This window comes from Bos indicus, chromosome 6, assembly GCF_029378745.1.
Source record: "Bos indicus isolate NIAB-ARS_2022 breed Sahiwal x Tharparkar chromosome 6, NIAB-ARS_B.indTharparkar_mat_pri_1.0, whole genome shotgun sequence".
Lineage (NCBI taxonomy): Eukaryota > Metazoa > Chordata > Mammalia > Artiodactyla > Bovidae > Bos > Bos indicus.
In genome coordinates this window covers 45,955,217-46,099,395 of record NC_091765.1, presented here as the reverse complement: position 1 = coordinate 46,099,395, position 144,179 = coordinate 45,955,217, and the positions used below count along the sequence as shown (strand labels likewise).

At 44.0% G+C, this 144,179-nt stretch overlaps 1 protein-coding gene and 1 long non-coding RNA gene across 5 annotated transcripts; both read left to right on the top strand.

The window, feature by feature from the left end:
* Nucleotides 1-18,444: 18,444 nt before the first annotated feature.
* LOC139183535 (uncharacterized) lies at nucleotides 18,445-22,422 on the top strand. The gene is made up of 3 exons (XR_011567030.1): nucleotides 18,445-18,568; nucleotides 21,178-21,337; nucleotides 22,104-22,422. It is a non-coding gene; the product is annotated as an uncharacterized lncRNA (long non-coding RNA).
* An 11,416-nt stretch (nucleotides 22,423-33,838) lies between these two features.
* SEL1L3 (SEL1L family member 3) lies at nucleotides 33,839-142,180 on the top strand. 4 transcript variants are annotated; one of them, XM_019962546.2, is made up of 24 exons: nucleotides 33,844-34,077; nucleotides 50,910-51,480; nucleotides 64,004-64,130; nucleotides 66,027-66,148; nucleotides 66,503-66,618; nucleotides 68,936-68,994; nucleotides 76,783-76,915; nucleotides 79,453-79,585; nucleotides 81,299-81,439; nucleotides 93,277-93,488; nucleotides 94,992-95,171; nucleotides 103,742-103,861; nucleotides 105,728-105,868; nucleotides 109,776-109,838; nucleotides 112,849-113,025; nucleotides 116,020-116,147; nucleotides 117,528-117,611; nucleotides 125,603-125,693; nucleotides 125,826-125,910; nucleotides 127,016-127,125; nucleotides 131,325-131,452; nucleotides 132,386-132,488; nucleotides 132,571-132,643; nucleotides 141,053-142,180. In XM_019962546.2, exons 1-24 carry the CDS (start codon nucleotides 33,913-33,915, stop codon nucleotides 141,190-141,192), a joined length of 3,402 nt encoding a protein of 1,133 aa, XP_019818105.2. In that variant the 5' UTR covers nucleotides 33,844-33,912; the 3' UTR covers nucleotides 141,193-142,180. The 4 variants fall into 4 exon arrangements, with proteins under 4 accessions (XP_070647346.1, XP_070647345.1, XP_019818105.2 ...); XM_070791246.1 differs by lacking the exon at nucleotides 33,844-34,077 and adding an exon at nucleotides 37,552-37,568; XM_070791244.1 differs by lacking the exon at nucleotides 117,528-117,611 and having other exon boundaries at nucleotides 33,843-34,077.
* The last annotated feature ends 1,999 nt before the right edge of the window (nucleotides 142,181-144,179 follow it).

Sequence of the window (144,179 nt, the reverse complement as noted above, 5' to 3'; positions counted from 1 at the left end):
ACCACCAGCAGCCTCCAGAAGGCTGAGACAAGAATTTTCCGTTGTTTCAAACCACTCAGGTTTTAGTTTTTGGTACTTTGTTACAGTGGTCATAAGAAACAAATACAGTTATCAGGGTCCTCCTCTGGCAACCTACATTGATCTGAATCTTGCCTGAGATTGCTCCCAGGTGGTGGAGTGATAAAGAACACGCCTGCCAATGCAGGAGACACAGGAGACGTAGGTTCGATCTCTGGGTCAGAAAGATCCCCTGGAGGAGGAAATGGCAACCAACTCTAGTATTCTTGCCTATAAAGTCCCATGGACAGAGGAGCCTGGCGGGTCGAAAGGAGTTGAACATGGCTGAGCGACCGAGTGAGCACATACATACACGTTCACACAATATTGCTCTGCCCATGCCTCCCACCCCAGTGGCCCTCCAGGAACAAGCCTCTGCAGACAGGTGTCTCACCCCCTCCTTCCATCACATCTTGAAGGTGAGCTCCTCTTAGCCATAGCTCCCCGCCCTCTTTGCCACCACTGTGTGAAGCTACCGGGTCCTGGAGTTCCCAGCATGAGGGCCCACCCTATATGAGAGCCCTTCCCTCCACTGCCCTCTGAACACACTCTGAACTCAATGGCTGCCCGGGGCCCACTGTTTGCTCTGGACGGGCAGGAGCCTGGAGGCAGTGGACAGCTAATACCAGGGCGTTGCCCTTCCTTTATATTCCAAGGCTGTTCCGTTTCCAGGATACGGGTTTCATGATTTCTCCTTTGTGATTAATGTTGAAGCCATTTCTTGATGTACTGTCTTAATAACTTGGTGAAGGCGCACAGCCTTTGGTTGGCAAATGTGACGGTGCTTTTATCTGACCAGCCCTCACCCCCGCCCATTCCTGCAAGTCAGGTAGGCAGCACCAATGTGAAAGAAGACAAAAGACAAGGGGAAATAAAGTCTAAATTAATCAGTGATTTGCCTAGGGTAGTGATGAGCTACAATTTGGACTTGCTGCCTAGAATTTTAAACAATGATCCAACTTCCTCGAGTTGCCAACTCTCTCTCAATGCCCACAGAACTCTTCTAATAAGACGCATTCACCCGCTGATGTGTATAGCAGGCCAAATGCCAACTCATTAAAAATGGTGATGCTCCTAGTAGCTAGAGCTTTCCCTGTGGGTGAACTTAAACTTTCCATCCTCCCGAAGAAGGGGGCACAAGCCAGTCACGAGTCCTCCCAAATGCGTGTTTTGTCACTAGGCCTTTAACACCTCGAGGCCAAGGCCCTATCTTGCTTTTTTTTTTTTTTGTACCTTTAAAAACATCTAACAGAGTGCATGCTTCTGACCTGCTGGTAGGCTCAGTACAGAGATTTAATCTGGGCCATGGTATGTTTTTGAGGGAGCATGGTGGTTAACAATTTGGATTCTGGGGTTTGGGAGTCAGATTGCCTGTATTAGATTGTTAGCTGGCTGTGTGATTCTGGAAAGGTTTATTAACCTCTCTGAACTCCAGCCTCTCATCTGTTAAATAAGCTGTTAGAATGTGTCAGTGAGATATGTACCTAAAGTACTTAGCATTCAAGAAAATGACAGCCATTATTGCTATCATTAACTGGCGATTGGCAGAGCTGGGACTCACCCAGGCTTGTCTGGTCCCGTGTCCCCATGGTTGCCCATCTGGGGAACTCAATGTGACTTCTACTGGATTGCTCGTCACCAAAGGGTGAGTGGTCACACAGACGGGGAGCTAGCATCATTGCTTATTTCCCTCCACAGATGGCCAGGCACCCTATGCCTCCCAACTCACAGCCAAGGACCCCCATATTACCATTCCAGTTGGTGATCCAGAAATCAAGGGAATGTTTTTGCCTTTTGGGGGGAAAGTAGAATCTTTCCAGCCTTCTTTTAGGTCTCCGTCTCCCTCGTGTGTGCTCAGTCGCTTCAGTCATGTCTGAATCTTTGTGATCCTATGGATGGTAGCCCACCAGGCTCCTCTGTCCATGGGATTCTCTAGGTGATAATACTGGAGTGGGTTGCCATACCCTCCTCCAAGGGATCTTCCTGACCCAGGGATTGAACCCATGTCTCCTTTCCTGCATTGCTGGCAGATTCTTTACCACTGAGTAACTGGGGAAGCCCCTCTATCCCCCAAAGCTTGTCAAAGGTCCATGGGGAAGAGACACGAGCTCACGAAGAAGGGACTGTTTTAAGGTTTTGCTCAGCCTCCTGCCTGCCCCAGACGTGCTTGAGGTCTCTCAGATCTGGAAGCAAGGTTCCCAGTTATCCATCAGTATTAATCTTTTGGGACTTCCATAACAAAGTACCCAAAGCTAGATAGCTTAAAATAGAAATGTATTGTCTCACAGTTCTGAAGGCTGGAGTCCAACATCAGGGTGTTGGCAGAGCCATGCTCTCTGTGATGGCTGCAGGGCAAACTCCTTCCTCTCGCCTCTTATATCTCCTGACCTTTGCCAGCACTCCTTGGCCTCTCTTGCCTTATAAATGCATCACCTCAGTCATGTGACATCTTTTTCCTGGGTGTCCTCACGTGATCTTTCCTCTGTGCATATCTGACCATCTGTCCAAATTTCCCTTTATACAAGGACATCAGTTATATTGGATCAAGGCGCACCTCAATGACCTATTTGAACTAAATTACCTCTGTCAAGCCCCTGTTCCAAATAATATCTCATTCCTCAGGATTGGGGGTTAGGACTTCAGTGTATCTTTTCTGGGGAGATGCAGTTCAATTCCTAACACTATCTGTGATGGTTAATTTTATGTGTCAACTTGGTTGGGCCACGGTACCCAGATATTTGATCCAATGTTATTGTAGATGTTTCTGTGAAGTTGTTTTTCCAGATGAGATTAACACATAGATCAGGAGATTTCTAGTAAAACAGATTATCCTCCATCTGATCAGTTGAAGCCTTAATAGAAAAAGACTGATCTCTCTGGAAGAAGAGGGTATTCTGCCAGCAGACCACCTTTGGACTCCAGCTGAAATCCTCCCAGATCTCTAGCCTTCCAGCCCACCCTGAAAATTTAGGACTGGCTGAGCCTCCATGATCATGTGAGTGAATTCCTTAAGACAAATTCTCTCTCTTGCCACCCCACCCCCCATATAGATATAAATACAGTTATGCATGGTCTGTTTCTTTGAAGAGCCCTGACTAACCCACCATCCTAGGGTCCCTGTCCCTGACACCCTCCTCCTCAGGCCGCAGCGTCTTGGCAGGGCTGGCAACGCCTCACCTAGAGAGAGCTGAATGCCCGAGGCTGCCTTTCAACCCACTTCACTGTAAACAAACTATCACTGAACCACTGAACAAGCATTTCTGAGCCTTCAACTTGTATTATTCCCTCGGCAAAGGAAGGTTGAACGTTCAGTCTCAGTGTGAATTGCTGTAGGAGATGATGGGGAAGAAATGAGAAGAAATTCCTTTGCTTCCAAGTTAATACAGTTCTGGAAGCTACTGTTCTGTATGAGGAGTCAGAGCGGAACTGCTCTTTTAGAACAATGCACGAAATGTTAAAGACATGGTTCATGGTCTGGTGACCTACTGTTGTCTAGCAAACTATTTCACAACTGAGTGGCTTAAAATTGTACCTATTTTATTTGTTCAGGACTCTGAGGGTCAGCAGTTCATGCTGGCCTCAACTAGCTGGTTCTTCTGCTCCATCTCTTCTGGAGTCACTGAGGCAGCTTCTGTCACCTGGCAGCATGACTAGGTTCAGGCTGCTGTAACAAAAATATCATAGACTTTGTGGCTTACACAACTACTGGGAAATTGAGGACCAAGGGGCCAGCTGATTCAGTTCCTGGTGAGACCTCTCTTCCTGGTTTGTAGGGGATGTCATATCCCTGTGTTCTCTCACGATTGAGACAGAGACCATCTCTCCCATGTCTCTTCTTATAAGGGATGAATGAGTGTTCAGTCATGTCACACTCTTTGGGCCCCATGGACTGTAGCCTGCCAGGTTCCTCTGTCCATGGGATTTTCCAGGCAAGAATACTGGAGCAGTTTGCCATTTCCTACTCCAAGGGATCTTCCCTATCCAGGGATTGAACATGCATCTATTGTATCTCCTGCATTGGCAGGCAGATTCTTTACCACTGTGCCACAGGGGAAGCCCTCTTATAACAGTACTAAAACCATTCATGAGGGCTCCACCCTCATGACCTAATTACTTTTCAAAGGTCCCACCTGCAAATACCATCACACTGGGGATTAGGGCTTCAACCTGTGAATTTGGAGGGACATAACCTTATTCACTCCACAGCACTGGAACTAGATGGTTCAAGATGACCTCACTCACACATCTGACAATTGGTACTGGTTGTTGACTGCATACTCCAAGTTCTCATCTTCAAGATGGCTAGGTGGGGCTTCCTTACCTGGTGACACCCTGTGTTTTAAGAAGGTGAAAGCAGAAACTGCAAGGCCCTTTAAGACTTAGGCTCAGGAGTCACCAAAACATCACTTCCATTGTATTCCTTTGGCCAAAGCAAGTTACAAAGCTTTCCTATGTTTAAGGCAAGGAGGAATAGACCCCACCTTAATAAAATAGACAGGAAGCGGTTCAAAGTGACATTATAAAGGAATGTGGGTGCAGTGATATGAGGATTTATTGTGACAGTTTTGCAGATGATCTACCACACTCACTGAGCGAATTAAACTAGTGAATATACAGGACGAGTTCTGCCTGGATACATCAGTGGAGGTGACAGCATGATCCCAATCAGAGCCAGAGATCAGAGGGGCATCTCAGATGTGTGAGGTATGGCTGTTTATTACGCCCTTTGACTGAGAACCTGGCAGGGAAGGGTTTTGGACTCCGTCTGATTCCAAGACTACTCTATAAATTTTTTCCTGTGAAATAGATATTTGCCTCATCTCTGTTACAGCACAGCCAGAGGCATCTGGTAGGGCCAGCTAACGTATGTTCTTAGATTTTCCTTGGCAGAAATTAATTTTTTTTCCCCCTTAGGAATTTTTTTTTCTTTCCCCAAGGCTGAATCTTTGGGTTAATACCAGGGATCCACAATTCATAAATTTGTTCCTCGTGGTTCATTGTTTCAAAATGAGACTTTTAATAGATTCCAAAGACTTAATAAGAGTGCTGCCTAGTCACATAATGAAGTTACTGTGCACGTGGCTGACAGGTAGTAATTTATTATTATCCTTGTCCCTGATAAGAGTCGTACCATGCATGGTGGGTGCCTAATAAATATTAGCTGTAACAACAAAAGCAACGGAGGAAAGTTTGTCTCTTTGTGTTTCAACCAACTATTCACAACACATTCTCCTTTTACCACCGTGTCTATTTTCAGTAAATTTTATCTGTTCTATATAGAGGGGAGCCAGAGCTGTGTGTCTTTATTACTGTTAGTTTAAATGTCCTAATTTACCCTGTCATCGTGTTTCACTTAGCACGGCAAGTCACAATATTTTTCTGTCCCTGCAGTGAAAGACTGCAGTAAGTTGATCTTGCTAACAAGAGATAATTATTAGCTTCCTTGGGAATGTTACTGTATATGCATTGCTAAGCATTCCAGGAGGATTAATATTTCTGTGAATTTTGGACAAGACGAGGTAGCGGCCCAGAGAGACAGGACTGTTTGAATATTTGTCCTTGCTCCATTTGCCTCTCCATCACTGGTAATTTGTTAATGCTGCTTGTGTTCCATCTGAGGTCACGTGGAGAATTAATGCACCTCAACTGACTAATACACCCAATTCCAAAGAGAGAACAAGGTAAGACAGAACCCTGGATGATCCTGGCAGTCACAAGGTTTGCATTCAAGAGCAACTTCTTCGCAGGGTGATGCTTTTCTGAAAAGTCGGCAGTGAAATGGCAGTTTGAAATCACGGTTCATTGATGTTCAAGGGTTTCTTCCTCAGATGAGCAGAGCTGTTCTGGCACTCGGAATTGCAAAGGTTTTTTTTTTTTTTCCCCTTTGCTTATTTGTTTATTTTTGTTATTATTGGGAGCAGACAGGGAAGGCAAGGGGATTTAAAATTCAGCAGAGGATCACTGAGAGTCAGAGGCTGGTAGGGCTGGGAAATCTTTGATTGTCAAGCTCAGGGTCTGAAAGAAACAGAAACCTTCTGAAACATCTGGGCCTAGTCATACCTCAGTTAGACTAGATTAAGAGGAACACCCTAACCAGATCCTCAGCAGAGGATCACTGAGAGTCAGAGGCTGGTAGGGCTGGGAAATCTTTGATTGTCAAGCTCAGGGTCTGAAAGAAACAGAAACCTTCTGAAACATCTGGGCCTAGTCATACCTCAGTTAGACTAGATTAAGAGGAACACCCTAACCAGACTGCATATACCTGTAAGTATTGAAGGCATTGAATTCTTTTAATATGTTTCCAGTGAATTCTTCTGTTTAGGAAAACTTTAGAAAAACCACAAGGAGGCAAATGCTGACATATTAACTCGAAGTGGGAATTTAGCTGTCATTAGTAACCTTTAGGCAGTATCTAGTTTATTCATTCATCAGTTCATTTCATCAACCTACAAACATTAATAATTATTCAAAGTCTCATGTGGGCCAGATGCATGGTGGGCTTTGGGAATACCGGAGGAGGTTGTGGTCTAGAGGGGGAGAATGACAAGGAGGCAGGTAGTCTCAATACAGCAGGATTTATGGGATGGGTCAGCCCAGAGGGCTGTGTGGACATGCACAAATGCCTCAGGCCTAACAGAAGGGAGTCTGGGTGAGTCCCTCTGGAGGAAGTGACTTCTCAGGTGAGGCAGAAGGTGTAATGAGAGATGAGGCAGGAGGGTTAAACAGCACCAGGTCTGTGGGATATAGACCCATGAGATGGAGTTTGGCCAATGGGAGTCGTGGCCGATTTTAAGAAAGGAAATGACAAGATCAGGCTGAGGTTCTAAAGACGACTCTGCTTGCAGTGGGGAGGGTGGCATAGAGAGGTGTCCTAGGCTGGGATGCCAAGAAGATGAGCCTGAGACTGGCTTCCTGGGCAAGCAGTTTCTGGAAGAAGTGGGAAGTGTGTGTGTGGGAAGCACGAACAGGGCAGGCAGAGATTTGGTCTAGCCCCAGCCTGATCCTATGTGGAGCTCTGGGTGTGGGGGCCCTGTGCCTTGTTATCAGGCTGTCCCCAGAAAAGAGGCAAAACCTCTAGACATTTCCCACAAAAATGCCCAGTACTTTTCTCCCAGGGCAAGTCTCTGAGAAGGGAGCAGCTGTGAGCTCTTAGCAGCCCCTGGTCAGGGGGACATGGGTGGGGTACCAAAAGCATCTACTCCCAGAGGGAAGGAAGAGCCATGTAGGTGGTCTTGACCTCTTCCAAGGGGGGCAGATTGCAGCTTGTCGTTGCTGGAAACGAAAGGGCAAATCGGATTCTCTAATGGAAAATGCATTAGGCTGTCTAGAAAGAGCAGCTAAGCAAAGGGTGAGAACAACGGGAGATTACCAGCGGTTTGGCTGAGGGTGAGACCAAAGAGGTGGGTCATCAACCACGAAGAAAAGAGGCTCACCGTCCAGAATTAATCAGAGATAAAGGGAGTGGGGTTGGAGTAGCATTGCAGCAAGCGTCAGGCAAGGCAGGGATCGGGTTATGCCAACATCTTAAAAATAAATAATTCTCCCCCGTTTCTATCCGAGGTGCTCAAGGTAATTTGCAAATATTTGCAGGCAAGTTTTCACCAGGCTGAACTGCAGGCAGAGCTCCCACTGACTTCACAGAGTGCTCCCAGGGGACAGGCAGCAAGGTGAGGCTTCGGTTCTGGGTAATTAAGACTTACGGCACCCTCGTTAGTGAAGAAATCCCGGTGCACATCATTGAAATGCAGCGGGCTCTGCAGCCCTACGGCCCCTCGGCGGCCTTGGCCGTCAGAAGCCCACTGAAGCCATCATTAATTTTGCTATCCTTCACTTTCTGAAATCAAAGGATGACATCACTTTGATTAAGAGGAACAAGCACGTTACAGACAATCAGTGGAGTCAGTTTGCATTGGTCAGTGTCCTTAGAGTCGCTTACTGATGGTGGCCTTGGGGCTCCCGCAGGGATTATGAATTCTGTGAGATAGGCTGAAAGCCCACAGTCACCTTCTGAGCAGGCGAAATTCTCTCCAGAACCCACCTGCACTACTTCCTGAGTTGCAGTATTCTTTTCTGCTTCCCTTCCTAACACCGTCTCTGAGACACAAAGATGGTCAATCCCAGACAGTAAGAAATGTCTCTAGAACACTCTGATCCCTCCTCTGGATCAGGGTGGAGGAGAGATGGGTAAATGAATGAGCAGGTGTCTATGGAGCTTCATCTCATGCAAGATGCTGTGCTGGCAGCTAGGAAAGGTACAAAGAATTCTGGAACACATTCCTGACCCTCAAAGAGCCGACGATCTTGCCGAAGAGGTACATCTCTTCCAGCCAGGGTTAGCAGCACAACTTTGAAGCCAGACAGCCTGGGTTTGCATCCTGGCTCTATCACACTGGCTATGTAACCTTAGGCAAATTACACAACCTCTAAAACCTCAAGTTTTTGAATCTGTAAGATGGGGATAACAACAGTACCTACCTCATAGGGTCATTGTGAGGAGTAAACATATTAACAAAAGGGCTTAAACCATGGTCATTACTCAATAAATGTGACCGAGTAACAATCATTTGTAGAGTATTCACTGTGCTAAGTGTTTTATATGCTCTATTTCCTCTAATCCTCAAACAACATGTGAGGTGGGCACCAACGTTATCCTTGTTTTATCAATAAGGAAGTGGAGTCTCAGAGAAGTTAAGTGATTTTTTTATACAAAGCCACAAAGCTAGGAAGTGATGGAACTGGGGTTTGTACCCAGAGCCCAGGTTCCCTATAAGAAAATCCACGAGGGCTTTAGGTATGCAGAGAACAAAGAGCTCCCAGGGAGCTGGGGCGGTCAAGGAAGTTTTCTTCTGAGTCTTCAATTCGCGGGAGGAGCTCCTTTTATTTCTTCAGCCAATATTTGTTGAACACATACTATGATTGGGCACAGAGCTGGGGACCTTATGAGTAATGCATGGCTTCTATTAGCACTTTGAAGTGGAGGAAGTAAACAGTTGAATGCTACGTGGCAGGGAGGGACCTCTGTAAAGAGTCACTCTGAGCAGGACTTGAGGGAGAAGTTGGATGAAAAGGTATGGGAAAAGGGAGAGAAACAGGATGAGCAAAGTTCAGAGGGATGAAACAGCTCCAGGAAACCCCAAGTATTTACATGTCTGAAGCCAAGGGTGAACGTGGATAGGAAGATAAGAAATAATTATCATAACCAACATCCTCTGAATACCCACAGCGTGTTAAGTACTCTCTGCTATCTCTTATTCTTTCCCTAAAGTAGGCAAGTAAGTGTTAGTCGCTCAGTCGTGCCCGACTCTTTGCAATCCCATGGACTGCTGCCTACTGGGCTCCTGTGTCCATGAGATTTTCCAAGCAAGAATACTGGAGTGGGTTGCCATTTCTTTCTCCAGGGGATCTTCCCTGACCCAGGGATCGAACCCAGGTCTCCTGCACTGCAGGCAGATTCTTAACCAACTGAGCTACAAGTAGGCAAACTGCAGGCCAAATCTAGTCCGCTACCTGTTTTTGTTTTTAGCCTAAGAGCTAAGCTAAGCATGATTTTTCACAGACGAACATTTGCAAAAGATTTTGATGATAGGAAAATACTAAGACTGAACCTAATTAAGCAAAGTATTATCTTTTCCCCCAAAAGAATTTCACTGTTCTCATTAGCAGACCTGTATTATTATTTTAAAAAAGTCTTCATTCTTCAATTATTATTATATTTTGAATTTTATCAGTAAAATATGTTGTGCAAATTTATTCTCTCTCTAGTTATGTATCATAGCCTTAATTTTGCATCTTGACCTACAAACTGACCTACAAAACTGGAAATGCTACTTGGCCCTTTATGGGAAAAGCCTGCCAACCCTTGTCCTTTCCAAATGCCCATGAGGCATCATTCTAATTTATGGAGGTCTAGGGAAGAAGTTGAGGACCTGAGCCATAGCAACCTGACAAGGAATCAAGAGGATAAAACTGCCCAGACTCGGAGACAAGCAGGAAGGGAGAGGCTCCCCTGGCTGTCCTGACGTGTGTGGACCTGGGCTCGGGTCTGGGGCACAATGAGAGTAAGACTTGTTTCCCAGAAAAGAATTCCTGGCCAGGGGCAGTGTGTTTCTCCCTTGGATAACCAGGTATATTCCCAGTACTGCAGGAAATGCCAGAGGAAGTGCAGGTCTGGTGGACTAAAGGTGGGACAGACAGGTGGAGCTGGAGACGGCACGGGGGATAAATATGTGGAGATATCCAGGAGGAAGGTGGGTCTCCAGAGCCAAAGTTAGAGTTTAGAGTCATTAGGAATGGAGGCTGAAACCTCGGAGAATCAGAATTCATGTACCAAGGGAAGAAATGATTCCCTCTGTCAACAGGAGTTGGACAGTTCACCTTTTCAGATTGAGAGCAGGGATAAAACACTTACTCATCTTTGAAGCTCTTGGGGGGTGGGAAGGAGGGGAGTGGGACCAAGATGAATTCAGTAGATCTGGAAAAAGGAATCAGAGCTATTTTTGGAAAGGGTTATTCATGTCAGTATATGATATTTCTTCACACACACACACACGCACGCACTCCAAAGGATCATGAAGGATATATTTTTAAAACTCCAGTGTGTGCATTAATTCACACAGAATTATCTGATTAGCTTCAGAGGCTGCTGACTTGAAGATCTCCAAGTAAAAGCGCAGGGGAAAACACTCGTTGTGATTGAGAACAAAAGAGGAATTTCCTTCAAGAGAAGTTTCAGGAAAACAAAGTTAGAAGCCGCTCCTGGTTACATAATTCCAACCTGGGAAAGTGAAAATCTTTGATTATCTATTTATGCCCTGCCAAACTCAGAGCCCAGAGGATATCAGACAAGCCTAAAAGAAACTGATTTCCAGCACTTCTCCTTTTCCTTGTTCTTGTTCGTGGTCTCTCTAACCTTGAGGAACTAGCCTGCATGGGCTTCCTGCTGGTGTGGGGCTCCAGGCAGGGCCGCTTCTTTATGGGAAAGGGAGGTGCTAGTGAGGGAGAGACTGGGAGGAAGGGAGAGAGGTGACCATGCCGCCACCTAACTGGGGGGCAGGACCGAGTCAACTTGCCAGCTCGATTCTCTTAGACCTACTGTTTCCCCAAGAATTCTCAGGGAAAATAAGGGGGAAAACGTGAGGCTGTCCAAAACTTTACAGGGACTAAGAGCAAGGGTTTTTGGGTGTGCCTAGTCTTTGAAATTTTTGCCTTGGTTTTCCTTGGGGCCAGTCCTAGACCGTAAGGTTCTTGTGTGTAAGTTATAAAAATATGACCCATTGTCCCTGGCCCTCTTCTCCCCCCCACTCTGGGCAGCCTGAGGCTAGGACTAATGGCAGAGCAGAGTGGGCAGCCTCCCTCTTGCCCCCTTCGGGGAGCCTAGGGGCAGAGCACACCTGCATATCTGACCCCCCCTCCATACCCCCACCCCCGACCCCAGTCATGTGCACCCTGTTTGTTGTTGTTTTTGCTTAGTCACTAAGTCGTGTCCAGCTCTTTCTGCAGCCCCATGGATGTAGCCTGATCAGGCTCCTCTGTCCATGGGTTTCCCAGGCAAGAATACAGGAGTAGGTAGCCATCTCCTTCTCCAGTGGTTCTTCCATACCCAGGGATCAAACCTGGGTCTCCTGTATAGTGGCCAGATTTTTTTTTTTTTTAACCACTGAGCCACCTGGGAAGCCTGCCCTATACATTAATTTGCAGAAAAAGCAGCATCTGGAAAATGGCAGATGGCATTGGGGGGGGGGGGTGTTAAATTAAGTACTTAATGTATGTCCATCTCAAATACTGATCTTTTCTTTGGACAAATAATGTAACAGTAGGCCCAGGGAAACCTGGCTTTTCATGGACTCTATTCTCCCCTGGATTTAATTCTGCGAGAGATCATCCAGGAGGCACTCTGAAAAACTGCAGCCACACTTTTGAGTTGCTAGGGTTTGACTGAAGAAGTGATCATTCTATTGTTCTAAGTGGAACCCGAGAGCAAGACAACAAGATCCGGGAAAGCCATTAATAAAAGAAAAGGCAACACATTCCCATATCTAATACAGGAATGAGATTTTCGTGAGCTATCTTCCAAAAAGAAAAATGCATGTGCAGAAATAACATGGATAAACCCAAACCATTATCCCTCCTGATTTGAAGGGAACATATAGTGTTGGGAAGATTTCTGTATTTACCTCTGAACCTGATTTTCAGGTCATTTTGTCATTGATGAACAGTTCCCAAGTGCCTTGTCAAAAAGGGTTGCTTATTAAGTCACTGAAAGTATAAAAATAACAGACAATGTAAACTGTAAATCATTCCATGAAGCCCTGGTGGCCCAGACTGGATTTGGCACTGAGTTAAGCAGTTGCACAAACATGAACTCAGCCCTTTTCCATGGCAGATCCAGTGCTAACTCCAGGTAAAGGATGATTCACAAGGCACTGCCGTGTCTGAGCGTGTTCACAACCCAGCGGGGAAGGAGCAAACAGATTTTTTAAATACCGTACAAGATGAGGTTAAACCATTAGACATCAATTGGAAGGATCACTCTGAAGCTGCACTGAAGTATAGATTATATACAGAGTGTGCTGGGGACACAGATGAGGTGAAAATTAACCCAACCCAGGGGTGCCAGGGAAACATCAAGACAGAGACATTTGAACGGTGTCTTGAAAGATGAATAAGAGTCTGAAAACAGCATGGGGAGTCTTCTCTGCTGAGTGACAGCATGGGCAAAGTTTTGGAGACATGACTCTGCACAGCTAATGAGGGAATAGGAAGAGATTTGCGTGGCTGATGGTGTGTGTAAAGCTGGAAAAGAGGGCAGGGTGGCTGGGCCGGCTCTGTGTGGATATGAACCCTGGAGATTTTTCAGGCTGAGAAGGGCACAAGCAGATTGGTGTTTTAAACAGTCTTTGATCTGCAGAGCAGAGCCTCCCAGTGAGATCCACCTTAAGGGTGATACATGGTGCTGTTTTGTGTGTGTGTGTGTGTGTGTGTCTTTTACTGATTCAGAAAGTTAATCCACTTCCTAAAGTTCTTTGCTTATCCTCAGGAAGTGTTTACCCTAGAACAGAGGTCTTCAAACTATGACCCACTGGCCATATCTGGTCTCCCACCTGTTTTATCAATAAAGAACACAGTTTTGTCATTTCTTTGTGCTCTCCACTGTGGCTGATCTCAAAGTGGAGTTGAGTAGTAGCAATATAGACTGTATGACTTGCAAGGTGTGAGATATTCATGATTTGATGCTTTACAGAAAAACTGTGCTGACCCTTGCCCTTTGATTCTCTGAAGTTTATGCCAATTTTCCCATCAGACTAGAAACTTTGGAGATCATCTTGAAGGTTCGCCTCATTACCTTGTGTACAGCTCACCTCTGCCTTTAACAAGTGGCCAAATTCAATCGTGCTGTTTAAGTCAGTAGCAGGAAAAAGAGTGAAGAGTCATGTACAAAGGAGGTTGAACACCAGGAACTAGGCAAGTCTGGTCAAACCACTCCATTTCTTCTCGGCAGGAGTCCGCGAGCATGAGATGAGCAGCCTGCCAAGCATATTGATTGCATCACAGTTCTAAAACCTTCCACCATATAGGTAGGATGGAACTGATTGGGTGGTTGTGTTGATGGCCAAATAATGGCCTACATAATGTACAGATGAATGGGCTGACATCAATCTTGGAGATCTCTAACAAGTTCTCACAAGACTCCGGACTTAACTCCTGCCCTGCTCAGCATTTTTATTGGCACAAATAATTCAGAAGCCACGTTATCAGTGTGACGTTTGCCCATAGCTGGGGGATAGGGGATAGCTAGTAATGGGCATTGATTTGTCAGCATCGCTGTTTCAGAAAATTCTTGATAAGCTAGAGCGGCGCTTTCCTAAGGGATAAATGTGAGACTCCTGAACATCCACCCCTAACATTCCTGGGCCCCGGGGCGAAAGTACAAATGAAGACCAGCATTCCATACAACCGAAGACTTTGAAGTTATAAATCAGACTAACAAACTTTTAGACAAAGTGTGTTCTTTCTTCCTACCTTGACACCACCTGGAAGCCTAGATTCAAATTCAGATTCTCTGAGTCCTCAGAGTGTTAATGTTGAAAGACAGGCAGCATGGGAAAGAGTCCTAGTCCCCTGGGTTTCAGCTTTCTGGAAGATGAATCCATCTTTCTATTTTCTGGCCTTACTCGGACTCCTCAGCAACTTCTTTCCAGTTGTTTCCTCTTTACGGTCTCATCCCTTGTATCTGTCATTTGGTACCATTTATCTGGCTCTATCCTGTGACTTTTATACTTAAACTCAATTCCTCTTGCATTGTGGGTTAATTTGTTTCCAGTCTCTTCAGGTAACCCTGGTCTAGTGCTTACATTTGGCAATCCCCAGGAAATAGTGTCCCTGATGGACTCCCCACCAGAGCTGGCCAACAACCTGGCCAACTCCCATCCACTTCCTAGCTCCCAGGTCTTCCATGATAGCCTCTCTGTCTTGCCAATACCTCCTGAACTTAATCACCAAGGATGAACACATACTGCAGCCAATTTGGGGTAGTGAGGGTGAGAGGTAGTCCCACCCACAAGCAACATACTTCTCTGAAAGCTAGTGTTTTTATTTTCAAAGGGTCACACATTTTAAGAAAAAAAATTAATCTTCAGAATATGATTAAATATGTATAACATACATTTTAGAAAGGACACAAAGCATAAACAGCATAATGAATTAGCACAAGGCTTCTGACCACCAGGTAAACAAATGCCCCTAAGACCTCACCCTTTTGTACCTCGCTCTCTTCTCCCTGAAGGAAACCAGCTACTATTGTCCATTTTGCCTATTTTGAGATTTTATGTAAATGGAATCATGCACTATTTATTTCTTTGTGCATGGCTTCTTTCACTCAATATGTTTGTGAGATTCGCCTGTGATGCCACGTGTGGGTGTAGTTCACCCATTTTCATTGCCATGTGCGCATTATGTGAGGACTCCATGATCTACTTATGGGCTTCCCTGGTGGCTCAGATGGCAAAGAATCTGCAGGAGACCTGGGTTCAATCCCCTGGTTTTCCAGAGTGACTGAACCCATGGAGAAGGGAATGGCAACCCACTAAAATATTCTTGCCTGGAGAATTTCATGGCCAGAGGAGCCTGGTGGGCTACAGTCCATGGACACGGCTGAGTGACTAAAACTTTCACTTTCACTTTTCATGATCTACTTATACATCTCATCACTGATGGGCATTGAGACTGTATCCAGTTGTTGATTATTATGAATGTTCTTGTAAATATCTCTTGGTACACCTGAGCATGAAATTGGGATTATATATATCTAGAAGTGGGCTTCCCTGGTGGCTCAGATGGTAAAGCGTGTGTCTGCAATGCTGGAGACCTGGGTTTGATCCCTGGGTCAGGAAGATCCCCTGGAGAAGGAAATGGCAACCTGCTCCGGTACTCTTGCCTGGAAAATCCCATGGACAGAGGAGCCTGGTAAACTATGGTCCATGGGGTCGCAAAGAGTCGGACACAACTGAGCGACTTCACTTGCACTTTTCACTTTCATATCTAGAAGTAGACCTCTAGATCATGGGTTTTGCATATTTCAGATGAACTGAAACTCCCTAATAGTTTTCCAGAGTGACTGAACCCATTTGTGCACCCACCTTCAGTCTGTGAAAGTTCTTGTGGTACCACATTTTCTTAGGTTTTTTAAAAAATTATCCCCCCATGATAATAGCCATGTTTGTTTCCATGTTGAAAAATATTATACATTTTTTGCCAGAAAGGGAAAATTGACCTTTCTGGAAAATGTACCAAGTTTATCCTGTGGCTTCACCCATCCCAAAGTGGAGGAGCTCAACCAAACTGACCTCTTAGAAGTTCTTTAGCCAGAGTTATTACCTTCTAGCGGAGAAGGCAATGGCGCCCCACTCCAGTACTCTTGCCTGGAGAATCCCATGGATGGAGGAGCCTGGTAGGCTGCAGTCCATGGGGTCACGAAGAGTCGGACACGACTGAGCAACTTCCCTTTCACTTTTCACTTTCATGCATTGGAGAAGGAAATGGCAAGCCACTCTGGTGTTCTTCCCTGGAGAATCCCAGGGACAGTGGGGCCTGGTGGGCTGCCGCCTATGGGGTCGCACAGACTCGGACACGACTGAAGTGACTTAGCAGCAGCAGCAGCAGCATAACCTTCTAGCCTTTCACCAACTTTTTTATTCAGAGCCCAGCTTCCCTCCTCTGTCTGTGAGGAGGACCCACTGCTGACCTTCAATTTATTTTTCCAAGACAGTTCTTATCTGAATAATCTTATTTTGATCACACATTCATCTCTCTGTCACTTAGATTTGCCTCCAAGTCCTTTCAAGGAAACGGACCATATACTCCTTTAATATATACCTCCATCACCTGCAGGAATTCTTGGGACTCCGTGGGGAGCCATAAGTATTTGCTAATGGACTGCCCTGCTTAGTGTAGCTTAAATTCCATCTTTATATGATAGTTTAAGTGATTTAATGAGTGGCTGTCACTGACAAGGCACTTGGGGACTGTGCATAAAATGACACAATAGTATAAAAATAAAGCTTTGCTCAGAGACTAATACACAGAACTGCTTTCCATGTACACATCACTCTATCCTAGAGGAAATCGTTCTTTCTTTGGTCAAGTGCAGTCTGTTTTCATTGATAAAACTAAGCAAATCCTCATTCCCTTCTTGCCTGGTTTGAATGCTTACAAAGTCAGGAATCATATATAATATTCATTTCAGCAATGAATATGCAGAAAATGCTGCAACTCTTTATTTAGGGATTTTAAACATTGCAGTCATGTTCATCATGGTGACTGTGGGCTTTTATATCTAAGTCAGAATCATTTCTCAAATTCATATTTAAATATCTCAAATGAAATAGATAAATAAATATCTCAAATGGTGCTCTTGGTTTCTTGGGTACTTCACAGCATACAACTAAAGAAGGAAGGTTAGCCACGCCAAAAAAAGAGAAAAAAAGTAAAGGAATGGTGCAGCTGTGACTATTTCACGTTTAGGAAGCAGCAGGATCAGGGAAGAGAAGAAGAGAATTCTAGGGGAGCCAAATTTGCGATGAGAATCTGGATGTTGGCTTCATCCTAAAGCACAGTGTGGGAGTTGTTCTCTAACTTAATGATGCTCTAAGTGAGGTATACAATTTTTTCTCAGTTGTTTTGTAGGCAAGGTTTCTCTTCTGCTCCTTTCAATAATCTAAATGCTGAATGCTGACAATCCGAATGGTTACCTAGACCTAAGCACACACACAGGTTCACACCTATATCTTGGCTGGTGATTTTACGTTTTAGAATAGTTTCATTCATTCAATCATGTCGTTTTGTTCACTTTATGTTTAATGTCTAATTACATGGTCAAATAACAAATACTTACCCAGCATCTGTGATATGGCAAGTGTTGTGCTTGTTGTTCAGAGTATAATGATGTGTCCTGCTGCTGCTGCTGCTGAGTCGCTTCAGTTGTGTCCGACTCTGCGCAACCCCATAGACGGCAGCCCACCAGGCTCCCCCATCCCTGGGATTCTCCAGGCAAGAACACTGGAGTTGGTTGCCATTTCCTTCTCCAATGCATGAAAGTGAAAAGTGAAAGTGAAGTCGCTCAGTCATGTCCGACTCTTAGCAACCCCATGGACTACAGCCCACCAGGCTCCTCCGTCCATGGGATTTTCCAGGCAAGAGTGCTGGAGTGGGGTGCCATTGCCTTCTCCAGATGTGTCCTAGCCAGACATTATTCAAATAATTACACAAATGATTGTAAATGTGCATCAGTGTGAATGCTCTGAAGGAAGAGCAAGATGGAGATGTGCATTCGAGGGCTTTGATTTAGGGAGGTCTGGGAAGTGTTCTTAAGGAAGTGATGGGCTGAGCTGATGTCTGTTAAACCAGCAAGTGAATTAACTAGGTAAGGTCGGGGGAGTGGAGGGGAGCTCGAGGAAATGGGAACAGCTTGTGCAAAGGCCCTGTGGTGGGACAGTGCCTTATGTGAGGATTAGATCAGTGTGGCAGGAGCAGCGAGAGTAAAGGCAGTGGGTAGGACCTTGCAGGCACTAAAGGAGCTTTGTCTTTATCTTAAGAGCCAAGCTGGCACATGGGGAAGAATAGGTGGAGGACAGGAAGAGATCCAATTGCACAGTGTGAGTTGTGGGACTCAGAGGTATGCAAGGAAGAGGGTTTTAGAACCTCTTGTTCTCGCCTTACACAGCCCCAGGGCGTTTACTTGACTCGATTGCAGATGTGCCCTGATAGCTGTCAGGCAGGCTTCTCTCCCAGGCCTGGGTGGGTAATGGGGAGGATGCTAAGGGGTGGTGGCCGGCCACGCTCCAGTGGTCCGGATCCGCTCTCTCCTCTGTGCACAAGGAGCCATTTGCCGGGCGCCTGTGCTTTCTGCTGGGAGACTCAAATGTATTGAGCTGTAAGAGTCTGACAGGGAAGCCTGGTTTCAATTTTAATAGAACACAGTGCACCCAACCGACTGACATAATCTCTCCCCAGAAAGGTAATGTGTGGCCTTTGTGTGCTGGAGCTTCCATTTACAACCTAGATTAAATATAGACAAATGCAGAATATAAACGTTCTTGACCCCATTTATAATGCAAATCATAAAGTACATTGCAAATGGCATTTTCAGACTCCAGGTATTCAACATTTGGAGATGCAAAAGATCTGAAAAATTATTTTTGGTTTAGGCTATTGTAATGTGGAGCCTGCTAAGACAACAGTAACAACAATAAGAATTCGAGCAGAATTCTGGGCGGGGATGGAAGGGAAGGGGCACCTATTTCCTGAATGTTGGATGTGATGGTCATAGTGCAGAGTTTCTCAGCCTTGGCACTGTTGGCATTTGGGGCTGGGTCATTCTTTGTTGCGGGGCTTGTCCTATGCATTGTGCCAATAGCATGTTTAACAGCATCCCTGCCCTCCCCTCATTCGATGCCAATAGCACGACATCCCCTCTCCTAGTTGTGATAAGCAAAAATGTCTCCAGACATTGCCAAATGTCCCCTGGAGGGAAAAGTTCACCACCCCCCCGACTTCTGAAAGCCTGTACTAGAGGATCCATAATTAATATATATGATGTAGAGACTATTGTGAAATAAAAGTATGCATTGCCAATAATCTTAAGATTGTTCCATGTAAGAATGTTTGAATTTTTCAATGGAATGTGGCGAGAGGTTTTTCAACCTGAAATCACTTTTACTTCTCAAACTATTTAGACACATAGCACATGTGTGAAAATGACTACTTGAAACTCCCAGCTAAGGGGCAAACCCCTTTCTATTCACTGAGGGAAGCTGAACTTTTGATTTTGCAAGTCCACTTTTTAATTTTAAGTTGGGAGTGCAAAGACGGTTTTGCCATTTCTTTCTTTGCAGAAGAATAGCAGCACCGAAAAATAACCGGTTGTTCATGTTCTGCGCTTTTAAGCCTTTAAATATTTCTCAGTTTGGGTGGGAAATGGGAGGATATTCAATGCTGTAATACAATCATTTGGATGCTTACCCATAGTCTGGAGGAATGGAAAAAGCCTTGTGAAATTTCCCAAGAGGGTGAAGTGCCTGTCTGGGGTGCAGTGCTCCCCGTCCTCTGCTGAGACAGGCATTGGTGTCCAGCGGGGGCCGCCGCAGCCAGGCAGACTGAAGATATTTGGCTTTTAGCTTCTTTACTGTGCTGTACGTGAGTGACCTTGAAAATTGGCTCAATCTCCTTGGACCTCTACTGTCTTTTTCCCTGAGAATAAAAATAAAAGCAGTGACTGAATCCTTCATCTTAGTGTGTTGAGGTTTAATGAGATCACAGTTGGGGGATCTGGCGTTATCATTTAAGGAGTGTTGCTTCTCACCTTGATGCTGCCAGGGCTTTTCCCCTTATTTTGCCTATTTTTGTTAAATTGGCTGGGTAGGCAGATGTTTCTTCTGTATAATTGGAGATGCAGGATTTAGAAATGTCAGGGAAGTACATGTCAACCATCCTAACTTTAAATCTGGTGAGTTGAGGTTAGATATAGACAAATTTAAGTGAATTGTATGTATATATAAAATATATAGACTTATATATACAAAATAAGTTTAATCTTATTTTGTATAATAAGATTAAATAAGTTTAATCTTAATCTCTAATATATAGTTGTTTGCTTTCTGTATGTAGTATATAAAATAGATTCAAACTATAGCTATAGCAAATATTCTTGAATAGAGTCCTTATGTAAATGATAATAAAATATTACCTAAAATATTAATAGTGCCTTAATAATATAGCTTGTGTGTGTGTACACTCAGTTACTTCAGTTGTGTCCAAATCTTTGCGATCCTATGGACTGTAACCCAACAGTCTCCTCAGTCCATGAGGATTCTCCAGGCAAGAATACTGGAGTGGGTAGCTATTCCCTTCTCCAGGGGATCTTACCAGCCCAGGAATGGAACCCAGGTCTCCTGCATTGAAGGCAGATTCTTTGCTGACTGAACCACCAGGGAAGCCCAATAGGCAGCCTTTGTGTTTATCTGGGGAAAGGAGAATTTATCTACAGTCCCTGAAAGAATACAGGGACAGGGCTTGTTTGGTTTTGTTTTGTGGTCTGTGCTGCTGGAAGGAGGAGGGTTAGGTAGGAAGATGCTGGTCTATTTATGTGAAGGCTGAAAACTGCTCCCTGACTAAGGCTGAACTTCACTAGATAAACTGGGATGAGTCCAGGGGGAAAGCAAGCAATAAAAATGAGACCAATGTCTTTGAAATCGGAGCATGATGTTGGAATATTTCAGTGGTAGCAGCGTGGGATGTTGGTCTATGGGAAAAGGTGGGAGACAGAGACCTCTGAGGTTCTCGTTCCTGATGCTCAGAAGTGTGTGTCCTGAATAGTAAGACTTTGATCCCTATCCAAAATGATACAAATAACCCCACATCTGTGTAGTTTGCAAAGCACTTCTCAGCCACCGTGTCCTTTAATCCTAGGGACAATCCTGAGAGTGGCTGGCATCATTTTCAATGGGTAAAGCCTGCTTAGGAGGGTGAAGGGACTTGCTCAAAGGTCCTTGATTGGGAGTTGGTAGAGAACCAATTCTATCCCACATACCAAGGAAGACAAATCCCTGTTTGTTTGTTTTTTTAAAGGTAAAATAAAAATTGAAAGCAGTCAAGATTCCAGATGGAGTTGGGGATCCATAGAATGATTTTTTTAAAAGTGTCTTCCCCTGCAACTCACCACCCTTTCCTTTTTATTTGAATTTCCTGCCAGTGGACTTAAGGTAAGGTCATCTTTCATTTTAAGGAGGTAAGAAAACCTGTCTTCTTGTTCATTACCATCTCTCTCCCACACTGAGACTTCCTATAGGCTAATTGGCCAAATCTCAACATTAGCTGCTGGGCTGTGTGTCACTGGGTGATAGGTAAGTGAATGATTACATGTTGTGGTTTTAATCACTTTGATCTCTCCAAGGACCATGCCTGTTCTATGTGTGTGGATTCCGGTTTATCAACTGTAAGATGCAGTGAACTGAAGTCTCTTCCTGTAATTGACCAAGAGGTCTTAGCCCAGGGTGGCACATGGCTACCCTACTCATTCTGCAGCCACACTCACTACAGCCACATATCTGCCACTTTTCACTTCTCGGTTTTTTAATTTTTTTTCATTTCCTATGATTTTTGTTTGGTTTTGCCCTCTGATGATTTGGCAAATACATTTATACTTCCCACAGAGATATTTAAACCATTTGTGTTAAAGGTATGTTTGTTTTTTTTTTTAATATGTGTCTTGTCAACAGTGTAGTGAAGATACAATTTTAGAAACTGAAAATATGTTCAAACACAGCCTAGTAAATGTTATGGCTCATCATTGGGTGTTTGGCCTTTGCAGTTTCATTTTATTTAATGCCATATTTGATGTTCTTGATTTGAAATACTTCCTTTTATTTTTGTCTTGAAGGCAGTATTTTTTTAACGTTTCCCATTCGACTTTCTTCTAATAACAGCTTCTCTCAAAAATATACTGGATTTCTATAGTAATTCATCTCCATTTATGTGTTTGTCTGTCCTTCTAGCATCATTTATCTACATTAAAAAAAACCCTGCTTACTCTGGAAGGTGCTAAGACAGACCTCCAGAGTGTCAGCCCCCAGAAGAAGCCTTGTGTTCTGTGGTCTCTGCCAGGTGCCATGTGGATTTGCCTTTTCAAAGCAACACATCTGGTCATCACTCACCAACCTGCTCGGCTCTTCGAATATTTTCACTGCCTTTCCACTTCACTCAGATTTGAGAGAGTTAATTATTTAATACGTTTGCAAAGCACATTGGGTTCCCTAGAGAAAGTGTGCCACGTAAATATATATAAATGAATAATTAATTAAAGTGTAAGCAGATTACTTGGTGATTTCTTCCTTAACTGCCCCATTTTCCTAATGAGTTGTTTTGAAGTTCCACTCTGGGTTTGGTTTCTCGACCCTCCTCCTTCCACACGCTTTCTCTTTCTTTCTCTTCTTAATTCCTTCTGTTTTAAATTCTTTTTCCCCTCTGCCAGTTCTATCAGTGCCTACCAGATTGTGGGTACTCAGTCAATCACAATGATTTAGTGCCGGATCTATAGGTAAAAGCCTTCATTAACTTCAATGGGCATCATAAGCTCCTCAGAACTCTAGAGTGAGATTAATAATTAGATAATGATTCTAAGGCACTGAGAAAATGAGAAAGCAGGCTCCTGAGACGCTGAGCACGGTGTAGCGATCAGTAGTTGAGAAAACCTTGTTTACTGACCCCTTTTCCCTGATCCGTGTCAAGTAAAACAAGAAATCCCCGATACTCTAAAAATTAATATAAATCAAATCAAATCCCTCCTACAACCTCCCTTCCTCCCAGGGGCCAGAACAAACCAAGGAGACTGCAATTTAAGAGCACACTTTGGCGGTTCGTTGGATTCCTTTTGAGAGAACAGTGGACTGATTTAGATGGAGTCTGAAGGGGCGACATAATTGCTTATTGAATGTTGATGTCCAAATCCTAGTTATTCCTTTACAGAGATTAAAAGGAATTAGGGAACAGTTCACGTCCATCCTGCTAAACCTGACCCAGTTTATTTACACTGTAATCTTACTTCAGAGCATGAGAGGTAAAATGAGCTCCTCTTATCAATTAATAGCTGAAGAAAAATTTAGATTTCAAGTTCAATGTAAGAGCTATTTATTCCAAAGCACTACAGAAATGAAGAGGTGTTCTCTGTTATGTTGGGGGTGAGGATGGGGGGAGGTGGATGAGGAAGTGCTGAAGAGAATTTTTTTCTTTCCCTCTTGAGAGTTTGAATTACTGTGCAATCTTGGATTTTCTAGTGACCTGTGTTAAAGCCCTGGGGCTAAAGCAGACCTATAATGGATCTATTTCTGAATTGTTCAGCAGTATTGGAGTTTAAAACAGCAGCCATGGTACATGCATATAATGAGGCCAGTGCCTACTTCTGCATCTGGGAGGGTACTGGTCATAGCCCTGCATGGCCTCCCAAAGTACGGGGCAGACCCAGCTCTTCCTCAGTCCTCTTCTAGAATCCTCGAAGGCAGCCAGCCACATCCTGAACAGACACAGAAGTTACTTTCGAGATATAAGATAAAAGATCTGCAGAAGACTGCACTCGTCCCCAAATCCCCACTCTGCTTGGTCCACCCTGCTCCCACCCCCATCCCATGCCCGGAAATTCCCTTCTCTGGGTGAAAGCATTGTTCCACATTCAAATACCTCTGGGAAGCATAACGCATTCTCTTTACCAGTCATTAATAATTTAGTGTTCATTCGACAAACATTTGTTGTTTGTTGAATTTATTCATAACATGAATTAATCAGAGTCAGGGAGGGAAAAGATGTGGTGGAGCCCAAGGCTGCCTTTCTGCAGGTGGCAAGATCCCTTGGAACCTCAGCGGGCACCCCTGGAAAACCAGAAAAGCAGGAAGATGGGTCAGGAGACCTCCCAAGCACTTCCAGTGCCAGTATCGTCTGTCTCTCAGCCAGATGTGGGAACCAGCACACACCAGACAGGTGGGGGATGGCTGGATTGAGCCCGAGACACAAGGGCATGAGTGTGGAAATTCACCAGATGGCTCATGGTCTCAGATTTGCTCTGTATTTACTTAAAGCTTTGTGTCCAGGTTCCAGAGCTCAGCACAGAGCCTGGGACACAGTGAGGACCCAAAGACATGGAATTAAAAAAAATAAGAAAAATGATAACACTTATATGTTAGTTTTCTAGCTCCACTAGAACAATATGTCACAAACTGGGTGGCTTGAAACAATAGACATTACAATAGTCTTACAGTTCCAGAAGGCAAGAGTCCAAAATCTGAGCTCTGGCAAAGCCATGCTCCTTTTGAAGCCTCTAGACAAGGATCCTTCCTTGTCTCTTCCAGTTTCTGGTAGACCCAGTCATTCCTTGGTTCGTGGTAGCAAAACTCCAGTCTCTACTGATGTCTTCACACGGCCGTCTTCCCTCTGCGTCTTCACACTGCCATCCCTCTGTGCATGCCTATGTTCAGATTTCCGTCTTCTCTGAGTACAGCAGTAGTACTGGATTAGGGCCCCTCTTATGATCTCACCTTAACTGGAAATCATCTGCAAAAACTCTATTTTCAAATAAAGTCATACTGACAGGTACCAGGGGTTAGTACTCCAACCTGTCTTTTTAGAGGACACAGTTCAACCAATAACCACCTACTCCATGGGACTATTGAAGCAGTGAACTAAAACTGGATTATGAAATGTCTTGATGCTCAGAAAGTGTTTATGCAAATGTAGGGTAAGGAACTCAGCTGGGATGTGAGTCTGGCCCTTTCTCCCAACCATTAGGCTATCCACAAGGAGCTTCAGCATAAGGACCTTGATGTCCAATTGTGAAGACAAACGAGGGGGAAGAATATAGAAAATGAGGTTCAGGACCCAAAAGACAATTTTCACTACCTTTACGTGGGCTACGTGGGCTTAGTTCAGGTCCCAAGTGACTGAGGTCACTTCCAATACCCCATGTGCTGATCCAGACTCCCCAGAATGTCCTGGGCATTGATTGCCTGCTGGTCCCAAGGGTCAAGGTCATACTGGAAAGAATGGAAAACACTGACTCACATTCATCTGAGGTGGTTTATAGCCATAAACTTGGAAGGTCACTTAATGAAGAAAAGCTTTAATAAGCAGCAGTAAGGCATTAAACATTGTACTATTCAGAAGATGGAAATAGTTCCTGACCTTCCAGAGCATGGGTTCTAAAGGACACAAGACATGAGCACTGGTATATATTTTATGTCTTTTGTGCCCGTTTTGGGGGGTTAGCACCAGGGAAGCACTGCCTACTAGTTGATTAGGAGCCACAGGTCTAAATTTCAGTTCTGGGCTCAATAGTACCTTTCCCTGAAGGTTTGAATAAATCATCCAATCTGCTTCTGTTTCAACTGTGTCTGGCATTTCTATTTTAATCATGAATTTTGGCTGCTCAGGACCCCGGAGTCACCAAGCCTGTTTGTGACTTAATTTGGGATTGGAATGAGGGAGGAGGCAGAAGACGCACTGGGAACCAAATGGGAGAAAATGGGCTTGAGTTCTGTTCTGAAAGACTTGAGCCAAATGCAGGGACATCTTCTCCGTAATGACACCTGCAACTCTTTGGTTCACTCTAGCAAGGCAGATTATAGAATCTTAGCAATTGTAATTTTGGTAAAAATAGGAGAGATTGTCATGTAAGCAGGGTAGTTTAATTTTCATTCTGATTTGTCTGCAAGGAGATGGGTCAGATCAACTATCCATTCAAGGGAATCATAGCACCTCAAGACAAGAAGAAGTGCGTATAATCCACCCTGCTCCTCTTTCTGCTTTGAATGCCAGGAAGCTCAACGCCAACTACACAGTTCAGTTAAAATATTAAAAATTAGCCTGGGGCACTGTTTCAGTTATCTATTGCCGTGAATAGACAACCCCCAAACTCAGTGTCTCAAACAGTTTATTTGTATCTGTCATGGTTCAGTGGGTTGACAGGATTCTGCTGGGCAGTGCCTGTTTGGGGACGCTAATGCAGTTTCAGCATGATGGTGGCTGGGGCTGAAGTCATCTAAAGGCTGAGATAGGGTAAACATGCAGGATGCTTTGCTCATGCATGAGATGGCTGGAATGGCTGCAGGCTGGCTACCTGTCTCCCTCCAGATGGCTAGCTTGGACTTCCTCACTTTATGCCAGTGGTCACAGTTCACACATGGCCACTGACTTCCCCCAGGGGTCATATTCCTCCCCTGCAAGCTTATAATGGGAGATGTGGTCTATGGGTGGGTCATCTTTGGAGACATGCTACCACAGCTATTCATTAACCTTTTATTATTTTTCATGGTCTTACAGGGGATGTCTTTTTTTGTGAGCTTTTTTTGAAGTAGACAAGCATGAATAATATCCAAAGGATGCTTTACTCTTTTCTAGGGCTTGATAATGGACAATGCACCCATTTGTGATACCTTACTCGGCCTTTGCAACACCATAAAGATGGGCAGGTCCACTGATTTCATCCTTATCTTTACAGACATGGAGACAGTTTAGAAAAAGATTAGTCATTTGCCCAGGGTCACACAGCTGGAAGCGGTGGGACAGCACAACTGGACAATGGTGTCTGAGCTGGCAGTCCATGTCCTCAAGCGCCGGATGGAGCCCTGATAGATACCTAAGTGTAAAACCCAGGAGGGACTCCCTGACACGGCGCACAACACCTGCTGCCTCTCCAACACCCACTTCCAGCAGGAGTTCAGCGAAGTGGTGTGAGCACGAGTCCTTGGGCAGAACTGAATCCAACCTGGCTCTGCTGCTTCCCAGCTGCGGACCTGGGATCTTGTAAACAACTCAGTTTCTTTGTCTGTAAAATGAGGTTGCTGATGACGATGCTGCTTATCCCCTCTCAGGGCTCTCATGAGGATTAAATGAATTAATGCATCAAAGTCATACTTGATAAGAACTTTAAAAAGAAATTTCTCCGTGAAAAGCTATAGAGATAAGTAGCTATTAAGAGGACTCTTGTCTAGCTTTCCTTACTTTATGCTTTTATTGATTTTATATGGACCTTACTAAGCTTCCAGGATGGTATTGACATTTTACACTTTACTGGATACTGCATATTACCGGATAGATGAAAAGTCCTAAGTCAATGTTAATGACTGCCTGAGTATCACAAATGCAGTTGCAGGATGTAGTTATAAAATATTGTCAAGACTTGTCGACATAAGCCACTTCCCCAGGCTCTTGCATGCACCCATGCTCCCGCTTCAATTATTTACACTGACATTCTCTCCCTCGGTGCCCAGTGGCTCTCTCCTCTCATTCTCCACCCTGAGCGGATCTGCACATTCACACCCAACTCCTCTCCACTCTGCTCCTTTTCCACACACACATTCTTCTCAACATGCGCAATCAAAGACAAATCCTTCCACCTGTGGACATGTGCTCTTGACCTTCCGCATCTTAGAGCACCTTCCTTCCTCAGACCCACCGTGTACAGACGTTTCAGGCTCAGTGAGCAAGACGTTTCAGGCTCACTAAGCCTGAAATGTCTCCCTCCATCTCAGATTCCCCCAAGAATCTGGAGAAGTTTTTCAGCTGTGCCTCGGAAGGGCAAGATGCAGATCTATGTATGAGTGAGGAGGTTCTGGCTGCACCTTCCCGGGGATGCTCAGCTCACAGAGCTCTTCCTCAGTGGCCAGAGAGTGGATTCCCTGCTGCTTACCTGGACACTGTACAGACATCCTGGGAGCGGACCAGGGATGACAGCTGATGCTTAAGGGGACAAGTGTTCCCAACACGGAAGGGAGGAGGCTTGGCTAAGGGAAGCTGCCTGCTTTTTCCCAGCTCAGAGTTGGGGGGAGCATTGAGCTGAATATGCACCTATTCAGAAGGGCAAAGAGCCAAAAATAACTAGGAGCAACAGCATTTCATCTGACAGTCCCAGAAATAGAGCTCATTTCAGAACTACAGACTGAATGATTCCGAGACCTTCAGCGTCCCCATAGAAATACACAGGGAAAGTCTGAGGTGACACAGGAGCTTCCATTGCCTCTTCACTACAACTTCTCAGAGCCAGGGCTCTGGGGCCCAGTGGAAGGGTCTGCTTGAGGCTTGAAGGACAAGGTCTGGCAATCCAGACATGAGGATGGTACCTGGTGCGATGTTCTAAGGAAGGTAGAAACAGGAAGTAATTGGTCCATATACAGATAGAACAGAGATAGAACTGGGATGGAGGGAAGGTAAAGACTAGGTGTCAAAAGAAAAATGAAGTACTGAACATTTAAAAACGCCGTGCAGAATTTAGCTGGATCCTGAATGCTGTCCTTGGCAGAAAGAAATCCCATGGTCTCCTGGTCGGAATGGGAGTGTGTCTTCTTACAGCCTTCTTCTCTTCTATTTTTGTTTTCTGCTCTTCTGCTGCTGCTGCTGCTGCTAAGTAGCTTCAGTTGCGTCCGACTCTTTGCAACCCCATGGACTGCAGCCTACCAGGCTCCTCCGTCCATGGGATTTTCTAGGCAAGAGTACTGGAGTGGGGTGCCATTGCCCTCTCCGTTCTGCTCTTCTATTTTGGTGTAAAAGGCAAATGTCACAGTTCATTCGTCTTGATTCCAAATATCTGAAATGGCAGAAAGGAAGTCAAGGATGGAAGAAAGGAGAAGGTGGGAAGACGCCAGAGACCTCTGACTGCGGTGGGAGATTCGGGTGGGGAGGGCGACTGTGTTCTAACAGAAGAAAATCAGGGAGAGAGGAACAAATAAAAAAGGAAAAGGAGGAAGGAAGATAAGAAGGAAGGAAGACAGCAGAGGGAAGAGAGAAGAAAAATGGAAAAGGAAGATAGTGGATTTGATTCTATTCAAGGAATTTGTTTAGGAACTTTCTATGCAAAGCATGAGAGGATTACTCAGAGCTGATTAAGACACAACCCCTGCTTTCAAGGAGCTCACAGTCCATCTGAGGAGGAGAAATGGACAACAAACTAACTACAGTATAAAGCAGGATTAAAGGGCTGCAGGCAATGCTTAGTGGGAACAGAGAGAAATGACCAGTCGATTTTTTCATAGGTATATAATTTTATTTAGTGGCATTTTAAAATTGAAATATAGTTGGTTTACAGTAGTGTGTTAGTTTCAGGTATACAGCAAAGTGATTCAGTTTTATATATATATTTTTTTTTTCAGATTATTTTCCATTATAGTGTGTGTGTGTGTGTGTGTGTGTGTGTGAAAGTCACTCAGTCATGTCTGACTCTTTGCAATCCCATGGATTGTAGCCCTTTAATCTACAGGTTCCTCTGTCCATGGAATTCTCCAGGCAAGAATATTGGAGTGGTAGCCATTCCCTTCTCCAGGGGATCTTCCCAACCCAGGGCCTGAACCCAGGTCTCCTGCATGGCAGGCAGATTCTTTACTGTCTGAGCTACAAGATATTAAAGTTTTGACCTGAGGTTATGAGGGGAGCTCCCTGGAGCTGGTGGCATTTGCCTGGGCCTTAGGAGCAGGTAGAAGAAATATTTTTGTTTCCTACGTAGCACTCTCCCCACCCCACATCTGTAACCCCAGGTCTCTGCAGGAACAGAACTCTTGACCCTACACATCTGTAGTGTTTAGAAATGTGACTTCCAAGTGCCCAGCAATGGTTATCACTGATCTGAAGGTAAATTTCTACTTGTCCACAGCAAAATGAGGCTGAGACGAGATATGAGTTTTTCACAAGCAAATTATATTTAATTTAAAGGACTGCCTTTTATTATGCTGCTGCTGCTGCTGCTGCTAAGTTGCTTCAGTCGTGTCCAACTCTGTGCGACCCCATAGACGGCAGCCCACCAGGCTCCCCCATCCCTGGGATTCTCCAGGCAAGAACACTGGAGGAGTGGGTTACCATTTCTTCTCCAATGCATGAAAGTGAAAAGTAAAAGTGAAGTCGCTCAGTCGTGTCTGACTCTTAGCGACCCCATGGACTGCAGCCTACCAGGCTCCTCCATCCATGGGATTTTCCAGGCAAGAGTACTAGAGTGGGGTGCCATTTTCTTCCCCATTATTATGATGCTAGTTCCTTCCTAATTTTTGCTGGCAAAAATGCCCTGTCTTGTTAATGAAATAATCCTGATAGAAGATTGTGTATGGGGGATGGGGGTTGTATTTTGTTTGGTGGTTTGGCTTAAATATTTTTACTTGGTAAGTTAATAGTTGGCCAAATGGTATTGCTCTCTGAGATTTTTCTGATCTCCAACCATTCCGGCCTGGAGTAGGAAATGGCAACCCACCACAGTATTCTTGCCTGGAAAATTCCATGAACAGAGGAGCCTAGTGGGCTACAGTCCATGGGGTTGCAAAGAGTGGAACATGACTGAGCACGCATGCACACGTGTGCATGCACACACACACACACACACACACACACACACACACAACCATCCCAGAGTCAGAACTACTGGCCTCGGATGTTACACAGCATCCACCCAGGCAAGCAGATCCTCCCCAGTCCTTTTCCCTCCAGGACTCTGGGTGCTCCTCCACAGATAAGGGAGGCTGCCATCTTCCTTCCAGACTCTGGTGCCTTTCTCCTTTCCCGTGTTCAGGTATGGAATCGTTCACCTTCCACTGTCTCCTTAGAGAGCACGTGATGAACTGACTTATGCTTTGGCAGTAATGAGAGATATCACATTAATACACTTTCTCCAGGGGCCTTCACCTTTTAGTGGAGTATTAAAACTTAATTCAAACCAATGAATTGTAATGGTGGAAGTTTAAGCCCTTCCACGGGGGCAATGGAAAAGAGGCTATTTTTAAATAAAGAGACTTCTTCTGAAACCAGACCACACCCTTCAAATTAATGACACAAACCTCTAGAGAGGAGGCAAGGGCAATAATGGATTTTGTCTTCTGGATCAAAATGTCATAGTCGACTGTGAATAGAAATTCTGACCTTCTCTTTCTCTGCCCCTCTGCAGTACAGAATTAATCAGTCAATCCCATCACCCCCTGTCCTGGACCACAGAGCAACTTGAAAGTCACTTCCAGAGGATCAAATTGTGTTTGGGTCAGTTTTCTGCCTGCCTGCTGCTCCTCAGGATTGCCAGTACCTGGGGTGGAGCCAGACACACAGTAGGAAGGCAGTAGAAGATAACAAAGTGAGACATGGCCTACATCAGGTTAACAAGAGCCAGTTCCCTAGGGGGTGCCTCCACATTGGCTAGAGTTAGGTAAATTCAAAACTTTAAAGCTCACAAGACTTGAAAGCTTTCATTCCATGTATCCTGATTACAAACAACCCAAGAATTCAGTTCCCCGAAGACCAGTCTAAACCATGTATTATGAAGGAAGAGGGAAAATCTCTGGAAGGTCCTGGAAGACAGATGGGACCCCCAGAAACACTATGAGGTCCAGTTCTCTGGAACCGGAACAGATTGTCTTCCATAAGCATTAAAAAGTACGGATGAACCTATTTTCAGGGCAGCGATGGAGACGCAGACATAGAGAACAGATTAGGGGACACAGTGGGGGAAGGAGAGGGTGGGATGAGCTAGAAAAAACAGCATGGAAACATACTCATTACCATATGTAAAACAGCCAGCCAGTGGGAATTTGCTGTGTGACATAGGGAGCTCAACCTAGTGCTCTGTGACAACCTAGGAGGTGGAATGGGGTGGAAGATGGGAGGGAGGTTCAAGAGGGAGAGGATATATGTACACCTGTGGCTGACCCATGTTGATATATGGCAGAAAACAACACAATATTGTAAAGCAATTATCCTCCAATTAAAAAAAATCAAAAAAACTATAGTCTACTATACTGATAGAAAAAAATATGTATATAATCTAGGACAAAGCCACCAAATCTTTTATCCCTTTGGACACTTGATAGAATAAATGGTTTTCTACATCACACAGGAGAATTTTAAGAGCTTTGGGTCTGTGGAAGTGGGACAAGGTATAAAATAAAGAAATCCTCAAACGCTTTAATGTGGTTGCTTCTGGATGAAGGGGGAGCAGAGTGACCCTTTCCTATCAGCCAGTCGTTCCGGAAATGGGGTCTCTGGACTGGCAGCAGCATCACCTCCCAGCTTGTTAGCAAGTCGCACCCAGGATCAGCTGAAACCCAAATTCTAGCTGACTTGCCCAGCAATGTGGGTTTTAACAAACCCTCCTGGTGATTGCGAGGCAGACTGAAGTTTGAGAACCGGTGACATAAGACTTTACTTTGCAGTGAGTGACTTGGAGCCAAGAGCCTGACCCAGGGCCACAGCCCTAGGTGACCTAAAAAAAGTAAGGAATGACTCAGCTGAGTTGCTGAGTGTGGCCAGGGCTGCACAAGAGATGGCTGAGGGCATATCCAGGCACAGGGGATTCCAAAGCTGGTCCAACCCTACCCTGGGCATCGTCTCTTCACCACCAACTCTCTCCTGATGCCTGTTGGGACTTGACCTGCTATGGTGTCCTCTCAGGCTCCCAATCTATTATTAGTTCCAATCCGCTCAAATCCACCAGTGCCAAAGGGAAGCTTTAGAGAACTTTCGAAGGCTGGTTAACTGTTTCAGAGCAGCCGCGGGCCCAAGCAATTGTGTGAGCCGTTAGACACAGCCACACGCTTCCCAGAGCCAGGGCTGGCGCAAGCTGGGGCCCCCTCAGTCCAGCCTGGCCCCTTGGCGGGCGGAAGAACTCAGGTCGGCGAGCAGCCATACCAACCTGAGTCCCCAAGGCCGAGGTAGTGCTGGATTTTTTTTTTTTTTTTAAGCTGTTTGTGCACTTCAAGAGCCTCGCCCCTTTCACTTGGGGCTTGAGCACAATTGCACTGGCCTAATTAACTCATTTTCTTTTCGGTCCAAAGTGGAAGCCGCGGCACAGGAATGCAAATCAAACACAAACCCGCTTTCGGCGCCGATACTCTGGACAATTAAAACAAAGAGCTCGGCGGCGGCGGTGCCAGCCGGGCACAAAACCCCCGGGAAGCATCCAGAACGTGCCGCGAACCAGCTGGCAGGGTGCGGCACAACCCGGGCTGAAACTGCGCAGGCAGGGAGGCGACCCCGCCCCTGCAGGTGGACAGGTGGAGGTTGGCAGGGGTCAAAATCCACCCTTAAAGACTGGAAGCTGCGCCGCTGCGAGGCGCGACTCCAGGGGGCACACTCGCCCTGCGCCGGGAGGGAATGGCGCCCTCGCCAAAAAAGCCACCAAACAAAAACCCACTGCACGGGCGGGAACTGGGCTGCGCGACCCGCCGCAGGAGTGGGTGGGAGAGACGGGATGTGCAGGAGAGAGAATGAGAAGAGGAAGGAGAGAGAGGAAGCGGATTGGGAGAGAAGGGAGAAAGTGGGGGAAAAAGGCAGGGGGAGGTTAGGAAGAGAGAGAAAAGAGTGAGAGAATTGGAGAGGGGGAAAAATGGGAAACGGAGGGAGGGGAGAGGGATCGCGGAGAGAAAGAGTGCGGAAGGCGGGCGGCGGGTTGGGGGGGCGGTGGTTGGGGAGAAAAGGAAAGAAAGGCAAAGCGGAGCGGGCCGGGAACTGGGGGCGGCGGTCAGGGGGCGGGGCTGGGGTCGGTCCCCACCTGCGTGGGCGCGGGCTGCCCCCTGGGGTGGATGCCCGGGGGCCGCAGGGAGCGGCCGGGAGGCGGGCTGGGCCGGGAGCGGAGGGGAGGGAGGGAACGTGGACTGAGAGGCGGGGAGGAGCCGGCGCTCAGCTGGGGCTGCGGGGGCGGCGACGGCGGGAGCGGCAGTGGAGGCGGCGGCGGGTCCGGCGGCAGGTGGCCCCGCGCGCGGCGGCCGCCCGGCCGGGGGCGGGCGGGAAGGTGGCGCCTCGGGCGGGGGCCGGTCCCTGCACCAGGTGACCTGTTCCGGCCCGGATCCGGGCGGCCTCGCCATGCAGCGGCGCGGCGCGGGGCTCGGGTGGCTACGGCGGCGGCAGCAGCAGCCCTCGCCGCCTGCGGTCGGCCCCCGGGCCGCAGCTATGGCACCCCCGAACGGCGGCGTCCCCCCGGGCCTCGGCGGGCGCCCTGCCTGCGCGCTGCTCCTGCTCTGCTACCTGGTGAGCGCCGGACCCTGCCCGGGTCCTCCCCTCCGCGCGGGGCCCCGGGGACGCGGGTGGGGGCGACCAGGGACCTCCGCCTCGCGGGCGGGTACGGCGCGGCTAGTTTTGTCTCTTCCTCGCCGCCGCACCCCGGGCGCTCCCGGCACCTGGGATGGGTACCCGGGGTGTGGAGAGGGGTGCGTGGACCGGACTTGCGGCGCTGCACTCTCGCCGGGATCCGTTCCTCTTCCTCCGAGACCCGCTCTAGACCCGAGTCAGGTTCCTCTGGAGACCCGGTCCTGTTCCCCACTTGACCTGGGAGCCTCGCTCCCCGCGTCTCCTCCCTCCCTGCAGCGCACGGCTCTCCAGCCCCCTCCCCGCCAGTCCTGGGCTTCCCTGACAATCTTCTCGCGGCTCCTTTCCTTCCCGTACCCAACTTCGCCTCTTGCTCTCCGCCAAAGCCACCCGCCTCGACCCTCCTTTTAGTTTCCACCCGGTCTTCATGGCCCGGACCGTTTTGTGCGGACGCATCGGGCGAGGAGCCTAGTATTTCCAGCGCTCTTCAACTCCTCCATGATCACTCCTGCCAAGTTGCGGATGCCAGAAAGAAATCTAGTTCTTTGTAACACGCTTACCGCCAGAGTGGAGACTTCAGCTGCGTCTTGAGCATTATTTCAGAGAACACACTCGGCTCATGCATGTTCCGTTTACAATTTGCACACTTCTTGGCTTCTGCTTTAGTCATCAACTAAATGGCAGTAACCTATTATTTAAAACCAACTCATTTAAAATACCAGAGTAATTTAGACCCTCAGAACAAGGTGGGGAAATATTCCTCAATTCCTTTGGTAGCTTTCTTTCTTCTGCTTTGAATTCTCCTAAACAATAGTAAATTTGCAGGAGGGAACACCCTTTCTGTCCGGCCAGCTTACCTTATGTTCCAGGATCCTGCAGAAATCTTGGGTTATCTTGCCATATATTACTGTAAATAAATGAAATGGAAAATGCTGAATCATGAAACTGATGTAATAGGAAATTCACAGAATACTAAAAAGAAAAAAAATGAGCAGTGTCATTGTCCAGAATTATTTTCATTTATGTGGCATTGTCATTATTCGGAGACTTTTCTTTTTGAAGGATAAAACTGCTTAAGAACTGGCAGGAATTAGAATTTGATTCCAGAGAAACTCGCCACCCAGCCCAAGTTTCTTTTGATACTCTTTACTTCTTGGATGTTTCACTCTTTACTTCTTGGATGTTTCACTCCCTGAAGCAAGAGGATGTAAGAATGCAAGTTGTAATTCTGCTTTAGTATCTACCTGTTGAGCAGCCCATGTTTTCCCTCATATTATAAAATAAGCCAGTACCAGGTTTTGTGGTTGGCTTTAGTTCATATTTTTATAAGAAGTTGTCAGTTGACATGAATGATTTTTTTCACCCAGGAGATATTATTATTTAATATTTATGCCACAGGGTTATAGCACACAGGCTCATAAATAAAACTGCCATAACAAATGACAGGGTTTCAGTGTAAACAGATGATTCCCGTCCACAATGCACTGGTTACCCACAGAGGGAGAAATGATGTAGTAGAGCACTGTGTGAAACATTAATGGACGAGCCATCAGGAAAGTTCCACATGGAAATCCCAAGACCTGGCAAGGAGAGACTGCTTCTTGACAGTTACAAGAAATTAAAAAAAAAAAGAGAGAGCAGTAAAAGCCTAAGTGGTCCACAGGAACAGAGACAGATGATGGAGCAAGTGTAAAAGTTCTCTATGGACCAAGGGGGATTTGAGAGAACCGATCACAGAGAGGAGAAAAATGATATTATGAACAGACTATGGTGAGTTAGTGAAGTGGTAAGGTAGGGCTCCAAAAAGAAAGATTATAGAAAATACTCTAAGGTGGAAAATAACTAGAGCATGGATGAATGTCTTGGCAGACAAAGAAGGAATGAATTTTGGAATTATCATGGAAAGAGAAATGTCAGTGCTTCCTGACTGTGTGTGCTTCCTTCAGATGAGCTTCAGATATGCTACTGTAAAAGAAAAATGATTTGGATAAACAAGAAAGCCATTTTGCAACTGAATGAGAAAGTTTTGCAAAACCCAGTGAAGCAAAAGGGTGACTTGGAAGGTGGACTTAACCTTTTGTTCTAAAGGTCTAGCCAGTGGCTAGAGATTTTGCTCTAGAGGTTTTGTGCTACCAGAGAAACTGCTGAAAGGTAACCCCTCTTGACCTTGGAGAAATTCAATTGCAAGTTGGGGAAAATGTAAAACAGCTGCATGAAAATCATGAAACAACTGAGAAAATGCATAATTGTGTGCATCTTGTATATCTAGGGATGCTTCCTAGAGAAAGTGATTGGTCAGGACAGAGAGGTGGACAGGTGGAGGGTAGAGAGCAGAATAGCTAAGCAGAACCTCAGAAATATGTAGACACTGGAGGAAGAAAGCTATCCCATAATTTGGAAACCTAAATAATAATAGTAATACTACCACTACTAGTAATTTGCATTGTGATAGGTTATTTATATGCATTATCCAATTATCTTAACAGTAACCATTATCTTAACAGTAGCCTTGTGAGGTAGGAGTTAGTATGATCCCTATTTAGATGAGTTAACTGAGGCTCAGAGAGATTATGTTAGTTGCCCTGTGACACACAGGTAGTCCAAGGTGGAAACCCAAGTCTGTCTCCTTCCAGAGCCCCAGTTCTAGCCATTGGCTTCTAGCTTATTGCCTTCTGGATTTTGCTACTTGTAACCCATTCCCCTCATTCATAGATGTATGGCCCATTAGTAAAGTCTCAAAATTAGCAGCTACTGTGAGATGGGCCAGGATGTGAGGTCATGTCTAAAGTAGCTTAAAATATACAAAGCAGGAAGCCCAGCCACAGAGTAGAAGCAGAATGCTAAAGAGAAAAAAAAAAAAAAGGTAAAGTCAGGAGATATTTGCCATCACAGTGGAGAGGTAAAGGATGGGGTCCTTGTACAGTCCAGAGGCAGCTGGCCGAGTTCAGCACTTGAGTCTGTATGAACATGTGTCCGTGAGTATAGCCAAGTGTGCCTTGGAATGTATTCCAAAGACAAACTGTTGGTGATCTGGGGACTGATTCCTCTTTCGTGTCATCCTTACCTACATACATGTTCACAAGGGCTGAAGGTTCAGAGTGGCTTTCTAAACAAATGCCTTTAAGTTCCTGCCCTCATGGGGGGCATGCTTCCTGGAGCCAGGGTCCTGAGGTTATGGGCACATTCCTCTTCCACTGGCTGGGACAGAATAACCTTCAGGAGCAGCCCAAGAACAGTACTGTGACTGTAGCTAGGATACTGCCAAAGCATGAATAATTGTGACGAGGCCTGAAAGATAAGTCACGGAACGATGCCAAGCAGATTTCTGAAAAGATGATCCCTGGTTCCAGCAGCTGCCAAAAAAATTCTGAGGTCGCCAAAGGTCAAGATGCAGAGAGTCTCCTCAGAGAGGCTGAGGCCCTTGAAAACAAAAGGTAATGGAAACCGCTTCCACTGGCGTCACGGGTGCTGACTGGTGTGGTCCATAGAGGTCTTGCTCAGCCTCACAGACCCCCTTGCCAGTCTCGGTCATCATTAACTCTTCCCTTCCTCCAGACGTGACTAGAATGACCTGAGGCTGCCCAGCCCCGTCTGTGACAATGGCACTTGTAGAAGGCAGTTCTGTCTGTTCTGAACTCTAGTCTCGAATGTATAATTGTTTTTCTTAAATGGGAAAACAAATCTCACAGCGGCTGGTATTGGTGTCGTCTGTAGAGCTGAAATATTCCGAGTGGACATTTGCACTTGTGAGACAACCAGAGGACAGAGAAACAAAAGTGCGTTAGCGTCACAGATGTATGTGGGGCTCATTAGCAGACAGTGACTGTGACAGAGTCTGGTACAGAATTCTCCGTAAGCAGCCACAGACCGTCAGTTACCCCTTTAGAAGTATTCATTAATTCCTTGCTTTGTGTAACACAGGACCTAGGAAGTTCAAAACAAGGTATTGAGGCCCTCAATTATCCAGTTTGTGCAAGTAATTATGCATGTCTGAAATGCACAGACCATCCTCAAACTTCACATCAGCCAATAGCTTCCGCATGCCTCCCAACCACAGCGCCTGAAAGCTCCCAAATGGTGGTGTTTGCCTCCTGCTTTCTTTTCCTTCTAGTTGCCTGTTGGCAACAGTGTAGGAGCCACTAGTTGGCTGAATGAAGCAGCTGGAGGGAAGGTAGAAGAGAAGGTGTAAAAAACCCAGGCAATTTATGGAGAAGATGGATAGAGTGGAGTAGACCATAAATAGCCTGAAGCACGGAGAAGGCAATGGCACACCACTCCAGTACTCTTGCCTGGAAAATCCCATGGATGGAGGAGCCTAGTGGGCTACAGTCCATGCGGTCGCTAAGAGTTGGACATGACTGAGTGACTTCACTTTCACTTTTCACTTTCATGCATTGGAGAAGGAAATGGCAACCCACTCCAGTGTTCTTGCCTGGAGAATCCCAGGGACGGGGGAGCCTGGTGGGCTGCTGTCTGTGGGGTCGCACAGAGTCGGACACGACTGAAGTGACTTAGCAGCAGCAGCAGCAGCAGCCTGAAGCAAATTCAGTTACCCTGTTTATGGCTCATCCCATTTCCTGGGGAAAGGGACTGAGGGCAGGAGGGCATGCAGGATGTGAGGAACTGCTGAGGAGGTTCTGCTTTGGCGGCTTAGTATTGGTTTCCTAGTTTCACCCGAAGAAGGGCTGACCTGGACTGGGGAGTCGGCTCAGTGCAGTGTGTGTGTTTGTGAATAAGATAATGTCTCCCCTCCCCAGACGTAATGCATGCATGGTGATCTGATGGCATTTTAGCCTTTCACCCACCACTTTTAAGATGAGAGTGAGCCAAGTCTCAAGACTATCCCACCTGTAACCAGAAAGTGATGATAGGCATAGAAGTAAGTGAGTGCATTAAAGGCATCATTTTGGGCGTTTCTGTGAGGCAGGAGGCACACCATCACAGGCTTTGGAGTCAGCAGCTATGGATTTGAATTTTGGTTCTGCTTTTTAGTAGCTGGTTGCTCTTGGATGAGTTATTTACCCTCTCTGAATCCATTTTTTTCCTCTTCTGTTAACTGTAATGCTGTGTCCCTCATGGAGCTGCTGTGAGGTTAGAGGGGAGACCTTCTGTGCAACTTAGTGTGAGAGGATGAGGTTAGAAGTGAATGAGAAGACTAAATTGCGTTTGTCCCAGCACGCATAGTAGGTACTCAATGAAATGAAACTGAACCAACCTTGTTCACCCTCCTGTAATGTGTGTTAGAAAGAAATAGCATATCAAACAATATTAAATGGGAGAGAGGAGTATTAGGTCAGCAAGGAGTATTGATTGGGGAAGGCACTTGGGTCAGCCGGGAAATGTTTCCCTAGGCTTGTCTTAACCTTGAAGTCCATGTTGACGTCATTGTTCATTCTGCTTAATGGCATGCTTTGTTGACATAAACAGAATTTTTGCTTATTTCTAGTTGGCAGAAGTCATAAACAAGGGCCTTCTAAGTCAATGCAATTGCCTTTTTGACCTATGGAAAGTTTGATCCAGCCAGTTTGGAGAGAAGGTGCTCAAGAGCCAAGGTTTACCTAAGAGCCCATGAGGTAGAATAGACAGGGATGAGAAAAACGGTCAAGTGTTGTTTACAATCAGATATATTCATGTGCATGTGTAAATGTAAATGAATTTTCCACAGCGAGGTGTAAAGTGGCGAGTTAAGATTTTCTAATCTCTCTGCCCCTTCCTTAACTAATAAGTGGATCATATAGAGAGAAGAACCAAGTTTTCTCAGCTCTTTGGAACAAGCGAAGGTTATTTGAATAGAGTTTCCTCTTATTGATTTTTAAAGGAATGAGATGCACTCATCCTAAAAAAAGTTTAGGTGGCTTTGATAGATTTTTTTGTTCATCCAAAAGATATATAAGTTCATCTGTTTCTTGATTCTCAGGCTGAATGAAATGCAGTTATATTTCCAATTTGGGGTCTATTATTAGGAACACACATGAATGACCCATTTCTTTCTTTCTTTTTTAAAAATTACAAAACACACATAATTAGACAAAGACAAAGGAATCTATGTTTTGTGACTCTGTGGACTGTTGTCAAGTTTGACTTTGATTAGGGCTTCCTTCTGGTATAAACAGATGTTTCAGGGCTTGAGCCCAGCTCCATTGTGTGTGGGTGGAACGTGGATGTGGCTGCCTAAATGATCATTTGAGGGGCACAGCAGTGTCCTTTACACCCCAACTATGTTGCTTATGAGCTGCAGGGCATTTGGCCTTGTTTTTAAGGCATGATCTCCTCCAAGCTGGCATAGAAATGCAGATATATGCCATTAGTGCAGTATTTTTTTTCATTATCCCATTAACATGGATAAACTTGCCAGATAAGAAGGAGTCCAACAGAGGCTAGAGGGACAGGAAATCTAAAACTTTTTAATTTGTATTTTTGGTATGTAAAAATGGAAAAGTTCTAGACTGTAGGGCAGTTGTTTGAAAGATATGGGAGAAGTCCACCCCAAAGGAACATGATGAGTGCTGGAGCGCCACCCTCTCTGACCTCACTCACAGTCCCCCAGGTCAGCTCCAACACCCAGGGGCCCGGTCAGATGCCAGAGGTTAAGGGCTCTTTGGAAGGAGATTAATGAGGCTGGATGGAAAACATGGAAGGAAGTGCCAGTCCACCTCCATGACCAAAGAACTTGTGGATGTCAGGAAAGGGTGGTGGGAACTCAAGATTGGATCTAGTCCTTTGATATATATGCAGCAGCCTCCGGGACTGTGGGGCAGTTGATCCGAGTTGGACCATTGAGGCTTCTGGCAAAAATGCCCATGTCTGGTACTTTATTTCATCAAGAAACACTTAGCCAAACTCTATATGTGCCCAGCTCTGTCTTAGAAGCCGGCACATAACAATGAATAAGACATGGACTCTGACTTTATAATATCTAAAGAAAGGAACGTTTGGGGTAATTTTTAGCTTATGTTAATGCAACCTGGCATGTGAAAATACCTATGAAGGTTGGACACGTGTCATGCCCGTAGCTGAAACTCTTCAAGTTAATTGCCTTATTCTCCTGGCAGAAAATAGCTCATAACCACACACATGACTTGAGCCAGGAAATCAGCTTCAGCTTAATCAATATTTAGAGTGTGATGTGTCACTAATCAGTGTTGGTTTTGTACATAACAGAGGTAGCCACGACTCACGGCATAGCAGCTGCCCACTGGGTCTGCTCCAACTCACAAGATGCCAGCTGCCTACATCACATAGGTGCCCACAAGACTGAAGATTGTAACACTTTCTTGGGGGATTTAAACCATGGTCTTCAAACCACTAACGGTGACTCTGAGGTCCTCTTTGGGGCCAGCACATCCCCATCATATTAAGAATATTGCCCTATTCCTGACGTTGCTCTTCTCTTGTTCCCCAGATGACACTCATACTTCTCAAATTATCTGTGTCAGTCCATGAAATTCTATCTTTTCTCAGCCTAGCTCCAACTTCTCATCTTATATTTTTAGCGAAAGAAACATGAGCAAGATGTCAACATGCCCACAAGAGACCCTTGGCAAAATAACAAATCAAACCTCATCAATCACACATATAGGAAAATGATGCCTGATTGGGTTATTCATCTCATCTCTCCTATGTGATTATTCCTTTATAAAGTGTATCTCTGTGTTCTTTAAAACTCTAACACTTTAAGTGGTCTTTGTTGATTATTGTATGATCTTGTCATCTTTCCAAATGGCTGTAATTCAAAATAACGACATGAGAACACATTTTCATAAAAATGACAGTATCTAATGATACAAAAACTTTATCTAGAGTAAAGGCTTGACAGTCTACGACAGTGATCTGCAAGCTGTGGCCCCTGGGCCAATCTGGCCTGCTGCCTTTTTCTGTAAACAAGATTGCAGTGGACAACAGCCATGCTCACTGGCTTGTGTGTTGTCAATGGCTGCTTTCTTGATAATGCACTAGGTGAACATTGAGTGGCAGAGAAACCCTAAAGAATTACCAGATGGTTCTTTTTTACAGGAAATGTCTCTGATTTCAAATCTAGAGTAGTACTATTGGGTAGAAATATCACGTGAGCCACAAATCCGAGCCATATAATCACATTTTAGTAATGCATTTTCTTTGACTCACTTATTACAACATGAAATCAGTGTAAAAATTATTAATGAGATTTTTTCATCCTTTTTTGTCTTCAGTCTTTGAAATCCATTGTATCTTTTACATTTATAACACATCTCAGTTTAAGTGCTTAGTATGACTTGTGGCTACTGTATCAGATAGCATACATCCAGAACCTGTCAACCTGGAATATACTTTTACTTCACTTGAGACTCTGAAGCCAGTGAGAATAAAATGATCTTCAAATGAGTATATGGAGGTTTCCTTAAAAACAGAATTTCAAGGGAAGGTCCTTGAGAGAATACCCCATACCTTCTTCATTCTCCTCTGTCACCACCCATCTCCACGATGAGGAGCCTGGGGTGTGGAAAGTTGTGTGTTACCAAGGAAAAGTGAAACTATATTTAACCCAATACTGCACTTACTAACACAGAAAAGTGGGCTGGGGCATTTTTAGCAATAGGATGTAAACTAATGAACATTATTATTAACTGCACTTCCCAAATGAAATGTAAGGAAATCAGACAGCTCTGTTTAGAAGAGGTTTTTACCAGAGTCCCTAGCATCAGCAATAAAAATGCGATTTAAAGAATCTACCATATGACCCAGCAATCACACCACTGGGCATGTACCCTGAGAATACTGTAATCAAAAGAGATGCATGTGCCCCAGTGTTTGTTGCAGCACTTTTTACAATAACTAGGGCATGGAAGTCGCCTAAATGTCCATCAACAGATGAATGGATATGGAAATTGTGGTACATATATACAATGGAATGTTACCCAGCTTTAAAAAAGAATGCATTTGGGTCATTCCTAACGAGGTGAATGAATCTAGAGCCTATTGTACAGAGTGATGTAAGTCAGAAAGAGAAAGACAAATATTGTATATTAATGCATGTGTATGGAGTCTATAAAGATGCTACTGATGAACCTATTTGCCAGGCAGCAATGGAGATGCAGGCATAGAGAGCAGACTTGTGGACACAGTGTAGGAGGGAGAGGATGGGATGAACTGAGCGAGTAGCATGGAGACATACTCATTACCATATATAAAATAGACAGCCAGTGGGAATTTGCTGTGTGACACAGGGAGGTCAACCTAGTGCTCTGTGACAACCTAGGGGGTGGAATGGGGTGGAAGATGGGAGGGAGGTTCAAGAGGGGCTGACTCATTGATGTATGGTAGAAACCAGTACAATATTGTAAAGCAATACCTTCCAATAAAAAAAATTTTTTTAAGTGATTTATAAAAAAAATTGAAGTGGAGAACAGGGCCTGGGTTAAGTGTTAAAGTATATGTAAAAAGAATGAGGAAGAAGTTTTAAGTCATTCTCTGAGAAGGGACACAATTATATTTAACAAGCCACAGTATATCCTGGACTCTGCTCCCTATTGTATCATTAAATAAGGAAATGTCTCCTTCCAGGGAGCTGAGGAAGGGAAGCCCCAGGGATTGGGGGAGTGGGCATTTGGACTGGGGAGTGTTATTCACCCATGCTCACCACTCTGGTCCAGCTTCCATTAGCATTGGCTGCCCCTGGCTTCAGCTAAACTCTGCTGGGGCTTAACAGTTCGATTCAGATCTTAACAAGGGGGCCACATCTTGGCACATCTGGCCAAGTGAATAAACCCTCACTTGTTTAAATGCTGGCTGTATCTCCCTTCATACAAAAGCAGAATTCAGCCTGGAGTTCTCAGGGAGCAGTGAAATGGCAAATCTCTGGTCTCGTGGTGTGTGCTGTACAGTGGAGAACCTCGGGGTGGGTGTGAAGAGAAGGAGCTGCCGAGTGTCTGGGCTGACTCGGCTAAGCCTCCAGTTGTGGGATGTTGGAGAACGTCCCCTCCGGCTTGCCGTTTCCTTGTCTGAAAAATGGGGTGAGCTGATTTATCACCAAGGATTCATCTGCTCTAATATTCTCTACTTATACGATGATTTTAATTTTTATTCCCCTTCTTGTAATTTGGAGGTCTACATGATAACATAAAACAGTTAAACTTCACCTTGCAGGGGCGGGCAGTGTGGACTGAACCCACGTCTTGAGGTGTTTCTTCCCACAGGTTTCCCATGTGGCCGGCTCATCTAACATTCCTCTGCCTTTTGAAGAAGCTGCATTTTCCATTTTCATCTTTTAGAATGGTTGTTTTTCCCCCCAGCCCTAAACCCCGACTTTTAGGGGAGAAATATTCATGTGACACAAAATTTGAAAGATAAGTAAAGACCGACAGTGCAGGTCTCACTCTTCCCCTCTCTCCTGCTCACCTGGTCCTTCTCCACGTGAGCAACCAGTGCTTTGTGTGCAGAAACAAAAGTGTATATATTTTTTCCTTTTTTTAAAAGTCAAGTTGCACTTCTGAATTTGCTTAAAAACAAACAAACAAACAACTGGAGATCATCCCATTATCTGCAGGAAATCTTCCTGATTTGAATAGGTGTTTAGATCCCCTGGAGAAGGAAATGGCAACCCATTCCAGTACTCTTGCCTGGAAAATCCCATGGATGGAGGAGCCTGGTAGGCTACAGATGGAGGAGCCTGGTAGGCTACAGTCCATGGGGTCGCAAAGAGTCGGACACAACTGAGCGACTTCACTTACTTAGTACTCCAGGAGCAGATGTACTATCATTTATGAAACCAACTTTCTCTTGGTGGACATTTAGGTTTTCCATCTTTTGCAGTTACAAATAGTGCTATAGTGGAAAGTCATACATAGATCAGTTTGCACAAATTTGACTATGTATATTTGTAGAAGCAAATCCTAGAAGAATTTGGGGGTCAGAGGGTAGGGACATTTACACTTTTGATAGTGCCTGATTTCCGTCCATGGAGGTCATGCCTACAGCAATACATAAGGGCAGGTGTCCCCACTTCGACCAGTGCAATGTACTATTGGGCTTTTTTATCTCTGTGAACCTAGGTTCAAAATGGCATTTCAGTGTAGTATTTTTTTAATTTTTAAAAAATATTTTTAAAAAATTATTTATTTTTTAATTGAGGGATAATTGCTTTACAGAATTTTGTTGATTTCTGTCAAATATCAACATGAATTAAGCACAGGTATATGTATGTTCCTTCCCTCCTGAACCTCCCTCCCATGTCCCTCCCCAACCCACCCCTCTAGGTTGTTACAGAGCCCCTGTCTGGGTTCCTTGAGTCGTATAGCAAATTCCCACTGGCTCTCTATTTTACACATGGTAATGTGAGTTTCCATGTTACTCTCTCCAATCATCTCACCCTCTCCTCATGCCCTGTGTCCATAAATCTGTTCTCTGTGTCTGTTTCTCCATTGTCAGTGTGGTTTTAATTTCCCTTTTTCTTGCTATAAGTGAGAATTTTCTTATCAATGAATAGTATCATTTGCTCATTTTTCTTGATTGCTAGCCTTGTTTCTACACGACTATCAGTGCTCTAAAATAGAAACACAACCCCCTTCTTTATTTGCACACATTTGAGTATGAATATTCACTTATTCACAGATTCACAGAGATCAGAAAGCCCAATAGTACACTGTACTGGTCGAAGTGGGGACACCTGCCCTTATGTATTGCTGTGGGCGTGATCTCCATGGACGGAAATCAGGCACTATCAAAAGCGTAAATGCCCCTACCCTCTGACCCCCAAATTCTTCTAGGATTTGCTTCTACAAATATACATACTCAAACCTTTATCGATTCTTTACTGTCAGTAGAATACAAGTCCACCTTCCTTGGGCTAAAATTTGGTGTTCTCCAGAGCTGGGGTTCTGCTTTTCTTTTCACCCTCATATTCCCATGTCCTTTTGTGTTTTTACCCTGTTCTGTTCTCTGGCCAGATCCAGCTGCTTGCTGGACCCTCGCACAGCCATGTTTCTCTGCCTTCATGCCTCTACTTAAGCTGTTCACAACACTTGTAGTGTTCTCCCTTTGCCTCCCTACCTAAAGAACTCTTCAAAGCCCTGTTGAAATGCCATTTCCGCCACAAAATCTGTCCCAGAGCCCCCAGTCAAAATGACTCTCATTTGATGCTGTGTTCCCTTAGGGTTTTGCTTTCAGTTTGACTGGTGCGCTGCCCATGTTCTGTCCCATGTCCCCGCTATTTGCAAATGTGATTCCCTGATCCCAGGCTCTGTGTGCGATCCACCTTTGCCCCTCCTACAGAACTGAAAAAAGGGCTCCCTATTTCTTCCTTCTCTGGAGAAGACTACAGTGACCTTTTACTTTAAAATTGTGGTGAGAATATTCATAACAAAACATTTACTGTTTTAGCCATTTAAAAATGTACAGTTCAGTGCCAGTAAGTATATTCACACTGTTGTGTGGCCATCACCACCATCCGTCTCCAGAACTCTTCTCAGCTTGCACAACTGAAACTCTGTGCTCATTAAAGCACAGTTCCCCATTTCCCCTCCCCATTGACCCCTGTAAACAACAATCTATTTTCTATCTGTGTGAATCTCACTTCTCTTGGTAACTCATGTAAGTGGAACCAAGCAATATTCATTCTTTGGTGACTGGCTTATTTCACTTAGCATAATGTCCTCATGGTTTATCTATATTGTCATGTGTGTCACAATTCCCTTCCTTTTTAAGGCTGAATAATGTTCCATTGTATGTCTGTACCACATTTTGTTTATCTGTCAGTCCATCAGTGAACATTTGGGTTGTTTATACCTTTTGAAAATGTTAGTTGCTCAGTCGAGTTCAACTTTGTGATCCCATGGACTATAGCCCACCAGGCTCCTCTGTCCATGGGATTTCCTTGGCAAGAATACTGGAGTGAGTTGCCATTTCCTTCTCCAGGGGATCTTCCCAACCCAGGACCAAACCTGGGTCTCCTGCATTGCAGGCAGATTCTTTACCGTCTGAGCCACCAGGGAAGCTCAGAATACCTACCTTTTTGGTGTTATGAATGATGCTGCTATGAAGCTGGTTGTAAGTCTATGAACATATCTTTTCCAGTCCCTGCTTTCAACTCAGGTATAGACCCAGAAGTGGCATTGTTCAATTATATGGTAATTCTCTGCTTAATTCTTTTAGGGACTGCAGTACTGTTTTCCACAGTGGCTGTACCATTTTACATTCCCGCCAGTAATGCACAAGCGTTCTGATTTCTCTACATGTTCTCCAAAATTTTGTCCTTTGTTTTCCTTCTTTTTTTTAATAGTAACCATTCCAATGGGAGTAAAGGGGTCCACAGTAACCTTTTCGCTATTGTGTTTTGGATTGGGAGCTGACTGTGGCTCAGATCATGAACTCCTTATTGCAAAATTCAGGCTTAAATTGAAGAAAGTAGGAAAAACCACTAGACCATTCAGGTATGACCTAAATCAAATCCCGAATGATTATACAGTGGAAGTGACAAATAGATTCAAGGGATTAGATCTGATAGAGTGCCTGGAGAACTATGGAGGGAGGTTTGTGACATTATACAGGAGGCAGGCATCAAGACCATTCCCAAGAAAAAGAAATGCAAAAAGGCAAAATGCCTGTCTGAGGAGGCCTTACAAATAGCTGAGAAAAGAAGGGAAGCTAAAGGCAAAGGAGAAAAGGAAAGATATACTCATTTGAATGCAGAGTTCCAAAGACTAGTAAGGAGAGATAAGAAAGCCTTCTTCAGTGATCAGTGCAAAGAAATAGAGGAAAACAATAGAATGGGAAAGACTAGAGATCTCTTCAAGAAAATTAGAGATACCAAGAGAACATACATGTAAAGATGGTCATAATAAAGGACAGAAATGGTATAGACCTAAGAGAAGCAGAAGATATTAAGAGGTGGCAAGAACACACAGAAGAACTATACAAAAAAGGTATCTTCATGATCCAGATAACCATGACAGTGTGATCACTTGCCTAGAGCCAGACATCCTGGAATGTGAAGTCAAGTGGGCCTTAAGAAGCATCACTACAAACAAAGCTAGTGGAGGTGGTGGAATCCCAGTTGAGCTATTTCAAATCCTAAAAGATGATTCTGTGAAAGTGCTGCACTCAATATGCCATCACATTTGGAAAACTCAGCCGTGGCCACAGGACTGGAAAAGGTCAGTTTTTATTCCAATCCCAAAGAAAGGCAATGCCAAAGAATGTTCAAACTACTGCATAATTGCACTCATCTCACATGCTGGCAAAGTAATGCTCAAAATTTTCCAAGCCAGGCTTCAACAGTATGTGAACCATGAACTTCCAGATGTTCAGGCTGGATTTAGAAAAGCCAGAGGAACCAGAGATCAAATTGCCAACATCCATTGGATCATCGAAAAAGCAAGAGAATTCCAGAAAAACGCCTACTGCTTTATTGATTATGCCAAAGCCTTTAACTGTGTGGATCACAACAAACTGTGGAAAACTCTTCTAGAGATAGGAATACCAGACCACCTTACCTGCCTCCTGAGAAATCTGTATGCAGGTCAAGAAGCAACAGTTAAAACCAGAGATGGAACAACAGACTGGTTCCAAATAGGGAAAGGAGTACGTCAAGGCTGTATATTGTCACCCTGCTTATTTAACTTCTATGCAGAGTACATCATGTGACATGCCAGGCTGGATGAAGCACCAGCTGGAATCAAGATTGCCAGAAGAAATATCAGTAACCTCAGATAAACAGATGACACCACCCTTATGGCAGAAAGCAAAGAAGAACTAAAGAGCCTCTTGATAAAAATGAAAGATGAGAGTGAAAAAGTTGGCTTAAAACTCAACATTCAGAAAACTAAGATCATGGCATGTGGTCCCATCACTTCGTGGCAAATAGATGGGGAAACAATGGAAACAGTGAGAGACTTTATTTTCTTGGGCTCCAAAATCACTGCAGATGGTGACTGCAACCATGAAATTAAAAGACACTTGCTTCTTGGAAGGAAAGCTATGACCAACCTAGACAGCATTTTAAGAAACAGAGACATTACTTTGCCAACAAAGATCCATCTAGTCAAAGCTGTGGTTTATCCAGTAGTCGTGTATGGATGTGAGAGTTGGACTATAAAGAAAGCTGAGCGCTGAAGAATTAATGCTTTTGAACTGGTGTTGGAGCAGACTCTTGAGAATCCCTTGGACTGCAAGGAGATCCAACCAGTCTATCCTAAAGGAAATCAGTCCTGGATATTCCCTGGACTGATGCTGAAGGTGAAGCTCCAATAGTTTGGCCATCTGATTCGAAGAACTGACTCATTGGAAAAGACCCTGATACTGGGAAAGACTGAAGGCAGAAGGAGAAGCGGAATGCAGAGGATGAGATATTGGATGGCATCACAGACTCGATGGACATGAGTTTGAGTAAGCTGCAGGAGTTGGTGATGGACAGGGAAGCCTGGTGTGCTGCAGTTCATGGAATCGCAAAGAGTTGGCCATGACTGAGTGACTGAACTAAACTGAGCTGACTGTGTTTTGGATGTCTAAATCACAAAGTCTCATTTAGAGAAGAGCTCTTATCAGCCATCTATCCGTGCCTCCTAGTCAAAAACCATTGCCTTGATTTCATGACAAAACTTTCCAGATTTTTTTCTGGAAGGAACATCTACACTGAGAGGGCCTCATCATTGAAACATGTAGATAAACCCACAGCTAAAAATCTTTCTTGGCACATATGGCGCCATCCATGGTGAAAAAAAATCAGACAACACAGTCTGTGGTCCGAGCCTGCCTATGTGTGATTTGGAGCAATAGAAACTTCCTGCTGGCTTATTCGTAATGTAGGCTTGTCCTGGCTCAGAACTTATGGAGAAAAAGGGGCCAGGCTGGCATCCCTGATATGTGTTCTCTCGGGCGCCACTTTGAACTCTTCTCCCATCGTCTCATTTGGCTGCTTTTGACTACCATTTGAAGTCAGGACAATAGTTTGAAAATGTCTGCAGCTGGACTGCCTCTTTTCCACTCTAAGGCATGTTCACTGCTACTGTTCAGGATTTGCCCTGAACTAGCTCCTCCATTTGGAAACCAACTCTGGAATGATTGCCATGTAGCTTTGAAAGTCCCATTTTGATCAGCAGATGCTACTCAGTCTGGGGAGAGAGTTTAATATGGCCTAATCTTCACTTGTGTGTATGTTGGTTTTTCTCCAATTGTTTGGTAGTGCTTTCGACATCCTTTATCTTCCACTTTCATTGCCTGATGTAAATGGATATTTTTTTTTCTTCCAGGAATATAATGATTCATGTATCTGTTAATATGGGTGGTGGGATGAATTGGGAGGTTGGGACTGACATATGTGCACTACTGATACTATGCATAAAGTAGATAACTGATGAGAACATAGTGTCTAGAACAGGGAACTCTACTCAGCCCTCTGTGGTGACTTAAATGGGAAGTGAATGCAAAAAAGAGGGGATATATGTATATGTATAGTCAATTCACTTTGCTGTACAGTAGAAATGAACACAGCATTGTAAAGCAAATGTGCATGAGTGCCAAGTCGATTCAGTAGAGTCCAACTCTTCGAGACGTTATAGACTATAGCGCACTAGTCTCCTCTGTGCATGGGATTCTCCAGGCAAGAATATTGGAGTGGGTTGCCATGCCCTCCTCCAGGGGATCTTCCCGACCCAGGGATGGGACCTGTGTCTCATGTCTCTTTCATTGACTTGCAGGTTCTTTACCAGTAGCGCCACCTGAGAAGATCTGTAAAGCAATTAAAATGAAAATTAACAAGAATATGATCATTTTTAAATTTACTTCTTTTTTTTTTTTCTTCTCAGAACTTTGTACCATCTTTGGGCAGGCAGACTTCGCTGACAACGTCGGTGATACCCAGAGCGGAGCAAAGTGTGGCTTACAAAGACTTTATTTATTTCACCATCTTCGAAGGGAATGTTCGCAATGTGTCTGAAGTCTCCGTAGAGTATTTATGCTCTCAGCCTTGTGTTGTCAATTTGGAAGCAGTTGTTTCATCTGAGTTCAGAAGTAGCATTCCCGTGTACAAAAAAAGGTGGAAGAATGAGAAACATCTTCACACCAGCAGAACACAAATCGTACATGTGAAATTCCCGAGCATCATGGTTTACAGAGATGATTATTTCATCAGACACTCCATTTCAGTATCTGTGGTGATACTACGCGCCTGGATCACTCACCAATATAGCAGTGGGGACTTGAATGTTAAATGGGAGGAAAATTTGCTACACGCTGTAGCAAAGAATTACACGCTGTTGAAGACTGTCCCGCCTTTTGAACGCCCTTTCAAAGATCATCAAGTGTGCCTTGAGTGGAACATGGATTATATTTGGAACCTTCGAGCAAACAAGATTCCCCAGTGTCCTCTTGAGAATGGTAGGTCATTTGCCTTGCTAGAAACCTAATGCTCATTTCTTCAGACAGCCTGGATGGGAGGAGGAGGAGTGTATGAGAAAATTCTTATCTTAGAAATGGGGGACACAAGGCAAACAGTCTGTAATTTTGGACTTTGGGGAGAAAAGGGAGAAAATGAAAAGGTGTGAGAAGAGAAAGAGTAGGAGAGAACAGGATTGAAGATGGAGGTGAGAGAGGGACAGAGGGTCATGAAAGGGTGCTTTGAGAGGCTTGAATATGCTTTACGTTGAAGAGGAACATTAGTGCCACTGAAATAAGGATCTGGAAAATCTTCCTCCTCATGTCCCTCAAAAAGCCCTCACGTGTTAGTTTTGGTGCAGCATTAGCTTGTCAGCCAAGTACCTGAGTTCAACTCCTGTCTCTGCCACTTTCTGCCAGTGTAACTTTGGAATTTTCAGAACCTAGTTTTCTTATCCATAAAATGGGATAATAAATAACAATTCCCTCAGAGTAGTGTAGTGAGAATTAAATGAGATGTGCTTAACACATAATCAACACTCAGTAAAAAGTAGTAGGCATAATGATGATAGAATGCAAACTCTATATTTTAACCCAAATGTCACAGGGTCACAGCCACTGAGGGATCAATAGAGGAGGCTCCTATGCTTTTTTTCAGCCTTTTTTAAGCGCTGGGGTTGGAGATCACTGGCTACGTGCATTTGGAAGAAGAGGGCTATAGTTCTCTCCATTGTTGCAGGGGGCACCTTGCTATGTGGATGTGGAGTGCTTGCCAGCTCTCTCCCCATCCTACAACAGGGAGCCTATCCAGGCATGCTCCCAGGCACTCACCCGGAGCCTGGTCATGTTTGCTAAAGTGGGACCCTAGGATCACCTGTATCAGAATCACCCAGGGCTCTTGTTGCAAATGCAGATTCCCATTTCCTGCTTAGACAGGATCTGTGGGGTGTCCGGCCCTGGAATTCACATTTTAAATACATTTCCATGACTCTGATGCACCTTAAAGCTTGAGAATCCCTGGAGCAAGGATAGAGCTGGTGGGACTTTGAGTTGAAGTGGCTGGACCCCTAGGCAGACTTGGAGGATGGGGGAAATCCAATGGCAGTGAATATTTCCTGGGGTCACTCCCAAACAACCCGGCATATAATGAAAACAGAATGGACCAGAATAACCACGTGGTATATAGTTGGTCAGAGGCCACTTGCTGTAGAACCAACACATTTGGCGTTGTTTATTTTGAAATAAATAGAGATTTTCAGGAAGTTGCAAAAATGGGATCAAGTCCTTGTTTATTTCCCCCCACTTCCCCTAACTGACATCTTCCATAACTAGAGTACAATATCAAAACCCGGAAATTGACACTGATCTAATACTCCTAACTAGACTGCAGACCTTCTTCAGAGTACACCTGTTTTTACAAGCAGTTTTGTGTGTGCATAGTTCTAGACAATTTCATCCCACATTTTATTTTATAGTCCTCTTCTGTGTCTGGCTTATGTCTGAGCAGTGCTTTAAATGTAGAAAAATCTAGAAGAAGAATCCCCTTTCTCTCTTTCTGTGTGTGTGTGTGTGTGTGTGTATGTGTGTGTGTGTGACTGTGCACTTTGGGGGTAGGGTGGGATGGGCAGTTAAACCTCCGAAATAGTCAAGCTGCATGCGTTTTGATGATCAGCGTGTATCCCTCTTCCAGGCAGGGCCCCATGCTAGCATCTGTCTGGAATGCCTTCCGCGGGGATTCCTAATTTGTTAAGGAGAAGGCAACACGGGGCACAAGCAGCCACAGTTTTGCTTTGCCTCCGATTGATTTTGTCAGGGCTTAATGATTCCATTTCATGTTTGGCAAATCACATATTTCTCATTGAAGAATGACTGAATCGCAAGCTGGAAGTTTTCAAATCAAGTCATTTATGAACTGGCTGAGTTCTTAGGGTGCCCGAACATACCCTTAAAATGCGAAACAGCTTTTCTTTCTTTTGTTGTTCCTTCTCAGTAGTCACTGGGTTCAGGAACAGCGCAGTGGGTTTTGTTTTTCCGCATCTCCTTCAGACCATTACTTTTGGGGTGAGAACCAGTCTAATAAAGGCATAATGCAGAAGAAAACCTTTTCTAAGAGTCAAAGTCACTGACAATGGGAGGGGGGGCTCCATCCACCCGCGAAACCAGCTATTTGCCGGGCTGAGGTTTGTTCACCAGGAAAGGGGAGCACTTCCCCTCCCTGTCTTAAAAAGGAAATCAAAAGAGAGTCTGCCGCAAGCCCCATGGACAGTGCCAACGACCTTTGTTCTTGATATCGGCGGCGCAATGGAAGAGGGCCAGGCCTCTGGCTGGTTCCCAGCGGGGGCTTCTTTATTCTGCTCTTGAAGAACAAGAGTCAAGTCCGAACAACAAGGTGGCATTAGTGCGCCACGGGGGCGCTTTCATGTCTGGCCCCATCGCAGTCTGCCGCCAGCCCTGGTGTGGAGTGGGGGGGGACATTTTCTGTGTCAAGTGCCTGCTGTCCTGCAAGAGCTCTGTGTCTGAACTAAGTACCCCCTGTGACTTGCTTGCATTTTCTTTTCTCTTTATGAAGAGAGAGCCCAGTCTCGGTGCATACGTGTTCTGTCTGTGTGGTTGGAGCGCCCCCACCTAAAGCCTTCAGTTAGGCTTCCAGAGCCAGATCTGTGCGCCCTGACACTCTTTGCAGCTCATCTCCCATGCTGGGATTGTGCCAGGCCGGCCGGTGGGCTGATTTTGGGTGGAGGTGCAGCCGGCTTCCGTCCCGCCCTGCTGGGTCAACCTACCCCGGATCAGAAGCTGGCAGCCTTTCAGGACACGTTTGTGCCAAGGCTCAGCCACGTGCCCTGCCAGTGCACCTGTTCCTGCCTTTGGCCAAGAGATCCACCCTGCCTGGGGCCCGCTGATTGTCTGTTCCCTCCGGGGGAGGACACCGGGCTTTATCCGCTGCCCTGTCACACGTGTGCCTGACTCACGCATGAGCTCACCCAGAGAAAGAAATAAACCGCTGGGGCTGGTGGCTCCAGGGGCGCACCTGGACTGCGCGTTCTGTTGTGAGAGGTCAGCTGGCCCTGCGGCCTCCATCTTCAGCCCCGACCTCATATTCAGTCGCTGTTCACCACGTGTCTGCTGTCATCCTGGTCTAAGCCACCATTGTCCCTGTCTGGATTCTGGCCGCAGTCTGCAAATGGCCTCCCTGCTGGCCCTTGTCCCCCTATGCAGTGGCCCCTGTAGCCAGCTCCTCCCTGATGGAGTAGGGAAGGATCGCCCACGTCCCTGAGCATGGCTTGTGGAATCTGTCCCTGTCCCCTTATCGGCCTCATCTCCTGCCACACTCCCCCTTGCCCACCTGTTCCAGCCATGCAGGCCTGCTTGCTTCTCCCTTGATGTACCAAGTTCATTCCCACTTTGAGACATTTGCATCACTGTCCCCTCTCCCTAACATGCTCCTCCCCTAGATCACTGTGTGACTTGCTCTCTTACCTCCTTGCAACCTCTGCACGAATGTCATCTTACTGGGGACAGCATCCTAGACCACCTTATCTAAGATGGCAGCCCTACCCAATTGTTCCCGCCACACCAGTATCCACCTTTTATTTCCTTCATAACCTTAGCACCCCCAGGCCTTGTAATTGAATATACTGAATGGTTTATTTGCCTGTGGAGTGTCTCTGTACTAGCACACAGGCTCCACAAGGCCTGGGTTGTCTGGTTCTGGTGCCCAGTGTGGCACCCTGTACACATAGGCACATGACAACTGCTTGTTGACTGAGGGATGAGGGCTCTTAGCCAAGAGGCAAGGACCCTTTCTCTCTTAGCTTATATGTGACCATCACACTGTGACAGCTTTCTTACATGGCTATGGTAGGGAGCGTGTAGGGTGGGGTCAGCTGTGTGCCTTCCGTAGGGCCTGTACACACTGAGGCTTCCTGGGTGGAGACCGTTTTGCTGCACTGGTTACGGCTGCAGTGATTCTCCTTTGCAACTACACATGAGCACACCTTCACCCTGCACCTGCCCTCTAGCTCCAGTCTGTGATCACTCATCTGTATGACTTGGCTAATGAATCTCTTTTTACTGGAAGCTGCCACTCTGCCCCTACCCTCAACATTCTCCCAGCCCCATGGCCATCTTTCATGTTTTCCTAGCAAAATCATAGTCATATTTCAGTAGTCTGCTCAAATTTTCTACTCCTTCTCCACAAAGGTTTCTTCTTTTCTTTCCTTTTTTGATTCTCAAATCAGAAACTAACTTTCTGCCCTCCAGCTTCCTCTAGTTCTCTCTTGGTACTCACCACCCCTTATGTGTATCATGTTCAATTCCATAAAGACCCATCCTGCACCAATTTCTTTACTAAGTATGGAGATTCAAAGACGCAGACATGGTCCTTCTCTTTAACGTGGTTATCCAGAAGTAAACACAGCTCCCAATAGTAACAGTCACTTTCCCTTACTGAGCACTCACTGTGTGCCAGGAACTGTGCTAAGTGCTTGTGCAAGTATCTAATTTAATACCAGTGCACGACTGTCATAATTTATAGAGGAGGAAACTGACTCAGAGAACTAGAGTAATTAGTCTAAAGTTACTCAGCTAATGATGGAACTAGGACTTGAACTCAAGTACTTTGGTTCCCAAACACCACACTTAACTACTAAGCTATATTACCAGGGGATGTCGTGAAGCTATTTATTTATTTAAGTCACTTATTCATAGAAAAAAGTTACTGAGCAATCTGCATCTTAGGTCCTTTGCAAGGGTTCTTCACAGAGGAAGTGACATTTGAACAGAAATTTTAAGAAAGAGTAGAGTTTCCATAGTCAGAAAAAGAATAAAGGAAAACCCACCTTCCAGCGCAGGAGACATGAGAGACACAGGTTCAGTCCTTGAGTTGAGAAGATCCCCTGGAGGAGGGCATGGCAACCCACTCCAGTAGTCTTGCCTGGAGAATCCCATGGACAGAGGAGTCTGGCGGGCTACAGTCCATGGGGTCACAAAGAGCTGGACATGAATGAAACAACGTAGCATGCACGCACGCACATCCAGGCGGAAGGAAAAAGAGAGAAGGGAATGCAGTCTGACTCGGGAATGGGGATGAGCCTGCAACCCTTGGAATGAGGGATGGCAAATGGGTTTCATCTTGCTTGCCAGCTCAGAGCAATGGGGGTGGCTACCTAGAGCACAGTGCTGAGGAAGATTCTGAGGCCGAGTCTGTGCTTAGTGAGAGAGACGCCATGTGGATTGATTACCAGTGTCTGCCACAGGTGGAAGTGTGGAGTAGCCACACTTGAGCTTTTGTTCAGGTAAAGTCTGAAGTGTGAGATGGGCAGTTCCGGAAAGAAGATTGGAAAGGCAAGTTGGGGCGACACTTTGGAGTTCCTTAGATGCCATGCTCAGATGTAGCAAGCATTTTGTTCTACTTCCACCTGCTTCGTGCTCAGTCCAACTCTGTGACCCCGTGAACTGTAGCCGACCAGACTCCTCTGTCCATGGGATCTCCAGGCAAGAATACTGGGGTGGGCCGTCGTGCCCTCCTCCAGGGATCTCTTATGTCTGCTGCACTGGTACTTCCACCTAGACGAAGATTTTTCTGATTTTCCCTCTTAGGTCAGAAACTGGCAGTCTCCTTCTTCTCCACTCTCTTGTCCTTTCACTAAAAATTCATTCTCATTTTCAGACCCAATGGATTGTAAGTAAGATTTCCTTATAACAAAACTCGTTTACAACAAAGTCATAGAAGACTAACTCAAATTTTGGAGACAGACTTTACGTGTCTCTGTGAAAATATCAGTTTATTCAGTGGAACAATTCAAGTTAATGATATGATGATGCTTTTTGTAATTATAAGAACTACAAATGTGACACTCTTAGAGACAAAAGAGACTGCTTTCTTTCCCCCAGGTAATCACTGTAGACTTGGATTTTTCAGTAATACCATTAATGAATGCCTAGCGTCTGCATTGGCCTTTATGATTTTCAAGTCACTTTTTCCATGCGCAGTGTCTCATTTAACCCTCATAAGAGCCCCAGGGGAGGACAGTATTTTCATTCTCTTTTTACAGAGGAGAAAATTGAGGCTCTGGGAACTTGTTTAATGGAGTCCAAGTTCTTGCTTCTTTCAACTTTGCTAAGCTGCTTCTCTGACATATGCTAAAACAATTCCAACCCAGGTTCTAAATTAGAAGGAATACACTTTTGTCTAAGTTGAATTTTGACTGACATGAATCACCCTGTTTTCCTCAGCCACTGGACTTTGCCTCTTTGAAGTGGATTGAACCGCCGGGGCGCCCAGGGCAGGGCAGGCCTTTGCATGTGGCAGTCTCCTTCTCCCTGCCTGCATGGAAATGTCCAGAGATGTTCTTTTCTCTTGTAGCCAACAAAGTAATACATGTACCTGGTTAAAAAATTCAGAGAGTGTTAAAAGTTTTGGGGGAAGAGTAAATTCCTACCTGCCCCAGTCTTTTGGTCCTATTTCTTAGAGCCAAGCTCAATAACACTAGATTCTGTGTTTCCTTCCAGGGATGCTCTCTGCCCATATAATCATTAGGCTGATAGATCCTTCTCTTCTTACACACCTGGGAAGATACTAAAGATTCTGCTTTGCGCTCATTAACAATATGGCAGAAAATTTTTCTATGTCAGTACAGGAAACATGACCACATTCTTTGCAATAGCTTCCTAGCATTGCATTGCCTGACAGTCCATAATTTATTTGCCCTGTCCTCTGTTGATGGTCATGCAGGTCATCTTTTGTCTTTTACTGTTAGCAACAAGGTTTCTGTAAGCACCTTTGCATGTGTATCTTTGTGCACACAAATAAATATGTTTGGAGGATAAATTCCTGGGAGTGGAATTTATTTATTCTTAAGACTCCTAGTGTTGAACATCTTACAGACTTTCTTAGTCACTCACTTCTTTGCCTAGTGCCCTTTGCAGTGAGAAATTCCAACCTAAATCATACTTGCTAGAAAGTAGAATTTTTTGTTCCCAGGCTTTGGCTTTAAGGACAATAAAACTCCCAATCACCACTGCCTGTTTAGTGTCCTGCCTTTGGAAAGAAGATTACTTATCATCATTCTAACTTTACTTCTCTGTGTCGGAAAATTGTAGCTTATTTTCCTCCAAGTTCCCCTTACAGACTTTTAGCCTCAGGAACATCCCCTGGAGAAGGAAATGGCAACCCACTCCAGTATTATTGCCTGGAAAATCCCTGGGATAGATGGACCTGGTGGGCTATAGTCCATGGGGTCGCAAAGAGTCAGACACAAACTGAGTGACTAAACAACAAAACAATGAATTCTTTGCCTCAAGACTATCTCTAAAGAAAAGTGAAAGTGAAAGTCACTCAGTGGTTTCTGACTCTCTCAATGAGAGACTTTATTTTCCTGGGCTCCAAAATCACTGCAGATGGTGACTGCAGCCATGAAATTAAAAGACACTTCTTCTTGGAAGGAAAGCTATGACCAACCTAGACAGCATTTTAAGAAGCAGAGACATTACTTTGCCAACAAAGGTCCATCTAATCAAAGCTATGGTTTATCCAGTAATCATGTATGGATGTGAGAGTTGGACTGTAAAAAAGCTGAGTGCTGAAGAATTGAAGCTTTTGAACTGGTGTTGGAGAAGGTTCTTGAAAGTCCTTTGGACAGCAAGGAGATCAAACTAGTCCATCCTAAAGGAAATCAGTCCTGAATAGTCATTGGAAGGACTGATGCTGAAGACGAAGCTCCAATATTTTGGCCACCTGATGCAAAGAACTGACTCATTGGAAAAGACCCTGATGCTGGGAAAGACTGAAGGCAAGAAAATAAAGTCTCTCACTGTTGCTTCTTGACCTGCATACAGATATCTCAAGAGGCAGGTAAGGTGATCTGGTATTCCCATCTCTTGAAGAGTTTTCCAGTTTGTTGTGATCCACACAGTCAACGGCTTTGGCGTAATCAACAAAGCAGTAGATGTTTTTCTGGAATCCTCTTGCTTTTTCGATGATCCAGTGGATGTTGGCAATTTGATCTCTGCTTCCTCTGGCTTTTCTAAATCTAGCCTGAGCATCTGGAATTTCATGGTTCACATACTGTTGAAGCCTGGCTTGGAGAATTTTGAGCATTACTCTGCCAGTGTGTGAGATGAGTGCAATTGTACAGTACTTTGAACACTCTTTGGCATTGCCTTTCTTTGGGATTGGAATGAAAACTGACATTTTCCAGTCCTGTGGCCACTGCTGAGTTTTCCAAATGTGATGGCATATTGAGTGCACACTTTCACAGCACCATCTTTTAGGATTTGAAATAGCTCCACTGGGATTCCATCACCTCCACTAGCTTTGTTCATAGTGATGCTTCCTAAGGCCCACTTGACTTCACATTCCAGGATGTCTGGCTCTAGGTGAGTGACCACACCATTGTGATTATCTGGATCATGAAGATATCTTTTTTGTATAGTTCTTCTGTGTATTCTTGCCACCTCTTCTTAATATCTTCTGCTTCTGTTAGGTCCATACCATTTCTGTCCTTTATTGTGCTCATCTTTTTTTTTTTTTTAATGTCACTCAGGGTGATATATATATTTTTAAATATCACTCAGGGTGATATTCAAAACATTTAACAAATAGTATGAGGTGGGGGGCCCAGGCAGGCTCCTCCAGGCACTGGCTCTGGTGCTGAAACAGAATGTGCTGAATATCGTTACTGAGCCAGATTCTACTCTGAAGGAGAAGCCAGAGTGGGTATTGTGTGTGTGTTGGGGCACATCATCTAAACAATATGGACATATTTCAGTATTTTAACAACCAGTAGAGCCGCACATGGGCATGCCAGCTGAACATCAGCCCTAGTTCTCTCTGGAAGGACTTGTGAGATGTGATGTGGTTTAATAACAAGCACATTGGTTTGCAGTAGGAGACCAGGTTTGAGTCATATTTGGGTCTCTTATTAGTTATACGACCTTTAACAAGACACGAACACTTCTCTTGTCTCCAAATGAAGGAGTTTGCACCATGTTAAATCTAATGCTTCTTCTTGCTCTAAAATTTGAGGAAACAATAAAAGCAATAAAGCAATAAAAGCAATAAAAGTGGCCAAGGGAGCGGGTTCCAAACCCGAACTGATTCTATGGCATTTTGTGCTTATGTCACAATAATGCCTCTTCCCCATGTAACTTCCTCATTCAAGATTAGCCAAAGAAATGGATTTGGGGGAAGGATCTGAAAAAAGAGACATTTAATTTTTGGCTTGGGGGGTATGGGGAACATTGTAGAATTATGGAACATGTTGGGTGAAAGAGACATAGATCCAGATCCTGATTTGGCCACAGCTGTGTTCATTTGTTCATTTATCCATTCACTCCCTAAATGTTTTTTGAGCCTCTATCATGTTTTGGCCACTGTTCTGGCTCTGAGGATGGATTAAAGAATGAAGTAAAGTCCTTGCTGTGTTGGAGCTTACATTCTATGTTAGCAATTCATTTAACCTCTTTGAGCCCATGTTTTGAACTGGAGTTTACCTACCTGTAAATCCTTCAATGGGCAATGGCATTGTTACTGCTATTTACCATTTAATGCCTATGATAGTCATCACAAATCAATTATAGCAGTCCAAGCAGCCAATCAGTTCTTGGAGGATGTTATTTATCCTGGGCTAATATTTTATGTTGATGCATTTTATGTAGATGAATTCTCAAGTCTTTCCCTACTCCAAAATTTTTCGTTTTTATTCATTATTTCTAATGAAATGGGAAGACAATATTGTACTGAGGGAAACTGTAATAGAACTCCAAATCATAGAACTATCATTAAAGCTACAGACTTTACAAGAAAACCATCATCACTTTGGTTTTGTTGGACACGAAAGATATGTGTTATTGTAAAATTATTTTAGATCTTTGGGTCTTAGATTTTCCCTCCACAGTCTTTTGCTGCAAGTTCTCTTATTCAACTAGCTTTACTTTGATCCCAGGATAAAGGAAAGGCTCATCAACATTCACTTTTGACTCCTTTCACTTTGGAAACCTCCTTTATGAAACCTCCTTTTACTGTAGTCAGGTGGGGCAGAATCAAATCTTGCTCATTCTGATAAATTTTTCTACTATATACTAGATAACTCAACAGCAATCACCAGCAGAAGGCTTCCCAGGGGGCTAGCGTGGCCATCTGGTCTCCTATGTTTTGCTCACCATGGTGGAAGCTAGCCAAGGTTGGGCTGACATCAACCTCTCGGTCAGTTTTTTTCTGTGGATTCTGAAGACACTCTTGCAGTATTTCCATTCCTAATCCTCTTTCCTGCTCCCATAACTGACCAGCAAGTCCAACGTGCCCACATCGAGCTCAAATTGCAAAGAAAAAAGTTTGAAGTATTTCTGTTGGAATTAATAACTCCACCCTTTGGGGTTTCTAAATGTATCTCTGAGACTATGAAAACATCGCTCTTATGATTTCCAAGTTATAATGAACTAGAGGTACCTCTTTATATAGTGAAGCATTTTTCCCCAATGAGGAATGAGAGCTGGGGTGTCCTCTATCCCAGGCTCAGGCTCCTATAATTTTCGCCAATATTGTCATTTGGTAACTTGCCCAAAAGTCAACTCTTCCCTCTCTAAGAAGACCAGGAAAGCAGATTATTTCCACCATTTAAATATAGACCTTTAGACCAAGGAGCATTTTAAGAAAGAGAAAAGATGATCTTTGTTTCTAGGTTGAACTCAGTGAATTAATTTTTCTTTGAAATGGGGTGGAGTATGTGAAATAAAAAGTCCATATTAACTTTTTAGACCTCAAATACAGATGAAATAACTCAGTTTTCTCTGTAAGATTTGTTATAGGTACTCCTCTTTTCTAGAGCCACAGAACTCTCCCACATGTGCAAAATAAAGTGGAAGACTCTCTAGTTTTTTGTGTCTTTTAAATTCTTAAAAAAAAATTAATTATTTTTAATTGAAGTTTAATTGCTTTACAGTATTGTGTTGTTTTCTACCAAACATCAATATGACTCATCCATAGATTTACTCATGTCCCCTCCCACTTGAACATCCTTCCCACCTCTCTGTCCATCCCACCCCTCTAGGTTGTTACCAAAGACTCTGGTTTTGAAGCGTATGGTGTTTTGCCTTAACAAAAGAAACCACTCATTATACACAATTCCACTCATTACACAACAATTCCAATATTTAATAGAAGATTATTTAACTTAATTTCAATATGCAGTCATTAAAAAAGAAGAAATAGAAGCATTAGAGAGAAGTAGTAGCATATGCTATGCTAAGTCACTTCAGTCATGTCCGACTCTGTGCGACCCCATAGACAGCAGCCCACCAGGCTCCCCCGTCCCTGGGATTCTCCAGGCAAGAACACTGGAGTGGGCTGCCATTTCCTTCTCCAATGCATGAAAGTGAAAAGTGAAAGTGAAGTTGCTCAGTCGTGTCCGACTCTTAGCGACCCCATGGATTGCAGCCTACCAGGCTGCTCCGTCCATGGGATTTTCCAAGCAAGAGTACTGGAGTGGGGTGCCATTGCCTTCTCCGAAGTAGTAGCATATACATCACCAAATTGGGCCGAAACCTACATCCAGACTTGAACAGTGCTGGGAAGTCCTGAATGACAGCAATCTGGAGTCCTAGTTGGGAAAAGGATCCTGGGCCGTGTGTTCACTCTGCAAGTAAGAGTTCAAATTGCAGTTTTCGCAGTTCTCACTTACAACCCCAGGCTGCAAACTGATATCATTATCGGTTTGCATTCAGAAATGCAGCTCTGGTTTTTCTTTAACTTTTACAATGCTCTCTGTTTCACCTTGTGAGTCAGAAGACTTCTTAGACCCCAAGTGAAAAAGTGAAAGTTGCTCAGTCATGTTGGACTCTTTGCGACCCCATGGACTATATGTCCCATGGAATTCTCCAGGCCAGAATACTGGAGTGGGCAGCCATTCCCTTCTCCAAGGGATCCTCCCAACCCAGGGATCAAACCCAGGTCTCCCGCATTGCAGGCAAATTCTTTACCAGCTGAGCCACAGGAGAAGCCCTAGGGCTGAAGAAATTCCAGGGCCCACTCCCTTTCTTATCTAAAGTGCAACTTGACCCATTGAACAATACATATACATATTTATTTATTATTTATTTAGTATGGACCATACTGTTAATATTATTACACAAATTCAAAATGCTTTTCATAGCATTAGACGGGCAGGATGTAAGGTGGTTAAGCACATAGAATCTAAGCTGGAAACTTGAAATTTCGTTCTACTACTTATTAGCTCTGTTACCTTAGGCAAGTTATTTTACCTCTCTATACTTCAGGCTTTTCATCTGTAGAGTGGGACTAATGAAGACTCTCCTTTGTAGGGTTGCTATGGACATGAATTGAGATAGCTCTGTGCAGTGTCTTGGGTGCCTGGCATATATTCAGTGTGCCATAAACGTTTGCTGATATTTTCAGACGATTCACTTAAATGTTTGATTGGAGCTAGGCAGTAGGTTCCAGAAAGAATGTGGTGTTGAAAGCTGTGTTTTTCTGGAAATAATTAAAAGGCAGCTGTCTTGCTGTTCACAGATGTGGTTACCCTCCTGGAATTTCTCTATGCCTCCAGTGGAGAAAACACAGGCATTGTGAAGAAGTTCCTGAGATTTCAGAATCGAGAGCTGGAGGCCACTCGACGCCAGCGGATAGATTACCCAGTGTAAGAAGGGGCTGGTGATGGGGGGCCAGTGCGGCCATAGTGTTCTTTTTATCTGAGGACCAGAGCAGGCTGATCTGACTCACACACTTAGTCACTCAAACATGTCTGACTCTTTGTGACCCCAAGGACTGTAACCCACCAGGATCCTCTGTCCATGGGGTTTTTCAGGCAAGAAATACTGGAGTGGGTTGCCATTTCCTTCTCTAGGGGATCTACCTGACCCAGGTATTGAACCTGCATCTCCTGTGTCTTCTGCATTGCAGGCAGATTTTTTTACCCACTGAACCATCTGGGAAGTCTAGGGCAGGCTAGTGGACCCACTTAGGAGGACCTACTCTGTAATATGCTTTGAGGAAATGATGAGCTGTTCATAGCTTAGGCAGAATTTGTGGACCCAAAAACTTCAATGCATTTGGAAATCATTCTCTCACTTAGCAATCCCCAGTTTGCCTCCTAATGACTGGTATGCCAGTCTTGGGAATGACCTAAGTAAGGGAGTCAGGTGTTGGGGCCTGAGGCTTTGCAAGGTGTCAAATGCAGCCAGCCACAGCCCTGCCAGATTGCAACTTTTGCTTTGCTTTTTCTGCCTTGGAAGATTGGATGAGCTGCTTGAAATCTCACAACTTCTGATCTCCTCCATTGATTTCAGCAAAACCCAGATATATATATATTTTTCCTTCTGCTGAATTGAAGATGCTGAAAATGGTTCGTGGTTCACCTCAGACCGGATGGATTCAGCAGAGTGATTTAATTCTTCCCATGCTGCTGGCTGTAGAAAGATCTTGAGTCACTTTACTAAGCGTATGTTCTTGCTAAGCTTCCTTGTAATAACTTATCTTCATGAGCTTGCTCAGCTGGGTGGGTCAGGAGGGAGCTGTGTGGCACCATCTGTTTGTATATCTTATCACTGATTTGGAGGCCAGATTATAAAGCCCAGAATATTCTAACATTCTAAGGCCTTGTTGGGATGAATCCCCAAAGAATCTGGGGCCGCTGCCCTTTTAACCCAAACTGTGAATTGGTTTTTGGGGAAATGGAGAGCATTCTCTGTACTGGTTTTGACCTTGATTCATGTTTTACTCACAAAACACAATTGCTCTCAGCTCATCTTTAAACTGCTGGTCACTAGCACAATATGTGACATCAAGCAAGTGTTCAAACAGCAAATATTTGTTGAATGATTTGTGGATCACAAAGCTTGGCTAAAATATTTCCTCTTGAAATTGACTACTGTTATTTTATCCTCACTTGGCAAATCACAGATGGACAGTGTATTTTTTTCAACTAAAATAGCCCTTGTCCAGAAATGGAACAATTAGAGTAGTTGCTCCATATCGGTGAGCCAGAACTGTGATACCAAACAACCTCATGTGTGCATTAAAATAGTATTTCTGGGTCCTATTAGCATATGGCAATGCCATTTGCAGATTATGACATGTTTCTGCCTTAGGGCTTTTATCTTTGAAAGAACTGAAATTGCTCAAAAAGCCCTAATTATGTTTTTTTTTTAATCATTGAAATTAGAATAGCTTCTTATCAAATCACCTCTTATTAAAACCCAGATTTTTAGTCTGTGTCTGGCTTTATAAGCCTTAATCAAGTATTCAAATGGCAGGTCCATGTGATTCTCAAAAAGGCATAGGAAGAGTTTTTGGTGCAAGGTACAATGTCTGCTAGTTTTGTACAGTGACGCTTAACTCCTGTCTTTCGCAGTTACTATAACTACCTCCTTTGTTTCTAAAATCAAGCTTTGCAAGTGGATCTCCCATGATGAGCACGAAGGCAAATTCATCCCTTCAATGGAAAAAAAGCAATTTACTTGGTCATTGTTAACTATAATTACCTGTTCTTGGATGATATCAATCTGCAGAATTTTTTTTCTCCTCACTCTTGCAGGTTTACTGTTTCACTGTGGCTTTATTTACTCCATTATTGCAAGGCCAATCTCTGTGGGATTCTGTACTTTGTTGATTCTAATGAGATGTACGGCACACCTTCTATATTTCTTACTGAAGAGGGTAAGTATGAAATAGAATCTTTAGAACGATATGTGGTTTTCTTACTCTCTGTCTTTTGGCCAATATGTCTGTCTAGAATAAGGAACGTTGTCATTGTGGCAATGCAGTAAAGAATGATGGTTTCCAAATATGGGCTTCAAGTTCAACTTTTTCCGGAAGCTTAAAACAAACATTTTCAATACAGACGAATGTACTTAGGTGTTTTTTGTTGTTTTGTTTCATTTTGCTTTTATTTAAAGGAAGAAGGAATGTGATCTAGTCATAGCAGTTTTGGAAAATCATTGAAAAGATATAGCCACTTCTTTCACTTCTAAGTTTCTTTGTCATTTTCACAAACTTTTGTTTTCCCTTTAGGCTACTTGCATATTCAAATGCATCTTGTCAAAGGAGAAGACCTTGCTGTAAAAACGAAATTCACCATACCTTTGAAGGAGTGGTTTCGCCTGGATATCTCTTTTAATGGCGGCCAGGTACCAAGAGCATGTTCCATCATGAATTATATCAGCACCATCACTTAACTTTAAGCATTGCTGTAAAGTCAGGGAGCTAAGAAATCTGCAAAAACAAATCTGTGGTAACTGATAAACTTTTACAACCATAACACTTTTTTTAAATAAAAATTTTATAGTTGGAATCTTAAATCATAAGCATTCTATCCCATTTAATTAACTTTTAAAGTGCTTTTTTTGACTATACTGTGAATGAATAATACATCTAGCTATATAACCACAATTATCTGAGCAATTCAAGCCTTTTTTCCTAGCAAAATAGGCTTTGAGGAGATAAATGGTAAAACAGCCTTGGCCATATTTATATAGTGTTATCAAATCTACATCTTTTTTATAGGAAATTTATTGGTTCGCTCAGCCAAGAAGTGGCTTGACTGTTTTTGGCAGTGAAAACAATTGCTTGTGCTTGACATTAAACAAATAATAACCAACAAACCTGAGTGATAATTCTGGTGAGGCAGACGTTCTTTATCTACTTTGTACTACGAAACACTGCACATAACAGTTTCAAGCACTTATAACACAGATTTTATGGATTATGGAAAATCTCTTGTTATTATTGAAGATAATGCCATTCCTTTATATTGTTATATATGATACTGGTATACTACCTTTTTTCTGGTTACTTTCTTATCAGCTTTTCTTACTGATTTGTGATTTTCTGAAAACGAAACTGGAAAAGACGTTTTGTTTGTCTTCTGTGTTAGAGAATACACAGACTTCCCTTGGTGGTTAGGTTTATCACATGTCCTTTTTCTGAAGAGAAGAGAAATTGGGTCAGTCCTTGTAGCTTAACTGAGGAGCGTTTGTAAGACATTAGCTGGCGTTTTTGTATGTTTGTTTCCTTAATGTTGTTAGGTGACATTGCTGCGGTCCAAGTTTTAGCTTCTCATTTGCATGAAGATTATGATGACATTATAGCTTGGTTGCTGCTTTCTCTTAAGGTCAGGTCAGTGCCTCATATCACTTAGGTATCAAATCATCAGAGCAAATCACAGATCTTGTTTTATACCTGCTGTATGCCAGGCACTATGATCAAGGAGCTTAGAGACTATTTACGGAAGTCACATAGAGCAGGTAAAGGGGTGTCATAAGGTGAGCCTAATTGCCAGATGATTCATATTCATTCTCAGAAGAGAGACATCCAACTTCATGCTGGGATGCTCAGGGAAGGTTTCCTAAAGAAGGTTCCTACAGATGGGGCACAGAGTTTAAATGGAGAAACAGAGGAAATATTTTAGCCCATCATTGGATGCTCACTTCCAATTTCTTCTGGCCATGCAGCATGGTGTCATTGAAGTTTTTTAAACAGAGGAATAAATCAAAGTAATCCTTTAACTAATGGCAGAGTACATGATTGGGTAAAGCGGAAGAGAAGAGTTAGGAAGACCAGATGGAGTAGAAAGAAAAAAAAAGCTAGATTTTTTTTTTTAGTAGACATTCACCAATTGCCCTTTTATCTTTGCATCCCATCTGCTCTCCCTGATACCCATAGGTTCCAAAATAATACTTATTGTTTTTCTACACAAAATCCAGCTCAGTGGTAAGACCACTATATTCATTACTTTGACTAAATGGACACATTGGCCTAAAGTAAATGGTTGGTTTAGAAAGACAATTGGTCTGAGTCATTTTTTTCTCTGAAACAACACGGTGTCTGTGGCTGAATTGGACTGCTTTTTCTTTTTTTTTTTGGACTGCTTTTTCTGAGTTAGCTTTTCTTTCAGAGACATGGTGTTGGAGCTACATCTTTGAGAATCTAGTTAAGCAAGAATGTGTTTTCAGAACACTTGCTCTGTGGTAGCACTGGGGAGTCAAAGAGCCCCCTAACCTTACGGGCTTATGTTGTAGTCCAGACACAAGAAGAATGCAAGACAGCTAACAACACTCATGATGAAAACATTGTCACCATTGAAGTGATGGTGACGATTCTTAGTGCTGAGGAAGTAGCTTACACCTTTCTTTGTCTTTCTATGCAACAAGCTTTCAAGCACGAATTCAGCAAAAGAATCTTTTGACTCAAAGTTTGGAAATGTCTACAACCCCCTGGGGGAAACTACATTATAGATATTTTTATCATCTCAAGTCATTTGGAGAAATTAAATTTCTTAAGTCTCAAAATATACACAGGGTTGGTAAACTGCTATTTTGTTTTTTGCAGAAACTGATCAAACAAAAGACTATGAAGCATATTTTATGAGTAACTCATCCCCAGGACTGTATTTATGGTGTGGGGTCTGGAGGCATTACTAATCCTTGTGTATCTCTCCCAACATAGATAGTAGTAACCACCAGCACTGGGCAGGATTTGAAAGACTACCATAATCAGACCATTAGGTAAGTGTGGCTTTTCATTGTGTCAGAATTTTCTGGATGAGGGTTAAGAAACCTTCCTGTGTTAGCCCTGCACCCTAATGTTATTCCTACCCCATCTGATTGAGCTTTTCCAAGCACAAATGGTAACTAGTCTGCCTTGAAGTTAATCTTTGTACCTTTTTTTTTCTTTTTTAAATGCCCACAAACTCTCCTTGTTTTCCCCACAACCTTCTTTTTGTTTTTTCCCAAGCAAGAGAAACTAGTTCTGTCTCCAGATCTCATTGTAAATTCTTCCTTTCATAGCACTGCATAATTCGTGTTCTTTGAAAATTATCGTTTACAAAGGATTCTAGAAAACAAATCAAAGTATTAATGTTGCTTACTGGGAGGAGTTGATAACTTTGACTTAGTGTAAAACATAAAAGCAGACAGCCTTCATATTTATGTTTATAATCTAAATTTGAAATGTATGTAACTATTGATATTGGGCTAACTTTTCATCTTGATATAATCATTCTCTATGAGAGTTACAGAAACTGAGAATTGGGTCTTTTTCCTTGTGTGTCATAATTTTAACTTGCTTCTGCATCCCTGATTAAGAGTGGGTTTTATAGTGGTAGAACCATGGGGCATGAGTTCTTTAGGAACTCAGGGTACCTCATCATGGTGCCATGAAAGGAACAATTTACAATGAGATCTGGAGACAGAAATAGTTTGTTCAGTTGCTCAGTCATGTCCAACTCTTTTGCGACCCCATGCACTATAGCCCACCAGGCTCCTTTGTCCATGGGATTTTTCAGGCAAGAATACTGAAATGGGTTGCCATGCCCTCCTTCATGGGATCTTCCCGATCCAGAGATTGAACCTACATCTCCTGCATTGGCAGGCGGATTCTTTACCACTGAGCCACCTGGGAAGCCCCTGTATATGTGTGTGTGTGTGTGTGTGTGTGTATATGTGTGTGTGTGTGTGTATAAAACAGAAACACAAATTAGTAGCTTTGTATGTATAATTTTTAAAAACTTACCAGAGGAATTCCCTGGCACTCCAGTGGTTAGGACTCTGGACTTCCTCTGCACCGGGCACAGAATCAGTCCCTCATCTGGGAATTAAAATCCTGCATGCTGTGCTATATGGCCAAAAGACAAAAGAAGAAAATCAGGACTGTTGGGTACTTTGGCTGGGGAGTGGCAAAGCGGTTCATTCCTTCATCCTTTAGTCATTTCACAACACCAAGCATAAAACTGTCTTTCCAAACAGGCTCTGTTCACTCAGAGTCCCTGAGCAGTCCAGATTTTCTTGGAAACCAATTATTAAAGGAAGGAAGGCAAAGAGGGGTGATGACCGGAGAGTAGGGAGCACACACTCTACTTTCCTCCCCCACTATTTCTCTTTACATTTAAATCAAACAATTATGTCAGGCCCTGGGCACATAGAACAGTTCTTATGTCCATGACCAGATTAATGGATTAGAGTTACTGAGAGAGGCTAAAGCAGTGGTATTCCTTAGCTTGCAAAGAGAAAGTCAGGGGTGACTGGATGGCAATATTGACGCACAGAGGCCAAGATCTTAGGACAGAACAGAAGTCTCAAGGGCACCAGGTGGATTTAGACCAGTCAGGAAAATTCAATAGATAGGAGTTTTATTATATAATGGGCCACCATGGGCTCTTCTATGAAGACTTTGAGAATAGGAAGGGCAGGGAGTTTACTCTGGAGAAACGAATGATGTGTGGCCCCTTTGGAAATCTCTTTAAGTGCCCTGTCCTGCCCCAGAAATGTTTTTTAAATTTTATTTATTTATTTTTGGCTGTGCTGGGTCCTCGTTGCTGCATGGACTTTCTCTAGTTATGGTGAGTGGGGGCTACTCTAGCTGCAGTGCTCGGGCTTCTCATCTCGATGGTCACTCTTGTTGTGGAACACAGGCTCTGGGATGCACGGGCTCAAGAGCTGTGGCGCACAGTTGCCTGTGGCATGTGGAATCTTCCTGGACCTGGGAGCAAACCTGTGTCCTTTGCGTTGGTGGTCGGATTCTTAACCACTGGACCATCAGGGAAGTCCTGATCCAGAAATTAAGGGTTTGCGTTTCAGGATATAAAGTCTAAAATAATACCTGCCCTTTCTCCCCTGACACCCATCTCCAACCTCAGACACTTTTGACAACCAATTGAATTTCATAAGCTTTTCTTTTGTTTCTTTTCTATGTCAGGGCTTCCTTTCTTCTTAAATCTGCAAAATGTAGCTGCTGACATGAGTGGAGTGAATCACAGTAAGATCCAGAATTAGGACCAGGGTAAGGCAAGGAGGGCACTTTCCGCATAAAATTTAAGGAAGCCCCCCCAAACTTAGTGATTATATTATTTTGCCAAGGCTGCCAGAACACAGTACCACAAACTGAATGACTTGTGCTAAGTCACTTCAGTCATGTCTGACTCTTTGTGACCCCCTGGACTGTAGCCTGCCAGGGTCCTCTGTCCATGGGATTCTCCAGGCAAGAATACTGGAGTGGGTTGCCATGCCCTCCTCCAGGGAATCTTCCCAACTCAGGGATGGAACCTGCGTCTCTTATGTCTCCTGCATTGGCAGGAGGGTTCTTTACCTCTAGCATCACCTTTTTAAGCAAGAGAAATGTATTGCCTCTCAGTTCTAGAGGTTGGAGAGCCAAGATCTAGGTGTTGGCAGAGCCACGCTCTCTCTGCAGGCTCTAGGGAAAGAGCTATTCTAAGCTTCTCTCCAGCTTCTAATAGTTCCTTGGCTTGTGGCAGCATAACTCCAATCCTCACATGACATTTTCCCTGCAAGTCTTTGTCCAATTTTCCCCTTTTTCTAAGGTTTACCAGTCATACTGGATTAAAGTCCACCCTATTCGAGCATGATCTCATTTTAGCTAACTATATCTGTAATGACCCTATATCCAAATAAGGTCCTATCCATACTGGGGGTTCAGATTCAACATATGCATTTTACAGGGGACACAATTCAACTCCTAACAATCTTCATAATAAATAACATTTAACACAGTGTTTTAAAAATCAGGATTAATGTAAAGAATCCTTGATACACAAAGTAACACATTTTTCTTTAATATGTATTTATATTTATTTGGCTGTGCTGAGTCTTAGTTGTGGCACGTGGGATCTTTTTAGTTGCTACATGTAAGATATAGTTCCCTGACCAGGGACTGAACCCAGGCCCTCCGCGGTAGAAATTCAGAGTCTTAGCCACTGGACCACCAGGAACATTCACAAAATAACAAAATTTTATGTAAAGACAGAACCAGTATGATCATATAGGATTCCAGAGTTCAAAACTGATGTTCAGGTACATACCAACTCAACATCCCAGTGAAAGCTTTGAAACGGTTCCTTACCTGGGAACGCTGGCAGTATCCAGGCCCAAGACTGCCCCTCACCACCATCTCAGCTGCTCATCCTATACTCCTGGAGTACCCCCACTACCACCACCATCAATGGAACAACTAAAGAGTTAATCTTGGCCCACCTGGGATTCGTGTGGTTAGATATTTTTGAAATCTCATTTACCAGAGAGATTTCAGAATGGGCCAAGTCAGTACACTACACATCAAATATTTCAGGTGTTTACAGGTGTTTCAAGGAAAGTCTCTTAATCCTCCTTTTATTTGTTCTCATAATGTAAACATAATGATAGCTGTTATCCTACAAAAGTGGTGTATGAAGATCAGTAATTAAGTGCTGAGAAGTACAGTGCTGCACTGCATGAAAGGCTGCAGTGACAATTGCAGAGCTGTCTGCTGTTGAATTCATTCATCCATCCATTCATCCATCCAGTATATATTCATTCATCCAACACATTTACCACATGCCTGACACAGTGCTGGACTCTGGGAATAAAACAGTGAACAAGAATACAATCTGTCCCTGCCTTCGTGGAGCTAAAACTTCTAGCGTGGGGAAGACAGATTTTAAACAAATAATAAATTTATTTAAAATAAATTTAAAATTTAAAATAAATTTGTTTAAAATAAATTTAAAATTCCAAATTGTGATAAATGCAGGGAAGGAAGTAAGGAGGTTGTTGGCTTCAGAGAACCACAAAGGAGCCAGAATTTAGACCAGGCCATGAGGAAGTGACACTTAAGATGAGAATTATTTTAAGGAGTAAGAGGCTCATTTGAGGCTCTAAATTCCCCTGCTACAGAACCCTCGAGCCAAAGCTGTTCCCTAATTTTGAGCGAAGCCAACTTAACAATGGAGGCAATCCTTTCCCACTGCCGGGTCCTTCACAGTAATAAACCAGGGCACTCTCCTACGTCCAGATAAGAGTAAAGATAGCTTGCCAGCGTGTCTGATGCTTGCATGAAGAAGGGACAGGCTTGGGCTTTCGAACCATCTAGCTCAGCTTTTATGTCAGCAAAATTGATGACCATCAAACAATGCACAGTGCAAGGAATTTCTTAACAATCTCGATGCAGCCACTGAGAATGTTAGAGAAGAAAAATGTGGAGGGAGATGGAACTGAAAGGATCTATTAGTTGTATTATAATAATGACAAAAAATTACAAGCTAGTACCATAGGGACAAAGCAATTTATTGATTAATTGAGAATTCAGTTAAAGCAAAGATTCATTAAAATATTCCATAAGCATTTTGCTTTAATTGAAACAATGGATATGTACATTCATTTGCCAGTCTTTCTAGTTACAGCCTTGCCTTTGAGTATGGATCTATTGATTGGAGTTTCTTGTGATCTTTCTGGCATAAACGGTACCCAATTTCTGTTTCTTCCAAATGAAAAGAAAACAAAGACACTTGTGAAACCATTGAAGCCCAAAATTCATCAAGATTTCTTCAGTTTCTTTTCCCAGCCTTTTCCAGCTGTCCTAATTCCATAAGAGCTTTTTTAGTAACCATTCTTTACTGAGTCTACCCAAAATATTCAACTTAATTTTTAAAGAATGAGCATCTCTTTCTTCTCCGTGATTTTGGGATTACATAAGATTTAATTACATTGTAGGGTTACAATGGCCAAACAGGTTTGGGTACAAACACATCTTATTCTTGGTAAGCACGAAAAAAGTAAAAGTGAGTGAGGAGCTTCCCTGTTGGCTTGGACTGTAAAGAATCTGCTTGCAGTGCAGGAGACAAGGGTTTGATCCCTGGAGGAGGAAATGGCAACCCACTCCAGTTTTCTTGGCTGGGAAACCCCGTGGACAGAGGGGCCTAGTGGGCTACGGTTCATGGGGTCTGAGCGACTATCACTTTTTCACAGCTTACTCTTGGTAAGCATACAGCCCAACAAATGGCATCAAAAGTAGTAGAGTGGACTAAGTTAATAATAATAACTGTGGTTAATAGTTATGGTGCCTACTCTGTGCCAGGCATCGTTATAAATGCTTTGTTTAAGTGCTAATTTCTCCCAGTGACCTTGTGTGTGTGTGCATGCCAAGTCACTTCAGTTGTGTCTGACTCTGTGCGACTCTATGGACTGTAGCCCGCCAGGCTCCTGTGTCCATGGGGATTCTCCAGGTAAGAACACTGGTGTGGGTTGCCATGCCTTCCTCCAAGGGATCTTCCTGACCCAACGTTGAACCCACATCTCCTATGTCTCCTGCATTGGCACATTCTTTACCACTAGTGCCACCTGTAGATAGGTACTAATATTGTCTTCATTTAAAAATGAGAATACGAGGGTTCCAGAGAGTAACCTCAGCTGGCTAGTATCCATTATGTTGAGGGATGGGCCACGAGGTGAGCTGGAGAGTTGGTTAAGCAGAGTTCTGTCATGAGAGCTTCTGCTTCCAAAGTGTTGCTTCGTGTCCACCAAGTGCTGGTATTACCTCCTCATGAGGGTAGTTGGAGTGTCCAAATCTTTCACAGGTCTTAAGAAGCAGAATCAATTCACCACTCTCAGAGATAATAACTTTGTGGTCCTGCCTTTAAAAAAAAAAAGAAGAAGAAGAAGAAGAGACCATCATCTTCCCAGGGCCCTTCAAGACTAAGATTCTGGAAAAAGAAATAGCAGGCAATAAAGCATTTCTTTTCAGCATCAGTTGCCTTTGAAGAAAGCTGATTTCTAAGTGATCCCTCCGGCCGCCATAGGGTGATGCTGCCGGTGCCCATTTCTTCACCTTTGTGTCTTCCTTCCAGCCAGGAGTACCTGCTCAGGGTCGGGTTTCTGGCTGACAGTCAACCATCCTCTCTCCTGGGATGACCCCAGGTTGCCTGGCTTCTGCCCCAACCACTGGTGGCCGCTCTGTCCTGTCTGCTTCACCCTGGCCCCTTGCTCCTGGCAGCCTGCCTGATGAGCTGTGTCCTTTCCTTCTGCTGCCATCTGCCCTCGCCGCTCCCTGGCTCTTTTGTCTCTGCCTGGCTTCTCACCTGATGCCTGTCTTGACCCCCCCTTGCTGTTCACATATGCTCCTATGGCCCCTTGTCCACCCACACCTATTTTACTTTCTCAATTGGTAGTAAATGCACATGGTAGAAAAATCAAATCTATGCAAAAAGTTCTATAATTAGATGTTTTGCTTCTATCTGTTCTCCCATCCACTCCATCCCCTAACCCTCATGCCAGGGGGAAATACTTTTATTAGTTTCTTATATATATATCTCTCTCTCCAGAGTTTTTGTAAATGCAGATACAAAAAAATCCATTCTTCTCTTCCTTGGATAAAATGTGTATGTATTGCTCTGCTCTTACATTTTCATCTTTTTCACTTAGTGTATTTTAGATATTTCTCCAGAGCTTTTTGTTCTTTTTTAAACTGTGTAATAAAAGAGCTCATGCCTAAGACCCACTGAATGGTGTGGGTACCAGTCCTCACTGACAGACACCTGGACTTTTCCAGTCTTTGGTGGATGTAAACAATGCTGCCAAGAACAGCTTTGTGCATTTTATTCATGTCAACCCATTTTCCTCCTCCATTTTCCTTCCTGATCCTTTGAGTCTTTCAAGACAAAGTAGATTTCCAACACGTCATCTGTGCTGACCTCTTATCTTTGGCCAAGTCCTTTGACCTTGCTATGGCCACCTTCTCCTAACTCTGAATTTGACCTTGGTTCTTATCTAACAGGGTGTGTTTTTATTTTTCCCACATTCACCTTCCGTCTACTCAACAAATTTTCTTTTTTTCTTTTAGAGTAAAATATTTCTATTAAGATTAGCAATTACACATAAATCCAGTAATTCTAAACAGTTTCACCAATATCAATAGTTGGCATGTATTAAACATTTATGGTGGGCAAGGCACTTTGCTATTAATAGACGCTATATGTTTTCAGTAAAGAATCCACCTGCAATTCAGGAGACCGGGATTCGATCCCTGGGTCAGGAAGATTCTTTGAAGAAGGGAATGACTACCTACTCCAGCATTCTTGCCTGGAGAATTCCCTGGACAGAGGAGTCTGGTGGGCTACAGTCCATGGGGTCGCAAAGAGTCGGATATGACTGAGTGACTACCACTTTTTCTTTCGCTTGCATTGAATATTTGGTGGGCAAGGCACTTAGCTATTAATAGATACTGTATGTTTTGTCTTTGCATCTACCTAATCCTTTTATCAACCCAGTAAGAGAGGAATTATCATTTTTACTAATAAGAAGCCTCAATCTCAGAGAGGCTAAGCAACTGATCCAAGGTCACACAGCTGGTAAATAGCAGAGATGGGATCTTAGCTAAGCCTGCCTGACCCCACCATCATCTCATCTTCTCGAATTCAAAGGAAAGGGTTTGTGGAAATTTGGGGTTTTAAGTCAAGGAGGGTCAATGAAAGGGTCTTTAAAAAAATCTGTTCAAACCCAGAGCTATCTTAATCCTTTGTACTTTTCTAGTTTCCATGAGGATTTTCATTATAATGACACCTCTGGGTACTTCATTATTGGAGGCAGCAGGTACGTGGCCGGCATTGAAGGGTTTTTTGGACCCCTGAAGTATTATCGCCTCCACGCTCTGCACCCTGCACAGGTGAGCCCAGGGGACCAAGATGTATTCGGGTGCTTATGGGTGATGGGCGGGTAGCTCAGGAACATGGAACTCAGTCCAGTGCAAACAAAAGATTTATCCATGCCAGACCTTGCATTGGCTCTGTCACCAAACATAATTAATATTGAGGCTTTTCCCCCCTGCAAACACGATAATAGATTTTTGTTAACGTTTGGTTCATTTAGTACTCATAAAATGGAAACCATTTACTTCCTCTGTTTTAATAACTAGTAGCTTAATTATAGAGTCGATTTTTATCACGCTGTTGCCTATCCAGTGATTAAGCTAATGAACGGAGAGAAGCTTAGTTATTTGGTAAAACTTCTTTTATATGCTATTATTTAAAGTATCAGAAGAGGAGACACTCCAGCAAATTAGACTCTTGGTTCTGCATACTGCTTTCTCCAGAAACAGGCCTTCAGCTCATACTGGGTGGGGTGAACTGCGGTGGCAGAGATCACAGAGGGCCCTGTAGTCAGAATTGAATTCTCAAGTCCAAAACCCACCCACAAATGGAATCGAATTGTCCAAGTTTCCAGGCCAGCTCTAGCAGGGCTAACAGCTAGAGGGGGGCTGCCCCACATGGGAAACTTCACCCTGGTTGCTTTTTGTGCTTTGGTAAGAATCCACAAGGGATGGGGGAACCTGGTGCACTGCCGTCTATGGGGTCGCACAGAGTCGGACATGACTGAAGTGACTTAGCAGCAGCAGCAGAAAGGAGATCACTGCAGATGGTGACTGCAGCCATGAAATTAAAAGACACTTACTCCTTGGAAGAAAAGTTATGACCAACCTAGGTAGCATATTGGAAAGCAGAGACATTACTTTGCCAACAAAGGCCCGTCTAGTCAAGGCTATGGTTTTTCCAGTGGTCATGTATGGATGTGAGAGTTGGACTGTGAAGAAAGCTGAGCGCCGAAGAATTGATGCTTTCGAACTGTGGTGTTGGAGAAGACTCTTGAGAGTCCCTTGGACTGCAAGGAGATCCAACCAGTCCATTCTGAAGGAGCTCAGCCCTGGGATTTCTTTGGAAGGAATGATGCTAAAGCTGAAACTCCAGTACTTTGGCCACCTCATGCGAAGAGTTGACTCATTGGAAAAGACTCTGATGATGGGAGGGATTGGGGGCAGGAGGAGAAGAGGACGACAGAGGATGAGATGGCTGGATGGCATCACCAACTCGATGGACGTGAGTTTGAGTGAACTCCAGGAGTTGGTGATGGACAGGAGGCCTGGCATGCTGCGATTCATGGGGTCACAAAGAGTTGGACATGACTGAGTGACTGAACTGAACTGAAGGATATCGCTGGATACCTGAAAAAAGGAATATTTTTTTTTTCATTCCCATGACCTTGTGGAGTTTGTTCTGGGAAAATCAGGAGTTACTAGGTAAAATCAGTTAGGAAAAATGGAGCACCTTATTGCCCATGGATCATCCTAGAGCCCCTGCTGAGAAATCTTTAGAAGAGGAAAAAAATGAAATTTATTTGTTCATTTGTGCAACCAGTACTTATCAAGCACCTACTATGTGCCAGGCTCTGTACAAGATGCTGAGGCATCCAAGATGAATTAAGGTGGTGACTTTCAAACTTTTTTTTGAAGGTGATCTACAATAAAAAAAAAATCCATTTTAAAAGCATGAGCAGTATATACATATTCATACATATGCAGTACCTACACACATATATATATGCACGTACATACACACACATAAATGGATAAACACAAAACTGAAAGAAGAATTTTACTAAGAACACAGACCCTTGTTATGTTCAGTGTACAATGATATTTTGTATTCTGCTTCATAAAAAACAAAATCACTGCTGGTTACAAACCACTGAAATAATGTCATGACCCTCTGATAACGGGTTGCAACCCGCATTTTGAAAACCACTGAGTTGAGATAAGACCTCTGGTCTTGAGGAGCTCCCTGCCTGGGTCTTAAACAGTTAAGTCATGAAAGAATGGGGTCCATGCTTTCATTCAGACGTGAGCACGGTGTTTGGGAGTGCTGAGGCAGGCTCATCTGCTTGGGTACTCGTGTGAAGGAGGGTGGGCTGCTAGGGAGGCAGCCCTGAAGTGATGACCTTGGATCTAACTCTTAGAAGTTGAGCAGGAGCCTTCCAAGCTGAAGAAAAGGAGAGGAGGGCTGCCAGGGAGCAGGTGCACCACGGTTAGACTTGGTGACTTTTGGGAACTCTGGGGAGATGAATGTGATCTCTGGGGATAGAATGCAGCAGTGGGGAAGAAGAGAGCATGGAGATCTGGTCTCTGGGAAATCCTAACATTGAAGAAACTCTGCAGACGAGAAGATGCTACAAAAAGAAGCCAGAGGGAAGCGATCAGAGCTGGTATGCCCTTAAATTCCTAGTAACACCTTTCTTTTGAGAATCCAGAGAGGACGATCTGTGTACAAACAAGCCAAATTGGGGCTATCATTGGGAGAAGGAAATCTAGCATAGGTATCCATGGGCGTTTGATGACAGTGTTGTTCCTTTCGTTCTCTTGCCCTTTTGTAGATTTTCAACCCCCTCCTTGAGAAGCAACTTTCTCAACAAATCAAGTTCTATTACGAAAGGTGTGCAGAAGTTCAGGAAATAGTGTCTGTGTACACATCCACGGCGCAGCAGGGGGACAGGAGGCAGGAAGCATGTAAGTACTGAACTTAAGGAGAGCAAGCTTTAGCTCTGGGCATTTGTATCAACATGTTTAGCTTCTTTCCGTGAGTGTGTTAGTCACTCAGTCATGTCTGACTCTTTGTGACTCTGTGGATTGGGGCCTGCCAGGGATTCTCCAGGCAAGAATACTGGAGTGGGTTGTCATTCCCTTCTCCAGGGTATCTTCCTGACCCAGGGATCGAACCCAGGTCTCCCTCATTACAGGTGGATTCTTTACCATCTGAGCCTGAGAAGGCTTCTTCCTCAGGAGGCTGAAATAGAACACATGTGACTTGATCAGTGGGGACAACTATGACCTCACATAGGTTGATGCAAATGAAAGTGTGCCTTCTACCTAGATCCCAACAAGACCAACACTCAGCAGGAACCCAAGGCTGCCTCATAGCTTCAAGCAGCTGTAATTTAGTTTAAGAATATAAATGAGAGTGTTTTGAGCCTCAAATTATATTATTCCCATCCATAATGCGATCTTAGGCCAGTCTAAGAAAATAAAAATGATTTGGAAAATAAATTAATCATTAGAAATGTTTCCCCATCGGTGCACTTTTGTCTTGGGCCATTAATATCTGAATATTAGCTTTCAGAAATGTTGAACAATGGCTTTGTTGTTAAGGTCTGGGTTTTATTTTTTTTAAATCCTTGAATTGACTCATTCTGGAAGATATTGGTAATTTTTCAACAGAAGGAATGAATTTCAAATAGAGTATTTCCATGCCTGCCCATATTTGCATGGACATCCTTTCATTCATATGGAGGGTGTACCTGTTATAAAACTTGTTTTGTCTTCCAACGTTCCAGCTTGGACCTAGCACTTACAAATTTCTCTGGCTATAGATCTTCTTGCATGGTATGGTGGCACTGGAGTTAGTCACATATGTTCCTTCTGGAAGAGAAATTCCTGTGGGACCTTTGCCATCAGCAAAAGCAAATTGAGTATTTTAGTCCCGCCAAGATATCGCACCATCCCCAGAGCTGAACTTCCCATTTCAGGCCATGGAGGGATAGATGCCTCTTGCACAATACCCCATTCTGATAGGGTTCACATAAAATGGTCCTGGGAAGTGATTAGAGATGATGATAGGTAAGTGTGGAAAGGCAGCACTTCTGCAATTTAATTTAAGAATAGGCTCTACTAGTCCCCCAGCTGCCGCTTTCACCGCTGAATCATCCAGAAAATATGATGCTGTCAGAAGAGGGGGAAGATATATAGAATAGTAATATCCCAAACAGGAAAGAAACTGATTTTGATAGCTGATGTAATTTCAGGAGAGATACCCGGAGTCAGAAGGCCGTTCTTGCATGCTGATCTGTGTGGTGGCATTGGGAGGACTTATTTTAACGTCTTCTGCTGCCTCAATTCCCTGGGGTCCCTGGGCTTTGCTCCTCGACTCACACTGCCAACAAAATGGCCTAGATATTGGCCTCTTGGGGACCCGTCCGAGGCCAGCTGCTCATTCCATAGAATTATTCAACAGCTATCAGCAACTTTGGCACACTTCCCTTGGACGAGGCTTTGAATCTGTGACCTCGAGGCAGAGGCATCATAGCCAATTTCAAATCCCTGATGTATCCAAACCAATATCCAGTAAGCTTAAGTCTGACGCCTATTTCTGGTTCATCTTAGAGGAAGGGATTTAGGGAGCAAGCCCTTCCCCCTAACGGTACCTGGGGCTTACCTTTCCTATAGGCAACCTCCGAAATTCCTACCTGGACCTGAAACTCAGATACGGACGGCCCTCGATGTGCAGAGCCTTCCCCTGGGAGAAGGAGCTGAGAGCCAAGCATCGAAGTTTGTTCCAGGCCTTGTTGGAGCTGAGTTTGGTGACAGGTAATTGAGTCCATGCCTTGTCTTTGGACATTGGTTAGAAAGGTCCCTGTTTTTCTGCTTTCCCTCACCTTCTTTAGTGATTTATGCCTTGAAGTTATTTTTAACACTAGTGTTCTAGCTTAATTTCAAATTTAAATTCTGCCCTTGTATGTCCACCACTCTCAATATACCTGTGCACATTTGTGACACTAAATAGAAAAACTTAAATTTAGGAATCACTTGAGCAAGTCTTTATGTAAAGCCAAGGCCAAAAACAAAGAGCCGACAGCCAGACCTGACCCCCAAATGTGGTTGCTCTGGCATATACATTGTTGTCAATTTTTAAAAAATTAGTTACCAGTTTCTAAAAACATATAAAAACACAGATTTCTAGCTTTTGTCAAAATATCCAAAGATCTGGTGATGCTGGGCCTCAATTCCTGAGTGGCAGCAAGCTCAGAGGTGAGTGGTTGGCACAGACAGGTTTTGTCCATCTGCAGCCCCTCCTGCCTCTAGTTGAGCACTTCCTGTCTAACTCTGTCATGGATCTCACCTGCCTGGGCCCTTGGGCACTTGAACTTGAGACCCCCTGACTTGAAGTATTTTCAAGCAGCTTCCAGGAGTCTGTGTGTATTTCTCAAATGTGGCCAGCTTAAGTCCATTGCCATTATGGTTTGCATAGTAATTAAGTACACACTGTTAAACTCTGAGGGATCAGGAAACAGTGTCTGTTGGGAAGAGGAGAGAAGCTGGAGGTGTGCAGCCTGGGGAAGGAAATGATAAGGAGGGTAATGAGAACTATTTTAGCGACTGGTGAGAGCCTGTGGTGTTCCTAGGTGTACGATCAGATCCTTGAGGCAAGGCAATGCAGAAACTGATTTCTGCTTCGCTTAAAAACTTTCTAAAAATGGGAGCGTCCAGTGGAATAGATTCTCTTTGCAGATAGTGACTCACCCTCACCCCATCTTGAAAGAATTCAAACCATAAAAGATATTTCATCTTTGGTTCATTTGATATTTGCTGAGTGACTGCTCAGTTACTTGGCTAGACTGCAGAGTTAAGTAAAATAATTCAAGGTTTCTGCCTGTGAAGGACGGACTTGAAAGCAAAGAAAAATTGTAATGTATTTTTAAAAATAAAAGCTATGGGAGTAATTGGCAACTGCACAAAGGGAGTGGTCAGTTCTACTTAGAAGTCTAGGGTGTTCAGGGTAGGCTTCCTGGAGGAAATGACACTGGGATTGATTTTTTCCCTAATTTTATTTATTAATATTTATTTTTGGCCGTGCTGGGTCTTCGTTGCTGCACAAGCTTTTCTCTAGTTGTGGTGACTGGGGGCTACTCTCTAGATGCAGTGTGCAGGCTTCTCCTTGGCAGTGGCTTCTCTTGTTGCAGAGCATGGGCTCTAGAGCACACAGGCTTCATGGGTGCGACTCCCAGGCTCCAGAGTGCAGGCTCAGTAGTTGTGGTGCATAGGCTTAGTTGCTCCGGGGCTTGTGGAATCTTTCTGGATCAGGGATCAAACCCATGTCTCCTGCATTGTCAGGTAGATTCTTTACTACTGAGCCACCAGGGGAGCCCCTGGATCCAATTTTAACTTAGTACTTTCTAGCTGTGTGATCTTAGGCAAGCCACTTCATTTCTCTGAGCCTTAGTTTCCTCATCTGCAAAATGGGGATGACAAACAGGAGTCTGTCTCCGCTAGTGTTTGCTGGTTTAAATGAATTTATACTTAGAGTATTGGCACTTAGTAAACGCTACGTATACAGCATTTCTTAATCTTGGCACTGCGGATGTTCGGGACTGGATAATTCTTTGTTGTGAAGGGTCCGTCCTGTGCATTATAGGATGATTAGCTGCATTTCTGATCTCTACCCACTAGATATCAGTGGCACTCTGTCTCCTCCCATGCCCCCGCCCCCCCCCTCAAGTGTAACAACCAAAAATGTCCCCAGACATTGCCAAGTGTCCCCCAGGAGGCCAAACTGCCCCCAGTTGAGAGTCATTGCTGCTGTGTACATGTTAATCTGTTATTACCCGGTCTTCATGGGTCTTCTGGAAGATGGTGGAGTTGCCCCCCGAGTTGGGTGCACAGAAGAAGGAGATGCATGTTGGAAGGTGTAGGCTAAATGGCGAAGACAACATCCACCTGAAAACTAGTTTCATGAGATTTTGGATATGTTTAAATATAGTTTTGCTGATTGGGAGCAGGAATGAATCATTTTTCACAAAACATTCTTTTTAAAGCAAATACTCTCAATAAAGAATGTTTTTGTGTTATTTTTACAGCTCAGAAGTTTCGTTTAAAGAATGTGAAATGAATTTATCCTCCGTGGAGGCCTAGAAAGGGAGCTCATTAAAAACCCAAATCATGAGCCCCCGAACCTTGAGACTTGATGGGCTGCGGTGCTGGGGAGCTGCCACGTGGCAGCTCAGAAACGCGTGCAGCTGCCCCATGCCTGGGGGGAGAGGGGGCACAAAGCTGGGTTTGCCGCTTCGAGCCTCACTGCTGGTGCCCAGCCAGCCAGGTGGGTCCTGCTGGTGCCAAGTCTGCTTACATCAACACCAGTGAGCATACCCTGAGGGGCCTCTGCCTCCCCAGGCACGGGGCCACCTGCATCCCGCCTCTCCCTGCCACTTCCTGAGGCGCAGGAGCAAGTGGGACAAGGATGGGGGCAGATAGGGCAGGCAGATCTCCAGAACCAACCTCAGACCCCCGTTCTGTCAGCCCCTGTACGTCTAGCTTACGTTGTCCCGTCTGTGGGAACTGGGAGCCGTCTGCAAAGGTAGGGCCTACACCCCTCCTTAAAATTCATCTCTGCCTGGCACCCTGCCCTTACTTGGGGCAATTATAGTCAACGAGATACTCTGCCTGCCTAATCCTAGAGAGAGACTGGTGTCACACATTGTGCCCAGTTTCTAACAATCCTGAGACAATGAAGAAAATTTGATGTTGTAAGTTGAGGGTAAAAAAAAATAATAATTAAAGATTATTTGCATATCTTTACTCTGGCCCTATAGGAAGAAAAGTAGTCAGACTGGTGTGACTATGTTTCTCTTCCCACTTCCTCACATACCTTTTCTCCCAAGTTTATCCTGCTGTGGTTGTCTAGCTGGCTTTGGAGTGCTTTGGACAACTCCAGTCAAGAGGACCTATGTTTGTATCATGTCTTTGGCTGTCAGCCTGAGCTGTGTCGTCCTGTTGACAAATAGACTTTTCTAGAATATCCTCATGAGATTGCATTTCTCATATCTGAGATAAGCTACAAGAACAGACTCAAGGATCAGATGTTGACTGCTCAAAATTCTTGATGTAGGAACCAGGCAGGTGCAGTAGCACAGATAAAGGAATGCAACTGTGTGAATAACTTAAGTCACTTGTATCACAACCTTCCATTCATTCATTCCCTAGACAAGTACTGACCAAGTGGCCCTCATGAGCCAGGATAGAACAAAGATGGGGCCATGTTTTGAGTGAGAGTGACTTAGGTTAAATGCAAAGAAAAACAGCAGCTCCCATAGTTCCCACAAATAGAATTAATTGGTGGAATTATTTTTTTCCTGGCGTTAAAAAATACATATGACAGCAACAGACAATGGCCTGCAATTGCTCATTCTTTGTGACAGACTCACCATTTTCTTGGCAGCATTGCCTCACATACACCGCCAACTCCATTGCCAGGCTGCTGTACGTGCACACTTCAGATGTGAGTGTATCCCCCAACACCGACACCATATGATTTTAGATGGATCATCACTTCAAAGGAGCCATGGGAACAGTTCATGGGGTACAGAGCTGGGAGCTTGTGCTTCCTCACAATCAGTTGGAGTGTCCTCTGCTTTCTGTCCAGGGAGGTCAGGAGTGGTCACCACCTCCTAGCTGTTCCCAAAAGATTGAGCTCTACTTTTCTACTACAGAAGAGAAAATCAAGTATTCACACTATCATTCTTTAAGGACTGTAATTAAAAAAATTTTTATGGTAAAATGCACATAATTTAAAATTCCCCGTCATCACCATTTTTAAGTGTAAGGGCTTCCCTCGTAGCTCAGTTGGTAGAGAATCTGCCTGCAATGCAGGACATCCAGGTTCGATCCATGGGTTGGGAAGATCCCATGGAGAAGGAAATGGCAACCCACTCCAGTATTCTTGCCTGGAGAATGCCATGGACAGAGGAGCCTGGCAGGCTACAGTCCATGGGGTCATAAGAGTTGGACACGACTTAGCAACTAAACAGCCACCACCATCAGTAGTGTTAAGTACGTTCACATTGTTGCACAAAAGATTCTAGAACTTTCTCATCTTGCAAAACTGAAACTGTGTACTCATTTAGAGGGGCTTCCCTAGTAGCTCAGAGTAAAGAATCTGCCTGCAATGCAAGAGACCTGGGTTTGATCCCTGGGTTGGGAAGATTCCCCTGGAGAAGGGAATGGCAACCCACTCCAGTGTTCTTGTCTGGAGAATTCCATGGACAAAGGAGCCTGGTGGGCAACAGTCCATGGGGTCGCAAAGAGTCAGACATGACTGAGCGACGAACACTACTAGTATACTCCTTTAGACCACAGTTCCCCACCCCGCGCCCTGGTGGCCACCGTTCTGCTTTCTTTGCCCATGCATTTGATTCTTCGAGACCACATATGAGTGGAATCATACGGTATTTGTTCTCGTGTGACTGGCTTATCTCACTTAACATAAAATCCTCAAGGTTTGCCCATGCTGTGGCCTCTGTCAGAATAGCCTTCCTGTTTAAGGCTGAATAATATTCTATTGCATGTCTAGATCACATTTTTTTCATTCATTCATCTATGGATGGACACTTGGGTTGCTTCCCCCAACCCAAAAAAGTGCACTATTTTAAACAGTGCTGCTTTGAATGTAATGTACAAGTATCTCTTGAGGACTTGGCTTTCAATCCTTTAGGCTGTATACTGAGAGGTGGGCTTGCTGGATCATATGATGATTCTACATTTAACCTTTCGAGGAACCATTATCCTGTTTTCCATAAGGGCTGCACCATCTTACAATCCTGTCAACAGTGTACAAGGATTCCAATTTTTCCATGTTCTCACCAACACTTGTGATTCTCTGGGGTTTTGATGGTAGCCATTTTCATAGGTGTGAGGTATAATTTGTAATTTATTTGCTAGGGTAAGTCTAGTTTCATAGGAATGAAGAATGCAATACTCTCATAAAGTGATGGTGTCTATGAAAGAGATCCATGGACAGAAAGGTAACTTATGGACCTAAGAGACAGAGTCGCCCACGTAAAGCTCATCTCATCTGCCTTGAGACACGTGTCCTTGATCCTCTGTGTGTCTCCATTACTTGCTTGACTGCAAGCTTGTCCAGGGTGATGCGAGAGGTGTAAGTATCCCACTGACACTTCCAATTACTTCGCAGGGTGTGCAATGATGCTGGACATAGGTTAGCTGCTTAGTTATCAGTCCTTCTTCCACATGACCTGATAGAGTGCATTTCTGCACCAGTCCCCACAAAGAACACATCTCAGCCACCTGTGCTCCTCAGCTTGCCTGCCTTGCAAGAAGGCTTCAAGTTCCAACACAAACAGCCTCTTCACATCATCGTTCCTGTCCCCTAAGGCAGTCGGCTCCATCTCCCCCACCCTCCTTGCCATTGTGTAGGTTTTCCCTTATCAGTACCCATCTTACCAAGTTACAATATTGACTTTCCTGTCTAGTTCCACAGCAGCACTCAGATGTCTTCAAATCTAGGCTTTCTTTGAAGACCCTCAGTAAGTATTTGTTGAGTCACTAAACGCACTCCAAATTAATAAGTGATCTCATTGTAAGTACTAAAAACATCTTTTAGGGGTGTGAGAGAACAGGGAGTTGGACTTCCAGGAGATGCAAGTTCAAAGCCAAGCCATTATAGCAATCCAGACTGATGGAGTCTATGGCTTATTTGCCTTTTCTCTACATTTTTCTTATTTCTCTCACACATTTTTAGTCTGCTTCCCCCTCAGGAGGTGACATCCTGGCCCTGAAAACACTGCCCTGTTTCCCAGGTCAGACAGAATGCTGTCTTCCAACTCTTGCCTGTCAGCACAAGTAGACCAGTATCCTTCTTAGACTATGCACATGCATTGCAAAAGAATACCCGAAATACAGCCCTCAGGGGTCTTGCCTCCATATATCTGTAACCTTGTTGCTCAGGTAATACAGGTGCCTGGATGTGAAACTGCCCGAAGGTTCATGCAGACCCAACTTGGCACCCGTGTACTGAGAACCTCCCAGCATGGCGCTGGGCCCTGGGGTGACTGTAATGAGAAGCGTAGACCCACCCACACACTGCTGTCTGCCAAGTGCCAGGGGGTGTGGAGGTGGGAGTCTTCTTACATGGTGACAGCTGATGTGCTAACCTGATATAAAATGCAGCTATCCCCACTGGTAGTTCCCCCTCTGAAGCAGCACAGGACTTGTTCCTCACCTCCTGGAGTCAGCATGCCTTTGAGTTAAGATGGCAGTGCTCCTGGGGCACCCAGCTGCGATGCATACAGATGTAGCAGCCAACCCTTTCCACCTCCCGGCATTCCTGGGCCACTGCTCTGCATCCTCATTCCCTCGTGTGGTCTGGGAATGCTCCTGTGCTATTCTGTCCTGAAGTCCAGGCTCTGGGGGACATCCGACCAAGACCCCATGTTCAAGACTTCAGGGGGACCATTCTAATTGCTCTGTGCTGTTTTCTGGGGAAGCTCCAATTCTCTGGGAAAATGGCTCTTGTCAGAGCATAGAATCACCTATTAGCTGTTTCTAATGCTAGGCTGGTAGTATTTCAGTGTGCACACCTTTTCATCCTTGAAGAGGTATGCTGGCTACTTCTTTCATTCTCCTCTCACACCTTTCTTGACAAAACGGAACCCTTTGAATTCAGAAACCCTTGGAATGGGGCTCTGGAATCAGGGAAGAGAGATGGTGGGGACTGGCTGGTAAGAGGCTGCCGGGATGGCAGAGCCAGGTGAGGGCTCTGGGTCAGAGAACTGCTCATGGTAGGAAGGAGTGAGGAAGGACACAAGGCCTAGGTGCAGGGGACTCCCCGGCCAGGGAGGGCCAGGTGAGCGGCCAGCACGCCCTCCAGACATACGCCCCGAGGCCAGAACTGGTGACTCCCTTTCTTCTTTTCATGCCAGAATGGGCACCCCTGAGCCCTCGAGAGCTGGTGACTGTGGCTACATAGAGGCTGAGTTCTGCCTCAGGGGGCCTCCTTGGTCCTCAGGGGGAGGCCGGGTCTGAGGCTGGGCTCGCATCCTGGGGCTGACGCCATCTGCATTGTTCCTGCAGGACCACTGCCTGGCGACTGCCCCAGGCTTCAGAGAGTGGAGTGCAGGAGACACGGTTCCTCCTTCCAATGTGCAGAGGGGTGCTGGCGGCACTGACGGCACTCTAGCTTGTTCCTGAAAGTGTCAGTCAGTCAGTCGTGTCTGACTCTTTGCAACCCCATTGACTGTAGCCCCTCAGACTCCTCTGTCCATGGGGATTCTCCAGGCAGGAATACCGGAGTGGGTTGCCATGCCCTTCTCCAGGGGATCTTCTCGACCCAGGGATCAAACCCGCATCTCCCACCTTGCAGGCAGATTCTTTACTGTCTGAGCTACCAGGGAAGCCCCCCAACTCTTCATATTTTTGCAGTGTTTATCTGGAGACTAAAAAGCAGAGCATGAAAAGAGTAGAAACACAATGGTGTTATTTAGCAATTCCAGGATACTCTGGAATTTAAGAGCTATCTTTGCTGTTTTTCATTAAAGGGCCCCTATCTTATTTTTTTAATTCAAGGAATTATACATTATAGTTTTTAAAAAATACACACAGAGAAAGAGATAAAAAGAAGGAAGGAGTGGGGAGAAGAGGAGGGAGGAAGAGAAATGACATGTATAAAGTCAGAAAATCTACACAGGACAGAAAAGTACAAATAGTTTATTTCGGGGAGAGAAATAAGCCACCTCTTTGAGCCTCAGGAACCCTGTGGGGCTCATCAAATGCAAATGCAAATGAGAGATGTGCTATTAAAAAAAAAAAACTAGTAAAACTTGGTGAAGATCTGTCCTTTTCTGGTTAAATGATATGTTCTCCTTCCATGTTTTTCCCCCCTTTTCAAACTTTTATGGATACATTATAGCTTTCAGAAGGTTGAAATAAAAAATGACTTTCTTAATGTGTCTTTTTCCCCTCAGAAGGAATAAATAAGCCTGCCTTTTTCTCCCAAATTTTCCATCAGATATGGCTTCAGCTCCTTCAGTACGTGGCTACTTTCTCGTTTTCTGCTTTTTGCCTCTTTTAATGACGAGCGCACAAATGGTGACCTTATGGTATTGCTGGAAAAAAGAAAAAAGAGCAAAATAAACAATACTGTGCTCCCGGGAAGAGAGTGAGAGTTAATTAACGGTGGCGGTGGCTTTTGTTTCCTTAGCCTCTCTTGTAGGAAGAAAGAAAAATGGGAAAGTGGCTCCACTTCTATTTTGTTTGTTTGTTTTTCATTACTCCATTAATCTCCATAAACAAGGCATGTTTTTTAGTTACAGATCCACTAGAAAAAATGCATATGCTAAACCAGATGGGTGAAATTAACAGTCTCATTAAATGTATTTTTAGATAGCCGGTTTTACAATATCACCAGTGACATCAGAGCTTTGATTTTGTGCCACATTTGAAATGCAAACTTTAAAAAATGTGCAAAATGAGCAGTTTTCCTTTAGATGTATTATTATTTTATTATTATATCCACAAGAGCAGAAAACTGTCTAGATTCTTTTGTAGAGAAAGCACCGATTGGTAATGTTTGGGGGGAGTTAAGAATTTTAATAGGTAAAAGAAATAATGAAGGCTTTTCCACCTGCCTTCGTTTCAGTCTGCATTTTTTTTTTTCTGTGTGTGCACTTGCTGAGGATTTGAACTTTGTGAAGGTTCTCTCTCCTGATTGTTATTCTCCAGCAATCCGTGCTTCTGGGACAATCCTGCAAATGATTTCTGGGGTTCTGTGCCAGATGTCAGCAGGGCAAGTGTTTCATTTGGAGCTTCATTTAGTTTGGAGTCTCTTCTCTCCTTTGAGTCCCCAAAGCCCATGTCCGTGGGTATTCAGGCAAAACTCATCATCTTAGTTATGTGTTTGGCAAAGCAGGTAAGGCCAGAATGAATCGTTAACAAAATGGTAATATTGCTTTGCTCTGAGTGTGCACAAAGGGGCGTTGGGGATGAGCATGTATTTAAAAGTAAATATAAGAGCAAGTAGGGGTAGGGTTTATTTTGCAACTCCAGCTGAGTGCTGCAGTACACACTGAATCACTGCAGTCGGTTCTCCCCCTGTCTAATGGTTGGACAGGATGGAATTCTCTCAGCTCTGCAGAGGGAAAATTCAAAAGAAGAGCCCCAGACTCCTGGTGGAAAAGGGGGTTATTATTCAGATCCATCCCAACAGATGAGCAGAGGAAAATGTTCAAGGACGTTCACTGGCATGTTGTTGGTTATAGCCAAACCACTGGAAGCAAACCAAGAGGCTAAAAATAGGAAACTGGTTGGAAGAACAGCACTGCTATAGACTGCAATACTATTAAAAGTTTAGGAAGAAGAATAAGCTTCTGACTGCTGTGGACAGGTATTTGTGGTATGCTCTTAATATAAAAAGAAAATTGACAGATAAGCATAGGGAACTTGACTCAATATCTTGTAATAACCTATAATGGAAAAGAATCTGAACAAGAATATGTATGAGTCATTTTGTTCTACAGCTGATACTAACAGAATGTTAAACTAATTTCAATGAAAATATTCATAAGGGAAAAAAGTTGAGAGTTTGAATCTATAGGAGCTTTTCAGAAGGAAAATATGTATGTATATAGGCAGATAGATGTATAATGAATTATCTATGATGAGGAAAAGTCTAGAAGTACATACACCAAACTTTCAATAGTTTTCCTTCACAATTAAAGAACGATTGGGAAAGAGAGGACTTTTTATTTTATATAAACCTACATTGAGTCTTTTTTTTTTTAATAATAAGCAGCTATTTCTTTAGGAATTTAAAAAAAATACAGAAGGATGAGCAAAGTCCACTTGTTCAGTGAGGTGGTTCTTTCAGCACTTACCTCTTGGGATGGAGAGAGTAAAAGCAGATCCAAGGTGCTGCCTCTGAACAAGTTGAAGAGGGTGAGGGTGAGGAGTTTCAGGAGCCAGGAGATAGGACTACCTTAGTGCTGAGTGGAGGTGGAGGGCGGGTACCTTTCCCACAGTTTAGCAAGTGAAGGCACGTGCCTCCCTGACAGGGGCAGCCAACTGCCTATGTGCTCAAAGGGATAGGCACCAGCTCATAATCAATGGCGTGGGTCTCACAGTTTCATCCGTTGGATTCCGCTGGCTTCTGTGATGCCAAGGCAGAGGCATCAACCTCTGCCAATGGCCTGCCCTTCAGTCCAATCTCAAATCCTTCAGCGAGAGGTTTCCCACATTGGAAACTTATCTCTGTTCATGCCTTTTGTGAATTTTTTGTGAAAGTCGCTCAGTCGTGTCTGACTGTTTGCAACCCCATGGACTCTACAGTCCATGGAATTCTCCAGGCCAGAATACTGGAGTGGGTGGCCTTTCCCTTCTCCAGGGGATCTTCCCAACCCAGAGGTCAAACCCAGGTCTCCCGCATTACTTTGGTGGAGTGCTGATAGAATGAGTCTCTCGTTGCCTCCTGGAAGTTGTTAGTAACATTTTAATGTGGGACAGATTGAAGAAGATCAAAGAAAACTGTTGGACATAATTCTCAGGGGAGAAAATTTTCATTTTAAATAAGTTGACTGCATCTCTTTAAATGGAAGTAGTACCTGTGCAATCCTATGTGGCTTTTTGTAACACAGCATCCAGTAGATACACAGAGTAGAACTGTAAACATTCGCTAGCTGATTAATAAATGAGAGATGAATAATGTAGATAGACTTTAAGGGACTGTGACAGATTATAAGGCCTTATAACTTGTCCGTTTGGACTTAGTTTATCAATTTATGGGAGGATTAGGTGAAAGGAAGCGCCATAGCTTAAAGCGATTGTATAGAGAGATCTCTACCCACGGCAGTAAGGTACTTATTAAGATACCTGGTTGCCTATTATCAGGAAGAAGCTGAAGCACAGTGAATAGGAATCTTTTCCTGTGACCTACCAAGCTGGATTCTAGGCTTGGCTCAGCCACTTGCCAGCTTTTGTAACTTTAGACAAGTTAGTTGACTTCTCCAGACTTCAGTCTCCTCATCTGAAAAATGAAGACCCTAATTAAGTACCTACCTCCTAAAATTGTTTGGCTTACATGATATAATTTGCATAAGGGATTCAACCCAGTATTGGGCATTTCATAAGCCTTCAATAAAAGTTGACATTCTTTTTGTTGTATTTAGAAACCCACAAGGAAAACCGGAGGCAAAAGATGATAAGAAGGCATCTCAAAATAAGGTTCTTGTGCTCAACTTTTTACAGCAGCACCTAGGATCTATTTCTGAGATAAAACACACTCTCCTTCAGAGTCTTAGAGGGGAAAAAAAATCTCTCTGGCAGTTTCGGTGGTCCTAACTTGGTGTGAGTTACACTGAGTAGATTATTCTCTTGAGGCATTCTCTCAGCTGTAGAAAGCACATCCTCTCCCCCAGGATACTAGGCTGTCATTTAGTGCCAAAGGAAAAGCTATTTACAGAATGACACCCTGGCATCCCCAACGGGTTTGATTTACTTCCCGGGAAGGTGGTATATTTCAAGGCACTGCAGGACCAGAAATATTAATAACTCAGGTGATTTAATTGGCTCTTCCCAATTCTTTTTAAAGCCATGTCGATCCCATGGTAGTTAATTGTGTGTGCTGTGAATTGTGTTATTTACAGTGCCGAGGAACCAAAATGAATCTGTATTAGACATCGGTGGGCGGATATTCGAGAAGGCTGTAAAGAGACTCTCCAGTGTTGATGGCCTTCACCAAATTAGCTCCATCGTCCCCTTTCTGATGGATGCCAGCTGCTGTGGATACCATAAAGCATCCTACTACCTCGCAGTCTTTTATGAAACTGGATTAACTGTACCTCGGGATCAGCTGCAGGTAGAGTATTTCATGCATCGCAGGAATATCCGTCACCTAGATTGTATTTGCAGGGTAAGGCTCTTGTGCCCCAGGTGGAACTGGACATGTTCATGCTCCCTGGAGTCTTTTAAAATCTTTACACTCAAGAAAAACAGCTTAGGACTGTGTTAAATACGGGATCCTCTGCTGGCAGTGAATGAAGAAGTGCACTTTATCCATTTCTGGACACAGCATGGGGATACGATTGATATACTCAGGAATAGTTTGTGCAGGGCTTATCAAAATCCTAGTCCTTCAAGAACAGGTGCCTCTTACCCAATTCTTGTAACTATTCTGGCTGTGGACCCATCATCCCATATGACTTTTTAGCTTAGTGGAATCATTTAGACCTCTAAGCAAAGAATTGTCACATTCAGCCTTCTACCATTAAACAGGAGAAGGAAATGGCAACCCACTCCAGTATTCTTGCCTGGAGAATTCCATGGACAGAGGAGCCTGGAGGGCTACAGTCTATGGGGTGACAAAGAGAGTTGGACACGACTGAGCGAACTGCACACCATTAAAACAAAAGTCATACTAGACTGTTTTGTTTATGGTGTTGAATCCAAATTTCATATGCAACTTGCTTAACATCTGGAATTGCACTTTTATAAGTGCTGCTAAATAATCCCTGATCACAGAGTTTTTGTATTTGCACCCAGGATTGTTTATCCTGGATTTGAAGACACTCAGACTGTTTAGACCCTCCCAGGTGGCTCCACGTTTCTTTCACTTGATTTCTTTATGTGCGTCTCTGGCTGTAGCAGCTCATGACTGATGGCGTGCTTTCCTAAGTCCCTGAGGCAGTTCCCATTGAGTGTATAGAGTAGAAGACTTGAGCCCTGTTTCTGCCACAAAACGACTGGTTGACCAAAGACATATGACTTCAACTTTCTGAGCCTCTATTTCCTTCACTCTGAAATGAGGTGGTTGGACCAGTCGATCTCTAAGGACCCTTCCCAACACTAACATTCTGAGAATGTGAAGTTGGAATGTGGCCCACCATTCAGATCATCGGGCACAGATGATGTAGCTGAAGTGATGTAGCCAGCATCCTTAGAACAGTTGGTGGATACACGAAGAGATGCTGTGAGATAATTCAGGGGAAGACCCTGTCTTCACTGAGGGAAGAACAAAGGAATTTTCAGCTATTAGACTTTGAGGACAGATAATCACGAGAAAGCTCTTGTGACTTTTCTGAAATTTTTCATGTTTTTTGTTTTTTGGCCATGCAGTGTGGCACGCAGGATCTTAGTTCCCCAACCAGGGATAGAGCCCATGCACCCTGCTTTGGGAGTACAGAGTCTTAACTACTGGGCCACCAAGGAAGTCCTATCTGAAGTTTTTCTTAAAAGGCCTATTAACTTCTTTCCAGAATGACTAAGCTCATATTATAGGGGTGGGTCCAGATGACCTTTCTGTGTTAGAATTTTACCACCCTTTTCTGTAATCTTGTGAACACTGTCCGTTTCTTTCTAACAGGGCATGTTGTATAGTTTGGTTGGAGGCCAGGGCAGTGAAAGGCTGTCTTCGATGAATCTTGGGTACAAGCATTACCAGGGTATTGATAACTACCCCCTGGACTGGGAGTTGTCCTATGCCTACTACAGCAATATCGCCACCAAGACACCCCTTGACCAGCACACGCTCCAAGGAGATCAGGTACAAGAGAGGAATGGGTGGGAGTGGTTATGGCCCTGCCTACTAGGGCTTCCTGAACAATTTTACAAAGTGTCTGCCTCTGTGGCTGGTTTATTCACTGGCCTTCAGAGTGCAAGCATAATCCCATGCAAAGAGAAGCCCTCTCATAATCTCCAATTCATATTTCCTCACTGTGCTCTCAGGCTGAATGCAGCGACCATCCTACATCTGTGCATGAGGAGCTTTTCATGAGTGGGAAGACTGGTAAGGGGAGGGGAGATACAGCCCTGGACAGGCTCTGATTTTGAAAACCATGTATACCAGAAACAGAGACATTTTGTCTTTGTTCCAAAAGCATGTGACTTGGAAGGATCTGGAGATGTCAGGGGAGATTGAGTCAAATTAAGCAGGGGCAGTAAGCCAAGGGCTGCTATCAACACGTCACAAGCAGCAGGGTTGCAGAGTCTACATATAAGAGAGTTCCATCCCTCCCTATGTTCCTGCTGCCCAGCGCCTCGAGAAGCGTCTGCCCATCACATGAGCCACAGGGCTCCAGGTGACTGACAGCAGGCAATCCATCCTGGATTAAGGACTGGATGAGGGGCACTGACTCCAGACTCTCATTTTGCAGGCTCACCTATCTTTTTGACTCATTAGGCAAAGAAATCAGTGGCTAATATCTGCCTTCAAAACATGATGCGTTACACTGGACCAACTGATGGTTTGTTTCAGGAATTGTGAATAAAAGTCTGGAGGTAAAGGTGATGCGTGCATGCACTGTCTATTCAGTTGTGTCCGATTCTTTTCGACCTTATGGACTATAGCCCGCCAAGCTTCTCTGTCCATGGGATTCTCCAGGCAAGAGTATTGCAGTGGGTTGCCATGCCCTCCTCCAGGGGATCTTCTAGACCCAGGGATCAAACCCATATCTCTTTACATCTCCTGCATTGGCAGACAGGTTCTTTACCACTGGTGCCACCAGGGAAGCCCAAGTAAAGGTGACAGTGTAAGAATAAAAAGAAAGCTGCCTTTAGATGATGTAGATTTGCATCCAGCAGGAGTAGATTGTGACGTGGCTGGCCTCTCGGCTTGTATTTTTCATAGCACTTCAGCTAGTTAAGTTGAGAAATGCAAGTAGACTGTACCAGGGGTTGACAATGTTTTTCTGTATAAGGCCAGATAGTAAATATTTTAAGCTCTGATTTTATAGTCACTGTTTCAGCTACTCAGCTTCTGCCAAAGATAGTATATAAACCACTGGGGTGCCTGGGTTTGTGCAACCAGGGACAGGAGGTTGCTGCATGGTCAGATCTGGCTCTGGTTGAAGCCATAAGCTCTTGATTTTCACCTTATGCTTGGTGAGCCTGGGAGATGGGTCAGGCTCGTGGAATCTTAGACAGAGCAGGCTAACTGGGAACCAGACCACTTACTGTTCCCTGTGCTGCTCCTGCATTACATTTAGAAACCCCCAGTGCAGGAAATGTGTGCTTTGATGATTGGGAATGAATGGTTTCTGGAAAAGAAACCTACAGTGGCCACTGTAGAGTTATGAAATAAATGACTCAGAGATACATGCTGTCAGTGAACATTAAACATGAATCAAGCTATGAAGTACCCAAAGGCTGTCTGTATAGACATTCTAATTCCTTTAGAAGATAATGATTTCTCCTGAATAAACTTGTATTCTCTCCGCATACATAGGCTATGGGCAAAATTTGACCTCAGTTTGACAGGAATTTTTAAGTTTATTCATTTATAAAGTTTTTAAAGAATTATTCTGGAAACACATTCATAAAAAAATCAGACCACCAAATAATATTGTTATTGTTCTGCTAAGCTTGAATGTGTTAATAATGTCCTGTACATATATACTTTTAGGAATTCTAATGCAGCATAAATGAGCAAGGGGAGATGGTATGTTGCTAACAAGCTCCTTTTCTTTTGAAGATTTGGCCCATGAAGTGTTATGATTATGAAAGAAAATGTTTAATTGGTCAGAACCAGAGAAGATGAATAGAGAAGATCCATCTTGCAGCTGGAAAGTCGTGTGATTAAGAATCACAGATACGAATTATACAGTTAGTTGTATCATAGCTCATTTTCTTCAGAGTGTGTAATTAATGGCTTCTTGAGAATTTTAGCAGGTGTCATACGTCGATTTAAATATCCTTTTGTTGAGAGATCTATTAATTCACCGGCAGCACATAACAAGGGGCTTCTCAGGTGGCACGGTGGTAAAGGATCCTCCTGCTGATGCAGGAGACACAAGAGACAAGGGTTCAATCCCTGGGTCGGGAAGATCCCCTGGAGAAGGAGATGGCAACCCACTCCAGGATCCTTGCCTGGAAAACTCCGTGGACAGAGGGGCCTGGCAGGCCACAGTCCATGGGGCCACAGAGAGTCAGACATGACCAAGCACACCCACACACAGCACATAAAAAATGAAGAGATCTGGAAAGCCAGACCTCTAATTAACAAACCAAAGACCCATCAGTAACTTCTCTCTGGATTTTTGTTTCATTTTTTATGTAACTTGTGGTTCCCATCACTTCTGTGTTAGTAACCTCGCTTCATGTCACTTTTATATGATTTAGAGGGATTCTACTTCAGGTCAAAGAGAAAGAAGATACTAGTTGTTTTTTGGTTTGTTTTTGTGGCTTAATCACAAATGAGTTCCTATCATCCTTTTCGCCCTTCAGAATTTGCTCTTCTGAAAGGTTTGGTCCTCAGTCTTTTGTGTCTACACCTTCTAGAGGGCCAGGGGTCTCACACATCCCTCCCTCCACATACTGACGACACAGAAATCTGACTCTCAGGCTGAGCTCTTTCTTACAAACCCCCATCTGCAAAAATAACATATCACAAAGGCAACACACCCTTTCCTCCTCTCCATTCCCCCAAACTCCTCAACCCATGACACCCCTGTCCATGCCAGGAACTGGGGAGTCATCTTCAATCCCCCCATCATCCTAGCTGGGGTTATAATCCCCCCATCATCCTAGCTGGGGTTATAATCCCCAGCAGGTTTACACGCCAACTTCTCTCTGCTCCCACTCCTATCCAATATACAGCCACAGCCTACAACTGTCCTTTACATCTCTCTGCTGAGTGACTATGATGGCCTCCTCTTATGGACTGAGTATGGCTTGAATTGACCCCTAAGTCCATAGCTTGAAGCCCTCCCCACCAGTACCTCAGAACAGGGCCCTACATTAAGGAGACAGAACCTTTGAAGAGAGGAATACGTTCAACCATGAGGTGACCCTCATCCAGCATGACTGGTATCCTAATAAGAAGAGGAGGTTAAGATGAAACAGAGGGATGACCATGTGACGACACAAGTTAAGGAAAAGGGGCCTCAGAAGGAACTAAACCAGGACTTCACTGGCAGACTCTGAGCTTCCAATGCAGAGGGCACAGGTCTGATCCCTGGTCTGGGAACTAAGATCCCACATGCCACATGGCCAAAACAAACAAAAGAACTAAACCTGCCAGCCTCTTGATCTTGGACTGCCAGCCTCCAGAAGCATGAGGAAGTTAATTTCTGTGCTTTAAGCCGTGTCATCTGTGGCTTTTTGTTACGACAGCAGTTCTAGCAAATAAATGTACCCCCTAACTGGCCTTTCTGTCACCAGTTTTATCCCTTTCCATGTTCTTCCCATGGAGGCCAGAGGGGGCTGACAACAGGGGAAGTTCTCAACCTGGCTGCACCTCAAAGTCTCACGGGGGATCAGAGAACACCTCTGTGCTGGCTCCACCCCATAGTCTCATCAAATTGACAGGGTGGGGTCCAGGCGTATAGTTTGGGTATATATGTCTACGCGCATGTGTATATTTAAAACTCCTTCAGATGGTAGTAACATGTAGTCAGTGCTGAGAAATACTGATCCGGAAGCACCAAGTCCAGCTCATCACTTGGCATAGGAGTCATTCCTTGATCAGGTTTCTCTCTGCTTCTCCAGTCTCAGCTCTCAGCAGTCCCTGCTTGGCCTGCCCACTCTGGAGATGCCAAGCTTTTGGTCACCTCAGGCTGTCCATATCTCCTGACCCTGCCGGGTTTCCTCTGCCTGGCTTGCTTTCTCTATGCCCACCCCTCCTTTTCCCGTCTGCTGACCCTTCTTCCTCCTGGAACAGTGGGCTCAGACATTACCTTCTCCTTGGATGTCCCCTTTGCCATGCACCTGGGCACCCAGGCACATCCATGCCCTCACTCAGTGATGGGTTCTGTGTACAGGATCTGAGGACTTGCTGCACCAGTAGACTGGGAGCCCCCCAAGACAAACACTTTGTCTGTTCACGTTGGTGATCCCAATGCCCAGCACTGTGCTTGAAATTTAGGTGGCACTCCCTGTTGACTGCCAGGATAGAATGCAGAGCAACCAGAAATGGACACAAAGTGACCACAGTGTTTTGTTGACTCTCTGGTACTTTTTCATGTGACCAGTGATCATTGTCGACAGCAAGCACCTAGGCACTTGGCTTTCAACTCTGCCTTCCTTGCAGTCAACACCCCTTAACCCTATTTGGGGAATCTTGGGTACTTGCTTCTGTGTCTACATCTTTACACTTGATATTCTTCCATTCTTACTTTAAAAATCCCTAAAATGTTAAATTTCAACAAAGAAAACTTAGATCCCCACATTGGGAGCCAAACATTGTAGCTGATTTTAAACACCCTAAAATCTGGGTTCCTCACAGTGACTCCTCCAGACCTGAAGGAAGTGGTGGTTTAGGTGTAGACTCAAATTGCCCGGCTGCTGAGTTCCCGGGAGTGCTGGCTGAGCCATTCTATTTCACGACTTCAGAGAACGTAGATGCTCTGGGAAATGGGGGGCCACTAACAGCATTTGCTCCCCAGGTTCAAAGTCCACTAAGTCCTTCACCCTCCTTACCCCTCCCTGCTCTCCGCTCTGTCCTGCCTGTCCTGTGATTGATGGCAGACAGCTGGCATGATGTAGCCTGAAAGTGAGCAAAGAGAAAGGTAGCAAAGCGTATGAAGAGTCTAGGGACAGTGTGGAGACTTCTCTGATGCTGGGTCCAGGGGTGTCTGAGGACTGCAGAGTCTCTGGACACCAGACCTCCTCTCACCTGGTCAGCAGGTCTTAACCCTGCAGTATAGGCTATGAACTGCTCATCCTAGAGACCTTGATTTTATAACAGCACAAAAAGAACCCTTCCCCCCTCAGAATCCGCAGAAGATCCCAGAACTGGTCAGTCTGGGACTCTGGACTCCTGCCAGCATCTCCCCAGCTCTGCCCCTAACCCTCACCCCCACCGGTCTTTCTCCACACCATAGCTTCATCCAGGATTGGTCACTTTCCCATCTGAAGCATCATTCCTTATTCTCAAAAGGTTTGATGGATGAACAGTCTGACACTGCTCCCTTTTGGGGATTGTTCCTTCATCACATGTCTTTGTAGATGGTTGACTTTCACAGAGGGCCTGGGTGTGTGGCTCTGACTGGTGCTGGTTGCCACTGTGGGGACCCCAGAGTTGTAAAGATGCAACCACCAGCCTGGGTGTGGCAGGCAATTGTGGTGTAGCTTCAAGGCCAGTTTGTCTGGATTCAGGTCCCAGGTCTGCTGTTCACAGGGTGTGAAATCTTGGATAATTCCACTCGCTTCTCTGTCTCTGCACAGTTTTTCACTAGTAAAGACTGCCATGACACTCTTCACCTCACAGAGTTGATAGCATGAATAAATTTATCCATCTGATGTATGCTGAGTGGAGCCCAACACACAACATGATGCTCTCAGATGTTTCCAGCCCTGACACTTCCTCCTCAGATCTGTCCCTTCCATCTTCAAAAGCATCAAACTCTCAGAAATTCATCCCCACAATGTAAGGCTCTGAGCTGTACAAAACAGCAAACACCAACAGGAGGGCTAATATTCTAAACTGCTGTCAGCCTTTTACAAGGTATAATGAGTTCAGGACCTAAAACATGAGTTACATTCTGGAGAGCTTCCCATATGCCAGACGCTCTGCTAAGATCTTCACAAACAATCTCTTTCAATCCTCCTGCAACTTTGTGAGGTCAGTACAGGTATTGTTCCCATTTTACAAATGGGGCAACCGAGACTTGGAGAAGCCAAAGAACTTGCCCAAAGTCAAACAACAAGCAAGTAGTAGAGCCTAGACTTGAACCTGAGTGTTTGTAACTCTTTTGCACTAATAAAAATAATGGCTAGTAGGTAGAGTGCTTTTGATATAGCAGATACCATGCTACACTTCATTTTTATCAATGCAGAAGCTAAGACTCAGATAAATAAAGTCAGTGGCCCAAGGCCTACAGGTAGTTAGTGGCGAGTCAGAATTCATATCCCTTGGGGGTGATGTGAAACATCTGATGTCACCACCATGACACTATTAGATGGAATTCGTTATGTATAAGGGGAGACAATGAACCAGCGCCCCCATCTGCTTGCTCCCAGATGCATAAGTCCTTCGCAGAGTGGTGAGGCTGGGTGAGGACTATCTCACAGCCGGCTGTCCTGGGTCTGATTCATTAGTTTGAAGAACTTAGATAAGTTGCTTAACCTTTTTGGGCCTCATTTTCCACGTGTGTGAAATGGGGATATTGATAGGGACTGTCTTATGAGGTTGCAAAGATTCAGTGAGTCAATCTGGACCAAGCACTTGGTCCGCACACACAGTCCTTGTTGGTGATTATGGTATGTTATCCCTGCCAGAGAGTGGCAGAAGCACCTAAGAGTATAAATTCTTGCAGCACAGAAACTCTGTCTTCATTGCTATGTCTTTCATTCAAGTATCATGACAAAGTTAAGAAGGAAAAAGCAAAATAAGAAAAAGAAGAAAATCAATCCCAAATCAAATACCCAACTCCCTAGTTGACCAAAAAAAACCTTATAGCTGAGAATTATATTATTTGAGCTGCCTGAGCTTCTGCCCGATTCCAGGCTCATCGCAGATGACAGAGTATCCCCTGGAGTCTGAGCTGAAACGCCTACTTATTGGCCTTGCAGTTAGCGAAGAATGAGATAGAGACCAGTGCCCAGACAGGATTCCAGGGCCTTCCCGCTAGAGGGTGACATTGTTGGGGAGCCTGTCAGAGCCTGTCTTTGGAGACAGGTCAACCTGGCTTCCAAGGCCTGCTCTACAACATGACCTTGAGCTCACGGTTTTACCCTGTGAGCCTCAGTTCTTTGCCTATCAGTTGAGGGCAGTGATATTTGGGTCTCAGTCCTGCAATGAGGATTAAGTGAAAAAAAAGTTTGTTAAACACCCTGCACATGGTTTCAATCAAAGGTGACAGCATCATCATTCTACTTGTTGCTATTTTCTGGGTGCTGTGCCAAGGTTAGACATCCAACAGGAATTGATACCTGTTGTGTTCTGAGTCCTAGCTCTGTCCCCAAGTCTGCCCTCTACTGCCGTTAAGAGGGACCTCTGGTTGCGTGTGGCCCCGGTGGATGATGGGGCTGCAGGCTAGAGCTTGTGAATCTGAGTCCTTTCCTCTCTCTCTCTTTTTAATTGTATATTGGAGTATAGTTGATTAACAATGTTGTGATAGTTTCAGGTGAACAGCAAAGGGACTCAGCCATACATAAACATGTACCCATTCCCCTCCCAACTCCCCTCCCATCCAGGCTGCGACATAACACTGAGCAGAGTTCTCTGTGCTATACAGTAGGGCCTTGTTGGTTATCCATTTTAAATACAGCAGTGTGTACACGTCTAAGTCCTTCCCTTCGCTGACAAACAGAGGATCAGAAGGGAAATCAGGCCGAGCTTTTTGTTCTCTAAAGCTTCTTTCTCCCAGCCTCATCCAGAACCAATTTTTTCACCATCTGCTTGTGGCCTTGAAGCCCTTCCCAGGCCCTCTGGCACTAGATAGAATTCATCATGTATTAAATATAAGGGGAGACTGTGAAACAACAAAACTGTTTTTTGGATAAAGAGCCAAAATTTATACATAAAATGAGCCTTATTTTCTTCAAAGGAGGCAGATACCTGGGAGGCTGTTTGCAAATTTGAAGCATTTTGTGAACTTTCCCCTTGGGTTCCTCCTTGGAACCTCTGGTTCATCCTTGTGCATATACTCAAAAAGTTAATATGCCCTTCTCTTTTGAGAGCAGATTTCATTTTTGGAAATAGCCAAAAGATATTGGAGGCTGAGCCTGCTAAATAAAAAGGGTTAGTCATGCAGGATAATAATAAAGCATAATAATAAGATTATACTTAGAATTTATTGATTTACCTTTTTTGATGCCTTGTATAATCTGGCCCTAAAACTGATGGCACAGAGGGGGACTTCTGAACTAGCTTGAGCAAAGGAAGAGAAAGCAGAGTAAGCTTCAGCTTCCCAAGGCAAATGCTTTGACAGGAACAAAAATGCCCATTTAGATGCAAGGCGTGTGATCAACTCATTTAAAAAGAATGTGATCTTATGACATTGTGGACACACCTCATATTTCCATTATTTGTGAGTTTTTACTTGAATAATTGCTGGTTTAAGAATAATGGCATGTCTTTTGCATGCCCAAATTATTTGGATATTTTCATTCTCCCTTCTCCCCTTCCTTTCTTCCTCTCACCCTCCCTTCTTATATTCCTTCCTTCCCTTTTAGGCATATGTTGAAACAATTAGACTAAAAGATGATGAAATACTCAAGGTACAAACCAAAGAAGATGGAGATGTCTTTATGTGGCTGAAGCATGAAGCTACTCGAGGCAATGCGGCAGCTCAGGTAACGATGTGGTCCACTGTCTTGGAAACTGTCTCAGCCCTGATGGACCAGGATATGCTGTGATAACAAGATATCCCAATCCTAGTGACTTAACATAGCACCAGTGTATTGCTGTTCACACTACTGGGGATGCTGGCAGGGGCTGTGCTCTCATAGTTCTTTAGGAGCCCAAGCTAACAGAGGCATCACCAAAATGTGCTTCCAAAGCCATTGCCTCAGGGCCACCTGTGACATGTCACAGCTGGCTCCTAACGCTTCTGCTCAGATGGGGCACTTCTCACATTTCACCGGCCAGAGCAAGTCAGTTGGTCATTCTTTTTAAATAATTTGGTTTACGTATTTATTTCTGGTTCTGCCGGGTCTTTGTTGCTGCATGGGCTTTTCTCTAGTTGCCGAGAGTGAGGGCTACTCTCCAGTTGCGGTGTGCGGGCTTCTTGTTGCCGTGGCTTCTCTTGTTGCAGAGCTTGGGCTCTAGGGCACGCAGCCTTCAGTAGTTGTGGTACAGGGGCTTTGTCACTTCATGGCATGTGGGATCTTACTGGATCAGGGGTCGAACCTGTGTCTCCTGCATTGGCAGGCAGATTCTTTACCACTGAGCCACCAGGGAAGCCCAGTTGGTTACTTTTGACATTGAGTGTTGTCAGACCTGCACTCATTGGAGAGAGAGTCACAAGATTTATGATCAGTCCCAAGACTCCATTAGACATTCTAGTGCATCAGATATATAGATATAATGATATAAATCATTTATATAGGGCGGTTCTTCAGGGTCTTTGTTTACCTTTGGCCAATTATCTGGTTTCTTTTTTCGTACTTGAACTACCCTAGGACCCTCCCCTCTGTGTGTGACTGTTTCCAAGATGGATTGAGGCCTATGGGGTGGCCTTGGCATCACATGTTATGGGGTGGTGCCTCCTCCTTTTGATCCCCAAGGAGCTTTCTGCACATGTGCAGTGTCTCACTTACCCCAAGAATGGAAAATATATGACCTAGTGATCCTTTACTCAAACAGGGGTTAGCCCCTCTCTTCCTGCCTTGTCTGTTCTCTTAAGGTGTTCTCAGGAGACAAAGCCTGGCTATTTACCTTGTTTCTGTTGTTAGTTCTGTTTCAGTATGCAGACAGGAGGCTGATTGTAAATATCTAACCAGGACCCCACCTACCTCCTGTCTCAGGAAATGCAAACAGGAGGCCAGCTGTAAATGCCTAGCCTGGAGCCCATCTATCTCCTGCCTCATAGGGAGATGCCCTGACTGCCACAGATGTGCACAGGCATGCATGCCTTACACTGGGCCCAGAAGACAGTCAGTGACTCCCAAAGGGGAGGGCATTTCAAGAGAGGAGACAGTATGGTTGCTGATCCATCAGCTCTGATCTGGGTATAGTACATTCATTCACATAAACACACCCACATCCCCCTGATACACATCGTTGTGTTAATAACTTGTATTTAACCCAGTACACCTTTAGGGTTCTGGTCCCCAGTAGAAAGATAGCATGTGTCTACCTAAGTCTTGGTTCTCGATATAAAAACATTTTAAACTAGGTTTGCCTTACCCTCTTTAAAAATCTCGTATGTTAAGTATTAGGGCTTCCCAGGTGGCTCAGTGGGTAAAGAATCCTCCTGTGATGCAGGAGACACAGGTTCACTCCAGGAAGATCCCCTGGAGGAGGCATGGCAACCCACTCCAGGATTTTTGCCTGAAGAATCCCATGGACAGAGGAGCTTGGTGGACTACATTAGTCCATAGGGTCGCGAAGAGTTGGACACAATTGAGCCACTAAGTGCGTGCACACACACACACACACACACATATGTTAAGCATTTCACAGGAAAGTCATTGTTTTAAATTGCTACTGTCTTAAAGCAACGGTTGGCCCAGATGCTGTTCTGGGGCCAGCAAGGTGTGACCAAGAACCCGGAAGCAGCTATCGAGTGGTATGCCAAGGGTGCCCTGGAGACTGAGGACCCCGCATTAATATACGACTACGCCATTGTATTATTTAAGGTAAGAATCACTCAATTTGTGCTGAGGTTGCAAAATTCCTATCAGATTTCCTGAGCAGTTTGATGTAGGCATGCAGGCAAACAGGGAGCCTGTAACCCAAGAACCTCGGAATCTGCTTCTGTCAGGCTGGATAGAAAGGGGTATTTGCTGAAAAGGCAGAGTCAGAAGCAGTTCCCTGGTCTTGTTTTTAATCATTAGCCTTAGGTTTGGCACCTGGATTCTCTTTGCTTTTGCAAGCATTGTGGCATTCTGGAGGAGACACCCCATATTTTACGGATTGGTACATGGCTGGCAGCCCCCAAAGGTGCTGCAAGTTCTCTTATCAGGCAGAGCTTTCGTTGAATTACAGCTGAGATGAAATGCGTGTTTGGCTGGATCCCAACAGTCTCTCTGATCAAAACAAAGATCTTGGTTTTAAGCCAACAGGAGAGCAGGGGAATGGGTAAGAAGACCATTAGCCCAGGAGACAGAAGATGGAGTTCAAATCCCTCCTCTGCAACCAGCAGCTACATCCTTGGACTTATCTGACCTCATGGGACACTGGTAATGACCACAGGTTGAGTGAAAGAACCTAAAGAAGGGACTCCAAGAACAGCAAAATGCTTTATGGAGTAACAATAGTTTACTTCGATTGATGCAGTGCTTATTATCTGATGTACATCAGCCTTCAAGACAACCTTGCAAATGCAGCTACCATGGTATATGATGATCTCTGTTTATGTGTGTGCTAAGAGAAGCTAAGAAAGGATTTGTAACTTACCCAAGGGTTTCCCAGATGGTGCTAGTGGTAAAGAACTGGCCTGCCAATGCAGGAGACTTAAGAGACACGGGTTCAATACCTGGATTGGGAAGATCTCCTGGAGAAGGGCATGGGAACCCACTCCAGTATTCTTGCCTGAGGAGCCCCGTAGACAGAGGAGCCTGGCAGGCTACAGTCCATGGGGTTGCAAAGAGTTGGATACTACTGAAGCAACAGAGCATGCACGTACACGTACAAGATTGTACAGTTAGTACATTTCAGACCTGGGATTGGGATCCATGCAGTCTGGCTTCAAAGTCTGTGCTCTTCACCCCTGAACACAGAGACATCAATTCATCCACCTTGGAAAGATAGAAAGCTGTTGGCTCTACTAAGGAAAACCTTGGTGGCTATGTCCAGGCCCAAAGGAGGCAGCTGCCCACAGACAGCAAGTGTCTTCAAACAAGGACTTGGATGCACATGGCCGGGCTCATCTCCAGAACCACAGTTGTGGTCGCTCACTGATTAACAACCATGACTCCTGCTACATCTCTAGCCCTCCAAGTCTTAAAACCTATTGGTTGTTACGGTTTCCAAGTTTAGAGCCCAGACTTTTTCTTTGTAGTTGTTAAATCAACATAGAAGTGGTTTGACTCTTAGCCATATGCCAATGTATTTGTATACTTATGTAATACACACCCATTCAGGGCTGACAGAACGCCAGGCTCTGCACTAGATGGAGGGACGTATGGATGCACGAGCCACGTTTCTGACCTCTGGGGCCTCAGACACTCACGCAGAAGACAGAGGACTGAGACAGGTGCAGAGGAGAGGCACTGGTCCTCCGGAGTTGGGGCTGGTCATTGCCCGGAGTGCAAAGGCATGACTCAGGCATTATTTCTGCCTACCAGGAGCTTGAAATCTAGAAGGAGAGCCAAAGATATAAATATATGACATGGGAGGTGACAAAATGTTTCTTCAGGGTCTGATTTCTGAAAACTGAAAGTTTTTTTGATTTTCCTACATTCTAAGTTATCTCTGAGTGGGAGGAAGAAAACCCATTATCAACATCTCGAGAAAGATTTTTACCTCTGGCCAAAGGTGTCTTTAAGTGTTTTCAGTGTTAAAAAAACCCCATACAAAAAATGAACTTTCCAAACAGGAAGAAGGGCAGTGTGCACTCGGCTTATTGTTTTGTGTGGATATTTGGCGTATTGTATTCAAATATGGTGCCACAATGATGGCTGTAGTTTTTCCAAGATGGTCGAGTCAATCCCATTTTACATACACCTGAGGATGGAGCTTGGACTTTTACTGCAGCTACTGTCCTCCGTGGATTCATCTAGTGGATAGTCACTGAGCATTTGCTATGCATCAGGACTTTGTATTTTTCTTTTAACAGCTTCCAGTGCTACTCAGACTTGTGCAGAGTATATAGTCTTTGTGCAAGAAATCATCCCACTTCTGATTATGTAATTACACTGGGAAATCCCTGATCTAGAAATGAGAGTATCTTGAGTTCTGTTTGCAGATCTAATGAAGAGGCTTTGGGTTAGTCAGCCCCTGTGGGCCCCAGTTTTATTCCTTCCAAACAAAGAAGCTGGAGAAGATAAACTTTGAGTGTATCCAGGTTCTAACATTCTGTCATCCTGATTGTTCTGATCCTTTCCGCAAAGTACAAAAAGGTTGTCTCATTGCCCCGTCTAGTTACTCCAAATAGCCTTCATGTCCTTTTCTCTTTCCTCTTCCTCTAATTAAACGAAGTAATGGTCCACTTCTGAAAAATAGTTTCATCTTGCATCCTGCTTCAGCTCATCGGTTTTTATTAAATAGGTAAGTTAAAGTCGAGTAGAAACTCAATGTATGTAATTTAACCTTTATTTGGATCCACCATTTTACTTTGGGTCCCGGAACTCTAAGGACAGATTCTGCAGCATATTGTTTTTGTATTCTGTAAGGAGAGTGTGAATCATTTTACTTTTTTAGCATGGAAATGACAATATACAGGAGAAAATACAGCATGGCAGTTGTAAACCTGAATTCTGGAGCCTGGGCTCAAATCCTGCCTTTGTTCCTCATTCCCTGTGTGTCTCTGGGTTGGTTTCTCAGATGGGAATGATAGCAGCACCATGGCTAGGGTCGGGAGGATTAGATACGGCAGGAGAGCTCCTGGCCCAGGGTAATTAACGTAGGAATGTTTGCTAGTGCTGTCTTCATTACTAGAGCTGAGCATTTAAATAGAGTTAATAGTTGTAGTCATTGCAAAGCCCTCTGACATTATATCACATGTGACCCTGTCAAGTGCTGAGTCTGAGACCAGGAGGACTCCATGGGTGCAGGGGTCAAAGACAGGCTCTAAGTGAGCTTGGAAGCATGAGGGTTTTCATCCAGCTCTTCTCACCTGCCATCTTCATGGTCAGAGCCATGTCGAGAGAGCCCTCAGCGACTCCTCCTGTCCCACCCTTGGACCCACCATTTTCCCACGTGGTCCCGCAGACACACCAGAGTGGTCCCATGAAGTTCTGCTCTTATAACAAGAACCCCAAAGCCATTTCTCTCGTGATCCACAAACTACGTCTACTGGAAAAACTTGATTTTGCTGGAGGAAGCTTGTCAGTTGTCAGTGTCTGAAGGAACTGATTCTAAGGGATCCTATCTCTTTCACCACTGACCTTCCAGCTGTTTCTGAAGCCACAGAGGTCCACCATGGGGACTCCCACGTGGAACTGGGATAACTGAGTTGTCCCAGCCTGATAAGTCTTGACTGTCCGACACAGATCAAGTGCTTTATCTGACTCACATGTTAGGTAATCCCCAGAAAAACACAACCAGAATGACCAGACTCATTTAACCCTATTCATGGCTTCTCCCAACTGCACCAGTGGATTGACGAGAGTGTGATTCACTTGATGATCAAATGGGGGATTTTGTATGATGCTAAACAGGAAGGGGGAGGTTTGTTATCATTGTTCTACAAATATACCCAAAATGATGATGATGATGTAATGGCTCTGCATATGGAAATCTTCAAGATTAGGTTTTTCTTTGGGAGGGCCTGGGCTTCTGTTGGATCTTCTGTTGAACACTGGCGGATCAGGGTGATGGTTTTGCGTGCATTCTGTGTTTATTTATTTTTTTGTGTGATCATTGCTGTTTATTGTTGTTTAGGGTCAAGGAGTGAAAAAGAACAGACGGCTTGCCTTAGAGCTGATGAAGAAAGCAGCTTCCAAGGTAACACTTGTGCATATTGTCAGAGGGAAGCCTTTGCCTACACACACCCACCCATGCATTCACAAGTCTAGGAAAGTGAATGGCCAGCCTTCCGAGGAAGGTAGAAATGCAGTGGGGAGGGAGGGGTAGCTAGCATTGCAGCGATTAGTCATTTTTGAGCTACAACACATACACAGAAACCTGCACAATGGGGATGGCAAACTTCAAAAGGCGAACTCACTTTCCAGTCAATAGAATTCAGACTGATTTTGTTTGAAGGCTAAAATTATAATCAAGGGCTGCCCTAATAACAAGCAGCAGCAGGGGCTCCTTGAAACTGAATGGATATAAATGCCAATGAATTAGGAAAACCAAAAGCCTGATTCCTCTGAATCTTGAATCCTCTGGATTAACCCTGTCATGTCCAGTGCTCATTTCCTTCTCTGTGCTTTAATAAAAGGACTGTTTATCAAGTTTATTGCTGGGTTTAGAAATTATTTTCTTTCTGTCACTATTTACTCTTCAAAGTAAACTTCAAGCCAGCTAGTTTCAGTATTGCAGTACAAAATGGAGGTTGTAATATTGCTTGTGAGGGGATACACACACACACACACACACAAGCAGGGATGAACAACATATCCCTATGTGCAAACACACCTCTCCCAATGCATGCACACTCACATGCACACTCACATGTGCATGCATACATATTTGTAAATAAATGGATTGGTAGAAGCCACTGAAACTCTAGACAGAGTCCTTTATAGCCCTTCAGGCTCTTGAATGTACCTTCATCCCAAGGCTGCTAATATTTGCCCTAACTACAAAGATTCCTAAAGTAACCATGCCGATTTTCCTTCCTCGCTCGCTTTTCTTAGGAAGCTTAGAGTGTCTATTTTTCCTGTAGACTAGGAAGTTGGAGCATGTAGTCAGAGAGTCAAGAGGCTTTTTCTCCACCTGTGTGGTCTCAAGGGGGCATATCACCCAGGAGACAGAGTGGGCTGAAACGCACACCAGCTCCCAACCCTGACACAGACTATAGTGCAGAAATAGAAAAGCTGCTTAATGTTGGTCATTGAGGGCATAGTTCTAGAGCACCCTAAAATGGGGCTTCCTGGCAGGTGTGAAATTTGCATCTCTTTAGCATGCCAGTGGTGAATTGTCGTCTAAGGTGCTTTATTCGGAGTGTGCTTTTAGCAGAGCTGAGATGAATATTAGAGGAAATGCAGTTTTATAGCCTGGAGTACTCGCATTCTTAAGAGTGTTACATGATTCTCACTTATTCACTTGGCAGGGAGTTATTAAGCCCTTACTCTTTGTCAGGCACCGTGGTGAAGCACAGAGTTTGATGTCTGGAATTAGCTAAAAGTCACTTGAAGGTAAATCTGCAGATATAGCTGGAAATGTCCGGAATAAGGTGTGCGTATGAAGAAATATAACAAGATTTCTTGTGGGGCTCCTGACCTGGGTCCCAATACAATCTCTAAAGAAAGTTCTGCTAATGTTTTGAGTGATGACAGGTACCTTTGAATAAACCTATGCATATGGAGGTGAGCAGTACAGAAACCATTTTGATGTAAATTCCATAGGCTTATTCCAAAGCTTGTTCTTGCCACTTCATAATATGGCGTGGTCTGTCACTTCACAGAAAGACATTCATCCTGCAACTTCTCAGGAGGCTGCCTTGCATCTGGTACCACCTGAGGCTCAGGAAGAATGTTTCTATGACTGCTCCACAGCACTGATACCGTGCCAAGTGTCAGCTATCTTGAGGGCCTGTGAATCTGATGTAGGATTGGATTCTGTTTTGTGTGTCATCAGCATTCAAGGGATGGCTCTCGTTCATTTCTCAAGTATTTATTGAGCACTTACTGTATGCAAGTACTAACACAGGTGCTTGGAATACAAAAGAAAGATCCTTGGCCTCACAGAGCATCTATTCCAATGGGCTTTGCCAGTTTCTTTCTCTTGGTCTTCCTGGCACCTGGAGTCCAACGTAAAAACTAAAAAGGTTTCGGGAGCCCTCGCAGACGAAAAGGCTGCAGGCTGGGATCTTGGCATCCGTAGTTGAGGGACACCTGTTCTTCATGTCTCAAAGGGGAAGGGAAAGAGATTTTGTTCCACACTTGGACTTTTAACCTGTCTCACAGATGCAAGGGCACTCACCGTTTGCCTCTCTAATCCTTTTTTCACCTGCTTGTCCATGGTCTTGTTGATCTGGCAGGAAAGCAAGAATGAGAGACCCGAATGTCCGGGTTTGCACACTTACACCCCTGCAGGGTTCCTAAGCCTTCGACAGCCAGGCTGGAAGCTACTGTGTAGAAGCAGGTGGGAGCACCTGGAGAGGGCAGAAGCAGGCCCCTGAGAGCACGAATCAGCAGGAACAAGGAGACTTGAGACTAGACTCACAAGAACCAGCCCTTCTGTGGAACAATCCCAGGTTTAGATACAGTCCTGAAGCCACCCTCCCTTCTCCGTCCCCTCCCCTCTGCCTCAGGCCCAGCCACCTGGGTCTGCTAAGCAGACCCAGGGCCCCTGAGCTTTACAAGTGGACCGTTGAAGCTTCTTCCCTCAGGTGATTTGTTGGTGTCCAGTGCAGAGTAATCAACAGACGGCTGTCAGGTCACCTAGAAATCAGCCCAGCCAGGCCAGGTTCCGGCCTCCTGTCGCAGTTGAGTGCTTGTGAGTTTCAAGGGCATTGCTGATACTCAGGGCAGCACAAGGCCTTCTGTAGACATGGGCATTGCAAAACAGTCCACAGGGGTTGAGTGATGATTCAAGGCCAGCGTCATTGCCAAGGTGGAAGGCAGAAGTCCCAACAGCAGGCTAGTGAAGTCCTCCTGGGAAGACTTTGAGGTGGCCTCATGTTTTCTAGCATTTAGCATTTCTTTAATGCCATCTGGCCCCAAAAAGAGACAGGAAAGTTTTTTCTCAGACTCTGGCAGAATGCTTTCACAGCAACTGATTCTCTTTAGAGAATTTTTCATTAAGAAAAAAAAAGTCATTTCTTTCTTCTTGTTCTAAAATCCAGGGGTTGCATCAGGCAGTCAACGGCCTGGGATGGTATTACCACAAATTCAAGAAAAATTATGCCAAAGCGGCTAAGTACTGGTTAAAAGCAGAAGAAATGGGGAACCCAGATGCCTCATACAACCTTGGAGTCCTGTACTTGGATGGCATTTTCCCAGGAGTTCCTGGAAGGAATCAGGTAAGCCTTGTGACTGGCTGTGCAGCTGGTCAGACACTTGGTCAGGAAGCAGGTGTACTGTGTGCCCAGCCCAGTGCAGACACCACCCGAGACACAGATCATGAGCTCAAGGAACTCAAGGGCCCAGTTAAGAAGACAAGAGAGTGAAGAGCAAAAACTGGCATTAGCCAAATGCCAAGTGCATTCTAATCGCTGTGACCTGAGCAGTTCTGGAAACGGGAAATAGGGAAAGCCAAAGCAGTCAAGAAGGCTTCATGGAGGAGGAGGCTTGTGCTGGGGGGAGGAGAGGGAGATGATGCGAGACGAGAATAAGAGAGATGCTGCAGAGATTGATCACTGATCTTACTGGAAGCAAAGCGGGCTGTGTCCAAAAAGGATTGCCAGGTATGAGATCGGATTGAATAATAATAATGCAAATAGCAATGACAGTCTTCAGTGTTTGCTAAACACTTCCTCTTAAAGTATCAACAATACACTCATTGATACTTTCTGTGTGCCATCCCATGTCATCCTAACTACACTCTTGGAATACAAATGTTACTACATCCATTTAACAGAATAAGCGACCAAGGCTCTGAAAGGTTTCATAACTTACTCAGACGTCAGACACTTAAGTGGAGTCAGGAACTGGTTCCCATGTGAAATGAAAGCCCCTTGTTATTGATAATAATGTTAATGGTGGTAATAACAATCTGAGCACCATTACAGTCAACGAATTAACTGAACACCCACCCTCTGCCAGGCACTCTTCTGGGCAGTGGTGGTATGGCAGCAGACAAAACAGTCTCTGCTTTGGGGAAGCTTAGAAGCTTATATTCCAGTGGGACAGAAAGATGATAAGCAAAGATAGAGCATGTGGGAAAATGGAGGGAAGTGATATGGGGAGAAATAAAGCCAGATGAGGAGGACCCAGAAGGTAGAGACTGGTGTTAAGTTGCTTCAGTCGTGTCCGACTCTGTGCGACCTCACAGACGGCAGCCCACCAGGCTCCCCCGTCCCTGGGATTCTCCAGGCAAGAACACTGGAGTGGGTTGCCATTTCCTTCTCCAATGCAGGAAAGTGAAAAGTGAAAGTGAAGTCGCTCAGTCGTGTCCGACTCTTCACGACCCCATGGACTGCAGCCTACCAGGCTCCTCCATACATGGGATTTTCCAGGCAAGAGTACTGGAGTGGGGTGCCGTTGCCTTCTCCAAGGTAGAGACTAGGGGATGCTATTTTATAAGTGATATCAGAGAAGGTCTCTCTGATAATGTGACCTTGTACAGACTCCTAAAGGAGTCTTGTGAATATCTGGGAGAACATTCCAGAAAGAGGGAAGAACATTCCAGAAAGAGGGATCAGCAGAACAACAGGGAGATGCAACTGGCAGGAGCTGAGAGCAAGAGGGTGGCAGAAGAGATAAGATCAAGGAGGCAGGTGCGCGGGCAGCTGCTCTGAGCAAGATGGGATGGCTCTGAACAGGGCTGGGATATGCTGTGTTTGAAAAGGCTTCTCCTGGGTCCTGGCGAAGATGGGCTTGAGGAAGAGGTGAGCAAGAGCAGGGGGTTGGTGCAACAAGGACCTACTGTAGAACACATGGAACTCTGCACTCCATGTTGTTATGTGGCAGCTGGGATGGGAGGGGAGTCTGGAGGAGAATGGATACATGCATATGTGCGGCTGAATCCCTTTGCCGTCAACCTGAAACTATCACAACATAGTTAATCGGCTATCCCCCAATACAACATTAAAAGCTGAGAAAAGAAGAAGCAGGGGATTAATGCATTGAATCCAAATGAGAATGGATGGGCAGTATCAGCAAGAGGGCTGAGATGTGACTAGATTCTGGATCTGCTTTGAAGGTCAAGAGGGCAGGATTTGATGGTGATTGGATGTGAGGTGTGAAGCAGGGAGAGGAGTCAGGCTGACTCCAGAGGGTCTGGCATTTATTGAGATGGGAAGAAAGGTAGTATTCAGGCAGATGGGCAAGCTGTAGCAGCAGATTTGGGGGTGGGAAATGAGAGGATTATTTTTGGTAAAGCATCGTACCAAGCCTCGAATATCCATTATCTTATTTAATCTTCATGACAAACTTTCATGGTAGCTACTATCAGAAGCCACATGTTTCATTTGTAGAAACTGAGTATTCTCTTAGTTGGAGAGTTAAACTGACATGCTCACAGTCATGCAGCTAGTAAGGAGCAGAGCTGGGATTTGAACCCAGGCCTGTCAGACTCCAAGTTCAGTTCAGTTCAGTCGCTCAGTCATGTCTGGCTCTTTGCGACCCCATGGACTGCAACACACCAGGCTTCCCTGTCCATCACCAACTCCTGGAACTTGCTCAAACTCATTCCATCGAGTTGGTGATGCCATCCAGCCATCTCATGGCATCACCAACTCCAAAGCCCTTGCTTAAAAATGGCAGTTAACTGCCTGGGGAAAAATAATGATAATCAGTGGCGCGTCGACCCATTTAAGCACTTGTTCTCTCTTTTCCCTCTATCTCTCTTTGACTACATAGGAGGCTGTGTGTTTTTATGCATTGCAAATGTCTGTTAGCCCTCCCACACATCTGCTAGAATGGATTTTTTAATTGTCATATTCTAATTTTCACCTTCCTACTGGAACTGCAGTTTTTGCATCTGAGTTTGAAAAAAAGGTATTAAGTGAGGTTAGGAAAGCAAATGCCCGAAGTTTCTCCAGGTGTGATTTCTGATGTGATCTTCTGTCTGGCTGGCAGGGGGTTTATGTAAGGATACCTGATGATAATGACATTCGTAAGGTTATCTTATTTATTGGGTGAACTTAACAGAATAGCTGCAGTCAAGGTTATCATGTCGAGAAGCTTCTGTGATTGGCTGTCTTCCTGGAACTTGACTTGGTTTCTTAAAGATAACAGACGTTATAGGCCTATGATGAAATCACGGGTTACGTACCTCACGACCTTAGCTCTGATGAAACCTGCCCAGGAGGATATCTCACTAATGACACTGACGTTTGCTCATCTCTTTCCAGACATTAGCTGGTGAATATTTCCATAAGGCTGCACAAGGTGGACACATAGAAGGAACTTTGTGGTGTTCTCTGTACTATATCACAGGCAACCTGGAGACGTTCCCGCGAGATCCCGAGAAGGCTGTTGTGTAAGAACCTATTAGATGCTGCTTGTGAAGGGAAAGCTATATACTGTGTTCACCACTTCTGAGAAAATAGAGTTCTTTTTTCTTTTATTCTTTTTTTTTTCACTTTTAAAATGTAATTTTTATTGGTTACATGCACAAAAAAAGAGCCAAATTATTTGAGGAGGCAAAAATTTAAAAAGTAATAATTTGACAAGAAAAATAGGAAATCTTTATCCCCCACCCGCATACCATTTCCTGCTGCCTAGAATAAATCACTTTTCATGCACTCTTGCCTGGAAAATCCCATGGACGGAGGAGCCTGGTGGGCTGCAGTCCATGGGGTCGCTAGGAGTCGGACACGACTGAGCGACTTCACTTTCACTTTTCACTTTCATGCATTGGAGAAGGAAATGGCAACCCACTCCACTGTTCTTGCCTGGAGAATCCCAGGGACGGGGGAGCCTGGTGGGCTGCTATCTATGGGGTCGCACAGAGTCGGACACGACTGAAGCGACTTAGCAGCATCAGCAGCATGTTTTATTAATAATTATTTCTCTTTTTATTTGCCTCTATGTCTAAATAACATGCTTAAATCACCATTTCTTATTATACTCACTACAGACTTTGTCTAATGATGTGTCACTGGGAAAAGACAAATATATAAATAGTTCCTTCACTCTGCCGCTTCTGACTGCCCCGCATGTTCACACTTCCTACCTTCTCCCATCTTCGCCATGAGTACATCATCATTTTGCTTGGATTGGTATCAGGGTTCATATTATTGGATTTGCCAAAAAGTTCTTTTGGCCAACCCAATATTTTTACCATTTAATGCTACTCACAGCTGACCACGTAGTGTGCTATGACTACTCTTTCTTGCATAACTTTTTGTTTTCTATGGAATACTACTACTAATTATTAATTTGCTTAGCTCTCTGTGTACGTATCATTTCCTATGTACTTGATGTTGACATTCTCCTTGTGTTATCTAAATCTCCTCTCAGTATATCTACACCTATCAAGTACTCTGTTCATTTAATCTTCTTGGCAACGTCTCTTCTCTTTGTTCAGGGAGAGCTGTCTTCCTGCTATTGACTTGTTAGAATGCTTGATTCACGCTATCTTTTTCCATATTGGTAGACTCTTTTCATTAAGCACTTTTCACATCTTTGTTTCAAAAAATGACAACACTTAAACATTCATTATAAAGGGCACTGAACTCAAATGCTCCCAAAGTATATCTCTCTTTGCCTTCTTAACATTCAGATCTAACTTGTGGCTCCATAAAAATTCTAACAAGCAAAATATTCCCCAAGTGAGATTTATTGAACTCACATGAAGTAAAAAGAAATTATTTAATTTGCCGCAGTTTGGGTATTTTCTCCTCTGTTTCCTTTATAGATGGGCAAAGCACATAGCTGAGAAAAATGGCTACTTGGGCCATGTCATTCGCAAAGGCCTCAATGCCTACCTGGAGGGCTCGTGGTAAGTTCGACTGACTTCCTCAGTCCTTACCTTTCAATCTGTCAGTGTATTCTTAGGAGATGGAATCTTAAAATGCAACTGAAAAAGCAATTTGCAGGGAAATCACAGCCTCCTGGTAATGATATTCAGAGTATCACCGACTGATTGGCTGTTGATTTCCATGTTTAATTATACGCAAAAATTAGTTCTCTAGGGGGAGCGTCCACATTCATCAAGTTGAGAGACACATGAATGCATTGACTTTTCTTCCCTTCGACTTGTTCTACTTGGTTTCAGAGTCTGGAGACAGCATAGGGGATCCCTGCTGACCCTCTGCCTCTCACTGGCACGTCACAGAAAGTCCAGGATTTCTATCTTGTCCGTGAGAAGGAGTGCAAGCAGTGTGTTTAGGGCTTAGGGTACCTTTCCTAGGATTGCTGGAAGTCACTCAGCAGACCTGAAGTGTCACAGCCAAATAGACTCCCCCTCTCTAAGTATCTTCTGATGGAGTTAGCAAATCTCACCCTGCATGAAATGGGGTAAAACCCCACACATGAGGACCAGTAAATGCCCCATGTCCAGTTACTTGATTTTACAAATATAAGGGCACCCCTCTCCAAGATCTACCTGAGTCCGTCTCTCTGTTCTCTGTTTTCAGGCCTCGCGGTCCATCTTACTTTTCTTTGTGCTACATTTTGTGTGCTTGTTTATTGACTAAATGGCCTGGATATTTCCGTAATAACTAAAAGGGAAATGCAAATCAGCACACATCCCATTGGTCCACCATCTGAAAGATTTTAGAGCAGCCCTATCATTGATTGTGCTCTGATATGAATTTTAATTAAAAATTAAAATATAAGTCCCAAAGAAGGTCATTTCCTTCTTTGGTTCATGGATGCCCAGGTAATCCATAGATAGCATCTCAGCGAATGAGAATCTCAAATTAGAAAATGCAGGGGAAATGGGCCACGTGAAAAAAAGCACTTAATAAAACTGTGTATTAGTATCATCTTGTAAAAGTTTATCATCTGTGGCCTCACTTTGTATAATGAGAAAGGAATTTTTTAAATGAAATGATCTTTTCCCAATTGATACACCTTACTATTTGTGTGCTGTTTATCTTGTTTCCCAAGTAAACTTCAATTTATAAAACGTCCCAGGTTGACCTTCGCTCATTTCTGCTTCTCACCCTCCACATTTCCCATCCTTTGCTCCTGACAACTTCTTAGGGGAAACTAAGCGTTCAAACATCAAAATGTTTCTATGTGGGGTTTTCCCAAAGGAAGAGCACATATGTAAACACCCCCAGCACACACACACACACACACACACACACACATACCCCCCAAGATGTCTTACACTTTTTCCCATAAAGAGGGTATCTGCTAATAGCTTAGCTTTCTTGCCGACTTTTGAATTTAACATCACAAAGCACTTCAGGGAGGACATTTAAAAATTTTCTGTGAAGGTCAAGAGGGATTAAGCTGTAGTGGCCTGCTTTCCGTCTTGGAATATTCAGCCGCATTACATGATTGATTTGGGGGCGGTGGGGGGGCGGTGGATTAAGTGTGCTCTCCACGGTGGGTGAGTTTGGGTTCAGTTCAGCGGATTTTCCTGAGTGCACTTAAATGCAGGGTGCCATAGCTGCAGGGGATGTCACAGGTAAGACGGGGCCGTCCACCGCCTCATCTCTTCCTGGTGCTAAACGGCCTGCAGTTTCTCAGGTGGCCCCTATTCTCTCCGACCTCTGGGCCTTTGCACTTGCTGTTCCCTCTGCTCAGAAGTCCTGCCTAACCCCTTAGACCCTTTGTCCTTGCATGGGTCATGATGGCTCTTTACTTGTTGATTACCCTGTGATGTGTGTCCCAGTGCTCAGCACCTAATGGCTTCTAGGAAATACTCAAAAACTACTGAGAGAATGATTTAAGGCAAATAGGCAGAACAACCATCACTGAAGAGCCATGAGTGGTATATGAAGAGCATCGGGGATTCAGAGGAAGAAAAGATACAGCCTGGTTAGGGCACTTAGTTCAGCCTTTATAAAGGTGGTAACACTATATGGCCTCGAGGGATGGGTGGAATTTCCACCTAGTCATAGTACTTCTATGGGCTTCCCTGATGGCTCAGATGGTAAAGAATCTGCCTGCAATGCAGGAGACCTGGATTCGATTCCTGGATTGGGAAGATCCCCTGGAGAAGGGAATGGCAACCCACTCCAGTATTCTTGCCTGGAGATTTCTGTGGACAGAGGAGCCTGGTGGATTATAGTCCTTGGGTTCGCAAAGAGTTGGACATGACTGAGTGACTAACACTTTCACAGTAATGAACAGGATCACAAAAAGCAAAGAAACAGGAAAATTCTGGGTGTGTCTGGAAATTTTTAAGCCACTCAGTTTGCCTTGAGGGTAAAATTCATAAAAGGAAGTGGTCTATGACAAGACCAAAGAGGTGCTGTGTTATGGGAGTTTGAATAGCAGTTATATAGGTTTTATTTAGTTTGTCAAGTAGTGGGGAGCCAATAATGGTTTGAGGAGAGGGTAGTGACATGATAGAGGTGGGTTCTGAGATGCTTAACCAAACAGCTGCAAATTATGGGGAAGAGAAGGAAGGACCTGAATAGGGGAGTTAGTTCAGAATCTAGGTTAAAGGATCTGAGCTTTTGAGCTGGAGCTGCAGCCTGGGCCAGGTAAGTTGTTTCCATGTCTTTTATCATTCAATAATTGCTGCCTACCAATAATATGCAATATGTATATAAGTTCCAAAGTGAAAGTCAGTCAGTCGTGTCCGACTCTTTGCTACCCCATGGTCTATACAGACCACGGAATTCTCCAGGCCAGAACACTAGGATGGTTCGGTTCAGTTCAGTTAGCCTTTCCCTTCTCCAGGGGATCTTCCCAACCCAGGGATCGAACCCAGGTCTCCCACATTGCAGGCAGATTCTTTACCAGCTGAGCCACAAGGGAAGCCCAAGTTCCAAACCATAACAATAAAATGAACACCTGTAACCCTACCAACCTGTTTAAGAAAATAGACCATTGAAACCCCCTGCGTGTTCTTCCCAGATGAAACCCACCCCAGCCCCCAGGATCCAGAACTAACCATTTAGTGAGCCTTTTGTCCTTCTGCCCATTTCTCGCTTTATAGTTTTGCTCTATATGGATATAATCCTGAGCAATAGATTTGACTTGTTTCTGAGCTTCATATCATTAGAGTCATATCATATGTAATTCTTCATAAATAAACATCATGCTTATTTAACTTGATGTTTCTGGGATGCATATCTTTGGATACATGTAGGTCATTCATTTTCACTGCTGTCACATACTGCAGTTTACTTACCAGCTCTAACATATTTGGGTTCTTTCCCTTAAGAACAATGTAGCCATGCACATTTCTTATGTATATCCTAGTACATGTAGGAAGAATTTCTCCAAAAATACATGCTTCGGAATAGGGTCACAGGCTTGCCATGTGTTCAACTTTACAAGACAACGTCAACTGTTTTCCAAAATGTTTTACCCATTTACGTTCCTGTCAACCCCATATAAATTTCTGTTTCTTCATAGCCTTGCCAGTTCTGACGCTGATACTAAGTATTATTAAAGATGTGTCTTCATCTGGACTTGAGACCTTGTCCTACTAACAGGAAGAAACCCCTAGTACCCATTATGGTGGGAGTATCTTTGTCAAAGTATATTTGAGACAAAGAGCTTTTCTCCTTTCCTTCTCTCTGAGCCTCCAAACGCGTCCGGGGTTAAATAGGAAATGTATGGCCGTTGGCCTCCCCACACCACAACATGGTGTTTTTTGGGGTCCCATCTATTTTGCTGTAATAGAACTAAATCATCCATCACTGTCCCAAGTTCACCTCTTTTTTCATTTTTTGTGAGTGCATTTATTCTGGGCATTATTTTCAAATCACATGTGTCAGTTTGATGAGCTTGTGCTTTTCTGTGTTGTTCTGAGATTTATATGGGGTAGTTTAAAAGAGGAGCATGATTGAGAACAGGGCATTTTGCTGCTTAGGCAAAATACGGAAGGTAATGCTGTCATGCCCGAGGCCATCCTCGGACACCAGGAGAAGTCAGCTAAGGAGAGGTCACCTGTCATGTTTCATTTCTTTCCTGCATATCCTGCTGCGTGTTTTATCTGTGAGCTGTGTGTTTTATTGTCCTTTGTCTTAACTATACCCCCCAAACACTTAACCCTGGAGGTTAGCCAGATTCTAGTAAGCTTGAGGCAAGACAAGCAGGCATGCAAGATTCCTGTTTAAAGAAGTGCGTCTTTTTGCCTTGGAGCAGGGTCCTAAGTTCCACTGAGACCCCAGGATTTTTTTTTTTTCATATATATATATATTTCCAGTTTGGACTGCTTCAGGCATTGGCAGAAAAGAATCCAGAGAAAATAATTGGATTGTTTGAGAAACTGCTCAGAGAAACTCAAATTCACAGTTCTCAGCAAGCAGCCAAAGGATTGATTATTAAGATGTATCATTATAAAAGTTCTATAAATGGATGTGCCGAGTCTGAAGTGGGAGGGTAGCAAATGTGCCCCTACACTCGCTCTTTAATCCACTTCTCTCTGCACCCCCACCCCAGTCCCCATCAGAATGACTGCCTGGGCGACTAGTTCACTTTAGCACATTGGAAATAAAGCTGGACACCCTGGTCAGCTTCCTAAACCTTGAGGAAGTTCACGGAAGGATGGTACAGATTTCCGGCTTGTCTCTGGGCCCCCTACACAGAGAAAATACTGAGTAAATGTTTATCCTGTGAATAGATGGATAGAAATGTCTGTAATTAATACTTTCAGGCAATCTCAGTTGAGACACAAGTAAGAGCAAAGTGCTGGGAGGCTGAATGTAGGTAGGGTTTCGGCAGAGGTGTCCTGTCTCTGAAGTCTTCGTAAGTTGAGAGAATCTGGTCTTCAGTGTCTGACGCTTGCCTAGAGTTCACTCTTGAATATATGAAAATGGATGATGGTGGTTTTGGATTCCATGGCTTCTGTAAAATGGAAGACAGAGGTGGATTTCTGTTCAGTGCTTTTTCTTTCTTTTTTTTTTTTTCTGCCACTGGGCGTTTGGGATCTTCGTCCCCTGACCCGAGACTGAACCTGTGCCCCCTACAGTGGAAACGCAGAGTCTTAACCACTGGATCTCCAGGAAGTCAAAGTTTTTAGACTTCTTTTTGATGATTTCAGTGCTTCCTCAAAGGAAACTCTTGAGAATTCTGTGAAATTTCCTCCTGGCTTCTACTGACACAATAATTGGTCAATGGAAGGTTGTTATCGTCATTTAGCTGATAAAGTCATGTCTGACTTTTGGCAACCCCATGGATTGTAGCCCACCAGGTTCCTCTGTTCATGGGATTTCTCAGGCAAGAATACTGGAGTGGGTTGCCATTTCCTTCTCCAGGGGATCTTCCAGACCCAGGGATCAAACCTGCATCTCCTGCATTGGCAGGCGGTTTCTTTACCACTGAGCCACCTGGAAAGCCCCAGGCAGTGGAAGTGTTCCTATAAAATGTGTTCCTCTCTTCCGTCTCCCACCACCCAAGTAACTTTAGAGACAAGGTATTGTCTTTATAAAATTTATCATAGTGACTTTGTTTTTACAGGAAATGTCAACCTGTGTCCCCTGCTCCCAAAATCTAACAGTCTGCCCAACCACTGTCTAAGAAAAACTCATTTTCTTAACATTGCAGTAATATGACCCTGTTCCATGATGGCAGCAGAGGGAACCCCCTGACATCTGACCTTGGGCTGACAACTCTCTACCATCTCCTTCCCTCATCCATCCCTGGGGGAAACTGAGGCACTGATGCAAACCTGAGTGTTTGAGATTATAAGACCTTTGGGATGGGACCTTATTGTAGGATGGGTCTTGCTGCTGAACCTTCCTCGAGGGTCCTCCATCTAGAGTCCACTCTGAGGATTCTTGTCACCGAACATGATTCTTGGAGGCTATGTAAGAAAATGCCTGGGGCCTTTTGTGTTGTTGCAGTCTCAGTTGTGGGCTTGTTACGTGGCTTGTTACACTCCTTTCATGGCTGCTTAGCCAGTCTTATCTCTTGAGCATGAGTCATGCCTAATTGGTCAGCTGCCTTGGGTATCTCGGAGGCCAGAAATCAGCACACTCAGCAGCCATGACCTGGGATGTCTGATTGAAGGTCTGCCTGTCCTAATTTGACCCCCAATCATCTCTCTCTGTCCCCACGAGAAGGCCTGCCAGGAGCTGTTTTAGCCATGTAGAAAAGATGACCTCCTGGGACTTTCTTGGGGGTCCAGTGATTAACACTTTGCACTTCCACTGCAGGAGGCACAGGTTGGATCCCAGGTTGGGGAACTAAGATCCTGCATGCCATGAGGTGTGGCCAACAAAAGAAAAGATGACTGTCCGCAGCCCCCTGCCCTGCCGTTTCTTAAACAGTTCTTAGATGGAGCTAAAATTAATGAAGAGTTCTTAATGTCAGCCACTGAAAATGAAAAATAAGCTTTAGAAACAACCATTTATAGTTAAAATTTTAACTTATGGAATGGGTAACACAAAAGAAAATGGAGGAAATCAGATAAGTTAAAAAAAAATCGCTTGCACTCTCAGCACCTAGAGATAAGTACTGTTAGCGTTCTGGTGGATTGTTTTAAGTAGTTTTTTCTCTCTGCATATATGCATCTGCATATGTATGTCCATGTGTGTATTCAGTTTTATATTTGTTTTGCAAAAATGAGATTGCACTGTTTTTTATCCTGCTTTTCTCACCCAATGGAAAATTTGGCATAGACACCTTTCTACAATTTTGAATGCTCTTCTTCAACATCACTTTAATGACCTCCTCTGAAAGTGGCTGCACCATGGGTTAATTGAACGAGCCACTGGTTTACAGATATTTGTGGAGTTTTTGATGTTGTCATCGTTGATATACACAGATCCGACATGAGCTCTGTTGTCACAGAGTCTTTGCATGTTTCTGATTTTTTTTTTAAATTTACTATTTTTTATTTTTTTTAATTAATTTAATTTTTTTGAAGCACAATTACTTTACAGAATTTTGTTGTTTTCTGTCAAACCTCAACATGAACCAGCCATAGGTATACATATATCCCCTCCCTTTTGAAACTCCCTCCCATCTCGCTCCCCACCCCACCCCTCTAGGTTGATACAGAGCCCCTGTTTGAGTTTCCTGAGCCATACAGCAAATTCCCGACGGCTGTCTATTTTACACATGGTTCTTGGAATAAACCTTCATGAGGCAGAACTGTTGGGCCAGGTGGTATGTACATTTGTAAGGCTCTCACATTTAACAGTTGCATCAATTGCTACTGCTTCCCACTAGCAGTGGTTAGAGAAATATGTCCATTTTCCCCAAGCCCTTGCCGTTATCCGGATTATGAATCGGGTGCCAACCTTTCAACAGATGACAGGTGGTCTCATTGTTTTGCAATTATTCAATTACCAGTGGTCTTGAATACTTTTTTTTTTAAATGTGTTTTTGACCATTGGTATCAAGCACCTTGTAAACTGCTTCTCCTTTGCCAAACTTCTAATGTACCTCAAAAGCTCAGCTTTAATTAAGCTTGTTCAGAGTCCTAAGCCTCATAAAGCCCTTCACAAAACAGGACTCAAAAGCACAGAGCTTTTTCTTAATACCACTTATCTCCTCTAAGCGAGGGTGGAGGATGGAGGATGGAGGATGGAGGATGGAAGGATTTCAAGGACCCAAAGCCGATAGACAGGTCCCTAGGCAGCACTCAACGTGTCATTCGGCCAGTAGAGGTCGCTGTTGTATCAACCAGCTCCCCAACCTTATCTGTGAGTTCAGCCTTTTAAGATAGAAAATAAATCAGTGCATGCAGTATTTTTAACAACAGTATTTATTAAAAAAAAAAAAAACTCATGATTTTGTGCTTTAAAAAAAACTGCTTATTTTGTGCCCTCTTATGTGTGAATATAAAGCTCTCTGTGAATATTAGTAAAAGCCACTATATGAAATTTATTATTAATCATCTATTTTTAGGCATGAAGCTTTGCTGTATTATGTTTTAGCAGCAGAAACTGGAATTGAAGTGTCACAGACAAATTTAGCACACATCTGTGAGGAGAGGCCAGTAAGTAAATGTATTCTCCTCAGACTAGAAGCTCTAAGGTTAAGGATAATGAATTGGGTTTTATGGAGGCAAAATCAGTCACTTGGCCAAAATATTAATGAGTTAACTTTTTCTCCCCCTTCATTCCCTTAGGACCTGGCCAAGAGATACTTGGGTGTTAATTGTGTTTGGAGATACTATAATTTCTCTGTTTTTCAAATCGATGCTCCTTCATTTGGTATGTATAGAGAAACGGGTGCTAAATTGAAGCTTTGGAGGCTTTTAATCTTTGGTAACAGGGAACATCTAACAGCTTTGTGTGAAGTGTGATATTTCTAAACAATTAAGAAAGAGAGTGAAAAATTTCAGCCATTAAGATCTTGCCTAAACTCTGCTCTCAATCTCAAGCAGAGCATTTCTCCTCATCCATCGTCTACTGAATGCTTAGATCCACCATTTTCTAAGGAATCAGCGAGAATTTATAAGAGAAAGCTATTCTGGAGAGTCCCTGGCCAGGCATTTACCCTTTTGCCCTCAGATGGATTCCCTGTCTACCTGGTTCTGCTCTGTGTGATAGGAGGCTGACCCTCAGGAACTACAGTTCCCAGACCCATTTGGATCTGATTAGTTTCAGCCAATGGGAGGCGCAGGCAGGAAATGTCAGCGTGGGAGAAGATGAGAAGCCCAAATATTTCTCTATTTCTCTGTCTGCTTTGGGCTGTATCTCTGTCAATGGCTGCACTTCCATGGTCCCAGCTCCTGCCTGGCAGTCCATCCTCTGTGGTCTCAACTGGCCCCGAGTTCTGGGAAGGTTGTAGCTTCCCTCATTGCTAATCTCTAGGTTGCCTACTCTTTCCCATTTGCCCTTTCAGCTCTTCCAACACTCATAGCCAGTTGCAAAATCCCAGTTTTGAATGGTCCAACGTGGATTCTTTTTCTGATTGGACATTGAGAGATACATACACTCTTAAAATTTTTCCTTAGAGAAAAAATAAAACATATGGCTTAAACAGAGTAAAGACATGCTCATCAATCATAAAACCCAGGCAGCAAAACCTTAATACTGCAAACATCCTTGGCTGATTGGACTGTGAGGTTGCAGACTGATTTTCACTGGATAGTCTCCATGTAGGAGAGCTACCCAGCCAAGCAGGAAAATGTGTCCAGAAATGGAGAAATGCAGAAATCATTTTCCCCCTCCTAACAGCAAGGAAACCTAAAGATGTATCTGTATTCAGATTCTGGTGGAAAAAATTTGAAATAATGCAAATGAGCCATTCTTCTAAAATATCGATCTGAAATCAAACCACTTGACAAATGGACCTGTAATTCTTGTCCTGCAGCATATTTGAAAATGGGAGATCTTTACTACTATGGCCACCAAAACCAGTCACAAGACCTTGAGTTGTCTGTGCAGATGTACGCCCAAGCAGCGCTGGATGGAGACTCACAGGTAAATAGCAACGGAAATGAGCTCCTGGTGGTGCTCGTTCCTGAGGTTGCAAATCCACTTCTCATTCATTTTCATGAGCCCCTCACAACCTCTCTGAGGCCACTAATCAGCATGGCGAACCTTTATCAAGCACTTACTATGTTTCCCATGCCATTCTCATAACAATCTTGTGGGAACAGGGGTCAGTGGACCTATTTTATAGTAAAGAATGCCAAGATTGTGACAAGGTGATAAAATGCTCAAGGCTAAACAACCAGGTAATAGATGAAGCAGTCAGAGCCTAAACCCAGGTCTCCTGACTGCAAACCCAGGAGTCTTTCTATCAGATTCCATCAAACTAACTCACCAGGTAGAAACTCAAGCATCTGTAAGAGGTCAAAATGGGAAGGAGTTTACTTGTATAGCTGAGTCAGTGCTTTAGTGATAGAACTTTATTCTCAGTGACCTTTTTTTTCGGGAGAGGGGGGACTTCTTATTTTGGAATATTTGTAGAATTATAGAAAGGTCACATAACCATAATACCATTATCAGACTAAGAAATTAGTGTTGACAGTACCAGTAACTATACGGCAGAAGTTATTTGGATCTCACTACTTTTTCCGCTAACGTTACTTTTGTGTTCCAGGACCCCACACTGCATTTAGTTGTCATCTTTCTTTGGAGTTCTTCCATCTGGGCCCATTCCTAGTCTTTGTCTTTCATCACCTTGGCACATTTGAAGGCTGCTGGTCAGATATTGTGTAGAATGTCCCTTGATTTGTGTCTGTCTCCTTTTTTCTCATGAATATATAGAGTTTCTGCACTGGGGTAAGGATAGCCCAGATGTGAGGTGTCCTTCTCAGCGTATCATATGAGGCATGCATGATGTCTTATTACTGGGGAGGTTGATCTCATTCACTCAGTGAAGGCGGTTTCTGCTGGGTTTCTTCCCTGTAATGTTAATATTTTTTTCTCTTTCTAATTTATAGATGTTTGGGGAAGGGAATTTGCGACCATGCAAATATTCTATTTCTCCTCAAACTTCTGCCCACTGATTTTAATATCCTTCAGTAACTCTTGCCTGCAACAATGTTCAGGCAACCAACTGTGGTGTGCTAACGATAATTTTCTATTTCTCTCATTCCTTCTATATTTGCTAATCAAAATGCTCTTGTAAGGACCTCAAGGCCATTTCATGATGAAAGTTAGAATAGCTGTTACTGTCTTATGCCGCAGATTTCCGGTGTTGTGATTTGTGATCTGATCACAGAGCAAAAGTTGGAAACATTCCTATCTCGGTCTCTTTTTTTGGGCCATGCCACTCAGCTTTTGAGATCTTAGTTTCTAAGTTCCCTGACCAAGGATTGAATCTGGGCCCTTGGCAGTAACGGCACAGAGCCCCAGCTACTGGACTGCCAGAGAATTCCCACCTCAGTCTTTTTTTTTTTTTTTTTAAAAAGGAGGCACTATGTTCCTTTTACCCATATCTCTGTCACTTCACAGTTATTTGGACATAGAAAGTCACTCAAGTACTGAGTCTTGATTTTCTCATTTGTGAACTGAGGACAATAATAACATCCAAATCATAGATTGCAAAGATATATGAGATGCTAGATGTAAAGTGCCCAGCCCATCTCTGAGTATGCTCAGGGGACATGATCTAGCCTAAACTATTATTATTTGTTCTGGAATAAAATAGATTTGGGTGCTAAAGGGATTTGCTCGAGAGCCAAACTCTCCTAAATGACATCTGTTGTTACTCAAAATCAGGCCTGGACCTAATTTTTTTTTTTTTTAATTCTGAGTTTTTATTTTTCAAAAGATAATGTTATAAAAACATTAAAGAATAATTTTTAAAGAGAAAAATATTGAAGAATGCACCTATAATTCCGTGTCAGGGGGCTTTATTCCTTTGGTCTTTTTTTTTTTTTTTTTCTAGTTCCTTCAGTTTCCATGCCTTTCTGAGTCCTGGCCACAGGCCAGTGGGTCTCTGTAATGGTAACTAGAGTACATGGGTCACTTGAAAAGTCTGCTCCTTCTCACATATTGCAGGAATATGTGCCTCCTATTGCCTAATCTCTGTAATTATTACTCTTAACTACTGCCCCATACTCTGTTAAGCTGATAGAATGTAATTTATTAAGTTTTATCTTTTCATGGACATTTATTATGTCTTGTTCACTAATGTATTGATTGATTTGACACATGTTTATGTAGTCCTGCCATGTCTTAGACACTGCTTAGTGGTGGGGGCACAGCATTAAAAAATAGACAATATTTTTGTCTACTAAGGAAGTCTATTAAGGAAGATGTGAAGGTCATTTCCTATTACATTGCAAATATAGTAAGTACTACAATGAACATGTTCGTATTTCTACCTTTTACCTCCATTTGATTAATTTCTTTATAATCTGAGAAATGGTATTACTAAGTCAAACAGTCTAAATTGTTTTATGGCTCATAATAATAGTATATGGCCGATTTGCTTTCTGAAGTTGTTTCCCAATCAATATATCACCAAGCAGGACTTAAGTATAAGAGGTTAACGGAAATCACATCGGCACTGGATATTTTCATGGCTTAATATTGCTGATTGAATAATACAAGTTGATCCTTCCTTATTGTTTTAAATTGTCTGTATTTGACCACTGCTGGGGATGAACACTTTTACATATACTTATCTATGATAATTTATTTAACTCTTCATATTTTCTTATGTGAATTCTCTGTTCTTACTCTTTGTCTGCTTATCTGTTGGAGTTGTGGTATTTTTCAATTTAAATTATAATTAGTTCTTTATACATTTGGCCAATAGATAATGAATTTTAAGCTATTACATTGCATATAAATATTTCCCTAGTCCGTTGTCTCATTTATTTTAACCATGTTATTTTTCCATTGTTCTGAGACTTTACAATTTTATAAAGTCATTTTATTCTTTTCTTCTAATACCTCATTTTAAGAGGACCTTTCTTTCAAAAAGTGAAGAAATAGTCTGTTTTCTGCTTTTGTGTGTGTGTAAAATTTAAAGAGACCTATAACTATTAAGAAATTATTTGTCAGCATAGTGGAGCTTAAGATTTGGGACTGTGAATCTGGTCTGCTTGCATTTGAATCCCCTTTCCAGCTGCATGACATAGGGCAAATTCCTTAACCTTTCTGTGTCTCAGCTTCCTAGTAATAGTAGTATACAGGGTAATAGAGCCTATCTTGATTTGTTGCTATGAGGATTGAGTTAATATATATAAAACAGAACAAGCCTCATATACAACAGCACTCAGAAATGCTGGCTCTGTTATTTTATCGTGATCATAGCACGCTTGTGAGACTCCTGCTGTTTACAAACCAAGGGTTGGTGACTTTTATTTAGAATCAACTAAATGAAAGAAAAGGGAGGATATAAGTCATTAAAGTATGACTTAATTCTTTGAAGGGCAACAACTCTTTGGACTCTGTAAAGCCCTAATGATAAGTTATGCATCATTGTTTATTTCTTGGTCTGGCCACATGCTCAGCTCATGATGGATGGTGCATCTCCTCCAGGTACTATAATAGTTGTCATTCTTTATGAAGCATCTCAACCATCAGGCTCTTAACTGTGTGATTTTATTGCACCTGCACAGCGTAATATGGTAGTCCCTACCTCTGTGGGTCAAGAAGAAGATTTTAATAAGGGAGAGGTAGGGAAGCATGCCAGAGTAGAGGATTTGTGCCAAGAGGAATCAGAAGAGGAGATTTTCCTCACTAGCCTAGGAAAGATGAGTCAAACACTCATACATGACTATGTGTATCAGAGACCCTCTCCATCAGCGCCCACAGCCACAGCTTGTTCAATTTCTGACATGCCGATGGTGACCCAGGGTAGTAATGTAATGATGCAGATTGCCTTTGACTCAGTGTTCTGGTTTTGTTGATAACTCAAGGGCATGTTTTCCAGAAAGTTCTGTCTTGAGAGAGTGAGCAGGAGGACAGATTCCCCCGGTTGACTGGCTTCTGAGCAGATGGGATGCTGTAGCCTCTGAAAGCCTCCTGGTTCTCCTGCAAATAAGTTTCTCAGATGCATATATTTAGGGAAACAATTTATCAATGAAGATGACAAAGCCATCTGGCTCTAAAGACTGAGGAAAAATCCAGAGGTTGTAAAAGTTTATATTCTGATGAGTGTACGTCTAAGTTTTATTATAAGGAAAGAATGAGTTTGGTTTGTGGCTTGTTTTCAGGGATTTTTTAACCTGGCACTGCTAATAGAGGAAGGTGCTATAATCCCACATCATATTCTGGATTTCTTGGAAATTGACCCAACAATCCATTCTAATAACATCTCCATCCTCCGGGAACTGTATGAAAGGTGAGTTCAGAGCCTCTTCAGTACTGTGAACGCTGGGGAATCCAAGTGGGTAGTGTTTGCTTTTTGGCTAAAGTTATCCTTATTCTTATTTTCTAAAGTATTAGTGTTAGTTGGTCAGTTGTGTCCAACTCTTTGCGACCCTATGGACTGTAGTCCACCAGGCTCCTCTATCCATGGAATTCTCCAGGCAAGAATGCTGGAGTGGGTAGCCATTCCCTTTTCCAGAGGATCTTCCTGACCCAGGGATCGAACCCTAGTCTCCTGCATTGCAGGCAGATTCTTTATTGCCTGAGCCACGAGGGAAGAGCCCCTTATTTTCTAATGTCAGTGGTTATAGAGGGCCCAGGATTTGCTTCAATTAGAGAACACACAGCTGGACCCAAACTTAATTCCCCTTTCTAGTATCTGAGGACTGAGATACAGAATGTGCTTGATGTGAAGAGGGCCCAGGATTTGTTTCAATTAGAGAACACACAGCTGGACCCAAACTTAATTCCCCTTTCTAGTAACCGAGGACTGAGATATAGAATGTGCTTGATCTGAAGTTAAAATGCTGACGCAGGTTTTCCATGAGAGTGGAAAAAATAGTGTCCAATTAGATGATGCTCTTCTGCAGATAGAGAGGTATCCCTGTGTCTGGACTTTGGACAGACAGACAAAAGTGTTACTTGGCAGTCTCCATGCTGCAAGGTCTTCATTGAAATGTCTTTTTATAAATGATAAGACTGACCTTTTCTGAGATTGTTGCCTGGGTGTCTAGTATTTCCATGTAGGCTCAGACTCCTCAGAACTGCTTTATTTCTTTTTCCCCTCATCTTACATGTGCTTATTTGACTCAAAACAGAAGGACATGAGTTTGAGGATCTGCAAATATTGGCAATGCTACCAACGTCTTCCAACACTGTCAGGATGCCCTGTGCTGTTTGTCTGCAGGTGCTGGAGCCATAGCAATGAGGAGTCCTTCAGCCCCTGCTCCCTGGCCTGGCTTTACCTTAACCTCCGGCTGATCTGGGGCGCTGTACTGCACTCTGCGCTGGTAAGGAACCGTCTCCCCCCAGCCCTGCCCTCGTGGTCCCTGCCTTCTGTCAGTCATCTGACATTGCTTCGGATGTTTGCAGATCTACTTCCTGGGAACCTTCCTGCTATCCATATTGATCGCCTGGACTGTGCAATATTTCCAGTCTGTCTCAGGTAAAGATTTACAAAAAGCTGGGCCCATATATAAAAAAGTAGTGATTCTTTTTCCCTACTAGAAAAATGACACTTTCCCTCCTTGGCCATGCTGTTGCTTTTTGTTAGGAGGATCATTCATGAAATGATGGTTACCCCTAGGGCTATATGGTAATCTCTGGCTGATGCAAGGCTCCAAGTATTGTTATACTTTTCAAAATAAGCAAGGATTTAAAAAACAAAAAAAATACGGTGCTTAAGAAATTTAACAAAAATGTCTACTCCCATTGAAAATATACCTGCTATCAAAAAAACTATGGATTTCCCAGGTGGCACAGTGGTAAAGAATGCACCCACCAATGCAGGAGATGGGGGTTCAGTCCCTGGGTCCGGAAGATCTCCTGGAGGAGGAAATGGCACCCCACTCCAGTATTCTTGCTTGGAAAATTCCAGGGACAGAGGAGCCTGGAGGGCTATAATCCTGGGAGTCACAGAGTCAGACAAGACCGAGCAACTGAGCACACGTGCACACACACCAAAACTATACTTTGTGTGTCTTAAAACTCAGGTCCAAGGCTCCCTCTGGCACAAAGTCTTCCTGTTTATCCCAGTCAAGCATGTGGGATGATAAAGAAGCTCTTGTGATGAATAACATACCCAGTCACTTAGATTCAGAGGGAGGGGCCGAGAAGGCTAATGGAGCCAGCGTTTCGGCTAGTGTGGCTTCCCCTAGTCAGTAGTTCTTTTCTGAACTAGGGTGGGGCGGTCCTTCTAGCTGGGTTTAGAGTCCAGGCGTATCGCCTCATTAGCTGTGTGACTTATGAACAGTTATTCACCTTCCTGATCCTCTAATTTCTCGTCAGTAAATAAAGTTATAACAGTAGCTACTTCTCAGGGCTGTTAGGAGGGCTCAGTGAAAAAAAATACTCATGGCACTAAAATGACAACTGTAGTTCAATGTTAGATGTTATGTTTATTTGGTATATAAAACCCTCTTGATAAAGTTCGCTGTGGTGTCTGTCTTTCCTATGAGACCATCAGCTGAGTCAGAGGAAGGCCTTGGTCTCATCATTTATGACCTCACACTGAGTAGGTGCTCACGTTTGCGAACGCCTCTCAGTAGAGAATTCCAATTCCCCACCACCTGGGAAGCTATACCAGGACCGAATTATGCATGAAGACCGGCAGGGACATTTACAAATGGATACATTAGGACTGGACATGGCGTTTGAGCATCGGCACAGCCGCTGTTTGTGTAGCAAATAATGAAAAGCAAAAGGAGTGCATTTCAGCACATACTCGATGGTGAGATGGAAGTCACTCTTCTGAGAGGCTAATACAGAGTCATTTTCCCTGATTACCTGAGGAGGTTAATAAGGAACCATCAAAAACCCTTCCAGGTCTGATGCCCTGTAGCATGCCGGCTGATAAATTTTCCTCATGCAAATTCTGTCCCGTCCCTAAATTTGTTGCCAGGTAGAGCACATTTATTTTGCATCTTGTCAGTGTTTTCCATTTCAAATTATCTTTGTCATTTTTACTCTGTAGAAATATTGTTATGATTATTACAAATGCAATTCCGTTAGAGGAGCTGAAAATTGTCTTTATGATTTTATGCCAGCTGGTAGCCATGAAAATTCATGGGCTGGTAGAATGGCTTTTATCAGAAGTCATCTTTTTTTCCTTTCTCCATAGCTTCATTATCAGTCCCTCCACATTTCCATCTCCCTGTCCCTCCTGCCTTTTGATATGTTTTCCCCTTCCTATGTATCCTTTGCTCTTTCATTCTCTTTTTCTCTTCACTTTTTTCAAACTCTTTAACTTGCTTCTTTATATACATACCTCTTCCCTTTGGTGAGCACCAGAGAAGTCTGAATATATATATATAAAATAATTTAATTCTATGCCCTTCATTTTACAGATGGTAAAATGGGGGCTACAGGAATGACATGGTTTACCCAAAATCACAAAATAAAATCCAAGAAAGGATGTAGGGCAGCTGACATCTGAGCTTTTTCAGTCACAATACTTTACAGCAGGGGCTACCATCTGCCTCTGACCCATTGTCATCTTACATAAGACATATTTTTTAACACATTTTCTGGTACCCTGAAATGAAGGACAAGTAACCTGCCTATATACTTATTTTTAAAAATACTCTAAACAGCGATATAAAGAAGAAATAAAAAAGAAAGCAATTATAATAAAATAACACGCATTTCAATATGTATATCCTAGCCCCGTGCTTCTTAATTTCAATGTGCATAGAAATCAGGCAGGGATCTGGTTAAATGTAGATTCTAGGTCAGTCAGTCTGGAGGTGGCCTCTGAGAGCCTACATTTCGTACAGGGTTTCAGGTTGCAACCACAGAGCTATTCTATGGGTCATACTTGGAGTCACAAGGGCCTAAGTAAAAACAAAAACTCTAGGTATTTCCAACGGAGAAGGCAATGGCACCCCACTCCAGTACTCTTGCCTGGAGAATCCCACGGACGGAGGAGCCTGGTGGGCTGCAGTCCATGTGGTCGCTGAGGGTCGGACACGTCTGAGGGACTTCACTTTCACTTTTCACTTTCACACTTTGGAGAAGGAAATGGCAACCCACTCCAGTGTTCTTGCCTGGAGAATCCCAGGGATGGGGGAGCCTGGTGGGCTGCCGTCTATGGGGTCGCACAGAGTGGGACACGACTGAAGTGACGCAGCAGCAGCAGCAGGTATTTCCAAAACATGCCTCCATGGGGGTCCCTACCAGCCCTGTTAGGACTAGCATTGAATTAAAGTATGTAGTAAATTATTTTCATATTTTTTAAGTCTTCAACATAAGTACAGATTTGTCCCTAGTTTTGAAATAAGAGGGTACTCCATCAGTGATTGGGCGATGGGGCAAGGGGGGATTGGAGCTCAGAGAAGAAGAGAAGCACTGCAGAGGGGTCCTGAGAGGGCAAGTTTCTGCCCCAGGAACCTCCTGGATGAGCCAACGTCCTGTAGAGATGCAGGTGGTAACCCTGGCCATGGTGTAGCCGGTGCAGGAATGCAGCCCGGATGCTGACTGCCAGAGTACAGAGGGACAGGATTTGTGGGCTCAGAGCCTCCCTTAAGGCTCTGGGTGGGAGGATTGTGCCATAAGTTAGGGATCTTTGTCATTTTGTGATTTGCATTTTTTACTGTCAGTTGTTTTTAAAAACTAATGATTTATGGCCAGACCTTTAAATTGAACTGTCCATCCATTTTGCGTTCAGCTCCAGCTACCTTCATTTTCCTCCTGAGTTTATTCGCTTTGTGATATATAGTCAACATTTCACTGTGTTTGCCACATTAAATTGTCCTGCATTCAGAAGGCTAGTGGTGCGGGACAGTAGCTGACAGCTCAGGCTGCTGAGATTCCGGCCTGTCTCTAGTTGTGTGACCTTCGGCAAGGGAGGGACCCTCTCTGTTTCTCGGTTTCCCATTCTCTAAAACAGCAGAAGACCATCTTATTTACAAAGCAGAAATAGAGACACAGACATAGAGAACAAACATACTGATACCAAGCGGGGACGGGCTAGGGGGGAGAGTGGGATGAACTGGGACATTGGGATTGACATATATACTATTGGTGCTATGGATAAAAAAGATAACTAATGAGAACCTACTGTATAGCTCAGGGACCTCTACTCAGTGCTCTGTGGGGACCTAAATGAGAAGAAAATCCAAAAAAGAGGGGATATATGTATTTATATAGCTGACTCACTTTGCTGTAGCTTAGATACTAACACAACATTGTAACGCAACTATACTCCAAAAAAAATTTTTTTTTAAAGAAAAGAAAGAAAAATAAATAAAATAGCAAAAATAGAAGTATACCTACCTCGTATTGTAGTTGAGAAAGCCAAATGAAAGGACATAGGGTTCTTTAGGACTCAAGAAATGTTAGCTGGGAGCTTCCTAAGGAGTAGTGGTCTCTGGGGCATTTTCCTTTCCATTAAAGCATGCTGACAGCAGGTAACGCCTACACTTAAAGAGCTTGTTTACCTCAGTCAGTATCACAACACTACAGGAGTCTAGCATGCTTTTCTTTGCTGTTAGACTCTTTCTAAGACGTAAAACTCTTTTTCAAAAACCAGCTGAACAAAGATACCGATTAGTTTAGCAAGCATACCAGAATAAGTCCACAAAAAATATTGTGTACACACAAAAGATCTTTTCTTTCCTTTGAGGGAAATTGTTTTTGATTCCTAGCTTGCATTTCCCCAGTTGGTTCAATCTTTCTGGAAGCTGACGCCTCCCAGGGACGTGCTAAGGTCCATGGGTCTTGGGTGGCACTAACCACTCAGATGATCATCAGTCTGATAACAGAATACACACTGACCTGAGCCTACAGCATCCTTCCAGGTCCTTCAGCTTTGCAGCTTCTGAGTCATCAATGAGTCCCAAGGCTGATCACCATTAGCCATTCTTCCCCCAACTCTTCCTTTCTCAGATTGCTGCAGGGCAAGAAGAGAACTCCACTGAGCTACACCCCCAGCCAGGCTCAGCCTCTTTCTCACACTCCAAAAACCTCCTTTCCCCACCTCATTGCATCTCTAAAGCACTTTTCCTCTTCCCTCCCTGTCAAAGATGCCAAGCATAGTTGCCTTAATAGACTCAGGCTTTGAGGGGGGAAAATCCCAAAGTGTGTCTGGGAGCATCTCCATTTCTCTTGTCACAAATCTCCCCTGAGACCAAAAAAAGTATGGAGCCTTGGCTGCCTAGCAGAAAGTAAAAGGGAGAATAGAGGGAGACAATGTAATGACCAGTTCAGAGAAAGTCCTGCCTTCCTCAGATTAGTGTAAACTTTATGTCTAAACATAATACAGAGGAGAGAGCAAGATCTGTAGAATTACCAGCTCCGGGCATGACACAGGGTCACCTTTGGAACCAATGTCAGCCAATTCAAAATTTAAGCCAACTCATCATCCGTTTCCCCTAAGTAGTTAATTTAGGGGTCTTTTAAAAAGAATAAGATGATACGATCAAGATTAATTAAACCTTTTCCTACTCTTTCCCTGTCCTCTCCATTTCCAGTTAATGAGGTTTCTTCTAAAATTACAGTAAAATGTCACAAAGTGGTGCTCACGAAAAAAGCAGTAGCTTTAAAGTCAGAGTGATTTAATGGTGAGATTTTACTTTTCTCCTATCTCATTACCCTTGGTGCCCTACTGGTATCTTTACTCATGAGAAATGTTTAAATGACATGGGTTTTCTACATGGGCTGGGCCCTGCTGGAGCCAGAGGCTCAAATGAAATAGATTTAATCTCCAGATTTTCAGTTTCCCTCCCTCACCTCCTTACTTGCACCTACCTCCCCTGTCTTTGTAAATATTCAATTATCTCCCAATTCACCCAATATATTCTCTACTATTCTTCTTTTCTTTGTGCTCACATCTGGTGAGCTGGCAAGCAGGTTTTTTTCCTACAATGGTCCACGACAGAGGTTGGTGAACTTTTTCTGAAAAGGGCCAGATAATAAACATTTGGGCCTTTGAGGGCCATCTCTGTCACAACTATTCAACTTTCATTATAGTTCAAAAGCATCCATTGATGATACTGGAAAACAAATGATGAGACTGGTCTTCAATAAAATGCTACTGTGGACGTGACTATTTAAATCTCATATACTTCTCACATATCATAAAATAGTACTCTTTTGATTTTTATTCAACCATTTCAAAATGCAAAAACCATCCTTGGATTGCAAACTATACAAAAACAGGCAGCAAGTCACATTAGGTCCATGGACTGCAGTCTGCCAACCCAGGGCCAACTCTTGATTTTTCTCACTAATGAACAGGAAATGGTCCCCCACACAACAAATAATCCAAAAATCACTTCTATTTGGCTCTGGAATGCACTCTGCAATTTTTTAAGCAGCACGCTGGTTTTCCTGGTTACCTTGATTCTAGTCCGTTAATCAAATTAGAATGGATTCCAGGTGAGTGGAGACAAAGAGGCCATTCTAAAATTATGACCCACTGTAGGGGACAAGGCTTGTCCAATGATTGCAAACTCCTGATGAAAATGGAAGAGTTCTCACATGGATAATAGCAAATTTACTGCTGAAACATTGAGCATTTTTATTATGTTCTAACAAGATTTCAGTGGTGGCAATGCTAATTATGCATTCTTTCTACATTTACACATTGGCCCTTTTTTGTTTTAATCAGAAAACTGATTGCTGATTTATCTTGTTACCATGGTGATTTAAACATTTCCCTGAGCTTGAAATGGAAAAATAGGTGACTTAGTACTTCATTAACTTCCTCAAAGAATCATCAGAAGGATAAATCTTTGGTCCTGAGAAGGTCTTGGACACCATGTGATCCAAGCCCCTCAATTTACAGATGAGGAAACCAAGGCCTGTGAGATTCAAGCATCATCTTAGGACTGAAATGTCTGCCATTCAGTATATACCCCAAAGTTGCCTACTAGTGATTGATAAATGTGATTTGCCTAGAACAGGTCTCCTGACTCCAAATGGTCTTTCTACCGAATCACCGGGTATCACAGTCTCTGCCATGGTTAGGTCACCTGCCGGAGTGATGACTCTGGCCTAGAAGTGTCACATCATTACATAACACCTGGGCACCACCCCCCACCCTGCACCACCACCACCACTGTTTTGTTCTTTCAGAACAGTCTCTGGATTCACAAAGTCTTCTGTAGATATTGGAGAGGGTTCCTTGAAGAATTCCTTTACATATTCAAAAAGGTCAGAGGCTTTGGAGCCCATTCCTGATTTGTTTAGAATAGCCTCTCAGAGGTGGAAATCTTGAAGAGTTTATCCAGAAGTCAGATGATCAACATCTGGTGGCATCTTCTGCAAGTTGGTACATTTCAGGATGGACATTTGGGAACCTTTAAAAATGATCCCACCTACTGACTCAAGGACTGCAGAACTTAAGAGCACTGCTTAAAGGCGAACTAGCAATTGTTCCCACAAAGCATGGCCACTGTACTAGCCACATGTCATATTACCCCCATTTGACAGAGAAACTGCAGCTCAGAGAGGTGAAGTAACTTGCCCAAGCTCGCTCAGCAACTGAGAACTGGCAGGACCATGTGACTCCTCGGTTTTCTGGCTTCAAAGTTTTAGCTATTTTCATAAGCTCCTGGGGTCTAAAAGTGAGCCGTAGGCATCCCAGAAACAAATGCTTTCATCAGTCCTGCCAGCCAGGCCCCAGAAATTGATAAATAAATACATTACCATAGTAAGCCAGGTCACTAGTAGTAATAGCTAACATCTAATGAGTATGTAGACAAACCAAACACTGTTCTAAGAATGGAATATGCATTAATTCATTTAGTCCTTTTGGCAATAAGGTATAGAATCCCAGGGACGGGAAGCCTGGTGGGCTGCCGTCTATAGGGTCGCACAGAGTCGGACACGACTGAAGCGACACAGCAGCAGCAGCAGCATTCTTATTTTGCCCATTTTTTTTTTAGAGGCAGAAAGAGAGTGGGTAACTTGTCCAAGGTTACATCACTGATTAAAGGCAGGGCAGCCAGGTCCCAGAGCCCAGTCTTATGGACGGACCAGGATATATCTCAACGTCGGTGCCTAATGCAGGCATGTCAGCCTCAGCACTTATGATATCTGGAGCTGAATCATTCCTTGTTGATGGGAGTAGGGGAGGCTGGCATAGGCATTTTATGATGCTTAGGCAGCATCCCTGGCTTCTACCCACTAAATGCCAGTAGCACCTGACCCTTCAGTTGTGACAACCAAGAATGTCTACTGACGTTGCCAACTGTCTCCTGGAAATCAAAATTACCTCCACTTGAAAACTATTGACATAAAGTATAAAACTTTATAAGCCTCCCTAATCTTTATGGTGGTCCAAGCTTCTTACTAAAGGTAGAATGATAAATAATTAAGCCTGGTAATTATGTTTTCCAAAGTTTATATACATGTACTTAAATAAGTCAATTTAAATCAAATTTGGTATATCATCCAAATGGAATCAGAATGTGAATGAAACCAACACTCTTTTCTGATTGATTGCTATAATCCATAGCATCAATACCAAGTGGAAAAAAAAAGAGAGAGATCTGACCATAGAAAACATAGACCAAGAGTTGTTTCTCCCTTCCTTCCTTCCTTCCTTCCTTCCCTCCACCTTCTTCCCTTTCTTTTCCTCTTTTTCTTTCTTTCTTAATATTTACCTGGAATTTGCAGCATAATTTTAAGACTCCCAGAGATCTTTGCATATCTATTCCAATTGCCTTTTATAGGAGGAAACACCAAAGTCCAAAGAACCCAGATAATGGGTCCTAAGTCGCTCATCTGTTTATAGTATCAAGGACACTAGACGAGCAGCATCTCTTCTGGCTTGCTAGAGTCCAGGTGTGGTTGTGTGTCCTCTACACACTGTTTTGAGGATTCAGCATGTGTTGTGCACGTGTCTCTGCAGCCAGCAGTTCCCACCTGATGCCAGCTCGGGTCTCCGCAAACCCTACGGACCCCACTGCAAGTCCAGCTGTGACTCCAACGGCAGATGCCTCCGCTCAGGACCAGCCCACCATCACCAACAATCCAGAGCCACGTGGGTGAACTGTGCAATCCAGGTCTCTCCAGATGAGAGAGAATCCTTTCAACAATTGGTACTGGAGAGCTGTGGCTGGGGCATTGTACACCTTAAATGTCTTCTCAGCTGGATGCGAATTTTGCACTTGGTGTCTTTTTTTTTTTAATCAAAGAAATACCCAGAGCAGACAGTGGTTATACCAAAGGTTATCAAACAAATACAAGGAGCATGTTGATCACAGGGGTGTGTTGGGAAGGTTAACTGGGTTATTCTGGATGTCCATGCCTAATGATTGTGTGTACAGGGAGTCAGAGTTTGCCTTGTGGTGTATCCAAATCCTTATACACTGAGGTGCATTTTAAGAATCTTAGCCCCTTGTTCATTCCATTTTATTAAAACAGCAGAAAATTGTGACTTCTCTACCAGTTGGATAATATTTGGTATGCGTGTTTGCCACTGCCCTGCTCCTCGCAGTCCCACAGACAGATTTCCATTTGACATCTAAGACCAGCATTTCTGAGGCACCTTGAAATGAATAGGTTAAGGCTGGAAACACAGGAAAGGCCATGGCTTTGTAAATGGGTTTGCATTTTTCTCCTTGAATTTTTCTAGGGTCGTAATGCTTCCAAATCAGTTAATGACACTGTTGGATGTCGTTTACTTTTCAATTGCAATCCATAAAATAACATTTAGAAAATTCTTAGTATTTAAGTGTAGTATTTTCCATGAATTACCCATTAGAATAGACTGGCAGCAGTGGAAAACGCAGGAAACAAGCCTTTAGCTCATAGTCTCATTCCCCACCCCTTATGCCTGCCTGCATCTGCGTAGGGGTGTGTGTGTGTGTGTGTGTGTGTGTGTGTCTGAGAGAGAGAGAGAAGAGAAAGGGCCAACTGCCCACACTGTTTGCTGCTAAGGTAGTAAATAAATCAGTAATGCAATATTGTGGGTCCAAACTACTCTTTGCACTACTTTATTTACAGTAGTAAATAAAAATTATTTTTATACCATTGACTCCTAGGAAGTGGTTGCTTTTTTAAAAATTTTTTTGTAGTTAACTGTTGTCATTGTACAAAGTCCTAAAGTCCATACATTCACCTCAAGGAGGCAAAAAGAAAAAGTCCCCTTATGAGAGGGATTATTGCTGGTAAACATTAACGTTTGTGGATAGAGAGGTGGCAGGAGTCTCCTCTCCAGGGAACCTGAGCTCAGGGACTGAGCCCTGTGATGTTCACACAGTATCAGCCATTGTCTCAGGGCTCTGCTGTTATAAGGCTGGGTTTCTATCAGTTCTGCTAAGTCTGTAGCCCATCCTCTTCCTCCTCTGTGTACTGTTCTTGTTTTAGCAAAGATTGTCCTTCCTGCTTGTGAAAACATTAGGCTTTGGAGTCAGACAGCCCTGGATACAAATTCTGGTTCTGCTGCTTACTAGCTCTGTAATCTGGGGTGAGTGATTAACCTCTCTGAGTCCTAGATTACTGTTTTACAAAATATTGGCCATATAACCCACCTCTTGGGTTTTTTATGAGGCTTAAGTAGGATAACAGGGCTTCCCAGGTGGCGCTAGTGATAAAGAACCCACCTGCTAGTGTAGAAGACTCACATTGGACCCCTGGGTGGGGAAGATCTCCTGGAGAAGGAAATGCAGCCCATTCCAGTATTGTTGCCTGGAGAATCCCATGGACAGAGGAGCCTGGTGGGCTATAGAACAGAGTGTTGCAAAGAGACAACGGACACAACTGAAGTGACTCAGCACACACGCAATCAAGTAGAATAACGTGTATAACTCTGAGGACGGTGCCCTGAACATGATTGCTTGTTATTTTTATTAGAAAGAGAAGTTGAGGGGTCAGATCAAGGGCTCTTTGGTCCACCTAGATGCTCTTCATGGCAAACATGCCTATTCTCCAGCTGCTGGGAACACAGGCCACTGACAGTTCATAGCTGCACTCCTCACTGGGAATTGCCATCAGTGACAGGGTAAAAATCTTTCCACATGCAGCTCAGGGCCAATGACTTGTTAATGCCGGGAGGGAGGTTTGCACAAGTCTCAGCACTATTGACATTCAGGGTCAGGTGCTTCTTTGTCATGGGGCGGTGGAGGAGGGTTGCCTGTCTTGGGCATTAGGATGTACTACAGCAGCATCACTGGTCTCTACCCATTAGAAGCCAGTAGTGCATGCACCCCGCCCCAACACACACACCCCTTCATAGGCCAGTTGTGACAGCCAAAAAAGTTCTGACATTGCCAAACATTCCTTAGAAGGTAAAAAAATCATCACCCCTCCTTCACCTTGGTAATGATTGGTGTAGGAAAACAAAGGCTCCTTGCCTCAATTTGGAACAGCCCTTGAAGGGCCACCCCAGCTCCAGAACACCATCTTGGTGGCACCCTCATTCTAGCTCAAATTCTGTCTCTGCCCAATTCTGCCCTCCTTGTTTTCACATTAGATTTCCTGACATCTCCTATAAAGGCTCCTATAACACTTTCCACACAACCCTGCACTAAGAATCTGTTTCCAAGAAACACAATTATGTTAGTCTTCTAGAGCTGCCATGTCAAAGTAGCACAGACTGGGTGACTTAAACAACAGAGCTTATTTTCTTGCTGTAGGGAGACTGGAAATCCAAGATCAAGATGTCAGCAGGGTGGTTTCTTCTGAGGCCTCTCCATGGCATGTAGGTGGCAGGTCTTCTAACGGTATCTCTTTATAGTCTTCCTTCTGTGTGTTTCTGTGCCCTAATCTCCTCCTCTTACAAGGACAGCAGTCCTATTGCATCAGGGCCCATCCCTATTGACCTCATTTTACCTTAAATATCTCTTTAAAGACCCTATCTCCAAATGTGATCACATTCTGTGGTACTGGGGGTTAAGACTCTAATACGTGAGTTTTAGGAGGACACAATTCAGCCCATAATACCAACCTAAAACACCATGGTAGGTTGATTAAGGTCCAGAATATGGACTCTTGGGAGCTGTCCTGATATGAGACAGTTGCCCAAACACGCTCAT

What these genes read in the sequence shown, in the direction of transcription:
- SEL1L3 (XM_019962546.2), top strand. Translation starts at nt 33,913, where the DNA reads ATGCAGCGGCGCGGCGCGGGGCTCGGGTGGCTACGGCGGCGGCAGCAG. An exon ending in ACATCTGTGAGGAGAGGCCA is followed by an intron (nt 125,694 to 125,825) that starts GTAAGTAAATGT and finishes TCATTCCCTTAG; the next exon opens with GACCTGGCCAAGAGATACTT. An exon ending in CTGTACTGCACTCTGCGCTG is followed by an intron (nt 132,489 to 132,570) that starts GTAAGGAACCGT and finishes GGATGTTTGCAG; the next exon opens with ATCTACTTCCTGGGAACCTT.